The sequence below is a fragment of the Rhagoletis pomonella genome, unplaced genomic scaffold, assembly GCF_013731165.1.
Source record: "Rhagoletis pomonella isolate Grant_MI unplaced genomic scaffold, Rhpom_1.0 Rhpom_scaffold_00005, whole genome shotgun sequence".
In the NCBI taxonomy this organism is placed as follows: domain Eukaryota; kingdom Metazoa; phylum Arthropoda; class Insecta; order Diptera; family Tephritidae; genus Rhagoletis; species Rhagoletis pomonella.
The window spans coordinates 76,696,282-76,840,460 of NW_023458559.1; the positions used below are offsets into that span (position 1 = coordinate 76,696,282).

Below are 144,179 nucleotides of genomic sequence, written 5' to 3' on the forward strand. Positions count from 1 at the left end.
TTTATTTTTAATGTTATAGAATAATCTATATTTTCATAAATAATTAATGAAACAATTTTTTCTTGAAAATAAGTGTTAATATTATATTAGAACATGATGTACACTTACATTTGGCACTGACTGTTCGTACATATCTACATTTATAAATTTAAACCTTAACGCCACCAACACGCCGGCATGGTTTTCTCACAATATTTAAATAACCAAGAAAATATTTACACAAAATAAAGTTATCTGTCGATGTTCTAACAAGAAATAAAACGAGGTATTTTTTAAGATATAGAATCCATACATCATGTCAACAATTGCGTGCACAATCGGTTTTCATCTTCAGACAATTAAGGAGACATCTACATACGTACATATGTGTCTATTCTTCCACACATCTATTTATGCATTTGCCTGCCTGTCATGGCATTTCACTTATGTACGTGTTTGTATTGTGTGCCTGTCTGCTGTTGTTGACATTTAACATCGCCAACGCTGAAGACACAGAAATAGACATGCATGCAAAAGACACTGAAGGCCTACGTGTCGCATGAGTAACTGCTAAATTTATATTTTATTCATTCATTTACTCGTTTGTAACTTTTGTTTGTTTTTGAAACATGCCTGCTGGTTTATTGACAACATTTTAACATTGTTTTGCATGGATGTGACAACTGTCGTGTAGCTAGATATGTATGTATGTATGTATGACAAGTACTTTTGTGACGTCGTAATTTTTTCTTGCCTGCTTTTCTGAATTATGCTTGAAAAGAAGCGTTGGCACGTACTTTTATTTAAGTAGTTAAATAAATACACACCAAAAGCTTTTACTTAAAATGAAGTGAGGCATCCATTAGCTTTTTACAGTTATAGTTACAAGCGTTAAGAACTTCAATAACAATGCCTTCGAGCGTATGAAATTGTTTGAAGAAAAATTTTGGATATTAGCAGCCAATTTTACGAAAGCTATTTAAGTGAAAAATGATTTAAATTCAAAAAATTAAAATCATTTTTCACTTAAATTGCTTTTGTGAATTTTGCTGTAAATGATTTTTGACGCAGCGAAGAAATTTGTAAATGATAACATAAATATGTACGTATGTAGTCACTTATTGAGCTGAACCGCTGATGAGTGTTGTAGCGTCGTAGTATTTAAGTACATACACACGCATATAAATTTATTGTTCTTTGATGGTTAGATAGTCTTTTAGAAACTCAGCAAACAAATACCGTTTTTCATTAAAAGTAATTATCTAAGTTACGTTTGAGATTTGAATTTTCTCCAAGACAGACGACAGCATTCAACCATTTCCGCTCCCATTACCGCTAATGATTAGCATAAGCATTACCATTACTATTATCATTTTCATTACCATTACCATTGCGATTATCATTACTATTACCATGAGCAATATCATAACCAGTACCATTATAATTTCCACTCCCATTACCATTACCATTGCCACTACAGTTACTATTATCATAACATTTACTATTACCATTGAAATTTGCATTACCATTACCAGTATCATAATCATTCCCACTACCATTGCTATTGCCATTACCGTTATTATTTCCATTAAAATTAACCTTTACATTACCATTACCACTGTCATTATTATTGCCATTACCGTTACCGTTACTATTACCATTACCAGTTCCATGGCCATTTCTATTACCATTACCATCACCAGAAGCAGTACCATTTAAATTACCATTACCATTACCATTACCATTACCAGTACCAGTACCATTACAATTTCCATTACCATTTTGGCTTCTGCGAACGTGTAACTCTGTTTAAATAAAAAGAAATTAACGTATTATTGATCTCCTACGTATCTTATGTACGTAGTTATTATTCTATGTAGAATAACCCACCTACACACTCAAGATTTGTAAGCATACATACATACTAAACACTACATGCATGTATATACATCTATCAGTTTTGCGTGTAAATGCAACAGCAACCATGCAAACATACTTCCTTCATAAAAATGTCAGTCAGTGCATGCGTAAAAAAGCAATCACATTTTATTGCACCTGTGGTTTTATATTGCCAATTGCATCTGTTTCCAAGCCACTTTCACTTTATCGTTGTCTCATTTACATTTTTATGAAATAGAAATATTTTAAAACTTTTCCAATTTGTTTCTGGATGTGTATGCGCTTTTGTGCTTATGTAAAGAAAACATACTTAATTTGCAGTCGGCAAATAGAGCTGCGTAACAATTCAATCGATTGCATGCATATCTAGACATGGAAATGCAATATGAATTGGATTCATTGCAATGTTGATTTTCTAATCGTGCGCATATAACTATAGATATTTTTGTACTTTGTATGCATATGAGAGTAGGACAGAAAATAAGTTGTCTTTTGTTTGATTTGGATCTTTCTTAAAGGTGAGTCACAATTTCAGATGCACGAACTTTTCATATACTTTGCAACAAAGTTCCCAAACTACAGAATCAGAACAATAACATCAAATCAAATTTTTCAAATACCTCTTGCCTGAGTCCACATTAAGACTAAGTAGTTTTAAAATTTTAGCAAACGATAAGCCATTTATAAGTGAATTATTTAAAGTAAAGCTACAGTTTGAACTCCAAGATAAACGTGGATTTAACTAAGCTCAGTAGGTCGTTTTTTTTTTAGTTCAAGCTCACCAAAAAAATTCAAACAAAAAAGAAAGAAGAGAGAAAGAAAAAACTACTGTGCGTGAGGATCGGAGTTTGGAACTATGTTTGAAGAAAAGATGCGAGATAACTGAGAAGAAACTCGAAGATCCTCACTCGATAAAAATTAGCACTAGCACTGTAGGCTTAACTAATTGGGATTATTTGCCACCGACCTGCAGAAAGAAACTTCTTTTGGCCAGAGCCAGGGACAAACCCCACCAATCATGGACTGTGGATGACTGGAAAGAAGGTAATTATTTCAGATGATCCAAATTTAAATTTTAAGTTATGTTTTTTAAGATTGTTACATTTATACATCTGTTTATAGGCTTGCTTTTGCTAATATGAGAGGTAATGTGTTTATTTTTTTTTTGGCACGGTGTATATGTACATTAGTGTGGGCCATTCGATTTTTACTAAATCGTATGGTATTTTCGGATACTACCGATAATTCTAAGATAAAGTGTAGAAGAAACCATAGGTAGAGCCTGCGCTCCTTTAAGAGTTTTGCATTTAAAAAGTCTGTACTTTAATTTCTAAATATTTTTATGGATAATTTTATTTTTTGCAAATACCTATTTTGACACTTTCAATTTCTTTTTACTGTCAATGCAAGGTAGCTTTGCTCTGCAACTTATTAAAAAAATTAAGTATTGTGGGTGTTCACACCTGTCTGTTGATCAGGTTATCTGATAATGTGTTTAAATTTATTTATTTTATTTAAATTTGGAAGTTTTTACTCTCAATTTTTAGAACTTTTGCTTATGCAGTTTTATAGCCCATGGAATTTTTAGTATAACCAACAATGTGCAGCGTAAAATTTCTATTGATTTTTTTTTTTTTTTGATTTGCCGCCGGTCTTTTGTGTGTGTGTGTTTTTTTTCATTTAGCAATTACCATTTCTAAAAGCTGGCGTTGATTTGTTCAATTCTTGTTTTTGCGAATAATCATAGTGTGTAACTACATAACTGTAAATTTCTTTTAATTTACGTATGCATGTATATACAAATTTTATTTGTTTATTAAATGAAAAACAAGTAAGAGCAGCGCTGTCTTCGGCTATGCCGAAGGCTTCATACCTTTCATGAACATCTGCAAATTTCAGTTTGACAGATTACTGATTTTGAATACATCTGCATACATCGATAGAGGAGTTACATACTTATTTAAAAAATCGCATCTAAACAATCAGAGGTATGGAAGATATACTTTATATGGCACCAATCTAAGTGATTTTCACTGCTATGCGATCGGTATGTAAACCGGTAACACAATTTATTGGGTTTAGTTTCCTACATAAAGGAGATATATCGCAAAAACTGGTATCTGAACAATCAGTGCTATAGGAGATAAAGCTTATACAGCATAGATTTTGACGATTTTCTCAGTAGACTTTGTATTATTATTTATGAAATATCTTACGAAATTTATCGTAGCTGTTTCAATAGCTTTAGCCGTTCAAATAAAGGAGTTTAACAGTAAAATCCCATATCTGAACAATCAGATATATGGAAGATACATATATGTTATAGTCACTTGATCCTTGTTATTTCCACTGTAAGTATTCTGTTAATAATGAGTGAAAATGGTGCGAAATTTCATGTTCCTAGCTGCATAAATGGAGGAGATATGATAAAAGACCTCATATCTGAACAATCAGTTGTATGGGGGCTGCAGGTTATAGTGACCCGATCTTCGTTATTTTCATTCTAAGTCTTCTGTTGATAATTATTGAAAACAGTGCGGAATTTCCTGTTCCCAGCTTTATAAATGGAGGAGTTATAACGGAAAATTTTATATCTGAACAATCAGTTGTATGGGAGCTATAGGTTATAGTGACCCGATCTTTGTAATTTTCACTGTAAGCATTCTGTTGATAATGGGTGCAAGTGCTGCAAAATTTCATGTTCGTAGCTGCATAAATGGAGAAGTTATAACGAAAAATCTCATATCTGAACAATCAGTTGTATGGGAGCTATATGTTATAGTGGTCCGATTCTTCCGGTTCCGACAAATGATTAATACATTATAAAAATACACCCACCTACCAAATTTGATCCGGATATCTCGAAAACTGAGAGACTAGATTGCATACAAACAGACAGACAGACGGACAGACGGACAGACGGACATGGATAAATCAACTCAGTTCGACGTTCTGATCATATAAGTATACATTTTAATGGGTCTATCTCTTTTTGTTCTGGTACTTACAAACATCGGACCAAAGTTATAATACCATTTCATGCTCATGAAAGGTATAATAATAATACAATTATTATTACACAGAAAAAGGAGCACTAGCTGCCAGGGCTTACGGCTCAATGTATATAAAAAGTGTGCACAAAAGCGTTAAAAATTTAATGCAATAAAATGGACTACACTTTTGGAAAGCAATTTATAATATAAATATAACACTGCGGAAAATAAAGTGGGAATGGAAAGTTTTATTTGCTTTATAAACAAAATACTTTAACAAAAATGTACTAAGATGAAAAAAATTACGCTTTTACCAACCCAAATTTAGTCTATCGATTTTGGTAAAAAAAAGTGGCAGCCCTGGTTGACGACTTGCGAAAAGTCTCTCAAGGCCTTGTCAAAAGCGGTGACCGAAATCCACATTTGATGTAGACAACATGGCAGATATTGACGAAGCGAGCCAGTTTTTGAGGGATCGCAATATCGAAAACGGCGACTCTGACTCAGGGAAGGTGCGTATGGATTAATCTGCGGCACTCAATATGTGTCAATTCTAATCGATGAGAAAAGCATCGACGTCAGCATAATTCAGAGAGCTGATCAGATTCAATGACTTTACAATATCATACTTTGCTCCTTCTACAAACGACATTCATCAACCATTCAATTGCAAATATTTTAACCATCAAAAGGTGGCCGTAAGATTGTGTACTAGAGGGCTGCATGAATTCATTCAAACTTCTAGCCAAACAGAGTACAGTTGATTTGAATATTCCACTTCACATAAAAAACACTCAGCGTTTGGAATATCGTAAGTTATGAATATCCATTTTGTTTATATACCAGAGCAGGTATTCACTAAAATTCAAAAAATGTAAAGCAAAAATCATTCATTCGTTTTGTATATGAATAGTTCATAAGCCGTTTTGAATGAATTCATGCAGCCCTCTATTGTGTATTTCGTTTGCTTATCATAAGTTCAGAGTGAGAATACTTAAGATTAATTTAGTATAATGTATAGCTCCCAACCAATTGATTCCAAATATAATAAATAAAAGGTTCGAGTTACTTTTTATTTTATTCAAGAAAGGTATGAAGCGATTTCCTTCCTCGTTTTGACTAATTAAAATTACGTCATACATGTCAAGTAAAGCTAAAAAGCTAAAAAGCTGAACGTGAAAAGCGGTTGTAGCTAACCGCATGACAAAGTGTTAACTTTAAGGCAGCTTGTGGCAACTCTAAAATCGCAAGCATCCATAAACTTGCCACAATTCCTAGCCAGCGTACTCGTATTTAACAATAAAGCTAAACTAACTAAAGTAAATGCAAACTTTCAACCGTGATCCGTCATTTTGTAGTGGGTTGCGCGTCCAGCTGAAGCTGTCACTAAACTACATTTCGGCCCCCCCTCAGATATTTCAGTTTGAGAGCGGATTTAGTTTTGGTTTTGTTAAATTTTGCGGATTTCCGTTGTTGCCTGTTCTATTGTTGTTATTTCTGCTTGTTTACTTGTTGCTGTTGTGGGGTTTTTAGTATTGTGCTGCGTATACTTTTACGTTGCTGCCCTTACCTTTTTGCTATTGTTGCTTTTTGCTTACATTTAGCATACAATTTTAATTACATGGGATTTTATTTCACGGTTTGCCACTTTGTTGGGTTTTATGGCTATTTTGCAGACAAACATATTTCGTTGCTTGAAGTAATTGTTTGTGGTTGAATTTGTTAAAATTTTATTTCATCTTTGACCAGTGAAAATTTATTTACGCTTTCGAGTATCCTACAGTTGTTTGGCAAATTAGCGCCAGGTGAAAGTTTTGGCACTTAGCGTGGCGTGTTTAAGTATTTTAGCGAAATTTTAATGGCAGTTAAATGTTCGTTTTAATAAATAATTTACTAAAATTGAAGAATAATATTCTACCTATCAGCTGGAGGTCTGCTAAACGAAAATTAGAGCAAAGAGCATTCAACTTTTGATGGAATTCGTGAAGCAAGATGAATTAAAACCCAAACTCATGTGGAGATATTTTACTTTTTCAACTCCGTTATATTAAGAAAAATATTTCTAAGTACATTTTAGATTTAAATGTATAAACCGAAAAAATAAAAATCTTAAAATAATGACTAAATGCTGATTTAAATTATTTTTCTTATAATGATTACGGTCTCTAGTTTCTGTTTTGTTTGCAGGAAATTATATTACTCATACGCCATGTATCCACGCGGTTAAAGTGGTCCAAATGAACTATTTCGTAGAAGCGTAGCACTAGTTTACTTGCTGTCTGTGGCTTACAGTTATCTCACACCACACTTCATTGACTTTGATAACCAAATTTGTAATGGCCAGCAATCTAAGCTTATATTTACTCTGTATGTAATTCACACTTAATTGCCCTAATACATACATATATGTACTAGAGGGCTGCATGAAGTCATTTAAACTTCTAGCCAAACAGAGCAAAGTTGATTTGAATATTCTACTTCATATAAAAAATACTCAGCGTTTGGAGTTTTGTAAGTTACGAATATTCATTTTGTTTTAAATTTTCTATCTTCAAATGGAAGAATGTGAACGAATAAATGAAAAGCCAAAATCATTCAATCGTTTTGTATATGAATAATTCATAAGCCGTTTTGAATGAATTCATGCAGCCCTCTAATATGTACACACATATATGGTATGTATATAATTTTAAATATGTACATATATACGTAAATATATAGGGCTTTACTTTATAAATTAAATTTTTTACATAGCACGCAGTTTTCACAATGTCAGTTATTAACCAGTCATACAATTGCGATTGATTATACATATAATTACTTGTAAACACATACATACATACATACATGCATGTTTGTATTCGCTTATTTTGCGCAAATTGAGCTGTATTTGTGGTGTTACACAAGCAGTGTTGTCCTGATTGTTGTTGTTCCTAATCCTTCCTGTAATCGAAATTTATCACTTAATGAACTCTATAACAAATGCAACTACAACAAAAACTCGAATATTAAATAATGCGTACTATATATGTATATAGTACGTATCATGGTGAAATAATAATAAGGTGTTGTCACTTACGGGGTGGTTGTTTGTAATTTTGGCAATTTCGGCATACCAGCGTTACAGTAATGCCTACTCTATGCATTCCCATTTCATTTCTGGGCAAAATGGAACAAAAATGGAGCAGACAATTTTGTGAAAAAAGTATGCGTAGGTATCACTTACTACGTTTATTCGCACGTATTATTTGCAAATAACAATTTGCAAAATGGTAAACTGCGGAATAAACGCTGTGCTAATTTTTTATTTGCAAATAACTAAATCACGCAAATAGGAATAGATTAGTGGTACTATTTGCAAATAAGCGCAAGACGCCGCCATTCTTGGGTTTATTTTCTTTTTCGATCGTCGTCTTTTGCCTTTTAATAATCGAAACGTTGCCATTTTTAATTTTATTTTAATTTTCGATATTATTGCCTTTTTTTATATCAGGCAATATTAAAAAAGAATTTTTCACCATCGAATAAACATTTTTATTTGCAAATAGCTTACGTATAAACGTAGTAACTGTTTCTTTGTTTCGCTTTTGCTTTGACTTTTCGTTTCAAATTCATTGGGAAATCTAAGCAATAAGTTCCAATAATTGTGATTTTGTAAGTAAATTTTTGTTAAAATATATACTGTATATATCCAACTGATTATTGGAGCAGTGCTTCGGTTGGCTACGTTAGTGCACTTTGGTCTAACAAATTAAACGCATAACTATTTTATAATTTTAACTGATAGAATTCAGTAATGTAATTTTAAAATGTTAACGAAAATAAAGGTAATAAAATTTCCTTTAAAGTTAAAATATTTAAAAACTAAGTACGCATATACATGTACTTCAGAACTTAAGGAACAACTACAATAAAAAAATAATAAAAAACCATACGGGCTAATATGTTATTTTTAGTAGAATTTAAGAATAATTAAATCAAGATAATGGTATAATTTACTTTGTTTTAATATGAATAAATGAAAGACGGAAAATAGTCCGTATTTTTTTTAAGTTTTAACCATCATCATATGTGTGTGGTACGACCGTGTGGCCTTTCAGTTTTACCAATAATAATTTTAAGGTAGAAAAATATAACTGAATAATAATTATTGAAATCAATATAATTGATCAAAAAAATAAAAATTAAGTAATAATAATTTCTTTTCAGCGAAAAAATTTAACCGTAATTACACTGGATTACAGAAAAAATATTTTATTGATGCAAGAGTCATTTAACCGGTGTGGGGTCCACTGATGTATGTATGTATTGGAAATAGTATCCAAAAAGTAGTAAAGATAATCCTTATCTTTTTCCCCTTTTTCTACTACCCCAAAATACATGGTCGCAATTGGCATGCAGAAAAAGTGAGGTTATGTAAGTGGCATCACCTTATATTTATTTCACCATGGTATGTATGTTTTATTTAAGCTCGATATATAGGTGATAATGTTGCGCAACCACTAAATTGATAGACTTAATTATTTTAATCATCAATTGCAGCTGGTATTTTTACGTTCGAATATAAACACAATTTGCATTAATGAACTCACATATTTTAATTGACTTTGAATCGAAATCGGTCGCTATGGCTGAGTGGTTTGTTAAAAGTTCGCACCGCTATTCCGTAAGCCCAGGGTTCGATCCCGGGTCCGAGCAATATCTAAATTAGAAAAAATTTTCTCTTACAGCGATCCGGATGCATTTCTGTCTTGAAAAATCTTCTCGTAAATCCATTTGCCGCTATCATCATTAGATAAATATTCTGAATTTGTATTGTAAAAAATAAAGTGCCGACTCATAATTTAGATCACAAAAGAGCCCTAAAGGATTTATATACATGTATGTACATGTATAGCAATCCGTTCGGACTCATACATATATTCTGAAAGTACAAAATATGTTTGCGCGGCTACCTATTTAACACACTTTTCCTAAGGATTGCTTTCCGTTACAGTGAATTCAGATTTTGTTTTTATTTTTGCATGTCGCTTTGCCAGTGGTAATTGAAAATTTTGCTTTCTATTTCCATTTATTTATTCACTCATTTCTTCAGTGGTCACCCATGATTTTTAATTCATTCACCTGCCAGTTGCAGTTACATACAGATCATTCTGGTTACGTTTGCAAGTACATATTCTTTGTAATTTGGTTTAAGTTTTGCAACTAAAATTGCATTTGTTTGTGGTTTTTGATGCTGGTGGTTGGAAAAATATTAGAATGCATTTTATATTGTAACAAGATTTTAGTTTAAAGCGTAGTCGTTGTAAGTAAATTAAGAAATTAGCAAACCCATTGGTTAACTGTTACCGGCTTGACTAATTTAATTGATTGCGAACTACGTAACAATCCAGCACTCAATTACTGAGCAAGTTGAGATATCGGATTTATGTAGGTATTTAGAAATAGAGAAAATCATCATAAATACTACAACAAATAAGCAGATAAGCACTGACAATTGCTGAAAAAAAAGAAGCTCGTGTCGATTAGTGGCAATAAATTAAATTGCATCGACGGGCGATGAGTCATGGATCTATGCAAATGAACCCGAAACTTGACAACAATCGATTGCGTGGGTCTTTAAAGAAGGGCCTGTAATGAGGCAGGCCACATCGTTTACGTAGGTCTGGACGTAGACAGGCCCGTCGACAGAAACCTCAAACCCGGATTAGAATATCATGGGCGCCTATACATTACTTACTTTGCCTAAACTACCATTGATTCATAATTTAGTAAACAGCTACGAGTGTTGAATAATATCAAGCAATTTTGTCTTTCCATCTCTACATATGTATGTATGTATGTATGTACATTCAAATGAAAACAAGTGAAAAAAATTATTCGTTGTAGTTGTAGAGGAAAGAGGTGTAATACGATGCGCTTTAGACTTTAGAGTACTTTTTTCCTAATATTTAATAATTTACATTTAAAAGCTATGAAGTGTTTAAGCCTTTAAGCTTTTTAGCCTGTATCAGATTGTTCAAATATTAAATGAAAATTACTTCCAATTAATCTTTGCGTGCAAGCATGAGTGCACCAACAGGGCGTATGAGCAACTTCAGTTTTTTTCTCTTCTAAAATCTTCAACTTACTCGAGTCTTAATGAGAAGCTCAATAGGCACTCCTCCCTTAAATATTAATTAATTGTAAATCATTTCACCGTAACTTTTTCTTATGTATTTGACACACATTTTTTCAATTTTCAATTAAAGAGATTTAAAAGAAAATTTCCTTGAAATGTTTGCTTGAATTCTTGCCAGTGGGCATGTACGTCGCATTACATATTAAAATGCTAATTTCCACAAGTCTTTTAAACCAAGTCAACTTAAACAACTGACTAAACTCTGTAAAAGTGAATAGCTACTTTTCACGCCGGTTAAATTTCGCAGCATACATCGATGGTGCTGTGCAATAACGACACAATTCAAAATTCAAAAACCAAAAACTGTTACTACTCTTAAGTGGCTCTTGTCTCTAATCCTTGTCTCATCTATTTCCATCGCTTACTAAAGTTAGCAGTAGGGACTACTAAAGTAAGTACAAAAGATTAGATATGGATTCCACAAGGATTAGAGACATCAGCCACTTAACAGTAGTAACAGTTTTTGGTTTTTGAATTTTGAATTGTGTCGTTATTGCAGAGGACCATCGCCAAATCCACATTTATGTGCATCTAACATTCTCTAAGAACCCTCAGCTTTCAAATATACATATGTGCGTATATGCAAATGTATGTTTATATAGCCAGATATACATATGTAAATTTGAAAAGGCGTGCCTATAAACAAGCACATTCAATTGCCACAGCGATTTTGTTTTATATCTTGAATTTGTTTCCTCGCTTTGCGGTGGAACGTTTCGCCTTAGGTCAATGTTGACAGGCATAGGACATATATGCCTAATATGCACAAACATACGTGCATTTAAATGCACACTTGCGAGCATATGCACTTTGGTTTACCCTCATTAACATAGCATAGATTATACAAATATTTGTTCGTGTTCTTGCATCTGCTTGTTCCATCTACATAACATTCAGAACATACATTCTAAGGCATCTGCGAGTTTGAGGCTTGTCAATTTAGTTCCCCTGTTAAATGTGTGAATTTGTAAACGAATATCTAACGCATATTAGGATGGAGCGAACAAATCAATTTTTCGATTTCGAAATTCTAATATTGCGGAAAAGTGGCGTAACATGAACACATTGAAAATATTTATGGTCATCCCCAGAAGCTTTAGGTTTTGCAGCCCATTAAATTTTAATACTATAAAGTGCAAGCATAAGCTGCTGAAAAATTGGGTTGATTTTTAAAATTTTTTTTGCTGACAGGACCACACAGCTTTTCCATACAAAGTATGTTTAACAATTTCTTTTATATGGAGAAAATTATCAACACCATCAACAATAAAAATTGCCAAATCAAGCCTTATCACCCGAATCTCGGCTCTCGGCTACCGTCGTGTGGGCTTCGTCGTCAATGAGAAGCTCACGCTCTTCATACAGCCTCCTTAAAGCCTCGCGTGCTTTCGAGCTGGATGAGGTGTACCCACTCAGCTCTCTTTGTCGCTTGGTGGGTCGTCGGCCTCCACACAGGCCGTCAGGTTTAATAAGACTTCGGTGTCCGTTTTGTTAGCTTTGAGTGAAATCTTTCCGAGGCCGTAGTTCACTTTATATAGGGTTTTTACGAGTGCGTCCAAGCTTTCGTTGTTTATAAGTAGGAGAACTTGCATTGTTGCCCAATGTGTTGGCTCTGTGTTAATAACCCTACAGTTGTGCATAGGGATGCTAAGACGGCGCTACAGGTTTCAGTTACGGTTTTCTTCCATACAAAAATAAATTGTGTGTATTCGTTACATGGAAACGAATGGGACAAAAAAAGCGAAAAACAACCGTAATTTTTAGCCAAACTTGTACTTTTTTTCTACTAGAATTCAATGGGCTACAAAACTGCATACTCAGAATCTTTTTGGGAATCTAATTGAAAAAGCTAGAAATTTTTACGAAAGTTTGTTGAATTTTCTTTTTTTAATTTTGCATTAATTTTAATTTAAAACTCGGAACTTTGTTAAAGAATGAACTTTATTTTTATAAAAAAAATAACTAAAATTAAATAACAACAATAATAATATGTAAAAACTTGCCAAAATGTGGTGCGGCTATAACTATTTCGACTATATACAGTATATGTACTATAATTTTCAGTAGCTAACATCCAATTCGAATGCTTCTACAAAATATCCTTTAAAATTACATTTATAAAATCCCTGCCAATGCCGTTCAGCTCACTACACTATACGTAGGTACAACATACTTACTCATTGCTCTGTGCTCCACAGCTCACAATTCATAATTTACACTTTACTCAATTTTTCCTCCCACTCGATGGCGTATTTCGCTTCGCTAAATAACACTTGTAAACAAACGAGAGCATAACGCAAATAAGCTATGGTTGACAAAATTGTTGTATACAATTCAAATGCAACGAACTGTAATTAACTCTGACAATAGCAAAAACGAAAAAAAAATGCAAAACAAAAAGTATATCCTCGTATTAACAACACAACGTTAGATGCCGTGAAAAGCATACATCCAACACACATAATTTTAATCCATCGTAGGTACCTAATTTTACATACATATATAACTACATGCATATGTATGTAGGTATGCTTAGGCATAATGCACGCACAAACATGTTTTCCAGACCAAGTATGCATGTGTCAATAATCAGCAACACAAGTGATTTGAATGCACCGCCGCACAGGATAATTTCGCCTGCGTTGTTTCGAAAGTATTTACTTATGTACATAGTACGTACTCGTATGTACCGAATTCGAGCTAGGAGATTTGCATTAATACATACTAGTAACATGTCCCAGTGGAAACATGTAAACTATGGTAATTGAAAAAATAATCAGTTTTCACTTTCAAAAATGTATTTGTATCACTTAGTAAAGGAGGAATGTGTTCAGTTTAATATGAATTTTGTATGTATGTACACTAGGGTGGTCCAAAAATGCATGTGAAAATTATCGGAAAATCGGAATTTATTTTTATGCTCTCGCTTCCTAAGATTGTCCTGCACCGAAAAAAATATATCCCTATTTTTTTACTTTGAAATCAAAAAATATTTAGAGGTCACTCAAAGCGCTCAAAGTTTTCCATGTATTTTATTTGGGGAAAAAAAGCTTCGTATAAATGGTATAGAATTCTTAAAAATCAATATTTTTCTTTTCGGAAAAGTCTGCTTCTCTCTGCAAGAAGTAATTGTCGAGCATAACACCGTCAGTCAAATTAGTTATTAAAAATCAACGCGATTTCCTAGCTTCTGGAAATTCGCCCGTTAGCCTACTAAAATTTAATGGACTATGAAACTGTATACATACATACCTAAAATTATTCTAAAGGTTATGAATAAAAAGTTTGACATTTTTGGGTGCAACTTTTAAAGTTTGTTGAATTTTTATATTTTTTGTACGAAGTTTGAAATGCATGTTTTTATGGTGTTTTAACGTGCTAGACTTTTATAAAAATATTATAAACATTAAATGATCAAAACTGCTCAAAATTTCACTTTACTTAATCAGCTGACCGCAAGTGTATATAAATCAAAGCATATCCTCAGTATTATTTCATACGAAATTTGGTTTTTTTTTTTTGTTGACATCAAATTGCCAAAGGTTCTTTATAGGATTTAGATCCGGGCTGATCACTTTATTAAACGTATGTAATTAGGGACGAAGTAGTTCTTAGTGATGGAATTAGATTTTCCGTAGTAACTAATGCTGAATGTCCACTAGGTATGAAATGAAAATATTTTTAATAACAATGCTGGGCATTAAAAATCCAGTTCCACATGGCATTTTTTAAATGGCTTATAATATTTATTGTCATTTAAATGCCTGGTGGAAATTCGGCGTAAACGCTGCCCATCATCAATGCCGAGTTCAGCTCCTAAGCAATGTCCGATTTCATTCTTTGTAGGATTAGTCGATAACATTTAATAAGCACTAAATTATGGCATAAGATAAAAGTATATACGGTTTTTGGGTTCCACAGATATTGATAGTGGACTGCTGACTTTATCTGAAGAGATGACTACTAAATATTTACATACATGTTTTTAGCAAAATTTACAGAGCAGAAAATTTTTATTATTTAAATTGCCATTAAATAAGAACTTCAGGGAGCTAAAATTGTGCCGAATAAACCGATGTGCTCTCAAATTTCTAATCTACTTTCAATGTACAAAAAACATCTTAAGCGCGACTATCAATATCAGCTATCAGACTGGGTATCAGTATATTGTTTATGCAATATCGATAGCTCCTAAAAGAAAAAAAAACAACTCAGCACCAATAGCTTAAGTGACAGAAATCAAAACAACAATGACAAGCAATAACAACAAAAGATCAGTAGGGACAGCAAACTGTTCATCGCAAATCATTAAAAATGCGTGTAACATGGCGTAGCATTTAAGAAATACTCAAGTCCAAAAAGACATGTGTACGGACAAGTACATACATATGTGTAAACATACCCGCATAGTATAACTATAAGTAAATAACTACTAACACAATATACTTACCATCTTTGGGGAGAAACAGGAAGTCAACAATAACGAAACTTGCTTTAGCATATAAGTATGTAAGTACTAAACATATGTATGTATATTCAGTCACTTGTTCTACAATCTCCAAAGTCAGCCCAAGCTCAATCTTTTGGACACATCCTATACATTTGTTATTGTCAATTATCCATGGAACATTGATGATTTTCACAGAGTTATTGTTACTGCCAGTGGCAGGTGGCACTTAGTTATCTGTCGAAACCTGCATATTTGTGCAAAGTTTGGCCATAATGATGTGAAGACTATAAAATACGTACATACAACAGTGAGGAAATCAGTACATAGCTATCCTCTAAAAAGTCTTTTGCCAAACGTATTTAGAATGAGTGTAGAGTGAGTGTCCAGTGACTGAGTGCAACAAAATCACGTCGATTATTGGTTTTGCTGGCATTGACTAATGCATGTCGATAATAGCCAGTCGTACAATGCGTAGTAGGCTAGCCACTGCACTATGGGCGACGGCAAACCGAGAGACAGTTATTGCAAATATGTTTTCGGAATGACGTTGAATGAGGGTACATTAGTATGAGGATTAAGATGGAATTTTATGTAAAGATATCCCATTATGTGCACACATACATACATATGTAGATATATATTTATTGAATACGCACATGAATTAGAAATGGGAAAGCGTTGTTGAGGCCAACATTCATATTTTGAGAAAGCTATTGGTGATTTTTTGATCTGTTCACAGTAAAAGTTTAGAACGTGGCTGTTCCGAAGCTCATGGCCGGAAGGGCTACAATGCGTATGGAAACTGGGCAGTGCAAACATTACTTCCTACGTTTTTGCCACAAGTACGGAAGAGCTGCCAAGCAAATATTACCTTGGAGTTTTTGTCACTTTTTTTGCTTTCAGTTTTTCTGCTAAATTTGTTGGAAAAAATCTCCTAGTGGTACTTTTCGCCGTTCAGTATACGAAATATACGAATACAAAATAAAAATTACGGTATCCTTCTTGACAAAGTTTGCTTTCTGGAACTTTTGTACTCTTGTAAACCTTCAGTCTTGTTTTTTATATTAGTTCCAGGCCAAAATGCTGCTAAGAAGTTTACCTTACTTGCCGATTTCCTTCTTGAAATGTTTGGATAGGTCGGCTTTGAAACGTTTAACAACCCATAAGCCTTTTTTTGCGGTAAATTCCACCTTTCGAATAAATTTTTGAAAGACCAATCAGGATGCTTCTGAAAATTTTAAAAATCAATTTTCTCATTACTCCGATTTTCTTGCATATTTCACGTTAAATTAGTGACTATTTTCTGACATTAAAAAAAAAAAAAATGTTTTAGTATTTCAGTAGATCTATGCGAAAAAGGTATGACGGTCAATTTTTTCGGCGCAGTCCTTAGCAAGCCACTTTCTCCATGGTAGATGTGAACGGAATTTAAACACAACCTGTTACTCCTCTAGAATTAGGACGGAACTCTCTTCGAAGTTCGAGACCAAACGGGACTTAAGAAAGATTCATTATTTTTCCTGCGATTTCATCAATGCGACTCTAAGCAATATCTATAGGCGTGATCTCATTAATGATGGCTACCGGAATGACAGGCTGAACGATTTTTTACGCATAGAAATACAGCGGTTTCGAAAATACTATTGGCCTAGGCCAAGTGGAACATAATGAAAGGATCTTTTCGCACTTAGAACTCGTGAATAACTGTCGTAACTTTGCTAAGAGAGAGGGGCGACTTGGGAAATATTTGACGTTGCCTATCGAGGCGTCAGCTGTTGCAAAAAACTTGTTCTATCATCTGTATATTCTGTTGAGAATAAGGACTAAAACTAAATTTGTAAAAGTGTAGAAAAAGCCTACAGCACTTTTGGCACTTATTCTTCTTCTTGATTGGCCGAGTCTACCGAAGTACGCCAACTATTTCTCTTGTGTGCCAACTGACACCAATTTTAAATGCTTACTGAAGCTAAGTCCTTCTCCACCTGGCCTTTCCATCCTCTTCCTCTGTTGCCAGCATCGCATGGTGCTAAAAGCGCCAGTTACATACTTCGCTAATCACTGGCTAATGCTGCTACCAACAAATACGCAAGAATTTCATGTAGACTGAAAATTTTTTTAAACTAGCTAACGAAGAAGAGTACTCAGTTTTAATAATATATACTAGTCATATAAATGTATTAAATCACATTCACAAATTTTCTTGGCACCAATAGACATGGACATTGGCATCAATAGACATGGATATAGGGAAATGCAAACATCATCGTTACCTGCTGGGAAATCAGTGACAACAGCCAGCAAAGGTATACTGCAATAACTAGCAAAATACATAAGTACTACATCAACTGGGGACTTAAAGCAATTCAAAGTAATAAAAGGAAATATAAATCAAAAGAAAATGGGGGTTTCGGTAAAGAGACAAACTTTTGCATATGCAAATGAGACAAGTAAGTGAAAGCGAGTAAGCAAAAAAAGGAGGGAAAATAATGAAATATGCATGAATTTAGCAACAAATCAAGCTGCGGTAAAGTTGTGGCGACCAATGGCACTATTAAAGTGCCACCGCCAACTGAAATAATTGAAGGGGATAAGCCGTAGAAGGCAAGAAGACCCAAATTAATACAACTCTGTATAAGAACACTAAGGAAAATTTGACTTACGCGTGGGTTAATTCAGTATTACCCTGGAGTGCTTCTTCTTTTTGTTTAGAACCGAAATCTATTATAGGTTTGGGCCCTTCAATAATAATAATAGATTGGCGCCTACACATATGTTAGTGTTTGGCCGAGCTTCTCCTCCGATTTGTGGCGTGCGCCTTGATGTTGTCACACAAAGCGGAGGGACCTACAGTTTTACGCCGACTCCGAACGGCGATTGTATTTTTATGAGAAGCTGTTTTCCATGGCACAAATAAACTCGGAGGTTTGCCATTGCCTGCCGAGGGGCGACCGCTGTTAAGAAAAACCCCTTTTTCTAAATTTTTTTGCGATGTTGCTTTGACCAGTTCAGTTCAGTTACACTGTTCTTCTGCTACAGTCAGGCCAAGGCTCGCTTACCACCTATCTCCACCGCGGTTCTGTCAGAAAGAGCAGTTATAATTCTGTTTGTATTTCACAGAGTGGATATCCCAGAACCACCGCTAAAGATTCATAAAAACAAACTGATTTGTTCTTTACTTCGGCGCCATTTACTTTCCAATGGCAGGAAACAAGAGAAATTTATATTAACTGGGTTTCTGTAGGTGTTGTAGCTAAGGGCGTGACCCGGCTGTCATGAAAAATAATTGCTTGACTTCTACTGGTAACGGAATAGGGAATTTCTTACACCGCAGTCCATCTTGGACCTGATAGTGTAGATAGACATGGATCCCTTATCAGCAACTTAACCTGTTCTCTATTTCCTTCTGAATCGGAATCGCTGCTTTATATTTATGCTAAAATTTGGGTTTGCTAGGATCAGGGCCAGGCCATCTTCTTTTATACTCATTGGGCGCTGTAACCGCCACAACGATTTTGGCCAAGTTCAACAAAGCTCGCCAGTCGCATCTCTTCTATGCTAATTGGCAATGCTAATTGAAGCCAAGTCCTTCTGCTACTACCAGCGGGTTCTGAGTTGAATACTTTCAGAGCTACAGCATCGATGTCCATTCGAACTACATGGCTCATCCTTCCATCGTCTGCGTTAATCATATCCGAACGATATTTTTCTCGAATACTCCATGAGCCGTCTCATCGGGTGCTGTAATTGTCCATGCTTCTGCGACATATGTATACCAACACGGGCATGATGAGTGGTTTATATGTAGAGGTATTTTTACGCCGATAAAAGACTTTACTTCTGAACTGTATATGTTAATGTTGGTTACTAAATAAACGAAGTCGTCTACTTTTTAAAACTTGTAACCAACAGTGACATGGGGGCCAAGATGCTCTGCCTATTTTTCTGATGACAGAAGATACTTCCTTTTGTCCTCGTTTACCATAACACCCCTTCGCTTTTCTTCATTGTCCAATTTGGAAAAGGCAGAACAGACTTCGCGGTTTTTGATACCGATGATACCGATGTCGGCATACGCCAGCAATTGTACGCTCAAGTATTGTGCCTGAGCAGTTTAGTTCTGCAGCTTTGGTAGCAAATGGCTCGGAGATATCTCAGTTCCGCGGGGATACCAAATTCAGATTTGGTGGCGTAAAGGCAACTCGTTTTAGTGCTGTCGAAAATGGCTTTGAAGTCGACAAATAGAAGGGAGTGTCGATGCTTTTATTGCGGGTCTTTTCCAAGATTTGGCGTATTGTGAATACCTAGTCTTTACTGTATCGCCTTTCTTGTGGATTAGGCCGTGACACTTGAATTCCAGCGCCCTATCGCAGCGTGTACCTGTAAGCAGCGCTGCCGTTTCGTGACATTCCTCATCAGTTGTTTTTTCGAGCTTGCTGGAATTCTATTATTTCTTCGGCGGTGTTACTGAAGAAGCGGGAGCAGGTGTGAGAGTCGAGTGGCGGTTGCATAGGCCTTCTGTTGCTATTGCAACTTTTGAACTTTCCTTCCATTGTTGCGAGGCGGGTGCGTATCTTGACTGCAAAAATAAAGTCTTCCGAGTCGCTGCGATTCGCATGATCGAATCGGTTTCTCGTTTTTCGATATGGAGACACCGACGTAGCAAATTTATTGGATCTTTTTATGATTGTACCTAGTAGATAATATTTAGTTACCAACATATTTCGGGCCAAGGCGAAGTCGATAAGTCTCCGTCCATTGAAATCGCCAAGCACGATTTTGATATCGTGATGGGGGCAACGCTCGTATGTACCTTCCAACCGCTTATCCTTGGACGACTCGTCCTTCTCTTCCGTCGAGGCATTGGTGCAGATGAGCGAGATTTTGAAGAATCTCGCTTTGATGCGGATTGTGGCTAGATGTGGTGTGGACGGAGTCTGCCACCACCACAAAGCCAACACCAAATTTGCGCTCCTTTACATGGCAGACATTTTTCGCCTTGCCCCGTCCACCGAATTTTTTGGATGGCGATGATGTCAGCTTTTGTCCTTACGAGGACATCAACCAGCTGGGCAGACGCACCTCAAATCGGAGCACTCCATCCGGTGCTTTATTTTCCTTATTCACTAAAAGTGCTTTCTACGTGGCGGATTATGAACGCAAACATTGCTTAAGTTTCTCGTGTGCACACACACTTACACATTTACGTCTTCAAATGCATAATTTTTCAGTACGTTTATATGTATTATATTGCGTTTGCTCATTAACCGTTAAATACTCGAATATGACAAAGCATACTTGTATAAGATATTTATTCAGATTTTTGCATTAAGCCACTTAAACCGATGGAATGAAATGCAATCTCGTATTTCTACTGAGTGTAGTTGATGCTGCATACTTGAATCTGCAATGGGCATATACATACATACATAAATATGGATAAGTATAGGCACAACATTTAATATGCGTACATTAATGCTTATATTTATGCATACGCATGTAAGTCCTTAAGAGTATTTAATTATGCATATTGCTGAAGAAACTCGGCCTTACTATGTAATCATTACCATATTTTGCGCGTATAAGTATACGTTTTTTCGCCACCACTTGGGCTTCAGTATCCTTTGGAGAACATTCCACTAAAGTGGTGAATGTAACCTTTTAATTAATGATTTTTTTTATAAGAGGCTATTAAATTCTGTATAATTTTTACGATGTTCCAAAAATATCGCACACCGTTTTCAAAAGAGTCACAACTCAAAATCTGGCATTTTTGAGATTATGCGCTAAAAATGTGCGCAGAGCTTTTATTTACCTTTCAGCAGAAGCTGGAGCAAATTTTTGTTATAATTTGTTAAAAAGAAAAACCTATGGTAAGGTCGCCCTTGTCCATATGATTATCATGTGCTAAGAAATAGCTTTCCGCATTTTCTGACAAACGTATTATTTTGAGTTGTGACTCTTTTGAAGACGGTGTGCGATATGTGCTTTTTACTGCCATCGCCAGCAGTCGCTCCATTTTTCTCTCACTTATGTATTTATGTGTAATATTTACTACAACGTCGCCTTTATGCTAAAAGCATGAATGTGCAAGTTTACCAATTTTGAGTTAATGCCTTGACTTGATTAACTTTTCGACGTTCTTTGTTGTACCAAAACTATGAACACTATGCGGTCACGGAAACCATATCCTTTTGCAATGTCAATTACATGAATGTAGAGTTAAGTATCTTAAAAAACTTTCAAACTTTAGATATAGCCCCTTTTTGCCCCAAATTCCTTTGCTCAGAAATAAATGCATTCCGTTTCATTCACATGGCGGCGAAAAAATGAAGTCACTGCACCGCACGCCGACTTGGGTGGATCTTTATTCGTTCGTTCATGGGCGCCTCGCTTTTGAGTGACAAACATTGGAAGGCCGTCCGTACGCTTAGCAAATGCAAATCGACTCAGCTCGACGTTCTGATCATTTTGACATACTTACTTTTTCATGGGTATATCTCATGGTGCAATTATACCAGGCGAAGTAATAAAAGAAGAAAGACTTGGCACTATCTTATTTGAAAATATGCCTTAGAGAATTTCGAGCGAGAAAGCTGCTTTATTACTTCACCTGTTTATAATTTCACCATGGATCCAAGGTGTATTAAACAATGTATGATTGACAACTCAGGTAGGCTCTCTTTTAAGGTAAGTTATTATGCCAAAAACTATAAACAAGCAATTCAAAATTCATAAAAATATTTTTAATTTGAGTTTATAGGCTGGTTCTTCTGAGATCAATGTCAAATTCAATCACACTTTGTTGAGTACATTTTGCATGGGTCTATCGCTTCTTATGCGGGTACTTACAAACATCGGACCAAATTTATAAACAAAATCATGGTCATGAAATGTATAAAAAATTACATTTCTGTATGTAAAAATGTACCGAAGGTGTGACATGGCCTTAATAGTCTGGTACTCTTTTTAAACTTTGTGATCAAATAATTTCTTGGTGTCACACCTTTCTCTATTTACGCCCTTAATTTAGGCGTACTTTGTTAGTTATGAGATTGGACCTCTTCGTCTATAAGTAGCATGGGTTTTTCTTCAAAATATTAAAGCATAATCATTTTGCGTAGATTTTTGTGCTCGTTAGCAATGTTAACGTAGGACTTGCTAAGTTGAACACTCGTATATATCTGCTATTTCTGGATGTCTCTTCATTAGCTGGGTATATTCCGTATTCTATTCAAATTTTCCTTGCCCACTTCTGTATTCAAACTTACATTACATACACTATGAAGCGTTATAACTCAGTTATGCATACTTTGCACTGCTATGCCATTTTTACGTTGAAATCAAAACCCAACAGACTGCTACATTTGTAATGCTGTGCGTTGGGTAACCGCTTACACGCAAAGCTCATTCTCATGCAACGCCAACTGAGCTATTAGTCAGTATCTACTCTACTATCAGTACTAAGAGTATTTGAATAAAAAGGATTTAATTTACTCTTATTACTACAGTGAATGCCAAAATGAACTACTACGCCACTCTCACAGTTAAGCCCGTACTGCATTGTGTTTTCTAATTTTTCTTGGAACTTGTATGCGAAAACATTGAGCCCTATTGTAATTCTTTGCGTAATTCATTTTGTATTATTTGTAAACCCTACTCGTGTTATGCTTCTTCTCTTTAATTTTTGTTCAATGGGTTTGTGTGTGTGTTTGTGTGTCATACATTGTAGGTCTTTTGTATGCCATACTCAGTCACTTTGTTCTACTTGTTAACCGATAACTTGACCAGAAAAGTACACAATGCGACATTTGATCCTTTGAGTATTAAGGGCCAGAAACATATAGATGGAGTCCTATAGATGCATATACATATCCATGTGTACACACATACATATGTATGTACATATATATTCATAAAATCATATACCCTAGAGCCTTTACAATGGCTGTAAATATTCGCTCATACTTTGCAACAATGTCAACAGGCTTTTTCTGGGCGAAAATACTCCAAACATGAAAAATGCATTACTCTATAAAAGCACAAAAAAAGAGAAAAACCCCACAATTCAGTTCAGAAATTGGGCTAACTGCAGTCGAATTGAATGGCAGTGAAAATGGGAAAGTAAAATAAGAAATAAAAATTCAAATGATATTTGAACTATGTACCTACCAGCCGATAACGATTGAAATGCGTTGCTGGAGCTAAAGGTATACAAGTAAAGGATGTTACCCATAATTTACGAGAAATTTTAATTAAATAGAAAGCACAGTTGTTTAAAAAAACAATTAACATTAAATACATGGGGTTATGTTTGGAACATTTAGTACACCGGACAAATGAGTTCCACGGCTTTGCTGGAAAATAGGCGCTGTTTCTTCGAAATCTTCTTGATTTTCAAAAACTATAGTCCAATCATGGCCCCAGCGCAAAATGCGCAACAATATTGGCATACTGCGGATGCATTAGCTTTTTCGACCTTCACATTTGGAGTTATTTTGATTTTTGTGTGGGTAAAATTTACACGTACACTCTAAATTGGTGACTGCATTTGTAAACTACCGGCCAGGAGATGGGACATACTTAATTTGTTTGTATCTACTCTTAATAGCCGCAACTACCTAAAATAGATTTTCAGGAAGCTATTGAAAACCTCGGATTCGGTTGTGTTGAAAATATTTTGTTTTTTCTATTTTCCGGCAAAAATGCTACAAATATAGACTTTCGAGCACATGAAGGTTAAAAGAATAAATGAGTGAACTTTCTTCTAAGAGCAGTGACTCAAACAAATGACCACGTGTTGATTTTTTTTTTTTGTTTAAATATTCGAAATGCAGTATCAAAAAAAAAATATCTAAAAAATATCTAAAAAATTTGTTAGCCAGTTGAAACTTGAATTTCATTGGACTCAAATTGTATGGGCTATAAAAATGCATACCCAAAAGTGCTCTATAGATTAAGATTAAAAAGTTGAAAATTTTAAAAAAAATTTGTTAAATTTTTCCAAATTTTGTATACAGTTTGAAACTCTTATCTGTATGTTTTCGGTTAAAGCATGAACGACATTTTTATAGAAAAATAACCAAAAAAATTTTAGCTCGAAAAACATTACGAATATTTAACCGGAATCAACACGTGGTCATTTGTTTGAGTCACTGTATGTCTACTTAAATGCAGCACTTAAATTTTCGACCCACCTTGCGCGCACTAAACTTGCACGTCCCGCCTTACCTTTATTTTCCTGTTCAAGGTGTTCTCAGGTTGATTGAGATGGATGACTTCTGATAGATTCCAATGGAAAAAAGTACAAGATAACATAATTGTTTTTTTTTTTATTCAACATTCATTTATTTCTGTTATATGTATTCTTGATTTTTACAATATTTTGCTTTCTATCAATTTGTAATTTTTCACAAATATCTAACCTCAACTTTTACAAATTTTTATTTCTTTACACTTTTACGTATGATTGTGTATGCCACAATTATTCATATACAATTAGCGTATCTAAAACCACAATACAAACACTCAGACTTAATTGCAGTTTGAAATATGTTCTAGTTCATACTTATTTAGCCATTACACTACTTTTAGTTATTTATTAAATATTTCTTTTTGTTTCTCATTTACATAGAAAACATTTTAAAATACTAAATTTTATTACATATGTACATACCTAAGCGTATGCAATTATAATTTGGTAACTTAAAAAAGTTTAACAAGCTATATACATATATATATGTATGTATGTATGTATTTTAGTAAAATTTTGCCACAGCTTTTTGCACTTCTAAGTATAAATTTTGTTGATTTTTGTTTCTAAACAGTTTTTCAAACACATGCAAATAGTTATATCTACTATGGATTTACTTACTTATGTCCATAAACTTCTAATATTAGAAATTGTCTCAAGCTACAGCTACAACTCTTAGCTACTTACGAATATTTTGTTAGCTAGCACTAGCTTCAAACGCACGACAACTTGTGTTGTTTATTTACAGTTTTTAAATTCATTAGATTATGTTTACTACTACTACTACTACTAAAATTATACAGTACCTCAAGTACATGCACCTACCAAGTTTGATACCAACGGACGACAGTAAATTTTACACACAAAAAATCCATATAAGCGCGAAACCAGCGGCCAAATAAAGTAAAAATTCGTTTTTAGTTTTTCACTATGACATCAGGGTTTTTTTAAAGACTTTGAAATTTTTAATAATATTATTTAAAAAAATTATTTTAAAAAATTCAGTGCATTGTAGAAAGTATGGGTATCAGACAAATTAAAGAGAAAACTCAGTAGAATTAACGGCGATTGATTTTTGAATTACCTTGATGGTTTGCAATAATTTTTTTTTTTTTTAATAAATTATATTTATGTTAAGGATTAATATATGTACACTCGACCACATCCTCGAATCTCATCCTTCTAACTTTATAGGCTTAAAAAATAGTTAATAATTAATTAAAAAGGCATTTTCAATACCTATTTGTATTTAACTTTTTTTAATCCTACAGAATTTTTGCTTTCATTTGGAACCCATTAAATTTTTTAAATAATTTTTGGAATTAATCATATATTTGAAATCAGAAAGTCCTTCAAAAAAATGCTGGCGTCAAAGAGAAAAACTAAAAACGCAGTTTTACTATATTTGGCCCACAGTTTCGTGAGCACATTGATTACTTCGTGTGTTTCGAAATTTTTTTGTTTTTGTCGCACGGTGCACCAACTCGTACTAAATCTCACATAAATTGCAGTTTTTACTTCCAAGAGCTACTACATACATTTAGGCGCTCGCACTCTGCTGAAGATGTTTTATATTAAAAACTGCGCTTAAGTCTATACTAAACAGCATTTTTTTGTCATAAATATAAAACCACAGTCAGCGTAAATGTATGCAACTATTATATATAATGATATTTAAAAAAAAAACAAGCATAATTTATTGGCGCAAAATTAAAGTCAGTTTCGTTTTTTATTATATATTTTTTATTAAAGTAAAAACAGAATTATAACAGCAAAAGCAAAAATTATTTTAATATCTAAATATTTTGAAGCCTACTTTTCGGCTTACACTTTATATAAAAATCCCATAAACACATTTTCCAAGCATTATCTTTAAATGCCTACTCTGCAGCTCCCCTATATTTCTTGCTTGAACGAACAACTGAAAGTACCGCATAAAGGTATTGCCTACTTTTGGGCAACGTTTTCAATTTTATTTTGTAAACTAAGTTTTTTCTCACATCACAAACATGTCTATGATCATTATCATGTGCATTAAAGTTCGCCGCCAATATTTGTATAAAATACATGTGTGTACGCCTAAAATGCTGCCTCACATCACCACACAAGCAAGCTATACTTACTGCTTAATTGCACTATTATTAAATTAGCGGCTTAAATCTGATGTATTTCCATGCATTTTGTTTACATAACAGCCATTTTTAATTTCTAATTTATCGATATATGAAACCCTTATAAATAAGCTAAGTTCACAATTAAAACCATAATGCATTTTGTTGCGCCTAAAAGCTTTTCTAAGCATACATATTATTTTAATAATTTATGCTAATGCTTCATGAGTATTGACTTTTCCAAAATACACAAATTTCTACTCGCGAATATTTATATATAAACATTATAATGTATCACTAATTAACTAACTCCAGCTAAAATAAGTTTAGTTACATCCATGACTGTTGCATATTTACAAGTGCATACATATAGTACATATTCATATACGCCGAAGCCTAAAAGTATGCAAATATATGTACGTTAATAATTTGGCAGCTTAATATTGAATGCATTCAAGTGTGACCAGGACCAGTTGCGCACAATTTTTATTTTGTGGATTTTCAGTTTGATTTGCAGTATGAATTAGGTTGTTTTTTGTAAATTTTTGTATTATGCATTTATTTTAAACCACCAAAGTTGGGGCTCATTTTGTACGCTATTTTGCAACTTTTAGGCTGCACGCGCGCCAAAGTTTTCAATGTATTTGGTAGAAATCTAACTACAGTCATATTAAATGTACGCTTTCCAATACATTTCGGCTACAAGCGAACACATTTAAAATACACAATTTTACACATATTTCGCTGCTACTTAATATTACGCTTAAAAATAGATTTTGTTTACCATTAAAATATTGTGTACTTTTTTGCATTTCCATTGCATTTCATTTCATTTCAGCATATGCAACACAGTTCATTGAATTAGACAGCAAAATATTTGACAATTGCTGGTTAACAAATAAAAAAGAATAATATCGCACGTAACGTACACCCCGAAAAGTATGCAAGCGTGCATGCACTTAAAGCAACGAGTACAGTACTCAAATAATTGTATTTGTTTGTAGCTTTTGTAAAATACATATGTATTTTTTAATTGTTCTCATACGTTTTTTTCTCCCTTCCTCTTAGCGTAATTGCTCTGCAAATACTACTTCACTTGAATGCGCGTGTGTTTGTATTGTACTCATGTTTTAAATTTCGCAATTGCGCGCTTGTCACATTTGTAGCATATGCATAGGCGGCGGTGGCAAGAGTGCTGTGGCAAAGCAATTAAACCTGTCACAATTGAAAAGTACGTGCGCCCTCATGCGTCAAGAAGGGTTGATTGCTTGCCTTGTGAAGTGCGAAAAATAATTGAAAAATGACAGAAACAAAGAAAAATACAGAAACATAATTTTAGGCGCTAGAATGAGACTTAAACTGTATGCCACTAGAAACCATTTTTGCGCGACTTTCAGGAAAACGTAAAAATATAAGTTGCTGCGAGTACTTAAAACAACTTTAAAGGAGGTAGAAGTTTAAAATTTAGACAGCAACGGTTAGGTTATACGCACCAGCTTGAAGCAAAAAGTAAAAAAAAGCGGCAAGGAAGCGAAAAGCTTGGCTGATTTGGGTGTGTACTTAAAAAAAAAAATAATTTCTCAAATATTTCAAACTATGGCGAAAGAGTGTGATGTTTTGGAAATACCTTGCGCCTTTGCGTTTTTATATAATACAAAATTTTAGGCATACTTTTAGGATTAGTTACAAAATTAGCGATTCCAAGCTAACTGTGTTGCTTTTCAAACTCTTTTGCAATTATATCTTATCTACTAAAATTCACTGACACAAATCTATTAGTTTATACTTAAGTTTAACTACTAATTTTACAAGTTTAACTTTCATCTTAACTTGTTTGTTAATATATAATTATATATATATAATAGTATTTGATAGCCTATACATATGTGGCCGGCAAGCCGTTTTCCAGATTTTAGAAGTGCGTCTCAATTACCTGCAATAGAATTAAGAAAAAAAACAAAGAAATTTGTCAAGTAAGTAGAATTCAATAGTGTAAGAAAATATAATAAAGCTACTGCTATTTTTTTAACCCTTTCAGCTCCAAGAGAAACATATTTCCCACCTATTTGTAGGAAAATCGTGTAAAATTTTAGAAGTTTTATATTTGTTTACTTTTTGAATGTGCCTGATATTAATTTAGGTATAATGATCCAGAAATTTATGAAAATTTTTTCAATCAATGTTAGAAAAACGATTTAACTTAATTTTGTTAGAAAAGTTTAATGTTTTAGAAAATATTTGTTTTTAAGAATTTTTTTTGAATAAATAATTTTACGGAAAAAACGTAATTTTCCAAACATTCGAAATATTTTGGAAAATATTTTTTGAGTAAAAGTTATTTATTTCGGAAAAAAAATTGGGAATAAAATTTAAAATAGAAATATTTTTAGTATAAAAATGTGAGGGTATCTAATAAGTAATTTTTTCCAAAAAATTATTTTTTGGGAAAAACAAATTTAAGATGCCTTAAGAAAGAAATAGTGTAAGCAAAAATAATTTTGTAAAATATTTTTTTCGAAAACTCTACTTTAAAAAAACCCCCCAAAATTTTATTGTTTTCTAGGAAAAATTATGAGATTAAAGAAAAAAGTTGTAGAATAAAATAGTTGAAAAAAGATAGTTTTTAGTTTAAATTAAGGAAAATATTTAAGAGAAAATTATTTTTTACATTGATTTTTTTATATAAGAATTCGTTTACTTAGACATCAATAACTCACATTCTACAATTCAAATCTTGAGTTTATATTTGTATGTTTTTGGTTCTAATAGGGTTAAGGGGCGTATGTGTATGTCAATAATTTTAATTTCTGTATAAATATGCGAAGAAAAGAGACATCACTCACATCTCTCATGTCATAATTTTCAAAAGAATTTCTGCAGCATTAATTTTTATTAAATACTTTATTTAAGTCTTTTACTGCTTTTACAACTCGCACATCCTGTGGTGTAACAAAATGAATAACCACCATTGTGTCATTTCTGTTTAATTTTCTTTCCTTTTTAAACAAAACAAATGTGTATAATATTAATAGCAAAATTACGCTGACCTTTCTTTAGAGCATTGTTTTTTACCTATTTATTCAAATTTAAAGATCAAAAAACTTTGCGGTCATTGGAACGACAGCAGTTGGTCATTTTGTTCTTTTGAAGTCTGTCGACCTAAAGCCGCAGACCGTAATTAATTTAATGAAGAGTACTAAGTCAAGTGAAAAAGGAAATTCATGTACGCGTAAATCTACGAGTATTTGTGGCTGCTGTAGTCGATCGGTTAAATGTGCGTTCTGTCACTCGGTAGTACCCAAGTTTCGAAACCACTTACAACAAAAAACACCTACCTACCGTTCTTAAGCCGTATAAGGTTCCTTTATTTGTGTGGCATCATCAAGACGGAAACCGGAAATTGGAGGAGAAGTTCGGCCAAACACTAAACACGACTTGTTAGCTGTTGTTTAATATTTTTATATTTACATACGTACATAAAAACAAAGCTTCCTTTCTTAATTCGTTCAACCATTTATTTTTATTTTTGCGAATCAAATTTAAATCACAAAAACCAAACCAATTGAACCATAACTGGGTTGAGTGATTTTAACCCTCCCATGCAAAGTTGGTTTTCACACCGTGGACCGGAAACCCGTGAAATCACGTGATCGTCGAGAAGCCAATGCATCCTCAGATAGTGACAGTTTGGTGCAGATTTTGGAACGGTGCCATCATTGGCATTTCGGTTAACGGTAAGCGCTACAGGGACATTATAAACGATTGTTTGTGGCCCGAAATTGAAGGCATGGACTCGGACGATCTTTGGTTTGGGCAGGAATGCTACACAGCCCTTGCCACATGCGATTTTCTGCGCGCCCAGGTCGGTAATTGTGGTATCAGCCATCTCGGCGATGTCAACTGCGACGGGTGGATGTGGCGTATTCTGGAAATCCAATTTTCGACCATATTTTCATATTTAAGTTGGCGGTTTATTTGCATAAACCAATAGGACTGCGTAATCCCGTAGGGGCGTGAAATCGTACGTTCACCAAATATTTATTTCAAAAAGTCGCTCTATTGCAAGTTACAGTTATTCAGCCAACATTTAATTCAATTCGGGCATGAAATAATTGCCAATTGTGGCTCCGTGGCGTTCGCAGTTGACGGCTATGTTGGTTGGTTGTAGTGCCTCCCAAGTTGTCCTCCGGAATCAATTCGCGCATAGTAGCACCATTTCGTTGCACTTCTCCCGGACAATTTTATTCTACCGTAGCCTACCTATCAAGCATTTTTACAGTTCAAACAAACCACTTTGACCCGTTTATAAATTTGTGCATATCGCTTATTTTAGCCCTAGATAAATCCGCTAACTCCCGGATTGTATGTTTCCCGAAAGCTTTGTGCCTTAAGGAAGCCGGCCCTGGGCATTCACACAGGAAATGGAATACCGTTTCCTCGCTGCCCTCTAACCGGCAGCTGCGGCATGTAGGTATCGTTTTATGGGAGTCCTATTCGATAGGCATGCTCTCCTAGCGGTCAGTGGCCGGTTATATTCGCTACAATCCTAAATACATCTACCCTCGACCTACTTAGCAGCTCTGTTGTTCTTTTCCTGCTCTAGTCAGGCCAAAGCTCACGTGCTATCTTGCAAGTCTAAATCTCTGACCACCTCATCCTTGCCAGTTTCAGAAAGTGCAAGTGTACCTCTGCTTGTACTTGCCTGAAGGGGTATCCCAGTACCACCGCTATCGATTCATCCAAACAAGCTCCCAACTTGGCCAATTCGTCTGCTCTCTCGTTGCCTTCTATATTTTTATGGCCGGGAACCCAGACAAGAGAGGCAGACATTGACTGAGACGCTGGGCGTAGCTCCATCTTGTATTCTTTGACTAGCTTAGACTTGGTATCTGCATCGCCGCCTGGCTGTTTGAGTAAATCACTGATTTTACTTTTCTAGTAGCACTATTGTATAGTAACCTACAGGCCTCACATATACCCAGGACTTCTGCCCTGAAATATGCTAGCATGGTTCGCCAGCCGCAGGGACAGATTCGCACCAAGCTCCTCGGAATATACTCCTGCCCCACACCGCAGTCCATCTTGGATCCGTCTGTGTAGATGCAGACTGCTTCCTTATCATCTGCTTGGCCCCTTTTCCATTCCTTTCTGGATGGAAACCGTACCACCACATTTAAGTCAAGCTCCTGGCTTGATACCATGTAGTCCGTAGTTTTATTTTCTATCGGACCAATACTTAAGTTTTAGCTGTGCCCAAAGGTCCTCGTTTTCCACAGCCCAGACTCCCTGAGTCTTAAAGCTGAGTACGTCGCGATTTCCTTTAGGCATAGATCAAGCAGAATCATATTGAGGACGACATTCAGTACTTCTGAAGGGCAGGATCTCAATGCCTCAGTTACGGCTATGTACTCGACGCTCTCATTTTTAATTAAGTATTGAAAGACCAACGATTCTATCGGCTCTTCAAGCATACCACGTGAGTTTTTGTAAATGCAGCGGTACATCGTGTATTTTTCGGAAATTTTCTTCACTCCAAATGTGGTAAGTGGGATTATGTCCATTAAGCCAAAAATGTTTACGAGTTTTCACCCCACGTTCGCAGAACTGACATCAGCCTCACCCGAATTGTCAATTGATTGATATGGTTAACCATAAACTAACTGATTGCCAGACAATTTTTATCGCAGTCTGCTTAGTGAATATAATAGACATTACTGGCACGATGGCATCGCATTTTAGTTGGAGTTTCGAGTTTTAAAACCAATTTGCAATCATCAAAATTCAATGCCTATTGAAAGCATCAGACATTTTTGGTAATAATACGCAGATTTCAGTGATAATGACGACTGCTCTGAGTAATAAAAACACCACTGGAAATATGTCAATGTGTTAATAGTGCAGCAGCTGCTGCCAATTCCTGCGGACACTTATCCGGCCTGACGTTAATGCCTTCATGCAAATGCCTGCCGATATGTGCATGCGTGTGTACGTTTATGCTGGCCTGAAATATATTAGTGGTATTCACCAAATTGAGCAAGTGGCCTGGCACTCTGGCAGAAGAGCAGATGAGCTCAAGCAACGAGCGTTAGCAACAGTCGTTCCTTGAGCTGATTTGCTCTTTTGCCAGACTGCCAGGCCACTTGCTCACTTTGGTGAATACCACCATTGTTTTTAGTTCAGCCCACTTATTCACGTTTTATAAGCTCAGAAATGCTAGTTTTGCAGTAAGGATTGTCGTGGACAAAGTTTTAAATCGAAAACCTGAAAAATATGTTTTACAAATTTTTGCAAAGTTAATCTGTCAGTCAGCAAATTAAGCTACATCGACGTGTAAGGAGTGGTTTTCTTTGATATGCGATTGAAAATTTGTATGTATTATAATTGTCTTTCTCTTGACAATAGTCTACCACCAGTGTTTTACCTTTTTGGGTTGAGTGTATTTTAACTAAAACTTGATTTATGTATGCATAATTGAAATATTTTTAAATCGGTGTTTAAAATAAAAGTTACGTTCTACAGAAGCGTGCCCTATCTAAGGCCCATAACAAGCGACTGATTTTTCATATTACGAAGCACAAAATTCTTCCATTAAAATATATTCAAAATAGCGAAAGGGGAAGCACAATCCTACTTAATTTCGCATAAGCACACCCGAAGGAGCATCTTCGACCCGCCCATACAAAAGCCTAACAACCGACAAAAATTAATGGACATTGAGTGCAAAGCTAAAATTTGAATTAAAATATGGTGCCTTAACTTTTATGTGCCTAAATACATATGTACGTATGTATAATGGGGCTATGAATAGAATTAGTTTAACAAGAACACTGCGCCGTTAACAAACAACAGCACAATTGAATCCATAACAAGCTCCGGGTTCACTTAACATTTATTTGAACAGACATCATAGCTTGTCTCAGGTGCCGCATGACCAGTGCCTGCTGTATTCTCTCTCTCGCTGCTGCTGCCAAACAATAATGACAAATGTTGCTGCGAGCCACTTCATCATAATGAGAACAACGGTGCGTATACGCAACGCGAAACAGCACAGGCGCGTGATTAATGACAACACAACAAATATTAAACAATTAGGGTAAAATTCAAAACAGTGTAGGTTCAAAATAATGACTAACCTAGCGGCATACAGCTTGAGCACCCTTTTTTTATCTATTCCTATAGAAGTAGAGGGCTGAAATACTTTTTTGGGTACTTTGGATAATATTCATTAATTTAATTGATATAAAAAGCGAAATAGGGAATGGTAATGGAGATAAATTTCTTGTATGAAAACCCGACATCGTAGATTTTTAAAAGTATTCGGAGCAACATAAAATTAACTAAAATTAAAGGCTTTTCGAGATTTTATACAAAAACTGGTGCGGCCTTTTTGCATTTTTCGGCATGGGATTCTCAGTTTTTTATTAATCGGGATGTTTCGAGATTTTTAAGAACTTCGTTGAAACAAGTTTGTCTCCTTACTAAACTTGACAAGAGGATGACGAAAATTCTGGTTAAGCTGATCATTTTCCACGTGCTACGCGCCCTACTGGTAATCCATCCGCACACGGATTCGTGGCTGGCTCTCAATCCTGCTTATTGAAGCAATTCTTTATCACCCGGATATAAATGAACTCTGGAATTTTTTGTCTGAATCCCTTTGTAACGCTTTGCAAGAGGTGGTTTGGTACTACCTCCCATGCAGAAGCAGCGTCAGGACTTCCGGAGCGTCCAGTCATCACACGTTTACGAGAGGGAGCGCAACTCGAGTTTGAGGGGAGGGGTTGTGGCCGTTCCGCTCCTTCCGGATCGAAACCGGTTCAACCGCTTAAAATTATTACAAGTCCACTGCCGCGTGATATTGCAAACCTGGCTTCAGTTATCTAGAAGCAGTGGGAAAGGAAGTGGACACAAGCGGTGAAATACAGGCAGAAAAATACCTCCTTTGTGGTTTGCGATAGCCCTCCTACTGCTGCGTCGCATAAGGGACCAAAGTTCCAGCAGTTACATTCACGTTGGCCCCTTTCGAGATGCAAGACCATCTAAATCTCCTCGCGAGAAATAAAAAAGAAAAAGCAGTAGGTTAGGTTAGGCGTTAAACTACGTGCCAGTCAGTGGCGGATCCACGGGGGGTGTTTTAATACATAGACGCCATATTATACATACATACGCGCCATTATAAAATGATGATGATGACATGGAGAAGGTCAATTCCACTTTTGTGTCGATAAAGCGAAGGCAGGGCTAATACAAAAAGGTCTCGCAAAGCTAGCTGGGCCCTGGTGCAGCAACCAATTATAGCACTCCCATCTTCGCTGTTGTTCGTTGTCCTCAATTTGGGAAGGTCTAGCTAGGAATTATCTCTCATTGAGTAGATGGGATTGCAGACGACTTATGACATTGTTGACTGGACATTTTTCATGGCATTAGCACCAGACTTTGATCGGCAAACATGGCAACCCTATTTGCCTTCACTGTCTTGAAAAGCTTGAGTCGGAGGAACCCTTCTGCCTTAGCTTTCGTTATGTTTTCAGTACAAATTTCTGAATAGACGTAATGACTTCATAACGAATATATTCAAAATATATTACGATTTCTGATGTTCCTCATATTACTTGCATGAAAACTTAACTTCAATTTAATATACGACAAAAGTCAATGATTCGCTTATCTATCATAAAGTTAAGATTTGGTTAAAGTTGTATGCTTTTAAAAGCTTTCACACTTTAGTATACATAATAAGAATATTCGCTTTAACCTAGCTATTGGCTTTGGTTTGCTGGGCCACTGTATACGCAAAAGGCGTAGGAGTAAAAGTACTTATGTTTGTATTTTGAGCTGCCTCGTGATATATCTACATACCTCGTACTTATATAAATAATCTTTTGACCGCTCACCAGAGTATGAATGAAAAATTACTGTATTGGTTTAGCAAAAGAATTTAAATTTAGCGGCAACTGTAATAAAAAAGCGCCCCAATTTATATATTATTCATAACTTGTGAGTACGCATAAATTTTCTTTGGCAAAGCGAATATAAACAGTTTAAAGTTTGGAAGGTTAAATTTAAGGGCAAACGGCATGCTTTATGAATATGAATATATGAGTTTAATTAAATTAATTTCAGCTTTCGCAAATACCCTGGAGATGGGCATGATTATTATTAGATTTCGACTTATCTAGGCACTTTTAGCACTTTCGAAATTTCGCAGACTTGTGAGATTTCAGTTGTTAGCAATTTCAAAACACTGTTATGCGAGGCGGGTTTTTAGGATCTACGGCAGTTTTCTGAAGTAACTTTTAACTTTAAAGCTCACTTTATATTTAAGGGTTGAATTAAAAATAAAGCTATGCCCAAAGTTAAGCATTTATATTATCGGTTTTTGACATATGCATATTTCCTGGTTGTAACTTAATTTATAATTATAAATTTTAATGCTACCTTTAAATATAAAATGAGATTTAAAGTTACAGGTTACTTGAGAAAATGGCCCTTAACCGTTTTCAATATTTACCAATCTATCTTGTTAAGTTATCTCAGCAGAGTGGTAAATGGATGGACGGATAGACATGTATGGTTCAATCGATTATAGTTAGTGCTCAGTGGCTGTCCTGACTCTTTTTATCTACATTTTATACAAATGAAGGTACATACTTATATACATACATACATACATATTACCTAAAGTTAGTAAGTGAGTTAAAATACGATTCAAGCATACATACATATGTACATAAATCTTCACCCACATTCTTCAATACATATTTCTTCTCAGATAACTAAGTGATAAATAAGCAAAAAAAGAGCAAACATCAGGCCAGAAAACAAATCAAATTTGTGTAAAAGGAATGTAATACGCCGCCATTGTCGTCAAGAGTCGGCACCGCGAAGCACCAAATGTCGTTGACACAAACTTTATCAAAAAGGCAAGCAATCGAGCAGAAAGCAGATCCCACAAAGTACATATTTACATATGTATTTTGTGGTTACCAAAGCAGCTGTTGCGGGAAAGGAGAAATTTACGATTTATCGCTTGTGATTGCGGGCGTGTGTTATGGATTTGTGCCACTGAAGCATAAAGCCGCATCTGATTATATTTACGCCGCCACGCGATATACCACAATACACAATACACATATGTAAGTACATAATATACATATGCTCATATATCTGTATTATTTTTTGTCAGCGACAATACGAACTGACAGAAGTCACAGAAAGAGAGTACAACTGTACATCCTTGCGTATGACAGCCATTGAGAAAGCGAAAGAGATGTGAGCCAACTTAATCTGCACCGCGATGAATTCGATAGAGGAATGATGAAGGCGCTTACAAACACACGTACTACAAACAGACACAGAATAATAACGAAAGGCAGCCCACAGGCAGCAACGCCAAAAGAATCCAACCTTCAAATAAGTAACCGAGCGGCACATCGGTAGCAACAACAGTACATGTGTACATCTTCACGTAGACACGAGTACCATGTTAAAATAAGTATGCAAGTAGACGTGTATGTATGTATGTATAAACACTATAGTACAAAACACAGTGCACGGTGGTCCTTGCTGAATATTTGCAAGATTTTTATGTTAAAATTTTTGTTATTTTTTAAACGACTTCAAAAAATTAGAAGGTTATAATATTTTTTTTTAAATATGTTTCCGCATAACTTAGCACCACGTTAACCGGTTTCTATTTTTTTTTTTTAGGAAAGGTGGTACCTCCGAGGTGTTTCCATACTAATTTGGTTTAGAATCGATCATTGGATAAAGAAGAAGACGGTACTCTTAAAATTTTTATATGAGAATTAAAGTCGGTTTTGTTTTTTGCTTAAAAATTACTTGCTTATAAAAATATGGTGAATGCTTTAACCAAAACCATATAGTATGTATGTACGTAAATAAATTTTTATACAAAGCTTAAAAAAATTCAACAAATGTTCATAAAAATTTTCAACTATTTAAACTGATTTTTTAGGATTTTTCACGCATGCAGTTTTATAGCCCTTGCAATTTTGGTCGGATGAAGTGCAAGCTTCAACCGGCTAAAAGATCGCCTAGATTTTTAATATTTTTTTTTTGGTGACGGCTTTTGCGGTTTTTTTCATAAACCAAGTACAATTTCTAAAATATGGCGTTAATTTTTAAAACTTTCTGTGCAAATTTTTTGGCGAATTTTGTTCCATAAGAAGTGTATGCATATTTGGAAAAACAAATTCTGAAACTTCAGATTAAATATTTCAAAATTTTTATGAAAGTTTGTTGAATCTTTCTTAGCTCTGTATACAAATTGAAAGTTTGATTTTGATTTAGTTAAAGCATGAACCATAGTTTTAAAACAAAATAAGAAAAAAAAGTTTAGCTTTAAAAACCTTAAAAATATTTCACAAAATCCACCATGTACTCAGTTTTGCACTATAGTGTATATCTCAATTACTGTAGGCGCAAGACTGGAGCCTTGCAAAAAATTGTGAAACTGTTCCTAAAGAGACTACACCTAGATTAGACTGACGGAAAACTATTGGGCTCTGCATCCAAAATAATCTTTAGCGCCGGGTGAATATTAACGACAATGCATCCAACGACAAAATTCACGTTTCATTTGGCAACAGTTTTTATTTTATTTTATTTTAAAAGTGTCTCTTTTCGTACCTTGGGTTATAAACGGCTACAATTATCATCATAATGTGATATAAGTACTTATTCCATACAAAGCGACCTGAACTGGTACTATTCGTATGTCGTTTCGTGTACTACTGGACATCCGGTGGCATTTTTAGCAGAGGTGATTCACAAATACTTACCCATACACAAATATACTCTTCCGTAAATATGTGTGTTTGTATTTGCGCACATTTTCGCATATGCAATTATAATACTGTTGTGATGGCACAATAAACAAGCTGTCAGTCGACTTGCTTGCGTGTTTGATAAGAGGACCAAGACAACAGCAATAGCGTGGGCATATGTACATATGTATAAGCAAAACATGTAAACATGTGGTTTTGTTGATGAATGTGATGCGTGGTTAGTTCTGTGTTTCACCCACCCACGAATCATTGAAATTTGCATGGATTGAAGAGTTACCATTGGCGATATGCTAAGAATAGCTACAATTTAAATTTGAGGACTTCATGCTTGGATAACTACGGCTTTAAAGTTGCCTTTAAGATGAACTCTTTAAAAGAAAACAAAAATCTTTGGGAAAAATCCTGGTGCTGAAAAGTTGGAAGTTTTCTGACTGCAAGAAATATGTGTTGGCTACAAATTTAATCAAATTCGAAAAACATTCCAGAACGGGAAGTGAAGACAAATGGTCACAGAGGGATGACAGGACCGTAGTGTAAGCATAAGGGTGGTCCAAAAACAGTAAAGTCGGAATTGTAATGCTCTCACCCCCTAGGATTGTTTTATATCGAAAAAATTATCCCCCAATTTTTTATTTTAAAATCAAAAAATATTTAGTCATTTTAAATGGCTTTAATTCACATTTAAATGCGCTTCTCCTACATCCAGTATCTGCGAACTTGTATGTAGGCTTATTTACATTTTACCTCTGGCTGACATTTATCGCCATCATTCATTAAGCATTCGTTTTAATGCAATGAGATTATTATTGTGATGTGTTTATCCCCGTACATAAAAAAAAATATGTATGCACACTTGCAATTCAAGTGTTTGTGTTTTCACACACACATACTAACATATGCATACACGTGTTTACACTTATTTAATAATACATTTATTTTAATTACATACCAAATTAAAACCACATATCCGCTTTGTCGAATATTAAATAAAATGTTCTCAGAAAAATGCAATTATTTCAATTAACCTTGATCCATCATTCAGTTTAAAATTAAGTGTAATAAAGTATACACTTTCACGCTTGCCATCAGCCACAATTAATTTCAAATATTCACGAAAGAGGATCTATATAAAAAGCGAAAAAACCCTGTGCGCAGGTGACAAATGCCAGGCCCGGAGTGCTCAGTTTAAGAGGAAGCGTTGAGTTGTCATCAACTCATCGTCCCATAAAATACGTCAAGGATACAATCACTCTTCCTTTCTGGGCAATTCATCCGGAGGGCAGTTTCATGCAGACGAGAAAATAATCTTACGCAACTGAAAGAGATGCCAGACACTACTCTAGCCTATCCAGCTTTGAGCACACCGTAAGCGTGGCGACTGCTCCGATTGCGCCTTGGCTATCAGAATAGAAAGAAGTTAACCTCCGTTACTGATGTCGCACGATTGAGCAACCAATCGCCTACCTTCTTAATGGCAGCCACCTTTGCCCTGAAAGCATTACAGTGACCCAGCAGTCTCAATTTAACGCTGATGGAGTGTTTCCTGCAAAGTATCCCTTCAACGACCCTTACATAAATCCAAGAGCTATCTGTGTAAAGCTTAACCAGTGTATCTTTCCAACTTCTGCTTACCGTTCACTCACTCCAAGAGAGCATGGGAGTGGAGAAATAGTTCATTGGTATCAGTCTAGGCACGAACTGGTGAATACGAATTATCCACGATTAAGTCTCCAACAATATTAGAGTATCTCAATCTTAAGCCAGCACGCACTGATACTAAGTCCTTGCCTAGCGTTAAGTGCCAGAGTGGAAGTGATCCCAAATGCCCACTGATTTTAGTGAGGACGGCGTGCTGCAGCTGCTTTCAGGGTATCGCACCTAACCAGGACTCCGTAAAACTATATTGCCTAAAATTTGGTTCCTGTTGCTTCCTTCAGTAAAGAGCCATATGATGCCTACTTCATATTTTCCTCAAAGTTAAGCTGCCACAACAACTTTCCATCTAGAAGCAAGCCCAAGTATTTGAAACTTATAGAAAGCGCTGGGCAAATGCTTCCAAATTGGGGATATTTATAAATACTTGTAGCACCCAGCACAAGCTCATTTTTACTATTTAGGATTTACAACGAGTCATTCAGTCACCTGATATCTTTTACCCTTGGATCAAATATTAGAGGATATTCAGAAATGTACCCATCACAATAAGTGCAACAATCACCCGGCAGCCTGTGCTGTCCAGCTGCCCTAACAGATCCACCCCTCCACGACTGCCTCCTATCGCTTAACACAGAGCTTGCGGGATATGAGCTAAACTGAGTCGATTTCGGACCCAAGTTTACCCCTTAATAGAGAAAGGACCTACACTGAAGTCTTTATATATAAATGCTTCATCTGTCGCCTTCAAGAGGCCCGAATCAGTCTCCATTTTTGACGTACGATTATTGAACTCCTCACAGGTCATCACAAGAAATCTTTTTTCGAAAGAGACACTAAGAGAGAGTGATTGGTCTAAAGTTCTAGGGACATATGCGAGAGCTTATGTCGGTCTTTGGTAAAAAAGTCACCTTGAATACTCTCCAAACACTTTGAAACTGCACAAGAATTATGCAGTCGAGTTCCATCTACTTGATGGTCACGAAAGTGTTTACCGCCCAAGCAAGGTGTTCCAAAATCGGAGGGTTTAAAACTGGCATGCATGTATGTATGCTCATACTCTTTTTTTTTGTTTTAAGGAAACCATGAATTTTGTAGCAGTAATTGAAATTTTCTCTACAACTTGCTGCTTTTCTGCTATGCTTCATCAATCAGCCAGCGAAGACAGTGTTTCGCTTCATAAACTCCATTTGTTCTGCAAAATTGCTTTAAAGCCAAAGCAAGTACATACACAAGCAATACTAGTACGAGTTGACTATGGGGAGATACATGTACATACATATGCATAAAATATATTGTAAGCGTAATCACTGTAATCACCAGTCCCGACCTCTGATGGAAACGGCATAAAAAAGCGGGAGACACAGCGCAAAAAAAGAATTGTAAGTAAACATCAAACACTAATGATCACCCACAACCGTGGCAAGCACAAAAGAAATCACAACAACAAAGTCATGTGACAGCACATATGTATGTATGCAGTTGGATTAGACTGTGTCAAATAAAACGACATCTTTTTTCTTTCGGATGCATATAAAAATTTCGTTGTCGGTCACAAAAAATAATTGGGGGAAAAATTTTAGCCGAAAAGAAAATTTCCAAAAATCAGGGCCCTACTACTTCAAAGCTGCATTCATTAGGGGCTGTTTGCAGCTCTCAAGAAGAACGAAAATTCATACAAACTGACGCGCAAGAAATTGGAAAAAATGTTCTTCAATCAAAACTTTTTATTGTTTCTTTAAAAAATTTTATTGTTGCAAGCGCTGACTGCAAAAAAGAAAACAGAAGGCTGAAATTTTGGCACATTTATTTGTTAGTCACCGACAATGAAATTTTCATATGGGACCGAATAAAAATATTCGCTTTAATTTAACACAGTCTAATGTGCATATGTAAGTGAATACATAGAATGTGTAGTTTTGCTAGGGTTGCCAACTCTATCAAGACCAATTTTCCTAAATTTTGGAAAAAATTCCCAAATTTTTTATGGTACTCCCCCTAGTGACATTCTATCAATATTCAAGGCATTCTATTCTCTTTTTTAATAAACAAACCCCTAAAAATATAGTTATGCTACAATCTCTTTAAAACTAAATTTTTATCACAGAAGTAAAGCTTTGTCTCTTAGAATCAAAAGATGCAGATCAAAGACGATTCGAATAAAATTGGCGTAAAAAAATGCAATTGACTTAGAGGAAAATCGAAAGTTTTAAAGTGGCAATGAGCTTAGGCCGGCTGGAACTATGTTTAAAAAACGTTGATCAGTTCAGGTAAACTTCGGCCACACATTAACATAGTTATTCAAGATTCTTATTATTTGAAATTACCATTACTTGCGTACTTTGAGAAATTCTTAATATACATTTTTTCTTTACTCACCCTTCCCCGGCAAAAAGTGGCAATTTAGCCCACTGTGTCAGTTGATAGAAGAAAATGGTGCCACTACTAGACCCATTCCTGCTGATGTAGGCAAAAAACTTGAACTTTTTTTTCATACAAACGGTTTGCTAAAATCAGGTTTTGTTGTTTTTCCCTCTTGAAATAGTTTTTTTTTAGTTTAAATTTTTAGAGACTTTTATGTTGGTGACATGAAGATTATACATGAGAAGATCCCTAGTAAAATTTTCCGAAGAGTAGTTCACTAGATATTTTAATGCTATCACGATTTTCCAAATTTGCTTTTTGGTGGGTTTTGAAGTAAATGTCAAAACGATTATTTCAGGCGGGAGCTAATGGGTTAAAATGTTCTACGAAAATATTTCTCATGCAATTTTACTATACATGTCTTAACCTTTGATTTTGCTCAGATTTTGACAATTTTTTGCACCTGTTTGAGAACTACTTCAGCCGGGGCCTGTAAACCTTAGTAGGCTATAAAATGAAAATGTGAGCAAACTTTAGTAAATACATCGAGCGTTTTATTACTGGATGTGTATACTTTCGCAAAATGTTAGCAAAATTTCGGGCTGGATAACATATAACATATTTGGTATTTCATAAAAAACAAAATATGCTTATGCTAAGAATGTACATAATGCATATGCATAATATGACATGTGATAAGTATTTTTTTTTTATCTACCATGGTTATGATATGTTTTTACTAGAATTAAATATTTATTACAATTGACATTTGTCACACCAGAAAATGTTGGTCCAAATAAATAGCCTATTTATTGGTTTCCCCAAAAATTTTAAGCCATTCCCCTATTCCCCACAAAGTACCACAATTCCATAAAAATGTTTGAATTCTCGCCAAGTTGGCATCCCTGTTTCTAGCCTTATTTATCCTTTACCCCAGAAGTATTTACCAATTGCAACTACTGCCATTAGAGTAGATTAGATTAGTTGTGTCACACATTTTCTTTTCCTCTCTCGCTGTAATTTAGACAGTTGTACAATTTGTGTAGGTGTGTGTGATTGAGCACTCTCTCCTTTGTTTTTTTTTTAAAGCGCATACACGTATGCTATGTATGTATGTTTGGTAGATGAAGGCGTTTGATGGCACTGCGCTTGACAGCCATTTCAACTGTTGCTGTAGAATCACTTGGCTGCTGACTGTGGCACGTGATAGCGATTTATTTTTTCCTTTGTTCTACTTTTTCTCTAAATTGTGTCGCTGCCGCACAATGGAACTACAGCGGACAGTAATAAAAAAACGCACTGTACTAGGCAATTTCTTAAAAATCAATTATGTATGTAGATTCGTAGCAAAATATCCAACTAACCCAAGTGAAAAAGAATTTTTTATGAAAGTGTATATTTGAAGTCTCGAAACGAGCTTAAAGAACATATGAGTGCAATGTAAAAAATATTTTGTGAACAATGCAAGCAAGTCCATTCCATGCACATAATTTAGCATGCAGGTATTGCAATTGCTTTTTTCATTTTGGAAGATGAATAAATATGTAGTAACTGCTTTACAAATAAAATAAATGTTTTTGTTCATTTTCCCCAAAATTCATAAAATTATATTCATGGAGGTGGCCGTAATTCATAGTTCATTATCGTTAAAATTTTAAATTTTTTTAGGTAAACGAGCGGGTACATCAAATTTCACCAAAATATAGTTTTCTAACATTTTCGCCTATTTTTTTTTTACAGTTGGTGGGCGATAATATTAACTGATTTTGACGTTGCTATGGGGTTGCGCTTTTCAAGTTAAAACCAGCATTGATTCTGAATTTCATCAAAATCGAATAACATTTACGATTTCCACCACAAGAGCTGTGGGCGTGGCAATGCGTCGACTTTTATCATTTTGCACATTTCTTCATTCCTAAGTGCCTAATAGGACATACATATATGAAATTTCAGCGAATTTGTAGGACGGTTATATGAGACCGTCCCACTGTGTGTAGCTTCTTCAATTAATTTTGATAGTATCTTCTGTGCTCCGTGTTAGAAAGATAATGTTAACAGATGAACACATGTACTCTTATGTTCTTTATCTTTGAGCAATAAATACTGTTGACGTCTCTTTAAAAAAAAATGCAAAATTTTTTTCCGCAATCCCAAGGATTTTTATGGAATAAGCTTTCACATATTTACCTATTAAAAATTGTAGATACATTTTTGGTCATTTAAAAACTGGCTATAAAGTTAGAGCCATTTAAAAACTGAGCATTTTCTTGGGGCATAATTTAAAACGTGGACATACAATTTTGGCCATTTTAAACCAGGACATAAATTTTTGGTAATTTAAACCAGGACATATGTACATACGTACACATAGAGTTTTCAAAGCATAATTTCAGACAACCCACTCAATTGCATCTAGTGCACAAACAACGAACGTAGTTTTAGACAGTTAGTTATTATTTTGGCAGTTTCTTGCTCTTAGCATTGACCCACTTTTGGCAGTTTATTTCTCTGTAGTTTCGCGCGAAAACTCTGCGCTTTCCATTTTGCACCATCCCATATTCACTTGCTGATTCTACCTTTGATGTTCCTACGCAAATTTCCCTCCGCTACATTGCTGCGATTTTCCACGCTTTGCATGTAATTACTACTTTTTGAATTCTTAATTTAAACTTTTTTGCGTCAAATGCAAAATGCCTTTCACACTTTCGAATTCAAAAGCGCTAAATACCGCCGAGTTAGCCATTCGTGCAATAGTTGCTCTGGCACTTGTGATGCCTTTGCGATTAGCATTGTTCTTTGGTCGGCGCGCACTTTATTCCCGCTGGCTCTATTTTGTGCATCACTCGAACTATTCAAATGCCGCGATGTCGACAGCTTTCCGCATCAACCAACGTTGCCAAGGTAGATTGCGAAGTTCATGAATCATGAAAATGAACTTACATAAGGTATTTGACTGGACCGACGTGAAGAGTGCCTAACTAGCAAGGGGAATAATACGAAAATGTGAATATTATAATGAAGATGTATTTTTGTGCTTCGTATTATGCTGAGATTTTCTTACTTGCACCTGACATGCCGTACTATTTCGAGGTTCGTAAATTTAGCTTATTTTCATTATAATTATTCGCTAATAACTTACTTTTGATGCCATAGATTTAACGAAAAATATGTAGATTTATCAATTAGATCCAAATTCTCTGATGCTTATAAAAAGGGGCGCCTGGTTCGAAACGTCCTACCTGCCTATTTTAAGAATCGCTGTTTACCAGAGACTGTAAACAAAAGAACTATTTAGATTTTGAAATCAAGGTACCTGATGAAAAAGTTTTATAAGCTGTTTTTTTTTCATATGTTATAGATTTTGCCATTATTATTTTGAGCAAAAGAAGCACTTGTGGCAACGCAAACCTTACCACCACTATACAAAAAGAGGTATAATTTTGTAAATTAATAGAAAAAAATTAATTATCTTTAAATGCAGGGTGTTCTAGAACACAGTCCATCCCCTCTAAAATGGAGTGAAATTGAAAAATGCAAAAATATGACCTACCAAATCGAGGATGCTCTATCTTTTGGTGGAATTACCGACTTGCGGTTTCAACCGGAAGTGGGTTATACTGACCCGAAATCCACTTTTTGAAATAGGACATACATGTGTTTACCACAGATTCGGATTCATAATAAAACACACACCACTTTTGTTGGAAAGGTTTTTCTGGAATGGACTGCCGGTTAAAAAATGCACTTCCGGTCTGTTTAACCCATTTCCGGTCGAGACTGGCAGTTGGTAATACGGCCAAACGATAGAGCATCCCCGACTGGGTAATTTATGTTTTTTCCTACAATTTTTCGCAGTTTTGAACCGTTCGTGTATAAATGGAGTAATCTGTTTTCTTCAGAGGCGCTCTTACCAAAACTCTATGTGGAATAGAAGTTGTATGTCTCTTTGCTAAATTTAGACATGATGCACGGTTTACCGTGGTAGTCCGTGTACGGTAGGTCCACATTTTTAGAATCGCTTAACGACTCCCATCCTATTAATTTCCGCAGCCGCAAGGCAGCACACCTCGTGAATTAATGTTTAGTAAGATGCACATTGCCTCCGAAGGAGTTGTGCGGAGGGCTCCACGCTGTTCTTTTCACTTCTTGAAGTGCTTGTGTTGTTGATTTCATTCCGTAGAGAAGGATAGGCCTAACACCCACGCTGCAGCGTTAATGTAGGATTTTTTTGCGACCTGGGGCTCTCCCCAATCCAATCGATTCCTTACAGCTGTAGACGGCCACTTTTGCTTTCTCGGTATGCACTTGTATATTCTAAACTTAGCTTTTCGTCCTGCATCAAACCTCGATATTTTGCTCATTCCGTTTGGGTTTACTCCCGGACTTTTCTCCTTGGTCCATCTTTCCACTAACCTTAGTTTTACCTGCATGCTGCCACACATAGTTTGTGGAAATTTCCCACTTACAACCACCGCAAGGTCGTCAGCATCCGCAATCACCTTTAAGGCTACCCCCTCTTCCAGGCCATGCAGAAATTCCTAATTACCATAACCCAAAGAAGGGGAGACAAAACTCCAACATGCGGGGCTCCCTTGTAAACGTATCTATCCGGCAAATATTTATGAAACCTTATCTCTATTAAAATCATACTTTTCCATTCAATTAATTTTAACAAATTGGTATTAAATAAGGCAAATATTCGCAGGTAAATCTTCTACATACATATGTGCTTATACATTTGTAAAACATGTCTTCACTAAATTATCTAACATTAAATTAATTTTTCACAAGTGCACAAGCTTATCAAGATAACTGAAAAAGCGATTTCCTGAACAAAGAACCAACATAACAAAAGCACAAATCATTTTAATGTCGATTAAAAGACGCGATAAATTCTCAAAGGAAGCAAGTTCACATATAAGTAGATCAGCCTTACAGAAGTACAATCTTTTATATTAGCTCTTAGACCCACAATCACAACAAGTAAAGAATAAATTAAAGCACACTTTTCAAATAAGTGGTTGCGAACACCCAAAAAATTAACACCAACTGCCGCAAAGGTGTTACTCGTACAATAAAAATTTGTATACAATAAACACTTAACAGCAGGTGAGTGGAATAAGTATGTATATTTAAACACACAAATAAAGTAATCACATATTTCTGCACGCATGCTTGTAGGTTTTCATATATTTACACTAGGGCGGGTCAATTTTTTTGATACATTTTTTCGGCTATGTGCGTATAGCACAGAAAGAATCTATGCACGTGTAATTCTAAGCAAATTTTCCAAAGAAACCATAAGTCTAAAATCATTTTGGAGTTTGCCGAATTGCCAAAAAAAAGGTTAAATTTTGTATAAAAACATGCTATGGGGGTGATTTTGGTATACGGAATCCATTGCTGCACTTATGTTTTTCGTAAAACTTCCACTAGAGGGCGCAGCCGTGAAAATTTTCTCAATTTCTTCGAAACATATTTTCGCAATTTGGTAAACTCCAAATTGATTTTAGACCCATGGTTTCTTCGGCAAATTTGCTTAGAATTACACGTAGAATACTCCTATGCGATACGCGCATAGTAAAAAAAAAATATACCCGTCCTAATGTACACACATTCTTGTGAAAAATGCATATATATTTTGTTGTTATGCTTTCTCGTCCTTGTGCCTGTCACAGTGGTGTTAAATGCCAACCATGCCAGGTTGAATATCACTCATACGCCACCGCTTCTCACAAATCCCCAGGGAGAGTAGGGCGTTGGAAGCATGAAACGGATACGTGTATATACATACATATGTACATATGTATGTAGTAAATCATAAGCAATAAAAAACAGGTTAGCATCCGTTATGAGTGATTTGCGGCAAACTGTGATTTAAGGGGTGTGATGTCGGCAGTGGGTACGTGGTGCTGTATTTTAGTACTGCAATAAATTTATATTAATCTGTAGCTCCTTTGCATACAGGCATAAATACATACATATGTATGTGTGAAAAGGAGAAAGTACAGACAACTAAATGGTTTTGTAGGAAACAAAAGATTCGATCATCCAAAAAGAGATGTCAAAAATCGTGCTTTTGTAAAAATGTGCATACATTTTATTGTTGATTCCGGTAGAATATTCATTCAGTAAAAATATTTGCTCCGGCAGATTTTTCTTTAGGTGATAAACGCATAGCACTTGTTCTGCAACTTTTTTCTAATCGACGAATCTTCTAGAAATGGGCGTGGTAATTTTTAGGAGCAAAGTTAAAAATTTAGATTTTATTGTGAATTTCGGTAAATCCAAGTGGACTGCGTATCAACGCACAGTGGTATTAAGGAAACGAAGAAGCGAACAAACGCGCGATTTTGCTACAAGACTGAGGGCACTGAGTTCAAGCATACATTCTGCTACGGGACTGCTGCTCGCATAAGGCATAGAGATGGTTAGGACCAGTCACTAAGAGCCGGTGGACTAATCTGTAGGCATACACAGTATTTCGATGGGTCTCTGTGACCACCGAGTGCGGATGCAGACCACCTAAATAGCTTAGTCTACAGCGGTTCGGAATCTTACACATATTTCCTAGAAAAGAGTAGTAAATAATTTGACTTTTCTAAATTTCTGCTCAGCTTTATTTTTGGACGCCCATATTGTCATTTTATAAAGGTTTTTATTCGCCTTATGATTTGCACCAAATCATTACTCCCACACAGTGTACAATTTTATGTTTATGTCTTTGCTCATTTTGACTAAGCAAACAAACAGAGGTTGGCAAAATATTGTTCACCAAATTATGGCTTCAATGAAGCTATAGCAATTTTATGGTTTCAATAGCGTGCTGCACATTTTTGCGTAATTTTCTTATGTCGAAAATATGAGTTTATTGATGCTGCTTTACTGCTTCCTAGAAAAGTTATAACCCTGCATACATACTTATATGTTTGTGTTATATAAGTATCTATTTACAACCGTTCCACCCAGTTAAATGCAAGCAAATAAAAGCGAAAATATGGCGAAAGAAGTCTAACTGACTTATGGTGCTTGTTATTTCCTTACTTCTCTCATAGAACATACATATGTAAGTACATATGTGCGCACGTTTTAAGGGCAATTTATTTGGCGAACGTGCCACATTTTACGCATCTCTGACAATTTTCGGTACTTGCGACTTGCGTCTTTATGTCGAAGAAATTTTTTGCTTTGCATGCTATAAATATCGACCTAAAGTGAAAAACGCTTCTAAGGCCGAATAGGAAGAAAAAAAAGTTATCAGCTTATTGTATTTAGCCCAAAGCTGACCTTGACAAAAAAAAATATTCTAAGTGTTATTTTGGATTTTTACTGTCGCATTGTTGTATTTCACCAAACGAATAAAATGTTGTAAATATATTTACTCGTAACCCAAATTCGCCAACTCCTTTATTTATCCACTTTTCTATGTGCCTAATCATGTGCGCATGTTGCCTGAAGGGAGCATTAATGTGATTGAGATGTTTAGTAAATATGTAAAGTAAATTATGTGCATGCGAATACTTTAACTCAGCACAATGAAAATATTTCTAAAGATAATTGAGCCCTTTTTAAATTGGCTTGAATGATAATAAGATTACACTGTGCTGCAATATTTGGACAAACAAATATGTAGAATTCATGAGTTTTTAATAAAAGATTATCTTCAACTTATTAAACAACAGGTCTGGGATAATTCGCGTATTCGGCTGTCAGGATATACGTTCGGATATTCGGGCCAACGGATAAAATCCATATATCGGTTCTCTTTTGTCATCAGATTTTTCTATCCGGTTATCCGGTAAGTATTCCCATATCCGGATAATCGGATTTTTAATCAGATCTTCGAAAATTCGAATATACGGATTATCGGGATATTCAAAAAAGACGGATCGAACTAAAAACATTATAAGGAATCATCAACAATGTAACGCACCATTATAACTTTTTTATCGCGTAGCCTTCGCGAGAGCAAAAACAAAAATTACTAGTGAACCTGCGTGGCGTTAAAACGCCAAAAATTGAATTTCAAAAACTTAAAAAATATGCAAAGTGTTAGTCAGAGTTATAAGAGATCTGAGTGCCATATGTTATCTAAAACCATGCAGCCGTTTCTGAGTGAAGAGCAGTCTTGCATAGTAGTTCCTGAAATTATTTATAAAAGTTTTCGCAATTTTTTCGGGAATTTCAGGATTTTTCGATACTTTTTGACTTTGTTTTAATATTTTAAATAAACTGCACACTTTTTAAGTTTTTTTTCTTGTTTTCAATATTTTTGCGAACCTTCGGATTTTTTGAAATCTTTTTTTTTTGACATTTTCGCGATTTTTAGGATTTTTTTTACATTCGGGATACTTTTCAGACAACTAGGTTTTTAATTAGATTGTTTTTCGAGATCTCTACATAACGTCTCTAAAATTTTATTTCAATGTATTCGTGATTTTACTTATTCTTTCAAGACTTTTGGAATTTTTCGATTTACTGTGGATTTGTGAAAGTTTTTCTTAATTTTTAATGAATTCATGGACTTTTTCTTGATTTTCTTTTAAAGTTTTTGGGGCGTTTCGAAACCAATTCGTAACTTTCAGGACTTCTTCGATATTTTTCGCAATACTTCCTGATTTTTTCAAGTATTTCTCGTGTAAATTACCAGATTACGTTTAGACATTTTCCCAATTTTTCTGGATATTCGGAATTTTTCGGACATATCGGTTTTTTTTATAAAGGTATTTTTCGTGTTTTTTTTTGTTTTGAATTCTCTATAAACGTTTTTCTTCCAAATTTTCATTCGAATTTTTCGAGATAAATATTATAAATTTTTTCAGAACTTTCGGGATGTTTCGGAATTTATTGGTGATTCCGGGAAGTTTCTCAAAATACATGCAAATTTTTTGAAAGTTTTCAGAGGTTTTATTTTGAATTTTTAAGGATTTTCCTTATTTTTTAGAGACTTTTCGGTATTATAGACAATTTTTTGTGTTTTACCACGAACATTTCTGGATTCATAGATTCAAAGCTACATATCAACGGTACTTTGGCAAAACCTCATATCCCCAAATGCTCTCTAACAACACTCTGTGACAAAAGAAAAATATATTAATAACAAAAAAAAATAAAAATTTAAAACTTTTTGATTTGAAATTGAAATTTCAGAGAAATTATTATTTCAAAAAATTGTATTAAAAATTTTGTGCAACTTAGAAAAACAATAGGGGTATCAAATAAAAGTAAAATTTCGTAGAATTAAAAAAAGTCTTTTTTCGTTCAATGACGAACAGCTTAACTAATAAAGTTAGAAGAACGAGATTTGAGGATCTGGTCGTCAATATATTAGTTCTTAACGTATATTTTTTCAAAAATAAATATTACAAATTTTCAAGGATATTCGTTTTTGTACCCAAAAAAAGTTGTTCTTTTCCACAATGGCTGAACCCTTTGTTATAAGAAATTCGCATACTAGGTTAGAGACTCTCTTTAAAGTAACAAACGACCTTGTCTCTTCTGTTCTGCTATACCTAGGCATATTTTGAGTTTGAGTTTTGAAACGAACCATATTGTAATGTTATAATACAATGGAAAAGGAAATATTTCACTTTCACTGATAATAACCACTTTAAGCTTAATATATGTAGCATACTTACGAGTGCCTGGATAAATCAATTTACTTTGCTAAAGAATGCGTGGAATTTATTCTCCGCATTTTTTTTTTTGCCATACATTCAAAACAGCACTTCTTATCAGCTTTACATACATAAATAATCACCAAGGGTTTCGACTTACATACTCTGTTATCTTCTTTTTGCGCATAAGCACATTTACTTGTGCATAAGTACGTCCATCCTTCCGCGCTTATATAACTTTCCTACACCCCAATCTACAGAGTTATTTGTTTGAGAAATGTTGAATAAAAGAAATAATTTATCATTTTCGCGATTTCGACTTTGCGCCAGCGCTGATTGAAATGTATGCGATGCGATACACAAAAATATGGGGGAGGGCATGAGAGCAACTAGCATCAAATGCAAAAAATATGAAAAATGTTTTGTAGGTATGAATGCATACATATTGCTAAGTATGCAGATGTAATGAAAGCCTGAAATCCAATACTCTGTGAGTACAAAGCAAAGTAAACAGTAGAAAATTAAGGTCGAATCACGAGCGCAGGGAAGGAATACTCCATAGTATATGCCTGGCATGAAATGAAAAATAGTTTGAAAGTCTTTTTGTGCAGGCAACATGAGCGAACTAAGAGCATTGGAGGCAACATAGAGGTTGGGTGAAGAAAAAAATTTCTTTCACAGAGTGCGTCTATCGTACTTATTAATATTTGGTTCGAAATAATTTAATCTTTTTTCACTATGATGGCATCTATAATATTTTTGCTTTCTTAAAGATTTTGTGTTTTATTTGTATGTAAATATCTTGAAGCCAAATGATAAATTGTCTCATAAATTCATACTCACTTTGAACCTGCTAAGTTTTATTGTATTTATAAAGATGTACATAGATACGTCAAACTAAGAAGTAAACAAGTGCTATCAATATTCAAGAACATGTTTACAATATTTTACTTGTTGCGCATCTAAATCATTTCTTAACTGATTGCTAAAGAACAAAAAACCCATATGTATAAAATGCTTGGGCTTGGGACGTGGGGCGTTTGGATAGCTGACGTTGAAGCGATTTAATGTGAAAAACAAGATATAACTTCAAAAGAAAACAGAAGCAATATGAAGAGTTTGTGGTAAAAAGGATATGGAGAGGTAGAAGACACAAGCCAAATGAGAGGTGGAATGCAAACACAAAGTTTTCTGATTTCTGCGTGTCGAAACAGGTTTTTTTTTTGTAATTATTGAATTTGGTGTTTGGCAAAGAAGATGCGAGTTTGCGACGCACGTTTTCTCGCTAAGACTTTCCGTAAATGCTGATAGATGAATAAAAGTAAATTATTTTCACCTTAACTTTGTGTTTAACGATTTTTGTTTTTTTTTTAATAAATATGTGAAAATGTCCATAAAGGCATAACAGTAAGCGTAACCATGTTTTGTTTTAATTTACCTAATTTACCTAAATTATATCTTAAAAACATTCCTAATATGGGGCATTTCAGCATTTTTTAATCATAAAAGAACAAATTTCTCGTGACGGTGACGTACCACCATCAGCAAATTTCCGCAAAAGCTACAACGCGCTTCATGATCCATTTTTGCCATCTTGTATATACATACCATGAAGATAATTTAGGTAGGCTGTCTTAAGTGAAGCCATTCTAAAAGGCTTACCCAACAATGACTGAAAAAGGTGCTTCCCCGTATGCTTCCTAGAAAGGTGTTTCCTATTTACAATTTACGCGAATGTACTTAAGTAAATATTTATATTACTTAGCATTTCAAATAAGATTCAATAGGCATTTTAAGTCTAAATAAAACTATTTGATATGAACCTTAAATAAATTCCTTAACGAAGTATGATTTTTATGAATTAAGAAAAACTTAAAAAAATAAAAAATTCTTAAGAAGGCGTCCTACAAAAAGCCCATCTGAAAGCTCTTTTTTGAGTAGCGAAAGCAGAAGCCCTTCAATATGTGCCACTCCATACGAAAAATGAAGGATAATGGAAAGTAAGGCCCTCAGCCGTTGACCTTCACTTTCATTTTTCACTTTTTTGGCATTTGCCTAAAAAAAAAAGTTTAGATTTAGCCAAATAAACTAAACAGAAAGAAGGTAAACTCACCAGAAAAAAACATTTCGTTATCAATTTGACAGAAAGCTTAACTTTTTTTCACAGCAAAATCTGTTACAAATTAAAGGAGTGTCTGCATTGACCTTCATTAAAAATCTAGGACAATTTAAGTGTGGACCAGAACACCAGGACAATTTTTATAAATCCAGAGGATTTATAAAAAAAGTCCTTTTTTAATAACCATAACTTTGCCGAAAATGGGCCGATCGATACTTTTTGGTCTCTTTAAAAATGCTGACGGCCTTTCTTAAAGTAATTTCTTTTTTAACTGTCAACCGTTCCGCAATTTCGAAGCCTAGTGCAATAATGGTGTAACAATGAGCTCTAACTTTTTGGAATTTTTCAATTAATAAAATTCTAACAAATCTTGTCCAATTCACATCAATAAATTGTGAATGAAGAAATTGTCTAAATATCTGCAGAGGTATTTACTACGCTACGACGAATCCCCATCGCGTAATCAATTGTTATCGTGTTCCTTTACGTTTGATCAAACGCTTGGATACTCGTACACGGCGTATGAGTAACGTTATTTATTTCCTGCTTTTGTTTCATAAAAAAAAAACATTGAATTTACCAATCGATTACGCGAAAGTGATAAGCCGCATCGTAATACTTACCACTGCAATTATGTAAAGAATTTATTCCTCTACACTGTGGTATATTTATATTTTTGATCAATGTATTTGATTTGAAGCAGGCAAAGTTCTTGACGTTAAATTGGTCACGTGTTTAAAAATTCAAAAAGATAATAATAATTAAAAAATTGTATAATATTTTGACACTCCAAATGTCAATTCTTCGGAAAAACTATTGGAATAAATATTTATTCCTCTGCCGTAAAGTTATTCAACGCTATTGCATAGTGAATAATTGACAAAAAAGTTATTTCGCCTGCGCTCAGAATTGCTCGGAATAACTAAACGGTTGAATAAGAAGGAATAACGACAAGTCAATAATATGGCCGTAAGTGTTTAATATTTACCTATAAAATTTGCACTTGGCTACACCCACGTGCATATATTCCACGCCTCTGTAAAATATGTGACTTTTCAATGCTCACATCTCATATCCTTGGTCATCTCATCGCTCCTACTGTTGCTGTCAATATCAACGTCGACATATGCACTTAATTGGTTAATTGATGTGGAAACAAAAAAAAATAACAGTAGGTGTTCGCACTCTGCTTATCTTGAATTGACGTATGTAGCTGCTGCTTCGCTATGCTCATCCGGCTGACCGGCACGCTTCCAGCTTTACCATAAGCTATAATTAATTCGATTAACTGCTAGATAATGCCTCGTGCTGATGGAGTACAAACAAAAACAAAATGGCTAATTATGCTATTTTATGAAAACAAATACATACAATACAGGTGGTTGCAAAATATGCAGGCAGACGTACTTATCCTACATACATATATCCATGTACTATATGCAGATGTTTAATATTTGGTTTAATGGCTAGCAATTTAAATTGCCAGCTCCAACCTTCATTAGCTGTAATTATGCTTTTGAAAATACTCTCGTTTAAGAAAATATTATGCAATTTAAATTGCGAAACTTTTTTTGGTTCTTCTATATTATTTCTAAGACGGAATCAGTGGCTGAATCAAAATTAACTGCCATTCACCACTAACCGTCATCGTAAAATCTGTATGCGCCAATTCATTTGTGCAGCGAGTTATGGTGGCCTCAAACAAATGTGGTGCGATACGACATCGTATTTGATGCGATAAATGAAAGGCTATCAAACAGGTGCGATACGATACACTGCGGTGCATGAAGCTTTCTTAGATCAATCTAATATTCCAAATACTTCAAATCCTACAAAATTGGGTAAGAATTTACGAGTTGCATTATTCGTTCGATAATATTGCATTAAATCTAATTTGATATTTCATCAAGTGGCAGTGCACCTCAGAATATTTTGCAAATAAAGTCTTCTTAAACCTCTCTCCTTTAAAACCCACACTTAAATATTTCGACAAATACTAAAATTAAATTGATTTTATCTTTTAAAAGAGTGGCCACTCTCTTAAAAACTGTTTTCTAAATAAATCGTTTTTGAACGCCTTTCGTTTGACTCACACCTTTATATGTTCAGAAAACGAATTCCATATTTGTTCATTTTTCGTATCCGAAAAATGTCATCGTCTTATTTCAAAACAATAATTTTAAAATATTTGTTCAAACTGAGCATTTAAAAACATGTATACGTATTCGCTAGTAGCTGAGTGTGCAGAGAAGTTTGCTACTATTTGTTAGCTCTGAAGCGGGTCCCAGGTTCGAATTCCGTCAGAAGCAACACATTAAAATGATTTATTAAAATTGAAATAATTGCTGAATCTTAAATTTGTTTTTGGTTTGGTTTGCTGTAACTATCAAAAAGTTTCTGTGAAGTTCGTAATGAAAATTGACTCAGAAAATTTTCAGGAAAACAGCCGAAAGCGCATCCGTTTTACAACCATTTTCGATAGTTTTCTGCACATACGTTTCGGATGAACACTTCAGTGGGAGAATTGATCTGAAAAACGTCCGAAAACGGAATCGGAAAACGGATGAAACATCAGGTTTTTATACGAAATTGTTTCCATTTTCGGATACGTTTCCGGATATTTTGCTGGCTGGGTAAAAATGCATATCTACATTTGAAAAAAAAGAGGCCCATATTTTATTCTTCCCTTAGAAGCGAAAAATTTACATGAAATAATAATGGCACAGTTCAAAATTAACTTTTTCCCTAGCGCTATTAAGAGATCTTCCTGCCTGAGCAGGTTTATTTTGAATGGCTTCTAACTTTTGCAACTGAGCGCTTAATTTATATAGGTTTTTTTTTTTTAATTAATTGTGTAATACAGCAAGTGGTTAACTAAAGGCAATAATATCTGCAAAATTGTATAAATATTTTGTTATTTAGTACATGTATACAACCTGGTTATACCCTCTCACTGAATTGTACAGATAAAGAGGCATATACAAATAATACCTCTTTTTGGCGAGGGAGAATTTCAAGTCTTCTGATCTACTTGGCATGAAAAACCAAAAATACTCACGCGCTCATATGACCAACACCAAATGCGTGGTGGCGATTAGCGGAAAAAGAAAAACGAAATGTTAAACGAAAAATGCAAAAAGGATCTATGTCGTTGTTCTTATCGCCGCATTAAATGTTATGTCAGTAATCTAGGAAAACTTTTTGTTAGCAAAGATGGCAAAGGGAAAGAAATTTACTAAATCTTGTAAGGGTAATCAGTGTACACTGCTATATATATTTGCCTAAAATTTTCTCTATATAAATTAACATACAGATACGGGTACTAAATTACAACAACTGTGTTAACATGAGTATAACTAAAGCTATAGCCTTGTAGAGTTCACGCCTCTGGCTGAGATTTATATGAGTGTAAAATTGTGTTAAACACGTTCTTGTAGCATTGCTTACTGCAAATTTCTCCGCTTAAATCTCTTCATACATTCACCAAACTGCACAAAACCACAATCGTCGTTTTGTAGCTGATAAGAACGTAGCTGCATTCAAGTGAAGACACCCACCACGCTCAAAAAAAAACTTGACCTAGTTTTCTCAATTCTCGGCTTTAATTTTTCGGGGGCTCCACTTTTCATTTCCTCTCACTAAAACGCCTTTCATTTTCATTTTTCGTCACATAGCATTGTGGAAGCGTATTTTTTTACTCGTTTCGTTTTCTTTGGTTTCACTTAATGTGTCCATTTATTTTGCCACAAATGGCCATAAGAGACTGTGTAGTGGAAACTCATGAAAGAATAATATTTTCTTACAAATTTTCTTCTACGCTTGCTGTTGTTGCTACCATTTTGTACATGCTAGAAGCGGTTTGCAGTGCTCTCCACTCAGCTGTTTCTGGTGGCTATGAAAATTCGACACTTGGAATGCGTAACGGCAAAGTGGCCATGACATTTAACGTTTGGCAGCTGTTGCTGTGTGTGCAAGGCGTTAAGACCTTGGTTGTGTGCGCGAGCATGAAAAGAAAATTTGAATGCCTTTAAAATTTGGAAAATCATTGGCGTGAGTGAGAAAAACTCTCGAATATTAACAGGAACTCGAACATGCAAATGTAAGGAACTTATTGGCACCTAAGTAATATTTAAACCTCCTCCGCCCCTTTGCCAGAACAGCGATTTAGGTGGTTTTGCAACTGGTCGGTGGGCGGTTTTGCAATATATTTTATATTTTTTTATTTCATTTAATTTTTAGGATCTTATTACTTTTTAATTGTTTTTTTTTTTTTCTTATTTTAATGAGGCCATTTTCAATCTAATTTAATTTTTAAGTACCATTTCTTTATTTTTTGATAAAATGTATATATTTTTCTAAGTCGATTTTCTGTATTTATTAATTTTTATTATTTTTAAGCAAAAAATATACAGTGACTCAAACAAATGACCACGTGTGGTTTTTTTTAATGTTCGTAATGTTTTTCGAGTTAATTTTTTTCTATAAAAATATTGTCGAAGATTTAACCAAAACCAAATAAATGACCATTTCAAACTTTATAAAAAATTCAAAATTTCAATTTTGTTGCGAACACGCTGCCGCATTTTATTTCATAAGAAATGCATGCTTATATGGAAAAAAGTGCAAAAATGCGTCACCGAAAAAATTCTCAAAAATCAAAGGTATTTAGAGCGACTTCAAACTTTATTATGCTAAAATCGAATGGGCTGTAAAATTGCATACCCAAAAAAATTCTCGAAACCCTGAATAAAAGTGTAAAGTTTTGATGAAAATTTTACTATTTTTTTTTTGAATGTTACAAGGTTAGAAACTTTAAGTTTAATGTATTTTGATATAGAGTGAACTATATTTTTATTAAAAGTTAATAAAATTAAACAATAAATTAAAAAAGGGGAAAAAAATTACTGTACGATTTTTACCGACACTCACTCGCTGCCAAAAGAACGCCCTGCTAGCCATTTTCGTCCGTCTCATATATTTTTGTGCACACTTTTCACATAAAAGAAATTTTAAAATTTCAAAATGAAATTTAAATCATAATTTTATGTCTCAGAAGCTGGGCAAGCAGCTGCGTTGCCGCAGGTTTTCTTTTTGTCTCTATTGTGTTAGACTTAAACCAAATAAAACATTCTAATTTTTTATGTAGTTAGACCGAATAAGCGAACATCAAAAAGATGAACTTCACTGAAGGGATCCTTCGCTGAGGTTCATATTACTAGCTTATATACAACAAAAAAAAACAAAAAAAACCAAAAGCGACATGTAGCCAGTACTAATGTTTTATTCAACAACTAAATACCATGTAAAGGTAGATAAAAAGGACATTTACTCTGCTGAATTCAAAGGACGTTATGCGCAACGTTCTTGCTTGTTATCAAGGAGACACGCAGAAATAATAGTAAAACAAACATACAGAAACGCAAACCTTAAACTAGAAAAAAGTTAAAAAACAAATATTGCGCTAACGCTGGCCTATTAAAAATTTAAAGTGCTGGACAAACTTTGTTTTGCCTGCCTCTTTTGTGTTTGATGAGCAAATTGTTGGCATCTAACCTAACGACTCAGGCGCAGACAAGGCACACCCGCCTACTTGGCGAATGGGTGCGCAATGGCACACAAAGCTACTTAAGTATCAAAATGGTAAAACTCTAACTTTTACATATATGCAGTTTTTATACTTTTTCGCAATGTCCTTACGGCATTTGACGACAGGCAGCCTTAAGTGCTCGAGGAGTGGTGAGTAAGTGATGGAAGAAATGTCGAATTTTTCTGACAAGTCACAGGCAAAAGTTATGACTTTACAGAATACTACGTATTTATAAATACGCACGCACAATTCATACATATACAAGTGCGGCTTATACATATATCTGCACATGCAAGGTACTATTAGTAGCTCTGTAGTATGCATATCTTTTGTTAAGCGCACATTCGTTCCATTGTTCAGTACTTGCCTGTAGGCAATATCCTAATCCGCTTACTTCCGCAATTGTAGCTCATAAAATTCGGGATAAATGATTTTTACATTGCACACATAACTGCCTGAAAGGCAAAAGAATCTGGGGAAAGAATGGTGTGTTAATCAAATGAGTGAGAACAGTGAAACAGTGGCTTGACAACAAGAAATTTAACCCTCGTGATTGTCGGAAAAATAAGCACTTGTGTGCCAGAATTTCATTTGTCTTTTTATTTTTCACTAAAGACGGCCGTTTGTCGTTTAGGGTCCATACTAACGAAATGTCGTGTCCAGCGTAATCGTTGAATTTTTATGCCCTTAAGTATGGCCACGTCGTTAAAAAAAAAACTCGTTCAGTTCGTCATAGCATCTTCTTCGGTAAGCCTCGCGCACGCGAAGACATTCATTGATCTTGCGTTCAATATTTCTGTCGAACGTCCCCATAGCCTTGTCAACTTTGTTCAGCATTCTCTACATTTCTGTACGGCATAAACGGGGAGGAATGATAAGGGATTTGTAAAGAGTGAAGCAAGCGAAGCAAAACTCTCTCTTCGCTTGAATGTGGTTACGAGGGAACTTGCGCAATCGGGATGAGCTCCGCTACAGCATCCTCGAGGGGGATGCAACTGGAAAGATCTATCAGAATTCTTCAAGAACAAGTAATGGAAAGTTGTTGGATGTAAAATTCCAGTGTTGAGAAGACGCAAATATTTCGAGTCAAAATCTCCGACCGAGAGATCTGGTGAAAATGCACTATCTCATCTTGTTCCTAGATATGTTCATTATTACATAGACGGCTCAAAAATGGAGAAAAGAACAACTGCGATTGTTAATGACTCGCTGTTGCCTAAATTCGTTCGGGTCATGGTGCTAGCAATATCGATCTGTGCCAGATTAAACCTTGAAAAGGGTTTAGAGGGTGTGTTCATAGTTATCTCTTCAGACACCCAAGTGCCCATCAGGGCTTATTGTAAAAAAGAAAGAAATGTTTTGATACTAAATGAAAAATGATTTTAATTTTTTAAATTTTATACGGAAATTGACAGAAAACAAAAAATCATTTTCAATTTAAATTGGTGATTAAACCGGCTATTAATATAATTTCCTTTTAAATTTTATAATTTATTCTTTTAAAAAGTTACTTTTTTCATTCAACTCTTAAAAAAATTATTTTTTAAATTTATTTTTCCTTAGTTTAAGTTTCTTTATATTTTAAGATAACGTTTCTACATAACATTTAGTTTTCAAAAGAAAAATTATTCTTTTAATTTCATTGAATGTTTAAGGAACTTATCTAAATTATTTTTTTATTTAATTAAATTTTTTTTAGCAATTTATTTTTATTTTTAGATTTTGTATTAGGAAGAAAAATATTTTTTTTATTTTATTTATGTAATTATTTGAAGCTTATTTCCTTTGTTTATTTCATTTTTTTCTTTTTATACCCGAGCGCACTTGTGCACAACTTTGTTCATATAACGGTTGTTGGTAACAGGCAAAACGAATCGAGATAGATATAGCCAAATGTATACATAAATGATCAGAATGAAAAGAGAAATCGATTAAGGGGTGACTGTCTGTCCGTCCGTCCGTCCGTCCGTCTGTCCGTCCGTCTGTGCACACGATAACTCGAGTAAAGATCGAGATATCTTAACGAAACTTGGTACTTCTTTCGGGCGTAGGACGGGTGGTATTGAAAATGGGAAAAATCGGACAATAACCACGCCTACCTCCCATATAACGGTAATTTAGAGAAATACGAAATCTTCGATAAATCAGTAAATAATAAAGCTAATATATTCAAAATTTATGTTTGCAACAATTCTTTACCAAGAAATACGCTTATAAGAAAATTTTGGAAAATGGGCGTGGCACCGCCCACTTATGATCACATCTATGTATCTCGTTAACCGTTCTAGCAATTTGTACCAAACACGGTATGGTTATTGTGCTTGTCACATAAAAGCAAAATGTTGAAAATTGTTGAAATCGGACTGAAATTGAGGCCGCTTTTCATTTAACGTTAAATTTCAGAAATGCTTGAAACTTCAATATTTCGAAATTTAAGGACGCTAATTTACTCAAAATTGATACACCTCGGCTTACCATGTAGCGGTAGCTTTCGGAAAGGTGTAAGTCATATATTTAATACTTGCGCCGGGTATTTAGTGTTCGGCTCCGCCCGAACTTAGACTTTCTTACTTGTTTTAATATGTTTTTAGTTTATCTTATGCTTTGAAGGAATTTAGCTAATTTTGTTTTTCAGTTTGGTTTTTCTTTCTTTTTAATAAATTTCCCTTAATGTTTAGTTTTTGTTTAAAAAAGAATTTAAGTTTTTAGTTTTCAATTTAAAAAAAATGATTGTCTTTCGTAAGGCAGTGGTGTGTTGAAAAAAGGTTACCAGAATTGTCCTGTTAATCTGTATGCATATGAACTTACGTGTATCAAACAGTTAACGCATCTTTTAATTCTGTGTATTGAATCAAGTTAGCCTATTTTTAATCAACGTGTCTCGCAAGTTTGCAGTTTCACCTGGAAATTGAGGCGAGGTTGAAATTTGGCATTGAAGATTTTTTCAACTGATTGTTATTAAATAAAAAATGTTGTCCTCGTCAATATATTTAAATACAAAAACAGTTTTTAAATTTTAAGTTTGTAGAAATTCTTCGATAGGAAATTTTAATAATAAAATTAAAAACCCTTAAAATCCCTGCTTTTAATCTCTTTTTCCCCTACTTTCGTACCTTTATTCTAATCAGCTTCCTTTCTTCGCAATTTCAATCTCTATATTTTCCGCCCGATTTTACCCACCCATCTTACTCACTAAACTCACCCTTCCTCAGTTACACCCTCGCTCGCCCACCTCATTGCTGCTGCTCGCCTCCATCGTACTGGTGCCCGTCGCATTGTCCGAACTCACAAACGGTGTCTCCGAGAATCGCATCTCCACGGTCTGCTCATCTCCCGATATGCAGTCATCATCCGTCGTAGTACGACGCGGCCGATGTTGAGCCTTATCGTTCATTACTATATCCACCACATGAGAATTATGCACCAGCGCCGAGTTAAGACCTCTATTCGGAGACAAGGCACCACAACCGCTGCCATTGCCATAAGTCGGTTCACGTGGCACGATTGTCAGCCTGTCTTTTGGTCTGGCCAACGAGGTCTCCTGTGTTATGCCATTATCATCGGCATCGTCGATATCCATACTACCTGCGCCACAGCCATTGCCGTGATATAACCGGGGCCCGCAGGTATTGCGATCCGAACGATTTCGCACACCACGCCAGTTCATGCCATTATGATTGGAAGGATTAAAACAGGGCAGCACATGCTTGAACTCCTTGCGGAAGTTCTCATTCAACCAGGCGTAGAGGAAGGGATTGTAGCAGGTGGAGGACATGGCGATCGAGTGCGAAACGAAGAATAGGAATGTATAGTAGGGCCACTCATTCGATTTCTCATAGAAGTCATCCATCATATTGACCATGTTGATGGGCATCCACGAAATGGCAAACACGCCGACCATCGATATGAGCATATAATTCGTGCGCTTTTTGCGCTCGCGATCGGCCTCCTCGCGCTGCACCGACCGACAGCCGGGCTTTGAGCCGCGCATAGTTAACTTTATCGACACCCAAATGTAGCAGACGGTGATCACGCCAAAGGGGCATATAAACTGCAATGAGCTGGTCACAAAGCCGAACACCTGACGAATGGACTCCGAGGGCCAGTTCTCTTCGCAGTAGGTGGTAATAGTGTAAGTAGCGGCATCGTCTAGTGCCTCAGTCACGCTCGCAGCTGAGCTGGTCGTCGTTACATCTAGTACGTGCGCTGAAGCCGTTGTGACCGCAGACGAAACAACATAAGTGCTGTGCGCAATATTGGAGTCATTCACGACAACGAGCGGCTGTAAGGTACTGTTAATCAGCGATTCATCGATATTAGCTTGCTCTGACACGACCACTTTCATGAATATGCCATAGGGCATTGTGAACAGCAGCGAGAATAACCAAATACTCACGATGATCAGTATGCAGGTGGAGAGTTTCATGCGCGGCCGGAAGGGAAATACGATAACGAAAACACGATCGATGGCAATTGACATGAGCGTCCATGTTGAAATGTAAATGCTACAACCCTGCGCGAACGTAACTAGGTGGCAGAGTGTGTGCCCGAACACCCAGCGACCCATGAAGGTGTAGAGCGGCGTAAATGGCACTCCCAGCACGCACAGCAGTATGTCCGAGAGCGCAAGGTTCGTGATGAAGATGTTGGTCACCGTTTGCATGGCGCGATTGTGCAACACGACATAGCACACCAGCACATTGCCGAAAATGCCCAACACGAATATTGTCGCATAGATGAGGCAGAAGATGATTTGCACCCATTTGTTGTTGATTAAATCGGTCCGCTGCTCCTCGTCGCGCAACTCAACCGCACTGCCGACGCTGCCACTGATGCGCGCATTTGCGCTGGTACTCGTCGCACCGCTGTTGCTGCCACTTTCTGCATAAGGCATTGTAGTTGCAACAAGCGGCACATCTGCGGTCGCAGTGGACGCCGACAAGGCGCTGGTCGTTGTGTTAACGTGTGCATCACTTATGAATGCTGCGCTTCCATTGGAATTTGCGCCAATTGTGCTGTTCATCGACTGCTGTCCTGGCGCCGCTGCAGCCGCTTCTGTTGTTTTCAATGTTACCGCGGCAGCTAAAGTTAATGCGGCTGAGGTTATGTTGAAAATTAGTATTACTGCAGTGAGTGTTGCTGGGCTTCCAAGTGGCATTGTTGTTGTTGTTTTGCGTCGGCCAACTATCGGTGTGCCGTTTGAGATGCTCGTTTCGCCCGTCGTTGGCATATTTATGTCCGGTTGTTCTTCTATTTCCATTATCGTTGTGATTGTGTCACGTCGCGTTACGTTGCGTTGGTGTGGGTAGTTGGTGGCGCCACTCGGATGTGTGAAAGCTCTGACTCTGACGCGTGCGACACGGTAAATCAACTGAAATATGTAGTGTGGCGTTGATTTTACTCGCAGGACTGAAGGGATTTAATTAGTGGTTTCGAAATTGGTTTTTGGGGTTGCCGCATTGTGGGTGTGTGTGTGCGGTAATTGCTTTGTTGGTGGGAGACACAACTAACAAAAGTGGCGCATTCAACATCGATGGTTTAAAGTAGTCGCATCAGGTATTTGAATTTGTGCATTTCAGTTTCGTTGCTGCTGGCGCTCAATGGATTTGAGTATAGCGATCTGAAAATGAAATAAAACATTATTTGCAAAGGTTTTGAATACTAATTTATTAAATGGAAACAGAAAACTCGTTACTAACTTATATTTTAAACTACACCTTCGCAAAAAAAGTAGCAATGGCAAAGACCTGGACTGTGGATGCACTCAGTGTCTTAGTTTAGGTTAGGTTGAAGCGGCTGCCTTCGTCCAACGTAGGATAGAGGCACACTTAGACCCAGTGGGCTGTTGCGCTGCCAATTGAGAGATCGAATTCATACCCGGGCAACTTTCGCAGAAGTCATTAGCCGGCAAGCCCACTCTAGTAGTGGCCCGCAATAATACCGGTCACCAGCCTAAGTAGAGGGCGTTCTAACCGAATGAGGATCTTTTTCTGTCGAGGGTTTGCCAGATTTTCTAGTCAGACAGGGTGGTTCCGTTCCTCGCAAGCTTGTCCGCTGCACAATAACCTCGAATGTCTCTTTGACCTGGCACACAATGTAGGTAGTAGACTTTGAAGCTTAATCGTTAAAGACTTTCTTACGTTCTATCGCCATTATCGACGAGGTCTCACCAATCTAGCTGCTTAGATATCGGAGTATATAGTTACTAAGGGCAGGTTAAGAGAAGTTTCGATAAGCCAAAGTGCAGCCTCCTTAACGGCCGCGAGTTCTACTTGGAAGACAGTGCATTGGTCCGGCAGCCTAAAGCAGAGGTCTTAGGAGAGGTTCTTTAAGGGTATCCCACTCCCTACTCTTAGATTTATTTAAAGCCATCCACGTAGATCGCTGTAGAATTATCTTGGTGGCCCAGACCGAGTCGTCCTCCCAGTCCTTCCTCGAAGAGGTATGAGCGAAGATTTTGTTCTCGAGCTCCACTGGTGGTGTTTTGTAATCTGGGGACCTAAATGTATCGGGGTAGTTGGTTAGAATGGTGGTGTGACCGAATCTGGTGTCTTTCCATTTTCACAGTGCATTTATTCTTACTGTTTCCTAAAAAGGTCTACGGGCTGAAAGTTCAGGAGTATTTCTATGGCTTTCGTGTATACCAGTTACTGCCGACATATGCCACAACATAAATATTAAGTCCCCCAATTATGTGTACTTTACAAATAGACAAGCGGGATTATTCGTCAAAAAACTGCGTCGGAAAATATGCCGCTATAATTTGACTAACTATTTAGTATATTTACAATGATAATGTTTGTGTATTTTTAAAGCGCTTAAAGTAAAGTTTTTGCGGCATAGTTTTTGGCGCAGTTTTTTGACAAAAGATCAAGCAAAACTATTTGTCAAGTGCACAGATTTGCGACAAATTACTGTTTAGGTCACTAGCAACACCTGATGCCTAAAGATATGCTACATCTCCAAATAACTGGTCCCAAACCGAATGCAAAGCATATATATGGGGCGTTCCATACCAAAACAGAAATATTCATTTTCATAGAGAATTTTGGTGTGTGTATGTGTGATTTTTTTCAAATTTTTTCCTCGCCCTCTTCTCGAGATATTTGGAAAACTATTAAATCGATTTGTTTTTGTTTTTGGGCTGTCCGTTTTGATACAAAAATATGCAAAAAGGGACAGCAGATTGCGTGCACTTCTCAAATATCAAATGGCCGAAATTGTTGAAGTAATGAAATTCGGGCGCCTCAATCCATGCCCAGTTTTCTAAAGAAGGCGAAAAGCTCCCACCCACCAATTTTTTTCGCAAAAACATGTTTCTTCCGATCCAGTGGTAAGATTATCATGAAATTAATATCCAATCCTGTCTTGTTGAGCAAAGCCAAGAAGCTTCCAAATCATAAGCATTGCAATAAAAATATTAGAGAACGCATACATTTTACACACACAAAAAATCCAACGCAATTCTAATTTCAATGCATTTGCCACACTTTTTACACATTTCCTCTATAATCCTCCAGCATCTGTGCCGAGAAGAACTTTTCAGATTTGCATATTCATGCATACAAGGCATATCTACATAACACAAAGAGTCATACAAAATGAACTGTGTCTAACTGGCAGCGCGCGTATGGGAAAAGAAATGACTGTGTATGTATGTATGAAAGGTAAAACTCATCACTTGCGTGTCCGCTTGGAAATCTTTTTGCTCAAAACCAAAAAAAAAAACTGTACGCGCAAGTCATGCTCACCGCTTTGCATTCATAAAATTCTAAAGGTTTTGGTGCTTGCGATTTGTGTTTCACCTTACATAGGTACTATACATATACATATGTATCTCGCCCATCAGCCCATTAAATAAAGGCGCAAATGTGAAAAATTTAATGGGATTTCATTTAAAAGAAAATTTTTGTGCAAAAAAACTGCCATTGTGAGTGGGTCACCAGCAGAAGCAGCAGGTATATTAATAGCTAAAGTCGAAAAGATGTGTGTATGTGTGTTTGTTTCTCGCCACAGCCATCACCGCCAATGCAACCGCGTTTAATATAATGACTTCGTGGTTACAGAGTCAAAAGTAATTTTGCATAAGGTTGGAATATGGCTTGAAAATGAGGTGAAAGAGGTGTAAATTTGTGTTGTGACACACATAAAAAAATAATGGTGAGGGTGTTTTATGCAAACGGTGGGTGGTTGGTTGCTCTCAATGTACAAACATACGAGGCTATATGTACGTACGTTAGTGTGGCGCAAAATGGGGTGGGTATTTGTGTTCGTTCTACATACAATATATGTACATAAATGCGCTTGCGATTACGCAGAAAATTACTTTGAGCACTTGCGGTGGTCATTAAGTGCACACGGGTACGCCTTTATGCGTGTGCGGGCGAGGCACAGGTGTGTAAAAGTAGATGCTTAAAATAAAGTTCTTCTTCTCGTTTAAGCAGTTTAAATAAAAGAGTAGTTTTCACTTTGTCTTTGGAATAAATTGCAGCTTTTTATTATGAAAATAGTGAAACCCCGCACTTCGTTTCAAAAGAAAGCGCAGGGTTTTGTCCTTTATCGAAGTAACCGACCCTTGGCATTCACAAAATTTTATAAATATGTAGTTAAGATATATAGTTACATCTTAAAAGTAGTTCTACATCAACACACATCCCGAAACCCCGAATAATGTACCTGAAAAAATCTCGAAAAGTCTCAAAAAAAATTTTACAAAAAGTAACGAAAAGTCTTCGTAAAATCCTGGAAAACACCAAAAGATTGGGAAAAATAAAACACGAAAAACCACGAAAGACCTCGCAAAAATACAGAGAAGTATCGAAGAATACCAACAGTTTCGAAAAGTTCTTCGAAAGGCCTACAAAGAGACACAAAGAATTCGTGAAAGTCACAAGAAAATCCCAAACTCCAGAAAAATCTCGATGTATTTCATATAAGTATAATAAAAAGCATTAGAGATTTTAAAAATTCCGAGGTAATCCAGAAAATTTTGAAATTTTCCAAAAAACTCCGAGAATTTCCGGAAAATATTCCAAAAAATTTTTAATTATGCCGAAAATCATACCATAAGGATACCGAACAGTTCCGAATTAACCATAAACGATACCGAAAATCCCAAAAATTCTCGAAAACATCCCGAAGAATACCGAAGAGTTCCGTAAAACCTCGAAAAGGCGAAGAATATAATGCCAAATATATCGAAAAGCGCCAAAAATAAAAAAGTAACGTCACAGATCGAAAAAATTCCAAAACAACCCGGAAAGGCAAAAAAATAAATAAATCGTAAGGAACTCGAATATTTAAAAGACAAACTTTGCAAAGCCTCGTAAAATCACGAAGATTGTAATTTTTACATATGTATGTCTTATAAGCGTTGAAAATTTAAAAATTTGCTTTAATTATCTAATTCAAGTCAAGTGCTTGTAAGAAAGTATATATCTACTTAGGCATCTTCGAAAAATCTTCGGTAATTATTACTCCTTGTTGTTTTGGCATACAAAACTAAAAATAACATTTTTAATATATTTTTTTTTGTTATTGGTTGATTTTCCTACAGTGTGAAGAGATGTGTAACCACTGAAAATGGCACAATGCCTTAGTTGCGAAAATTCGTTTCATTTATTTACAATATTCGGAAAAAAATGATAGGAAATTTTAAATCAAACTTTAAATACTCTTATCTTGAACTGTAGCATTTTTCATGCGCCGCAGACAAGCTTGCAAGGGAGGGGGTTGCACTGACTTGCGCTGAGTTAACTGTAAGCACGATGCGGACGCCTTCTAGTCCTCGTGTGAACACCACTCAAATCGGCAAACGAAATACGGACGAAAGAACCAACATATTCCGTTACTAAGCAGATCCGGTTAGGTACAAATCAACGAGATAAGATCTTAAACTCTGATACGTATTGATCGCACCATTATCACTCTGTTTACAGTGGTTGGTATCATTACAGAATAATGCTTTATGCGAGCGCATGGTAAGCGAACGGATAACCAAGCTATTACCTATAACCTAACCTATCTTAAACTAAGACACAGCTAAGCCTTACCAACAAAGACCCCCGATTATAAGTCTGTAAATTAATTTATTTTTTTTTTTTTTTTTTTTTTTTAATTTTGTGATTTTTGAGAAGCAGATATTTATGTATTAAAATCCCTCTGGTCATTTATAAAATTCCATCACCATTTAGATCATACTCGCATACTTCACAAGCACTTCAACGATGCTACACAATCGTCGCATGACCATTTTTCATAAAAATAATATCCACAACGTAGTTTACCAAGCAACGTAACCTTGACATCAGCGAAGCGCTAAAGAAAAGCAACCCATATGCGCACCAAAGCAAAACAGAAGCGGTGACAAAGCTGACGATCGAAATATGCATTTAAAAAAAAGATGAAAAAATTCTAAGACAAATCAAGTCACTGCTGCAATAATAATGCAATATTGAAGCCAGAAAAATACCAAAAATAAAAATCGGTTATTCGCAAATAAATAGCAAGCCAAAATACATAGAAATTTTAAATATTTTCAAGTGTATTAACTTTATAAGAACCCGTCGTTCAAATGAGATATTGAAGCAGCATGAATCACGAACAAACCATGAAACTTATATTTCTGCTATTTTAAGCACATGCTAGCCATACAAACGCATGCTGCGTGTAGCACAATTTTTTTTTAATAAACTTACATACATACATACATATGTGTACGAATCATCAAATAGCATGAATAAGTTCGTGTGTTATTTTTAACTTTAATGCAAAATGTTGTCAATAAATGAAATACAACATTGCCTTTCTGCTCTAATTGCGATGTGCGAAAGATGCTTTAATTAAAAAACGTCAGCATAAAGCGATATTTAGGGGATTTATTTTTATTATGAAAAAAAAATATATATATTGCACGTTTTAATTAATTAAGAATTGTGCATCTTTATGCAGGTCTAATTGAAAAGCAAAACCATTTCTCGACGAAAAAAAATAATTAGCTCGACCAAGCTCTAATCATGGCCGTTTTTTTAAATGGCGCAGCAAAATGGACAGTGTCGAAGAAATATGAGAAGGCTTTGGGGCTATTAAGAGAACGACGAGTTCCGATGAGGACAGAATAATGAACTCTACGAGCTTTTTCAACGACATGGACATAGTAGTTAAGCGCATAAAAATACAACGATTCTTCTACTCAGCACCTGCGGATGGAAAACGAAAGACAGGGAGCCCACGAGCCCAATAGAGGACCCGTTAGCACTTGGGATATACAATCGGTGCATCCTCGCAAAGGGGAGAGCCAACTGACCAAGTTTTTTGGCTTCGGCTCAAGCCGACGAACGTTTGTAGAACCAAACAAGAAGAAGAAATGCTGGAATACCCGTGCCTGCATCTTGCCAATTTTAAAGGCCATAATATCTAGCAATGTGACATTAACGCTTCTTACAAAGTTGGGTGCGGATACATGCGATGAAAAAGTTAATGTCGGATAACTCTGATGTCGGATATGATAAATAGGACGTTCCACTATTCGCTGATGAGGAAAATACCAACTCCACGGCTATTGGCCGTCCAGCCAAACTTGCAGAAAATAATAGTGGAATTCTACAGATTGAGCTCCACCACAGCAAAGCCGCTTCTTCTGCACAACTCCACCGTCCCGATCAAAGAGAAGAGGAAATTGTTTTCATGCAAAACCCTTGGGTCATCAAAGCTCGGGTTTGTGCAAAATGCTAATGCCTTTTGGCACGCTTTAGCAGTGCTGGTAATTTTGGCTGGCCTTAAGTTTCATAGCCCAAGACATGCCAACTCCGTCAGCATAAACTCACTTAACAACGAGGATGATAATAGAGTCGAACACTTCTAACGTTGCTTTGATTAAGTGTATTGCTTCTTTGATCATTGAATCCGATGGAAATGGCCATCGTGATATTTGGGCCGGCTCAAATACAAATAATCGACTTGTCGAGAAGGTACTTAGACGCTATTACAAAAAGACTCTCGTCCATCTTACTGACGTCGCTGGAGCTTATATTAGACACCCATATCAGGAAAATAGTTGTTCGAAGCTTTCACTACCTATTATGCATATAACAAAGGAAAGGCTGTTCATATGGCTCTACATGGCCTTATCTTTGACGTCGACAAATTTTTGCATCACAAAGGATATTTTTTGTCTGTCTTCTTGGACAACTCATCGCTCCAAGAACACTGGTCGCATTTCTTAAAAACCTCCTCCTCCAAGATCAGATGAAATAGAACGAATTCAATACTTTGATTGGTAAAGAAAGCCCAGTTTTTATCTTTAACGAATACTCGTTTATTTAGAAAATTGCAAGTAAGGAATGGCAATAAAACGACCATAGCAGAAAAGGTTTGTGCATTGCTCCGAGGAAGGAGTTTTGTTTCGTCAACTAACTATGTTGTGGTATTTATGTGCATACATAAGTAAATAAAGCCATGTATGTATGTATGTATGTATATCTACATTGAAAAATAGCTTAAGCTATCTAACGGGTAAAAATATCAAATACAAGGCCAGTTTTAATAATTATAATTAACAAAAATCCACTGGAATGAAGAGCCTTACACGCCGACAAAATCTCCCACATAAATATTCGCATTGATCTGTGTACAAATCCTTACACAAGCCACTTTGAGCGCATTAAATATACTACATCCAATACTCAGGCCCACTTGAACATAAACACTTCACACAATACGAATGGTGGGAGGCGAAATGTAAATAAAAAATATTAAAAGAACATAAAAATTGCATAAAAATTGAAAGCTGCTAAGTAATTTATTGTGTACGCTTACCACAATTTGATTGGGTTTAGATATGTATGTACATAAGTATGTAAATATGTGCATCTTGGCGGAAGCCGACAATTCGATTGTTATTGCAATTGTGAAAAAAATGCGAGCATTTGAGCTAAATGGCACAAACACGGACTCATTTTTTGATATGCGAAATGATAAGAAAAACGAATAAGATAATGGCAATCAGAATAATTAAGTGTTATCTACTCATATTTTGTTACGTGGATTTTTATTTACACTGCCGAGCAGCAAGGGCGCGTAAATGGTGGTTTTTCTCAAATATTTACAATATTTTTCGAGTAAAAAATTATCTGTTTTTTCCATAAAAATGACATACATTTTTTATTTAAAAGAACACAAATCAAAGTTTCAAGCCTTATACAGTGCTGGACAAAAGCATTGGCACAGAGAAATTTTTTCACAATGTATGCAAAGTTTTTTATTCTGATTTCTTTACGTAAATTTTTTTATAAAAATGCAGTTCATACTACAACCAAAAACATATAAAAATAAACTCAGAAAAATTCAATAAATTTGCATACTTATCTGCAACTTTCTAATCCGATTTTTTAGAAAAATTCCAAGTATGCAGTTTTATAGCGAAGTTTAACGAAGTGCCAGTTTAAAATTGCTTAAGAACTGCGTTGATTTTTGGAAATTTTTTTTCGCGCGGTTTTTCCATATAAAGTATGTTCGACATTTTTTTTTGTGTGGAAGAAAATAATAGCACCGTCCGCAGAAAAATTTGCCAAAAATCAATGCGGTTTTTAACTACTTCAAGCTTGCACTTTTTTATACTAAAATTGAATGGGCTATAAAACTGCTTAGAGTTTTCAAGATTTTGGTTTTATGTTTTTAGTTGTAGTATAAACTACATTTCTATATAAAATAAGTAAAAAAAAAACGATGTGCCAATAATAATAATAACTTTACCTACTTTTGAAAAATTCCATAAATTTTAATCAAAATTTCGAAATTCTTGAACTGAAATTTTAGAAAATGTTTGGGTGTGCAGTTAGATCACTCATGAATATTTAACACTGAGAAGAGAGCGATGAGAGGGCAACATTTTTTGTAGAATCGAAATCGCTATTAGAAAAAGAAGAGCGGCTATATAATCGAGTTGACCTTTCATATTTTTTTTTCCTGACGGTTTTTCGAACTCCTTTTTCAACAATCTGCTTAGGTTTATTCGTAAATCGTGCAAATTTAAAACAGATTAAAAGGGACATGAAACCAATATAATAAACGGCATGTATTCTGAACTGCCGTAAAAAGTTCCAAAGTTTGATGAATATTTGCGAAATTTTTTTAAATCATGTACAAGGTTTGCTACTTTGAATTGTATCGTACGAACCAAAAAATCAAAAAAAAAAAAATATGACAAACATTTTTTTACTTAAAAAACATTCAAAATATTTAAGAAAAATCACAATATGTATTTCGCTTTTCTAAAGCTGGGTAACTTACGGAGCTAGAATGACCGTGCCACTGTCGGTGTCGACCTATTTCCTTTCACTCCTAAAAACTACTTAGTTTGCACCGCATCACTATCGGCTATAAGACTCAGAAAACTGGGTTTATGGCGGAGTTGGACCAGGCGTTTACTCTAAATTCCCAAAAGTATTCGCTATAGGTCCAGTCTGCCGTCTCTTAGAACGTAGTGATTTACGTCACGGCGAGAGCGTAGCAATTTTCTCAGATGGCCAACGGTCATTAAGACCTTGGCGTCGTTAACAACAAGGTCGAAACTAATCAAGGAGTGTGGGACTCCTTTAAACTCAGTAAGTAGTCACCTCGTTCTAAATTTAGTTTGGGTCCCGGGTCATCGAAACATTCGCGAAGACGAAGCTGCAGGCGAGTTTGCTCGAGAGGGTTCCGCATTGGTCTCAATCGAGCATCGGATCTCACCCCCATTTAGAACCTCATATAGACGCATCTATTTATGTATGTACATTCGAAATGGAAATGGACTCAGGTGAAAAATAGATATAAGTAGGGATGTGCGATTAATCGGTAAATCACTCTTTTAAATAATCATAATCATGATTAATCAAATAATCAGATCCTGAGTAATTACTGTTTACTCAAAAAAATAAAAAAAATTAATTAAAATCTAAATAACTTTATTTATTTCTTTCGAGTTTGCTTTCAAACCAAATGAAATTTTTTTTATATTCCATTCAATATTTTTCTTATTAATAAAATAAAATGCCAAACAAGAATGTACGAGCTATGTAGTACATACTACGTAAATATGTACATATGTATGTATGTCAAACAAAATACAACAGCAATTCCTCAGATTTCTGGTTAATGAGGTTATGATTAATCAGTTTGCAGATTTATCAAATTAATTCGATTCTGATTAACGAATATGTAATTAATCGGGAAATTAATCATTTTGATTAATAAAAAATAATTATTCTTTGATTAATTAATTAATCGGCTCTCGATTAATCAGCTTCTTGGATTAATTGACTAATCGCACATCCGTACATATAACCGAATAAAATGTTTAAAAAATTCTTTGGTACCCATTATCCACACACTACTGCAATTATAAAAGCAGAAATAAACTGAATAAGCTGACTATGCAGAACCACGCCAAAAACCAAAAAAAAAAGTGCACATTTGTTTCTCTTGGCTTTGGGTGCTTTGGCAAAGCTTTGTATGAATGAAGTTGTAAGTGGATTTATTTATTTATAAACTTATTGATGTGAGCCTTATCGAGAGTTACTTATTGTATAAATATACACAAATAAATGTAGTTCGCTTGCACCGCAGCAATTTTGTGTATTCCAAATAGATATATAGTGATGGATGGTCTTCTGCAATAACGGCACAACTCAAAACTCAAAAACAAAAACTCTTACTACTAAACAGTGGTACATATCGCTTAACCTTCTCTAATACATTTCTAATCCTTATCAAGTATTTATAAAGCAGTCATAAAAATTTAGTTAAAATTAGACAAGGTTTTGAGCCATATGACATTGTTCAGTAGTAAGGGTTTTTTTTTTTAGTTAAGAGTTATGTCGTTATTGCAGAGCACCATCGATATATGCTATACAATATGTTTATAACTTTGCTCAAATTAAGCCTCTGCCTTATCGATATATGTATGTATGTACGTACATTCGCCCTCGCATATTTTAGCAGTTTTCTTTTTTCACAACTTTTCGGAACTTTTCCATTTTTAGCGCTTTTACTCATTTCATTCATTCATTCGTGTTTGACAGCCTTATCAAATATTTATGCATATATCTACATATATGTGTGTGTGAACTCTAGCTGCTGTCGTTTTTCCGTCGATAGATGTATGTATTTGTGTTTAGTTAGCGCAACGATGCATAAGATTGCAAAGTCATGTTAAAGCTTATCGACAGCAAAAAATGAAAAATTTACACAAACTCGTTTATGATTAATGTGAAGTGAAGGCTCTAAAAATACATATTGATGAAATAAATTTAAACGTGAACAGTTTCATAGAGTGCAAAAGTTTTTGTTAATACTATCAGAATATATATCTACCAGTATATTGTTGCTTTATATTTCTTAGCGACTTTATTACCTAAAATGTTACAGGCTTCAAAGATAGTTGCCTAGAACTTTCGCTGGGAAGATGCTTGTATCCCTTACCAGACAAGGAGACAGGCATACTTGTTCGGAGAAGACTTCCGTTTGTGCACTGCAGTCCGTCATGAATCCATTGGGGCAATCTCGCTCTTGACGCTATAGTCGAACTCGAACTGGCTACTGTCCTTCCTAACTGCCTTATGATGGTGTGGTTGAAGCCAATAGAATGCGAAAATGGTTGCATTATGAAAATGCTTAGTCTATCAAAGGAGAAAGCTGAAATCATGTGATGAAAGAAAATCCGTCGAGGCCGATCTAGGGTCAGGTCGGCCGAGTTGTGAAGCGAAAAGGTGGCAACATCTCAACTATCAATATTGGTACAAACACAAACTTCGGAAAATAAACAGAAAACCATTCATGCATTTCCTGGTAGGAAAAAGAAGAAAACATATTTGGTCGAAAGGCGATCCAATAGAGAACAAAAACTTATTGTAATCGAAAACTAATGAAATTGACATTATTTGCGACCAGAAGGAATTGATTGGAATTACCAAAATTAATATCTATCTCCGGTATTGATATGGCTTAAAATTTATGCCCAATTTTCAAGTAAAAAAAAAGTTTGCCAATGCTTGAAAAGACTAAACACTTTTTTAAGTTTTCAAATCATCAAAAAATTATGGTTAGTCCTAAAATAACCAAACATTACCTCACGTTCTAAAAATGACCATATAGTTGTCCAACTTTTAATGGTTATAACTTATGTCCAGCTTTTAATGACCATCAATTACGTATAGTTTTTCAATGGCCATAAATTATGTCCAGTTTTTAAATGGCCAAGTGACCATAAATGATGCCCAGTCAAGAAATAGTGCCCAGTTTTTAAATTACCAGAAGTATATTCACAGTTTTTAAATAGCTAAAAATTTTAACCCAGTTGTTAAACTGGCAAGCGTTTCTGTTAAGTTTTTAAATTTTTCAAATGATCAAAAATTTCTTCACACTTTTTAAATAAGCAAAATATTATGCACGGTTTCAATTTTTAAATGCCCACAAAAATTATGTCCAGTTTTTAAATGACCGAAAATTTCGGCCCACTTTTCAAATGAACAAAAAATGTTGTTCAGTTTTTAAACAACCGAAAATTCTCTCTCTCTCATTTTGTTCATATGCATGCAAACAGCTAGTTGAAGTCTCATGTATTGAGTATGGTTAACAGAGTGCAACTCTTGAATAAATAGTTTCAAAAATTCTTAAACAAAGAAAGTTAGCAAATCGCTCATTAAACACTTCTACAAACAAGTGGCTCTTCAATTAAATTTTCCAGTCTCAGAACACCTTTTATGATTCTAATAAATTTTCGATAAAGTAACTGGAAAAATTTTTTAAATCTTTACTAACAATTTTATAAAAACTAAATACCAGTTTTATTCAGAATAAATACATAGTTCCTTTAGCGATAAAATGTGATTAATGGCAGTTTTTATTGATCAATCAATAATAATTCCAGAATATCCTTGCTATATAATAGCCCCTCTGTTTTTAAGTGGGAACAAAATTCATTAATCAAAACTTCATTATTAGCATGTTTGCGCAACCAGTATTTGCGTATAAATCCAAGCAATTTTCGTCCATTTATCTAAAACCCATCATGAAAAAAAAATGTGGTATACCTTCCAACACGTCGCAATTTTTAATTAAATTATTAATGCATTGTGGGCGTGTGTCAAAATATTTTACCACTCCCCGCAAAAGCCACAAAAAATGCCAACCACCCACTCACGCACGCATGCAAACACACGCACACATGCACGAGCAATGCAGATTTAATCAAAATTGTTTACAAATTTGTGTGCGGCCATTTTGCTGGCTTCTGTCGTCACAGAATGCCAAGTGTAGTGCAGAAATCAAAAAACCAAAAAATACATATTGACGTACATACATACATACATATGTACGCCGATGCATTGATTTACATAATCAGACATACATATGTATGTATGTAGATAAATATGTAAATGGGCTTTTGCGAAAAAGCAAAATCGTAAAACAATATGCAAAATTGAAAATGTCAACAAGCGATTTGTAAAAATATTGCTACTTCAAAATGTATATTGTGTAAGCGAGCAGAAATTGAGTTTGCATAAAAAAGCAATTGAGCGTCGACGAAATTGAATAGAAATGACAACAACGGCTTTGTATGAGGTCAATGGGGCGTAGACGAAAGTGAATTTGTGAAAAGGAAATATACTAGAAAGATGTGTCAACATGTCTATGCGAATGATCTCCATGTAACAATATTGTTTGTGTGTGCCAACCCTGTAGGAAAAATTTCGCTGAATGTGTTTGGATATGGTTCGCTTCTAGTGCATTTAGAACTGCGTCTAGTTGGGGATAGATCTATTTGCTGGTAAACAATGCGTTTATAAGTAAGTGACCTTTCTCTTTTGATTGCTTCGATCTAAGTCAATATTTCACAATTTCGCCCTAAAGAAGCGATTTTTTTCGTTTTAAATTTCACTGATGATTTTCCTGCAGGGTAGCTTATCATGTTTACTGAAGTATCTTACTTTCATCTGTAGTGTTTTTATGCCAATTTGCGCTTAACAAGATGAACTAAACGAAGGCGTGAACTCAATGCGTACAAAACGTTATGCGAAAGAGATAGAAACTGTTTGAGCCTAAATATGACTCGATTTCAAAATGGAGGGTTTCGCTGGCGTTCTCCATGTCTTACCGGTGAGCCAGCTAGCATTTTCTGGGGGCAGAAGTCAGGTATGCAAATAGGGACATTTTCAGAAATGTATCTACTTGATATTAACAGCACTTACACAGCTTCTATAAAGATAGATCACTAAGTTAAAAGGCTAAATGACATCATGACAGAAGTATTTAAGACAAGATGTCCCGAGACTAAGCCGAAGATCAAAGCCAAAGCTGAGGCTACTAGGCGGAAGGGGTGCTTGGAGGAATAATCAGCTAATCAAATTGACTATAAAAAGGATATGAGCAAAGCTTAAATGGAGAGAATTACGAAATCTGCTGTGAAGGAATTTCTGCAACCCCTCCAGTCGAAAGGCTTCATAATGCCCTTTTATTAGGAGAGGTAAAAACCGAATAACTTAGCACTTAGCAGTTCTGCGGCTCTTATTATCTTCTCCAACATAAGATTCCACGAAAGGGAGTCCCCTTGTCTGAAACCTCGTTTGGTATCAAACGGCTCGGAGAGGTGCTTCCCAATTCTGACAGAACTGATGGTATTTCTCAACGTCATTTTGCACAGCCATATTAGATTCGCGGGGATACCAGAATCAGACATCGCGGCATAAAGACAACTTCTCAGGCTGTCAGCTCCAGCAGCTTTGTTGTTTTTTCAGCCGCGTAATCGCTATTCGTACTTCGTCATAGTCAGACGGTGGAACATCGACTCCGCCATCATCAATTGAGGGTTCGGGTTCGTCTTCTACACAACTTTCCGTGCTGCTACCATTCGCGGCAAAGTGGCGCGAAGTATACCTCTTACACTTAAGTATAATAAAATCAATAAAAATTCTTAATGACAACCCTTTCAATTTTAGAAATTATAGTTTGCGCTGTGTATGTTCATAATTCAGTCAAGTTAAACATATGTAAATAGACCCATAAAAAATACCGCCACTATTTATTTATATTATATATTTAACCAAGTGCACCACAAAAAACGCCACCGCGGCGTATACGTAACATTGATATGAAATGAAGGGACAGTAAATAAATTTGTATGCCAACATAAAATTGAATTAATTTCACACATTCGTTCGTGACGCCTTTGGTTTTTCGTTCTTTTTTTCTGTCATAAAATTAAATTTATTTCACACCTTTTTGAGTAATTGAATTTTGAGTTAAAACTACGATGCGTAAGTATGTACTCATATGTATGTATATGCAGGCGTGCGTGAACAAGCGCATGAACGATTTTCATATTTTTGTCCCTCACGACAATAATGTTTATTACTTTTTAATACAACTACCATTTTCCCAATGGAGAAACTTTTTTAGAAGCATACATTATTGAAACCCAAATTTCCATTTGAATTGCTTACCTATGCAACAGAAGATTCTACTTGGCTTTGGGGGGAAAAAGTTATTTGGTTGAAACTGAATTAAAGGCCCCCCGCCCCCCCTCGGCAGGCAATGGCAAACCACCGAGTGTATTTGTGCTATGAAAATTAGCTTCTCACAGAAATACAATCGTCGTTCGCAGTCGGCGTAAAACTGTAGGTCTCTCCATTTTGTGTGACAACATCAAGGTGCACGCCACAAATAGGAGGAGAAGCTCGGCCAAACAATAACGTATGTGTAAGCGCCATTCTATTATTATTATTAGTAGTTTGCCTACACTTTATTTAAATTACCAAATTTGCATTAAAACAATTCAAATTTACACTTACTTTTGATCATGGAATAAATATGCGCATTTCATTAATCTATATCCAATTCTAACATAGTAAACAAATAGTCAGTTATGTTGTCCGTATTTAAATTGTTATTTTGACACTGAAGGTACAAAAAATATAAGAAGCAATCAATAATCTATATATATAAAATTAAGTGGCAAAACTTCCTGTTCGCATACTCCTCCTAGACGGCTTGCCCGATATCAAAGAAATTTTCAGGGGTCATTGGGGTCTGTGTGGAGGGTGCACATAAGAAATTTCATGTGTGTATCTTTGCACGTTTTGCAAAAACAAAAAAAAAAACAAAAATTAATTCTGTTTGGCTTTACGTGTTTTTTTCGGATTTCTGTCATTCCTAGACGGCTTGCCCGATTTCAATGAAATTTTCAGGGGTGATTGGGGTCTGTGTGGAGGGTGCACATAAGAAATTTAATGTGTGTATCATTGCACGTTTTGCAATTAATTCTGTTTGGCTTTACGTGTTTTTTTGGATTTTTATTATTGTTTTGCCGCAAGATTGGCAGTCCTGCCTTTTACTAATAAATAAACAGAAACAGCTGGCGAATGTTTACAATTATTAAAAAACATTGACAACAACATTGTGTGTTTTTTTCAGATTTAATTCAATCGATTTGCTACATTTATTCGAAAAGAATACTTTAGAAAATGCCTCCACTACGCAGACGTAATACGGTTGGCAGGTATACGCGTGATTCACATCGAATGTCAATAAGGAGAAGAAATCAAAGCGAAGAGCAACGCGCTCAAGTGAATGCCCGAGGTAGAGCGGTGTACAGAGAGCGGCGTGCACAGTTTAGAGCTGAATCCGCAGACAATCAACGGCCAAATTATCGCCAAGGCAGAGTTCCGCTTCGTCTTCGCGATCAAATGGAACATGTTGGCTTTCACTACGATCCTGACTGCGACTACAGCCTGCATGGTTCCATTGGAGCAATGAATATTATTTGTACGCATTGCAATGCAGCGAAGTTTCGAGGAGAAACAGCTGGCATGTGCTGCTCCGGTGGCAAAGTGAAACTGCCTGCATTGGAACCGTTACAAACGTACTCCATATAATCAATTTTATATAATAGTATAGATATAGATAGATATAGATATAGATATAGATACCGATATAGATATAGATACGTTATTTGAATATTGAATCAATACACGTTTGAGGAAAGGGTCCGATAGTAGACTCCAGTTATAAGATTATAAATTAAATTTCCAAGAGAAAGTCGGTTATTTACATATTTTCTAATTACCTTCGAAAATATATTAACTCAAAAAAAAATAAACAATGCTTCATAGATCGATTTTTTTTAAATCTAACTTCATAAAGTTCTTTAAAAATATTTTGTAAATGAGGCCATAAGAGCTTAGGGGGAGAGTTACAACACAAAAATACATTTAAGGCGCAGCGAAGCACGCCGGGTAATTGCTAGTAATTTATATATCTATGTACATGTTTATGTCAATGTAAATTCATGAAGCAATTTGAATGAATTTTCCATGCCCACTAATTTATAATTTCATAATATTTTTGACATTATTTCTTCCACTTATTTATTCTGCAGTACCGTCGGTTCAAGCTTGGCAAGCCGTTTAAATTTTCCAACAGAAGCAGCCATATGAAACTTAACTGCTCGTTAAGTCTAATTCTAATTGAAGCCAAGGGGAAAAACTAAAGCGCTGGCAATGATTAAGTGAGTACATAACTCACACGAAAGGAGTGGCCCACTTGAGGAGTGGTTCATTGGTACCACTCCAGCTACGAGTACGCAGCAGTTTGTGTTAACAGCGATAAAGTCGAAGTTTCCAAAAATACAAGAGTATTAATATAATGAGTCAGTTAAGCAGCCCGTGCTTCAAAGTCTGTCCGAAGCGCTTGCTGCAGCAGCTTTAACTATTTACAAGGAGTGCCAGTTACTGTCGAAATTCGATCGTTATTCTAGTATTTTAAGAACTTTGGATAGGCTTTCTTACTTAGCAGATCGTCTAACTTACAAAGTAAATAATTACTTTTCTCAAAATCTCCTGCTTTGCAACTAAAACGTGACCAAAATTTTGACGTAGAATACGTCTTACATTTCGATATGGAGGCTATGCTCAAATGTTGTAGTTGTAATTTTTAGAGCTTTACGAAAACGCTTATTGCACGAGAACTCCAAACCTATTCCAAACCTAGCGACAGATTCATTTTTGTAAGTAACCAATTCGGTCGTAGAAACAACGGTAAATATTGGTTTATTTTTGGGGTCAATTTTGAGCCTTTAAAGTGCTCTACAACTTACAATTTGCAAGTTAAACTTTCATTTTCAGGATGTAGGTTCTCTGGAGCGATAGAAATACTATCGTGTACAAATTTTATATAAGTTCAACAAATATTGAGCATTTTAATGCAAAAAATTGGTGAAAAAATTTGAAATTTTTTTTATTTCCAAAATGCTCGAAAACCGCTCGAATGATTTTGTTTTTTTTTTCTTTGTTCAAAAACTCAAGATCTTTCGTTTCATTTGGTATATGGGAAGCATTGGTTGATATCTTCTAAGTATGTTTATTTGATCCAAATATATGGGTATAAATAATTTTCCATACAAAATCACTTCGTCATCATTTTGCAAACACGTGCGTATATGGGTGTAGGTATTTCGGCATTTGATGGCGCAATATTTATAAAAGTCAAAGGTGAAGAGGAATATGTAGATAAAGAATATGATAAACATAAAAGTAAAAACAAAGATAAATATAAAGAAAAATATGAGGATGAGGATACCGATAAAAGTAAAGATAGAGGAAGACAGATTAAAATAGAGGTAATTATAGAGAAAAGGATATAGACAGAGAGATTCAATCTGGGACTATTTCGGGATTTCAGAGATTTTCAGAATTCTTGGGACTTTTCGATATAATAATCGATATTCTATCGGTTTTGTTATCGATATTTTCGGAACTTATCGATATAATAATATAATAATAGATTGGCGCTTACACATATGTTAGTGTTTGGCCGAGCTTCTCCTCCGATTTGTGGCGTGCGCCTTGATGTTGTCACACAAAGCGGAGGGACCTACAGTTTTACGCCGACTCCGAACGGCGATTGTATTTTTATGAGAAGCTGTTTTTCATGGCAGAAATACACTCGGAGGTTTGCCATTGCCTGCCGAGGGACGCCCGCTGTTAAGAAAAAAACCGTTTTCTATATTTTTTTGATGTTGCTTTGACTAGGGATTGAACCCAGGCATTGCGGAGTGGAAGCGCGCACTGCTTACCACTACACCACAGCGGCCGACATCGATATAATAAGCGATATTTTTTATCCATTTTGTAGATTTTATAATCGATTTTGATATCGATATTTTTATCGGTTTTGTTATCGATTTTGTTATCGATATTTTTATCGATTTTGTTATCGATGTTTTTATCGATTTTGTTATCTTTCTTATCGATATTTTTTTCTTAGTATGTGCTTTCGTTTATGACTTGGATGTGCTCTCAACTATACCACGTGTTCTACGTTTAAATTTAGCGGCTGCGTCTCCGGTACAGCCTGCAGACCGAGACGAAGGCGCTGGACTGAATTTATTACTCGACTAGTTTCGATACATTTTGATAACTGTGCATTTCGAGGACTCGATAAATTTCGATAACTGAAAAAGTTATAAATGCATCTCGATATAAATCCATAACTTCACAAAATTTGGGTACTTCTCTAAATTTCAGTAACTCAGTTAATTTAGATAGGTGCATATTTTTCGAAAGCTATCTACAGAATTTGATAACTCGTTACACTCTTGTAACACGATAAAATTCGATAAGCAGTGATAACTCGATAAACTTATATAACCTTGAAATTTCAATAACTCGATAAATTTTCGATTCGATTCTATAAATCGAAAATTTTCAGTAAATCAATAAATATCGATAGCTCGATATCGATAGTCTGAATAACTCGATATCGATAGTCCAAATAAAAGCTCAAGTTTTGAAAAAAAAAACATTTGTGTATTCACTTAAAGTGCGGTCCCTGTTTATCGACAATATTTAGTAGAGTCAGCCTTGCACCTTAAACTTTTTATTCCGTAGACTACTACCAAATTAAAGGCTGCGCCTCCGAAATGGCCACCAGAAGCTGCTTCTCTACCAACTGGGTAGGGCGGGCTTACTGGAAGAAAGGGGCAGTGAACTTCTTCACGGATGGATCAAAACTTGGAGGCAGGGTCGGAGGAGGAGTCTTTTGCCGAGAGCTCTCCATCAATACTAAATTTAGGCTTCCGGACTTCTTTAGTGTCTTTCGGGTGGAAGAAGCTGCCATCGAGGAAGCGTTAGACTCACTGCTGAAGAGTGGGACGTCATTAGGGAGGTCAGCATATACTTACTCAGATAACCAAGCGGCTATCAGGGCTCTGAACGCTATGGTGGTGCGCTAGAAATCGCTAAGCGAATTTCTGAGCCCTCTATCCACCCCGTCGGAGTACTTCCTAATCAGCATCATTTGGGTGCCGGGCTACAGTGACATTACGGGGAACTGCCTGGTTGATGCTTAGCAAGCAAAGGCACCCTTGAAACTTTACCACCACGACGCTTCTGTGCTCATCATGTAAGCTCAGCGAGCGCTGAGATAAAACTAGGGCATACGGAGCTGCAATATCCTTCTGGCCTGAGGTGGACCGGAGGCGGTCAAAGGAGTTCATTTTGTTTAGCTTTCACTCTTGGTGAGGTTCTGATAGGCTAGAAATCTCAACTAAGCCCATTTGCATCAGCGGAAGTATTCGTAATTTCGTAATTAGCTGGCGGCGTTCCGCCGAATAAATGAATGATCTCCGCTCCGTCGTTGTATCACACAGGACAATCCATATTCGATGAGACTCACAAACTCCATTCCCTAATCAATTCAATATTTCAACATCAATTACTTGAAAGAAATTAAAAAAAAAAATCCAGTAACTATAAAAATTCTATCAAATGAAGGCAGTTACCGGCAATGATTTTAAAGCTTCTACGGGCAAGTTGCTAATTTGGCACAGAACGAAGATGCTAAATATTCCCGTTTCAGTATAAGCCAATTTTTATGCTGCATTGGAAGGTTACAATACCTGCAGAGAATATAAAATGGAGGAAAAAGGAACTAATTTCGCACATAGCCAAAACAAATAACCAAATGCCAATGGGACACGTAAAACTCGTAAATTCTGAGCTGACAATGCTAAGTAAATTACTAAATTCGCAGGCATCTGTGAACCTATGTACATGTACGAGTGAGAGCGTTAGCCAACATGCTGGCGTATGTATGTATGTGTGCTAGAGTGCATGATTGTATGGCTATATGTACATACAGGTCCAAGCTAAAATGGCAGGTGCGTGCTGGGGATACACGAATTTTTGTGACTGCTTTGCTATTTTATTTCAACGATTTTCGATTTTTATGCGCGCTGTTGCAAATACTCGTAAATTGCAAAACACAAATTATTGCGTATACATTTGTACATATGTATATACATTTGTACACATACGTATGTGTAAGTAAATGTTAATAAGCACGAATATATATTTACGCATTAGCAAGCAATGCAGGTAAAACGATTTCCGCTCCACCAACTTTGAGTGACGATTTTATTTTCCCCTGATTTACCTTAAACAACACTAAGCAAATACATACATATGTATGTAAAGCATACAGGGTGTCCTAGACCACCCGTCCACCTCCACTAAAATGGAGGGAAATGATTTTTATTGAAAAACTTAAAAGTATGACCTACCAAATCAGAGAGGTTCTATCTTTTGGTGAATTTTTTTTTTTTTTTTAATTAGACGTACATGTTTTTACTACAGATTCGTATTCTGAGGATAAAACTACGTAGCTTTTTGGTTCCTTTTCCTAGACTTCTAAAATGGATGGCAATAATTTTGCTGGAAAACGAAAAAATGTGAATCGCCAAGTCGGGACACTATTATCCGGTTTCACTCGGGTGTGGGTTGAACTGACCGGAAGTCAATTTTTTAATAGGACCTACATATTTAACTACAGACTACAAAAATACATAGCTTTTGGCCGAAAATTTTTTTCTGGAATAGACTTCCGGTTAAAATAATGCACTTCTGGTCTTTTTAACCCACTTCCGGTCGAAAGTGAAAGTCGGTAATACGGCCAAGAGATAGAGCACCCCCCACCCCCGCTCACTACCACTTAGTAATTCATATTTTTTAATTTTCCAAAAAAAAAAACATTTTCGGACATTTAAGTAGCCCAGGACCATTTAATGTTCGAAGGTCATTTCTAGATTGAAAATGGCACTTTCGGGAAAAAGGTTTTAAGCAAAAGTTACGTATTTTTATCCCCAGAATCTGAATCATTAGCAAAGAAATAAATGAATAGTTTAAAAAATTAACTTCCGGCCATTTTAACTTACTTCCGGTCGAAACCGGAAGTCGGCCATACCACCATACAAAAAGATAATAGCATCCTTTATTTGGTAGGTCATATTTTTGGGTTTTTTCAATAAAAAAAACTTTCCTCCGTTTTAGAACACCCTGTATACAGACATGTGTAGATATTATAGCTAGCAACATTAAACCGTCACCTGTCAAAGCTGTTAGTCGCCATACGAAAACATCTCGATTACAAGCCAAACACAGCAGCACAAACACATTTGCATACCTACGGAGAGTGCGAAATCGGGTTCCAACCACGCACGCAATTTACTCGTACTTACTTGTATACACACATACGTACCCGCCATATTGGTCTACAGTGTCCTTATAGCTTTGCATAATTTATGCAAAATACTAAAAAAGGCAATAGCTGGCGACCTGTCAAATCCACACTGCGTTAGCTATAAATATTGAATGCGTTCCAAAGCTGTTGGCAATAAAATAGAAATAAAATAGTGCTCGTGGATAGTCGTGAAGCGGAGAAGACATGGTGGCATCGTTGACAATTTTAAAGCCGGAAATATAAAGAAGTACAAACAAATATGTTCAACACTTGGAAACAACTTAGTATGGAATAATTTGTAAAATAGCCATTCAAAGAATGCAGAAATTAAACTTAACTGTACAAACTTAAGGACATAACTTTAGTAAGTGCTAAGAATTTAACTACACAGTGACTAAAGGGCTTACGTGACTACAGAAATTAGATTTGAGTAAAGTATTTGACTTCAAAAGGATTGCTTTAGTCCTTTTATGCACTTTGAATTGGCCTGGGTTGAGGAAAGGTTAGGTTAGGTAAATTTGACCGGCGCGCCCGAAATCTGAGGCGCACAATCACGAATCTCTACTGAAGTAATCTGTGCTCAGCTCGCACACTGGCAGCTGAAAGAAACTCGGCCCTATCCGAGAACTCGGCAGGCAAACTTGCGAACTTGTCACTACTGCTTTTGCAAAGGTTCTCTTGAAAGATCAATCAAGATTTGAAAGCTAGTCTGTTGCGCAGCGCGTCCCACTAACCTCAGTAGCCTCTACAATTGGGGGGCTAAGTTACCCTCGAATTGGGAAATCTACAAATCAGTCCGAGACGCGGGGTTGCGAGGTTTCCTGCTCCCTTGAAACATTAGTGAAACTGGGCAATGATTAGCGAGAAATTATTTAATGTTTTCTGCGATGCTCATTTCTCATGCAGCCCAACCCCAGGACACACCTGACATTTAGTCACGTAATATGGCGATACTGTTTTGCTGCCCTTCTAGTACCAAGCCCACTATGAAATTTTCGGACTGGCTTCTATATAAGCTAGTTACATAGTGCGTTTTCGCTCAATCGTGTCAGAGTATTTATTTGTCAAACTTATTTGGGTGTCTGGCCACAGTGATATTCGAATAGGTTTCGCTGCTAAAAGAGAGAGTGAGGGTCCTTCGACTTGAACTACTCGAAGACACGGGGCATCAGAACAGGCTGGTCAAAAACCATGACATTTGCCACTGCAAGGTCTTTCTCTGGCCGGAGACGGTCAAAGCTGAAACGATCAACTGTTGGTCGGGTATTGAGAGAAAAAATGGCAATAGCATTCGCTTGAAACCACTATAAACCAATCAGCCACACAACACAGAACACTGAGAACGTCTATGTCTGTTGGCGAAGCAGATGCTCCAATATTCGCCGCTAATGCCGACATGAATTTGTGCCACGCATAGTACATGTACTGGTGGTAATCTAAATGCCGCATGCATATATTTACATACAAATGTACATATATGAAAAAATTAACATGTACATACATATGTATATAGTTATGTACTTACAAACATATATATGTAGTTATTTGCAGTATGAATAATTAATTATATGCAAACACATGTTTCCACAAACAGCTGGCGAATAAAACCGAATAACAAAGCTCACGTATAGTTACATAAGTGTCTGAGAGTTTAGAAATACATACATATTTATATGCATTCATATTCTAAATTAAGTATGCAGTGTGTGCAATGTGTGTTTGCATGCATAACTTAACTACAGATTAGTTAGATACATACTTCGCTAAAATAACTCTGCCTACATTGGTGTTTTTGGGAGGAAGCGAAATATTGTGCTTCGTGTGCCATCAATCGATTGCTGAAATTACGCCGTTTGGTAGTAGAAAAAAATGGCAAATCGATCGATATTAATAAAGGTTCATACGTATACATTAGATTAGCATTTGCTTATACATATGTATACATACATATATATGTATGTACATATATGGTAGCACAATTCGCAGAAGTTCTTCAACTGGCTATTATTCCAATAGTATGCTAGCCACTTATAAGCGAATATGTATAATTTTGTATGAAAATACTTCAAAGTAATGGCCATAACATTTGAGTAGAGAAACATGTGGGCTCACTCGTATCTTATCAGCCATTCAAATGCTTTTCTTTTCCCAACATATGGCAAAGAAATATCATTAACATAGAAAATCTACTTACATAATTATTTTCATTTCGGTGAATTTCTTTACTCTGATCGATTGAGGATTTTTTTTTTGTTATTATTTTTTTTCTAAGTACAACGACCCATCTTAAATGGGCTTTGGAATCATTGTACGGCTGGGTGGTGGTGTCATACTTTCGATTGCCTTCGAATATCTTTATGGGTTCTATACGTGAAATAAGCGAACACGTATTCAATGATTGGTTTTTCCTTTGGATTTTTTCGTGATTCTGACTATCATGTTCTAGTTCTTCAAATCATTATATCTCGGGGTTTGCTCATCGTAGAACGGCGTTTTAAAGCTATAAGAATGGCTTTATCGCCTTAAAGAAAAATCTTTCTGAAAAAATATTTTTACTTGATAGGTATTCGGTATCGGAATATGCAATAAAATTTACATTTTTGCTAAAACACGATTTTTGGCGCCTTGCGAAACAAATTACAAAAAATTTTTGGCTCTCACAAAATAATACACCTCATCAAAAAAAAAAAAAAAAATTTAAACAGTCCTTGAAAAACCCCAATTTTTTAAAGCACAGTTTTTTTTAGAGAATTAAACAAAGATTACGATAGTATGGTTCTAAATCCCAAATTTACTGGTCTTCACTATATAAATCAACTTCAAAAAGTTCAACTGTTTATAGCTAAGATAGCTGAAGGACAACATATATACAGAAATATTACGCCCGTTCCTTTAGCTTTAAGATGGATGAAGTCCCTTTGAAAAAGTACATGGTTAGTCAGAATGGTGTGAAGTCGGCCACCATTTTTTTAAAGGTCCAGTTGTTAATGGAATTAATTACACAGGTTTACAAAAAAAATGTCTGCATATTAAACCGAATCTCTAGACCCTACGTTATTCGACGCCCTGAATGCAAATCCTAGGTCTGTTAGCCTCCTTCACGTCAGGTTCGTGAGTTCACTATGAAATAAGGAAGGTACTATGAAATAAGGATAGAAGCTATGTTTTGTACAAGCAAAACGCTGTTCCTGTTGTCTGAATGGATGTGCAAATGGTGAATGTAATTAAATTGCTGCTTGCTTGGATGAATTCAAACTTAAGTAAAAAAAACAAAGAAATTACGAGTTTAGCTATTTAAAAAAAAAAGCTCAGCTCTTGGAAGCTGTACTTTTTCCTTATCGAAAGAAATTGTTTTAGCTTATTTAATGTTCATTATTACTTTTCTTCACCATCAATGGTTGCGTCCATTATCTACCGAAAAAGATATCTGCCAATGAACTCATTGTTTTAAAACATTTCCCCCCGAAGTTAAGAATTGCTCAAGAATCCAAAAGATTTAATGACTTCTCCAAAACTAGTTGCTAATGTTTATCTTATTGAGTACTAATTTTATAATCTAAAAACAATTCACATAAAAGTTTACTTGTTACAGCTGTCAAATACAGTTAAACCAGACTTTGCAGCTAATTGAAATTACGTAAGTAGTAAAGTAAATTTTGCTGCTCACGCCGATTTGCTTGCGCCACACTTTAATTTAAAACTTTCATTACGCTAACGAGAAACGAACAACAAACTTATGCACCACATATACGCTAAACCTAAATCCAAGCTATTTTCGCGTAAATTTTCAAAATAAACTTTTAATGCATTTTACGGTTAAGCCAACGCAAAACAAGCGCAAAGACCCATTACTACGAAAAATGTGTTTAGGAAATTTTATTAAATTTTTAACAAAAAAGTTGGAAGGAAGATAAAGTTTTGCCAATACAGTGCATACTTTTTGTGTTGTATGTAAGTAGTTGTGGGGAGGAATATCATTGTACTGGTATTAGACTGAATAAAGTTCAGCATAGCATCATCAATTCAAATGATTACATATCCTAAAAGATAGTTCTGATATCTGAGCACAAATAAAAGACGGTGTAAAGAAAATAACGCCTGCTGAGTTCCCCAGAGGCGAACCTAACAGACAATCTGTGCCTGAAACATGTTTTTTTCCATTTCCAGTGCCAACCCCTAACTACGTCTTGCGTAGCCTCTCCAACATCTGGACACTATTTTGCTTTTGGGGAAAAACACAAGATATTTTGCACTTAATTTTATTGCTCTCTATTGCAAGACCACTGAAATAAGTTTCAAAGAATATATCGCCTTTATGTGCTAGTAGAAATCAGTTATCTTTCTTTTGATACATTACAACTAGTGTTGGGCAATATCGATACCAAAAAGTACTCAGAACTCGATTCTCGAAAGGATCGAAAGCACCCGATTTTTGAAAGTATCGATACTGAATACTCCAAAGAACTCAGTACTCACAAAAGTACTCAGTACTCAAAAAAGGGATTCGAAAGTACTCAGAACTTAAAAGAACTAGAAAGTACTCAGTACTCAAAAATACTCTGTTCCAATAATCGCTTTGATACATGTACTCAAGATCGATTCAAAGTACTCAGTATTAAGTGTCGAATAGACTTAAAAAGTACTGAGTTTTATTTACATTTAACGGTATTCAGAAATGATTGTACTCAATTTGTAGTTTCAATAATTGTCAAGTACAATACTTGTACCCAGTAAAGTTAGACATTTATTTGACGTAATTTAGGATACATAATATGAATATATTATATTAATTTGAATAAAGTACTGCCAGCTTGTGAGATTTCTACACTAAGTATTGAAATGTTACCAACATATGTATATTTAAAGAAAGTAGTCAGTACTCTGAAAAATACCCGATCCTTAAAAGTATCGATACTAAAGAACACGATCCTCAAAAGTACTCGATACTTCCCAACACTAATTACAACTGAAGTCAACTTAGCTTAGTGGATAGTGGGATAGTGCGAATTTTTTAATCTCACGTTGACGAATATAATAATTGCTGCAGGAAAAAATAGCTTAGAAACTATTTTCAATTGAGTGTGTACAATTACTAGCGGGTACCGACATCATCGGCCTCAACCACTGCGCCAAAGCGAAGCAAATATTTAAATAGGTCTGTGGCTGATCGAAGACAAAACGAAGTATTTTCTGTCGCTGATGAGTGCTTTAATTTCAAAAAGCTGGAAGACTTCGTTAACTTGGGCCACGCCCCCTTTTACATACTCATTTAATAAGCACCTACCATAGATATGTATTCATATCAAATTTAGAATTCATGTTCATTATGGTTCCGAAGTTATAGCTGATAAAAAATTCCACGCCTATGGAATGTGCCACGCCCCCTTGCAAAATTGGTTTTTAAGAATTGCTCGGAGTGAGTACACAGTTCAGGCCACCCGCCAACCGCTAAAAATAGGTAGAGCTTCAATTGAGTAACCAGATAAGTTCGAAGTATTTTAGATTACAAGTAAAACGGAACAAACAAACATAATTAAAAAAGCAGTTTCTCCGTTTTTCGAAGTTAGTCTCCTAAATCGAGATATTGGCCTTCGAAGTTCGAAATTGGACCTTTGGTAAAAAGTTACTTTTAAGTATTGTATGTAAACAACTAATAGTGTAAAAATACAGACGTGGTCCGCATTATGCTCTTATTTAAACAGTATATAACTTTTTTTTTTGTGCAAACTTATATTAGAGGTGCTATAAGGGGTCAAAGGTCAGATCTTCGAAAAATTAAAGGCCTTATATTAAAAAATAAATTAACTATTTTTAAAAAAATTGGTATTGTTGTGAAAGTGATTAAATGTAAAGTGATTATATGTAACAGAAGTCTATGGCAGATAATTGATTTTTTACATAACAAATTGTATACAAAATTAAAGGCAATTTTCTATTCTATTTAAATAATTGTGTTATTAATTAGTAGTTTGTTTTTTTAAAATATTTTTTTATGAAATGAAAAAACTTCGAATTTTTTCCTTTTAAGTGTTTTCTCTCAAATTTTTTTATACGAGTTTTAAAAATATACAATCATATCAATCAGTTAAAAATTTTTCTACAAATCAGTTCATAATTTTTTGAAATATAAGATTTTTAATTTTTCGAAGATGTGGCATTTGACCCCTTATGGCACTTGTAATATAAGTTTGCACAAAAAAAGTTATATACCGTTTAAAAAAGCGCAAATGACGGACTATATCTATATTTTTACTTTTTTCTCATTATTTACATACAATACTTAAAAAAGAATTTTTACCAAAGGTCCTATTTCGAACCTAGAAAGCCCACATCTCGGTTTCAGGTGCTAACTTCGAAAAACGGAGAAACCAATTTTTTTCCTTATGACTCAATCTCTTAAAAAAATTGGTTTGTTCCAATACCCAGAAAAAATTTGATTTTGCCATATGGTGTTAATGAAACATTCTTTGCCGGGAAAAACTCGACCATTAAGAATCGACTGTCTTGGAAATGAGAATGCACCATGCCCCCGAACCAGACTGACTAGACAGGCCATCGACAATCCATCAACACCTTCGTCCACTCCCACCTCTTGAACTCTATCATCGGAGACCAACGACACCAATCGCAGACGAAGAGCTCAAGTTGCTGTGTGATGCGCACGGGCCAAACCAGTCGGATGTGGTCTTTGCCTGATCCTGCCGTCAAATAAGAATAAAGACAACATTGATTCACTGACGATTAAGACACAGAAAGTAAGCGTCTACAACCAAAACAAGTTCCTAATTAAAAAATAAAATTATTTAAGACCAGCTTTTATTAGACTTCAATAATAAAAAAAAAAAAAAAAAATCCGACCCCGAACCACCTAACGACAAAATTTTTTGTAGTGTTATTTCTTTTCATTCAAGTAATATAATTTCTAAATATGAACCATATCTGACCATAAACAATTCTTCACTTTGTATTGTCACCGGATTCTGAGCTAGTTTCAAGTATCTAGCTCATTCGGAAGTTGGTTGAAAATTGATTGCAAGATCTGATTACACACAGATGAAACATAAAAAAAAAACGTAAAATATTTTCGTTAGGTTTTCTTTTATTTTCAAAGTAATTTACCGCAGTGAAGATTTTTCCAGTATTCGGGTATAAAGTTGTCCTACTTTAATTTTCAAAAAGAAATATTTAGAATTTTTAGTAAAAATTTGGCTAACGGCTAAATCTAAAGTGACTTCCGAAAGCGGAAAATTAAACTTTCCGATACTTTTTTTGTCTGTTTACACACTGAATGCAGACAAGTCCACTTTCAACTATGTTACCAGACATTTTTATGCTTATAACAAAATTAATGACCTGAAAAATTTACTAAGCCTGTGTCACAAAATGTCTAATACATTAATACTTAAATACTTCATATCAATAGAATAAATTAAATCATTTTTTTTTTCATATTTTATTCAACATTTTTATAACTTTATACAACTTCACCAAAAAACGCGTCACACAGCAACACTCGATTGGCTTGGCAGCAATGAAAATTGCTAGTGCAGCACGAGCAAGTTGAAATTATTTCTCGAAAGAGATTAGCGTATTTTCAGTGGCAGTTACACCTTGCAATTTATATTTCCGAAAGTGATTTCTGCAAATCTAGAAAAAGGACTTTCTGGTTATTTACACGGGAAAGTAGAATTTCGATTTCGCATTCGACAGTAAATGCGCTTGCATTGCCACATTTAACCTCACCTTAAGTGTCACCAAAAATTATAAAAAGGCGATACTAAAGTTCGGCCAAATAAAAATAAAGTTTTCGAAATTTTCTTGCAAAAATACTTTCGAATAACGGGTATGGAAATTTTTTGTTTTTTTTTTTTTGCTTTTAAGGTGGTACGGTCTCATGTATATACATACGGTCTACGTACATAAGTAAGCTGCTTTTAATTTGCGTCAAACTAAAATCTTCTTAGCATCGAATACTTTGGAGAAGGCAAGTTTCTATGAACTTCACCTGTATGTATGTATATTTGTATGCGATCAATATTTCACTCGCAAGTTAATTGAATAACTACGATGCAAGAGCTCAACTTTTATAAGCAGACAATTGTGTTGCCCTTAGTTGTTACACAGGAAGTGTGGCAGGAACTGGCGCAAGCTTTATAACTAAATATCTCATTGACAATGAGGATGGATTGTCATCCAGCGCAGGGATTGACACTTTTTGACTTTGTTGTGGAACTTTACTACAACAATTAACGGGAAGCACACAGACATACATACATAGATTTGCACAGAAAGCAGCTTTTATACTATATGCATGCAGGGATGTTGGTATGTATGTATGTATAACTAAGGAAAAGTTGGCCTCCGACAGCCAACATTGTTGCTGTTTGGCTAAAAGTTTGTTGTTGAGTTTGCGGTAATAAATGGAAGATGAAAACAAACTAGCGATAAATTTGTTAAAGTTTCTGGTATATGTATGTGTATATGTATGTGTGATGTCCTTTCTACACACACATTAGGAGCAAATAAAATTTGTTTTAAATTAAAAATTGTAGCAGAAACTTTTCTTTGCCAGAAAAGTAAAGTAGGCAAACAAATAAAAATATTACGTACCTTTTTTGAGAAACAGCAAGTAATAAAGTTTTTGTTAGATTTTTATCTATTTTCACCGGCTGTTGTTAGATACTGTTTCGAGCGAAATTGTAGAACTTTAAGAAAATTTCACTAACTTTCAATACCATCGAAAACATGCAATTGTCGAATTTAATTCGTAAACTTATGGCACTTCGACACCATCACTTGCGCAATTTTATTATCCTGTTAGGTTTTAACTTCACTTAAATTCGGTGAATTTACATTTTATGGCCAAAAGCAAGTAATAAAATTTAACGCGCATGGATATTTGACCTCACAAAATTAATGCTAACATGGGCGCGCGCGCGCTTGTTCTAGCCCCTGCTGCCGACGGAGTCGTAGTCGCATAAATTTCGTAAGACGGTGGTGTGAGTTTGGCCAAGCGTTGTCAACCAACCCACATTTAGTACTCGAGCACGTTCTAGCACTTAAATATGTCACATTTAGCGGGTGGGCGATGGGCTGTGCACATAAAAATCATAACAAAGCAGCTGCATAAAATCCAAAGGCGACACTCTTAACAATGGCCTTAAAATTTAATAAAGCCAACGTAAAACTCCACACAGCCGAAGTTGCACAGACCTTGCAATATTAAAGTTGTTACAGCGGGCGGTGCTACGCGCGCACTTCTTGCTATGCCGGCGAAAAAAAACTGCCACAAAAAAAAACTATGCAAACAATTATGCGTCCATAAAGTGTTGCACAAAAGTATGTACACATCTACATAGGCATAGGTGGGCACGTTCACACATTTAGTATGCAAATGTCATACTCAACAAAAATTCAAGCAATCGCTTGTACAAAATTTTCAGCGTTTCAGTATTTATGTATATCGCCGCCACTCTTTCTTATTCTTCTATCTGACAACAAATTTATCTGCTTTCCTTTGTGTCTAAATGCACTGCAACACTTTCATACAAAAAAAATAGACTTTTATCAAACACCACTTTGTTTATTTCGTACTCCGTCAACAACGACCGTCACCATCAATGTGTCGAAGGCAACTAAATTGATGTCCACGCACAAACAAAGTTCTAACACGCTTGCCAAACGTAGACACGTGCGTATTGTACAGTAAGTTGTTGTGGGTGGTGATGTGGCACTTGCCTGTACAGTACTGTGTGAAAGTAGCAGTATGTTAGCTGTTAACAGCGCAAAGTATGTATTGTGAAATGTAGCAATAACACTGCAGAATGGCAGGGAGCTAACGGCAGCAGCTGCTATTAACAGCTAGTTTGTTAACAGTAGATAACAGCGCTGTTGGTCGCTGAATATGGTGTTTGTATAGAATTGTCTGCCACATTTATTAACATCGCAGATCCCCACCTGACTACTTTAGCTGCTTCATTTCCTTTTGATATTGTTACGTGGCAAGGCAAAAGGAGTGTCGTTAAGGTGGCCCAATGATATCAGGATGCCGTCGCAGTTTTCTATTGTTTTCAAACCTCTTCTGTTGTACTGTTTTCATGTTACTTTCAAGTTGTTTTAAATCTACCTGATTTACGAATAAATCGAAACAGATTGCTAGGTATCAAAGAACTCAGTTGTTCGTCTCTCAGCAGATCACTTCCAAAAATCTCATACCTAAGCCTTTCAAAAGCGAGACAGAGACACAATAAGTGTGCGGCCAACTCAACCTCTTCCAGGCAGGAAGGGCAAATTGGGTTGTCATGTACATATGTATGCCGATCACAGTCAGGCGTTTGTGCCACGTAAAGTGTCCAGTTAAATATCCCATAAGTTGTCTGCAGTCTAATATGTTCAATGAAAAAAAATATCTAGCACAACCACCCGGCACTGAAGACAATATGAGTTGGGCCCACCGGCATTCTCTCGAAGCCAACCAGTCATTGCTGAGCGAGATATTCACCCAGTTTCTGACGATGGCTTCTATGGACGAAGGAGGGAGTGCTACGACTGGTGGTGGACCGAGGAATACTTGGCACCCAAAATAAGACATGTTCGTTACATTTTCCAACATAATTTAGCCGAGACTTACATTGCCGGACCAGTCTAGAAGTAGTTAAAGGGCTCGCAAATTCCTTGAGTGTCACTGCAGATACGTAAACTCACGTATTTCCACTTAAGCATTTTCCTCTACGTAGTACATGTCCTTAAGAATTGTTAATACTTCGACGTTGAATACGGAGGCATATGTCCAAGAGAAAAGTGAGGTTCATCCCCATTACCTTCGACATAGACACCAATTCCTGAACCAACGTCTGTTTTGGGGCCGACAGCGCGTGTAACCGGAATCAGTGCTGGAATTAAGCTACCAGTCAGCCTCAGGGAATTCAACCTTGTAGAAACTTCTCAGCATTGACAATGGTGGCGTACTATCGTGGAGCATGGAAAATGTACCAGCGGTCTCCGCCTGGCCCACACCCATTTCCTTTAATCCTGCAGGTGGCCTTTAAGACTTCCCTACGAATAGTGGTGCAAAGTTATGGTAAGTTTATCATCAAGAGCAGCGTGGGGTATTCATATTTTAGCACATTATGAACATGGGTCAGAATCCACCAGATTTTTTTGCCTGCAGAAATCCTTTCAAAAGTGACTTAACTTTCTGTTAAAATTTTTTAAATTTTTCTTGTCCAATTTTTTTTTTTTGTTTTAGGCGAACTCTATAATTGTTTTCAGTATGAAACATTTTGTAACAGAAACAGGAAAAACGTTTCTCTTCGAAATTCCTACTTCATCTGCACTTTGCACTAAAAAATTGAATTCAAACAAATTTCATCGAGCCACCTAGAAATTTCATTATCTTTCAACTGCAAAAAGAAATTAGAAAATTCGTCAAGAATTGTAGGTAGAGGCATTTTTGAATGGTAAATTTTTCGCTTGAACCACTGTGCGACGCAGCAAAGAAAAAACAGAAAAATTAATTAAAATTATTTGCAGGCTCTATCGTATTTTAAATTTGAATTATATATTTTCTATAGCTCCAAATCCCACCGACCAAAAGTACATACATACGTACGTATAGTTAGCTTTTTGGCGGGATTTCGATAAATACCTTACTTTAAATTAGCTAGGACAAAACCACCTTAAAGTGAGTTGTAAAGTCGTGCAGGAGTCATGCAGTCGCAAGTTTCTATTTAAAAATCCTCATACTTTGAATAAATTTTTCGAATTCAGGACAAATAAAATGAAGTTCGAAATTTTATATTATCATTTTGATGTTATGTCTGACGGAATTCCAATATAGGGCGTCCTACTGTAGAATATGTAAACAAATATGCAATGTTGAGAATAAATTATGTAAATAAATAAAAATGTAAAAAAATAAAAATAAATAAAAAATTAAAAAAATGTGTTTTTTATTGATAAATAATTTATGTCCAAAAGTACTTAGTACAGGTCTAACTTTTTTGCGGCCATCGCCCCACAAAAATAGTTAGTTTTTTTCGAACAAAATATACAGTTAATAGTGAGCACTAGTGTTCGCGTAAGCAAACTAAAGTTAGTTATAAGCTAACGTCGCTGCCTGCAGGGATATTTGATATAAATAAATGTTAAACTTAAGGGTACTGTCCACTAACATTTGTCTGCATTCTTTTCGTGCTCAAAAATATTTTAAATTCACTTTACTCTTTAGAGGGCCTGTCGTACATACTTGTACACATCACAAACGTGTAAGTAAATACGTAACTGCGCATAAAAACTGCGCACTTGCAACAATAGCAACAAATAAAAACCCAACAGGTTATTTTGCATTAGTTGACAACACAGCAACGCGCGCCGGTTGATTGTAAACAAAAATGCAAAACTGGAGGGGGGGCGGGGTGCAGTTATGTTTGGGTAGGGCGTAGCCAAAAAAAGCTGTTATAAATTTTCAGCAACCGCACAAGTGTGAGAAACTGTTAAGCGCGTACGCCTGGACTGCTCTGATAAGGACGTGTGGTAAGAAATTTAGTGGAAAATGTTAATTCTTTGACAAAAGAGAGTAGATGGACACGTGTGGAAAAACATCGCATAGAATGTGAGTGGAAGTGAAATGAGAGTGAGAATAAGAAATTGGACAGAAATGTTAATTTGAGCAAAAATGGAGGCCGATTTAGTGCATTATTAGCACTGAGTAAAATTTTTGGAGTGAATGAATGTTAGTTAAAATAAGAAAGTTTCATAAATGCGTTATCTCCAAGGTAGCATATGTATTCAAAAATTAACTAATTACTCGATGTGTTCGATGTTGCTCCTGCGCCTAAATTATAAAGTGAGTAGCCCGTCTTTGCCCACGACGCGTAGCTCGTTAAGCATACGATTTGTGAACTTAACTCTGACGCTTACCAGCAGCCCTCAGAGCAGAAACGGCTGCAGCAATACAATGGTGGGAAGATTCTCATAGCCACCGGAGCCTATGCTAACGCACATTATTTGCTATTGAAAGCCGCGGAAGTGAAGGGATTGTTAGTGTCGATACAGAGATGGTTTGTTTCTTTGCAATCTAGACTTGATTTTAGTGAGTATTAGTAAAATTGATGAAATTGTAGATTGATTATCGACTATAAACATGTAGACAATAATACCTACAAATATTTTATTAACAGTATCGACAGATTTTTAACAATAGTCAGGATGACATTTTCGATGAAAATATCGATAGCAACAACAATATTGGTAAATTTATCGACAAGTATCTCGATATTCAAACCTAAAATACTTTCAAAATCTTTATAGTAAAATTACTAAAGGTATCGAAGCTATATCAAAACAAGTAAGAGCAGCGCTGTCTTCGGCTATGCCGAAGGCTTCATACCTTTCATGAACATCTGCAAATTTTACTTTGACAGATTACTGCTTTTGAATACATCTGCATACATCGATAGAGGAGTTACATACCTATACAAAAAATCGCATCTAAACAATCAGAGGTATGGAAAATATACTTTATATGACACCAATCTAAGTGATTTTCACCGCTATGTGATCGGTATGTAAACCGGTAACACAATTTATTGGGTTTAGTTTCCTACATAAAGGAGATATATCGCAAAAACTGGTATCTGAACAATCAGTGCTATAGGAGATAAAAGCTTATACAGCATAGATTTTGACGATTTTCTCAGTAGACTTTGTATTATTATTTATGAAATATCTTACGAAATTTATCGTAGCTGTTTCAATAGCTTTAGCCGTTCAAATAAAGGAGTTTAACAGTAAAATCCCATATCTGAACAATCAGATATATGGAAGATACATATATGTTATAGTCACTTGATCCTTGTTATTTCCACTGTAAGTCTTCTGTTGATAATGAGTGAAAACAGCGCGAAATTTCATGGTCCTAGCTACATAAATGGATGAATTATAACGAAAAATCTCATATCTGAACAATCAGTTGTATGGGAGCTATAGGTTATAGTTACCCGATCTTTTTAATTTTCACTGTAAGTTTTCTGTTGATAATTATTGAAAACAGTGCGGAATTTCATGTTCCTAGCTATATAAATGGAGGAGTTATAACGCAAAATTTTATATCTGAACAATCAGTTGTATGGGAGCTATAGGTTATAGTGACCCGATCTTTGTAATTTTCACTGTAAGTATTCTGTTGATAATGGGTGCAAGTACTGCAAAATTTCATGTTCGTAGCTGCATAAATGGAGAAGTTGTAATGAAAAATCTCATATCTGAACAATCAGTTGTATGGGATCTATATGTTATAGTGGTCCGATTCTTCCGGTTCCGACAAATGATTAATACATTATAAAAATACACCCACCTACCAAATTTGATCCGGATATCTCGAAAACTGAGAGACTAGATTGCATACAAACAGACAGACAGACGGACAGACGGACAGACGGACAGACGGACAGACGGACATGGCTAAATCAACTCAGCTCGACGTTCTGATCATATAAGTATACATTTTCATGGGTCTATCTCTTTTTGTTCTGGTACTTACAAACATCGGACCAAAGTTATAATACCATTTCATGCTCATGAAAGGTATAAAAAGATACCAATAAACAATATGCATAAATGTATCGATGATAACATCTAAACGTATTTTGAAAACACTATCGATAAATTCATTTTTTAATATGTCTATTATTATGACGATAAATATATCATTTAAGGTGTTATACATACGGGAAACTGTATATCTATAAAATTATCAAAGTGCTATTACCTTTACAATTAGGGCATTTATTTCGATTTACGCTTAAAAATTTTGTTTCAATAACCTTTATTAGATGCAATGTCCGCGATCGTGAAAAACCGCCATATTAACACCGTCGATGATAATAAAAGGTACCTTCAGATGTTTGTAAATAATGTCGTTTAAATTGCGGGAAATTAGCGCGACATAATCCGATAAATATGTGTATGGAAAAATGTATTAATTTCAAATATTAAAGCTATGTTGATAAAATATTTTGTAAAAAAAACTGTACGGTTTATTTTCATAGATTAAACCTTTAATGTTTTGAAGAAATAGCCTTTGGAAGATGCGATGCCTAAAATTGTGAGCAATGGTTTTTATGACAATGACAATAAAAGTTTTTTCATTAAAGCTTAGTTAATGCAAAGCAAACCCAAAACAAGTTGAAATTTGCCGTAAATGTTTGTTAGTTCATTCATATCCGTTGTGACCTTCCAACCATGTGCCAGTGCGTATACGTAACTAACAAAAGTTTTTTTTGCACGCTTAACGACAGCTACCGTTACCTGAAGCTTACTCTGTTCGTTGATTCCAAGTTTGTTGTGAATTTTTAGCTTTTAAAAGTCCTTAACTATTTTAATGCTGTTAATTAAGTGAAGCCAAAAGTACAGCCACAATTTAAAAAAAAAATCTAGCTCACCATATTTAGAAAATAAAAATTCACTCAGTGCAGTATTTCACTAGATTTCATTAATTTCAGTTTATTCATACTTTGGCAAAGTAGTGTAGTAACAATGTAGTATGTTAAATAATACCTATTAACATTATAAACTCAAGTAAAAAAGCGAAAAAATTTTAACTTAGTTTGGAAATTTCTACCAAGGAAAGTTTTGATTGATAAAAATTGCTAACATCTCTACTTTAAAATACCTTGCGAAAAGTATGAAAATTTGTAGCTGAAGAATTTTTAATATTTTTTGCAAGCTTTGAGTCTCACTACATTTACACATACCCACCCGCATACATGCGCCCCTTTCATTGGGCAATTCATATTCTATGCAGCACCAAAATCAATATTTATATTTCCGTTGTCGAAAGTAAGTACTTACAGCCACGCGCGTCTGCGATTGCTTCTTTACTTGGCAACTTGTGCAATCGCCGCTGCTGGCGAGCAAACTTTGCAAACTTTCGAAACGAAAACTACAAACAATAATAATCAAAAATCGAAATTTTGCTACATTACAAACGATAATCATGACCGTTTTCTTGGCTATCGATGCTCCGTCGGCCAACGCAGCGCACTAGCCACCGTGAAAGGGTTAAAGGGGCTAGAGTGTTAGTAAATACTTGAATAGAAAAAGTTTGTCGCTTATGCAAGTTGATGGAAATTTCAAATAGTGCAAGTCAGCTTAGGGGCAACAGCTATTGTGTGATATTTGCACTTAAGCGCCGTAAAGTATGCAATGAATTTAAGTGAGTAGAGGGTAGAGGGCAGCTTTTTTATTGGATTTTGGTAACATTTTTATATCGCTGATGAGGTGGTTGATGCGTGATATTGTGGGAGCTACAAATAAACATATGTTCGGTTATTGATTGTATTTTTTAAATTTAGGTTTATGAGCCCTTTGAATTTTTCCTTCTTGTACTTTTACTTTCTTATTCGTTGGCTTCCGCGTCTGCGTCGAGCTCCCACTATTCTGTTTTGCTGAAATATCTTTGTTTTTCAAATTTATAAGTACATCGGAACAACTTATCGCCAGTCTCGGCATTTAGAGGAGGCCAAATGTGCACACAAAGCACCCTAGGGAGGTAACTGGCTTGACTTTGAGCTTCAAATTTTAAAATGCGTCACCAATCTTTGCAATATATCAAGAGAAAAAAAGATTTCCATGGCTGGTATGAATTTTTGAGCCTAAAAACATAGAATGTGTCACTGATCTTTTGACAATCCGGAACTCCCTTAGAGATTCCTACGAGTCAAAATTTGGATGGGAATCTTCGGGGTTGTCGAATAAATAGATAGTCCATTACGAGACTCGATAGCCCCGCATCGATCTACTTCGTTTGTGCAACACTGAACTGAAAGTATTTGTCAACGTTGACGTCCCCCCATAGTCCCCTCGCTTCAGGTATTTGCGTTCAGCCCCGTTGACACTTTTGTTTAGGCAACAATTTCCTTTCTAGGTTTGTCGTCAATGCCTGTTGGGGTCTCTGGAAAGAAGCGGCTGTCGGGTGGTTGCCTATTTTGATTACGTAGCATTTACATCAAAAGGAAAGTTTCTGGAAACATTGTTTGAACTTTTTGACGAGGGGCCATTGGAAAGCGTTGGGATATCTCTCCGAAGGTAGTTCTTTGGCTTTATGAAACTATAATCAAACCAATTTTATTATATGGAGTACTCGTCTGGTGGAACGCACTTGACAAGGTATTCATCATCAAGCAGCTGGAGAGCAAAGAGCTGCCTTAATTGGGATCAGTGGGGCACTTCGAATTACACCTACTCTGGCGGTCAATGCCATGTTAAATCTTGTGCCTATAGATATAGCTGGCAGTGCTGCCGCTGCGTCCACCGCAGTAAAGCTAAGTGTAAGCCACATTCCAGCGAGAAAGGACTGGGAGGGCTGCAGTATCTAGAATCGTGGTCCTGTAAACTTATTTACAGATGGATCGAAGCTGAATGGGAAGGCTGGTGGATCACTAAAGAGTCTTCCAGTCAGAGGTGTCCGCGATAAAAGAGGCTTCGGATTAGTTGCTCTTTAGCGTAACAGCTTTTAAGGAGGTGAATATTTATTCTGACTGCCAAGCAGCTATCGAGGCTCTTTCCTCCTTGACGGTGCATTCGAATATGTTGAAGGATTGTTTGACTTCCTTATCTACCGCATCGGATTACTTCGCTATGAAGCTTATTTGGGTTCCAGGTCACAGCGAAATCGCTGGTAACTGCATGGCCGATAAGTTGGCAAGCAGCCCTCGAGGGCGAAGACCCTAAGTATGCCATAAGGCTGAACATCATTGATGGCCCTTACTACACCAGCTGCATGGAGGATGATGAGATGGAATCATCTCAACACTTACCGCTCTGGTGTCCTACCTTTGCGAGCCTAAGGTTTAAGCACCTTGTTTGCACTTTTTTTGCACTACCGGTTAGCTTTCGGAAATGCTCATTAGTAAATTGAAGAGCTTCGTTGCGAGTACGGAGCGTGTCTTATATATATTTTTCAATTGTTTTTTTTTTTAAGTTGTTGCTGGTAGACAAACAGAATAACGCTAATAGCCAATTTACAGAAAGCAATTTAAGTGAAAAATTATTTAAAATTTTTGAATTTTGTAAGGAAATAGACAGAAAACTAAAGATCATTTTCCATTTAAATTGCTGGTGAAACTGGCTGTAAAACTTTCCCGTTCTCCGATCGTGTGGTTAGTTGAAACACAGTTGCCAGAATCGCCCTATAAATGTTAGTGTTGTTAGATAACTTGTACGCCATAGCAGGCGAGTAATTTAGGCTGGTTTGCCTAGTAATCACGCAGACCTGGGATCGATGTGGTATTTTTTTTTTTTTTTTTTTGTTGAGTTATCAACATCAACATTTAGCTCGGTAGAAATAGAAGTTATAGTATTTAAATAGATTGGCGTTTACACATATGTTAGTGATTGGCCAAGCTTCTCCTCCGATTTATGGCGTGCGCCTTGATGTTATTGCTATGTGATGTGTTGCTATTGGGATAATTGCAAACATTTTTTTAAAGCCTTCCAGTCGAGTGTACATATACACATATGCATGTATGTCCATAATATACTCTAATTTTCCCGGTTTACTAATTTTTTTGTTAAATCAAAAACAAATATTCCAATTTTGCTTAAACGCATAAATGTTCCGAGTGAGTATTTAAAATGCTTGCGCTTTTATTCGCATATTTGCTGCGGACGCAATTTAATTAAAATTGGGTACACAAATAGCCCGAAATGATACTTTTCACGTACTGCGTGTACACTATAATACTTAAGTATGTACATATATGCTTTACGAAATTATATTTGCTTACAGCTGCGCACGCGTGATTACAAATATATGTGCTGTAAAACAAATATGCATTTATTAGCTGGGAATGTGTTTATGCGTCTCTGCCTGGGCTTTGTGTGTGAAGCGCGAGCACTTTTAACGTTCTGGCTCATTAAAATGTATACCAATTATTTTTCTCCTGCTCTCGTGTTTTTTGTACGCCGTTAATTATGGCGATAATTAAATTGTTTCCATTTAGTCGTTGCTGAAAATTTTGTTACACTAAATTATTGTCTTACATACTTATATATTTAATTTACGGAAAGTGATGTGCTGAAAACCCGCGAAAATAAGATTATTATGAAGGATGTGTTTTTTTTTTTTGATAAATGACAAACTCGTTAGCAGTAAAATAATTACATCTAATTACAAAGAGAATTATGCAAAATGTTTTCACATTAAAGATAAAAATGCAAAGTCACATTGAATCGTGTTAATTAAAAACGAGCCAGAGCTGTTACGAGGCTTTGTGTTTTCACTTCTAGGCCGTTGAAAAACAAAGAGTCAAAATAAATTATTAAGTAAAGTTTCTTATTAGGAGCCATGGAGATCTTTAGATTAAATACTTAACAAAATAATTTCTGACATAATTTTGTGGTTTCTTCAGAGTTTCAAGGCATTCAGTACAGAGTTGAGAATGCAAAATAAATATATGAAATAAGAGCAGCAAAGAATGTTACTCATACGCCATGTGCGAGTGTAGCCTAGGCGTAATTTACGGCCAAATTTAATAAAAAGCATTTAAATTTATACTAACTCTAAATTAACAAAAAAAAAATCATAAACTAAAGGTAAAAATTTGTCTCACTATATAATTAAAAAAACTAGATATTTAGCGGATAAATTTTAAAATACTGACCTTAAACATACTAGCTTAAATTCATACCAAAACTGGAAGGAACGAACTAAAATATTTAAAATTTTTTTCCTTAAAATTGTAAACTTAGGCGGCTATTAAGTAGGCGATAATGAAGTAGACAATAGTTAAATGGCGAAGAACAGCCGGCAGCTGGCCGGCAGGCATACAGCAAACAGCAAACAGCTATTCATTGAAACGCCTGCAGGTGTGTCGCGTGCGTGCCTTGAGTGTTATGGTGTTTAAACACGCTCTAGACATATGGTGCAGATTAGCGTGGAAGCATGAAAGTAAATGCTCGTAGAAAAAATATGCAGAAAATCCATCAAAAGAAGAGCTGAAAATCTGAAGATGTTCAAGAGCGAGCATTAAACGTTATTTAGCCATATTGCAACAATATATGTATGTATGTATGTATGTATGTATGTACGTGTATTTTTAATAATGGCCGAAAATGATAAAAACAAAGTGATTACAAAAACTCATAAACTAACACTAACACATGTGCGCACGTCTCGGCACTTATCTGTTGCCGTAGTCCTTCGCACGCTTAGCCTAGCCGCCAGCCAGCCACCTGCTGAGTGACCTCAATGCCTTGTGGCTGCTGCTGTTCGTTATTACATTCCTCTATGTTTCCATTGCGCTTCCCACACAGCTGTTGCTGCCTATGTAACTACATACTCCTGCAGGAGACGCGCTCTGGTTATATTTTTGTAGTTATTTCTGCTTTTTTTTATTTATGTTGTGTTGCGTATAGCGCAAGAAATATGAGCCGCCAAATGGCTAACACCTAAGGGGCCAGTTTTCCAACGAAGACACTACACTCAAGTTTATGGTCGTTTCACTGACGTCTTCTAAGATCACAAGCAATAATGCTAAACACCTAAAATGTGTAGGTATTTGAAGGTATACATTCTGTTAAAAAAGTTCCTCGGAGCATCAACTACCAATTACATAGTCCTACTTGACAATTATATATTTGGCAGGATAAGACTAGCAATTTCTAGTAGGTTTTGGGAAGCGGAGCAAAAGCGTAAAACGTTTTTATGTATATAGTAGTCAAATTATCGTAAACTGTTGATCTTTTGCATGGTGGCAAATTCTTTTTTGAATTCTTTAGATAAATTTCGACTTGGTATATTTTTGACAGAGTATACAGTTTCTTACCTGTTTTCCGCCACAAACAATGAGTACAATGACTGTTATTAACTACTTATATGCACTATGTGCCTATGTATGTATGTACATAATAAATATGCACGCCCGGTAAGGCCAGCCTCATACACAGATCACCTAATACACTGCCGTTCCCTTAAAGGTTGCCGAAGATTGGTTGGCATATACTCCATACATATGCAGCACCCCAATTTCAAAGTGATTTGTTTGCCAATTATGCTCATTTATTTTTGTTTAAGAATTTTCTATTAAAATACAGTTCATTCGCTAACAAAACTCATATAAACCTAAGTTTAAAATTTTGTAGAAAAATAAAAAAATTAACAAATTTTCATCCAAATTACAAAGTTCTTTCTCTTTTTTGAATAATTTTATAGCCTATTAAATTTTAGTGTAATGTACAAGTCCCAAGTGGCTAAATATTACCGTATATTTTTAGAATTTTTTTCTTTTGGCGAACGTATTGCGCTTTTCTTCCATATAAAAATAAATTTTGTTTATTTGTTATATGGAAGCAATGGAGCGATGAAGTAAATTCTAAAAAACTACATAAATAAAACCTTCAAACTTTGTACAAAATTAAGAAAGATTTTATTTTTGTTTTTTCAAAGTAACGCATGATTTTAATATGGAAAAAGTGCTCAGCAAGGTATGGTAAAAAATTGTCTTAAATTAACCTGAATTTTTAGCTACTTTAAGATAAATGGGCTATTAAACTGTATACCCGAAAATTTCCTAAAAACTTTGATTAAAAATTTTGAAATTTTTATGAAAATTCAATGAATTTTTCTAAAATTTGTACACTGTTTTAAACTTTTATTTATATAGTTTTTGTTACAGTGTGAACTATTTAATTCTTTTTTATAATATTATACCCCCTTTTTGAAATGGTGGTAAAGTTTGCGTGGCCACAAGTGATTGAAAATTTAAAAATTTTATGAAAATTTTTTGACTTTTTCTAAATTTTCTAAAAAGTTTTAAACTTTTATTTTCATAGTTTTTGTTACAGTGTGAATTATGTTTAAAAAAAATCCTGCCTAAATTTTTTGAGTGGCCAAAAGTGTATATTCTCATTACGTTTTTTCTTGGCACAGCAAGCAAGCACGTAATAAAGACTCAATATCTTACACATTCTCTATTAATGTATAGCATATATGTACATAGAAATGTCTATATAAACATATACATACATATTCACATATATCTAAGTGTCCAGTTTACTCAACACTTAAACGCCCACACATTACCGTGCCTACTCAAGTGATATTCCTCATATGTATGCCACTTCACTCCTTCTCAACCACTTCATACTGTGTTCACACATTGCGGCTTCTAATTGCTAGTGCAAACATTTTGTAATTTCCTGTCGTCCTAGAGCTTTTATCGTATTATTCAATGACAATGCATACATATAAGTAGGCGAGAAATATAATACATACAAACACGCAGGTACGCATTCACTCACCACAATGTGTGTATATGTAAGAATACAATAAGTTTGTGTATTTGTACTGCCTTTGTTGCTTTTGTTGTTTCCTATATCCATAAATGTCCTGCCATGTTAACACACAATTACAAGATGTTCAAATATGTACACATTCCTGTCATTCCGATTCCATTCCTCTTTTCAACAGCTGAAAGTGTTTTGTTTCTTAAGCAACAACCAGTTATGTGTACTTTGTATATAGTGTGGGCACTAGTATATTGTATGCGTCCATATACATACGTACATATTTATGATTTCACTGTATTTATAATATATTTATACACCCAGCAAAAAATCTCAAATCGCGTTTAGTTGAAACGTGTCCTAGAGGGTATTGTTTTAGAATGTCAAAAAATTGTCTTTCGCTTCTTCAACCCATTACGGGGAATGCAGAGTCGTCTGTAGGTTATTACCGCCCATGACATGGCCATGTTAAAGTAATGCCTTCTAGAAGCGAAAGAGCACTTACCATTAATTTTTTTTTCTTTTTGATTCCACGCTCGGTTCAGAGGTAATCGTATTTTTTACTGGGCAAATATCTACACTCCTCTTAATTAGCTGCGACACAGCCGCTCAATTTCCTTTGGGCTTGTTCGTTCAGTCTTCGAATTATGTAAACACACATTCCGCAAATTGATTAAATAGCAAAAATTTCTTCACAACTTCTCGGTATTTTATGGTATTTTAAGTGCAGCCATCTATAAATATGTACGTATATACAATCTAATTAATTGATTCGTTGTGGTGAGGAAGTAATTAATTATGCAAACAAAAGGATGTAGGTGGTTCTAACAACTTAATCTAGTGGTGTATGTGCGTGTGAGTATATACAGTATTGGCCAATGCAATAGCACCCCCATTTCAAATTGATATTATTTGCCACTTATGGTTATTTATTTATTTTTAGGAATTTTCACTTAAAGTACAGATTATTCGCTAACAAAACTCATATAAACCCAAGGTTAAAAGTTTTTAAAACGCTACCAAAAACGCGAAAAATTTTTACTTAAAATTTCAAACTTTTTCCTCAGAAGTGTTATAATTTTTTCGAGTAAACAGTTTTATAGCCCATTCAATTTTAATCCAATACGGTGCAGGTTTCAGGTGGCTAAAAATTACTGTTGATTTTTTAGAATTTTTTTCGCCGATGGTGTTGCGAGTTTCTTCCATATAAAAATTAATTGTGTTTATTCGTTATTTGGAAGCAAATGGGACAAAAATAAATAAAAATTCTAACGCTGCTGAGAAAAAAGTTTGAAATTTGGGTTAAAATTTGTTGCGTTTTGTGTAGTCTTTTAAAAAGTTTTAAAGTTGGTTTTATATTAGTTTTGTTAGAGAATGAACGGATTTTAATTAAAAATTCTTAAAAATAAATAATTAAACATAAGTGGCAAACAATAGCACTTTGAAATGGGGGTTCTATAGATATGTCCCATACTGTACATACATACGTGCGTAGATATATTAGTTAGGCAGTCTTATGATTCAATTCGACCAAACCCTAACTGCAGTTTATGCCTCGAAAGCAAAAAGTAAAAAAAAAAAATTAGCTGATCGCCCCATACTAACTTTGTTTGAACTTACCCGAACTCTTAACTGCAGTTAAACTCTTGGTGGAAATGGGCTATTATATTCATAATAATCACATGCCTACATAGCTCTGCAGGTGTAACTTAATTAGTTGCTAAAAGTATTATGTAAACTGCGTTATAGGGAAGTTTCAGAAATCCATGATTTTAGACTTTACAATTTTTCTGTTAACATTTTTTCAAGCGAACTTCGTAAGCATTACTCACATCTGGGAAAAATACAAAGCTATGACACTTTCCTTTTCAACAACTATTTTTTTACTGTTTGTTGCGTATTTTCTTCGATACAAAAAAATTGTTACCATTACTTTTAAATTACTAGTGAAGCAGCGTGAGGTAGAACGTCAAATTTTTAAAAATTTCAAACAGACGGCAACCCTCTTAAAAACATAAAAAAATTAAAAATGTTAGTAAGAGTTAAATTTCATCTAAATCAATCCAGCTCTTTCTGAGTGAAGAAGAAAAGTCTCGCATGGTTCGGTTTTTCTAATTTCAAATCACCCTGTACCGGTAAAAAAAAAATTATCCTAACTTCAAAGAATTAAACATTATTTGACAACTCATTTTTTAAATTCGAAAAAACCATGCGGATCTGATGACCTTCATATAAAATGCCTTCGCGTATTATATACATACATAGTTGGATCGATATGACTTTTCAAATAGATGGCAACCCTATAAAAAAGTATTTTCGAACTAAGGCTTTCATAAAACTCCTTCGATTGACACACTTACATTTAAATATATCATATACAAATCTTGTGTATAAGTCAAATAAATTTTTGTGTATAAGTCAAATAAATTCACCTTTTCAAATAGGTGGCAACACATTATGAAAGTATTTTCTAACTAACATCTTCTTTAATCTCTTTCGTCTGGCGTTGGTATACATATTTCAATTAACTAACTTTTTTAACCGGTAGCAACCCTCCTCAAATGCTTCGAAAATACTCTAGATGTTCAAATTATATTTTAATATTTCATATAATTTTAACTAAATTCGACTTTTGGAGAAAGTGGAAACCTTTCAAACCAACACCATTTTAAACTGCTTTCGCCTGAGGCCCATATTCTGATACGTCTTTTAATTATATAATTGCCGCAATTCAAGTTGAATTGGATTTTTGTGACATGTGGCAACCCTTCTAAATAATATTCGGAAATAAAGCTTTTCAATTTCATTATGTAGACACCCATCTTTAAGTAATTCATTTAACATATTAAATTATTTGAATTTAATTTAGAATTTCAAAAATTCTTAAAAAACATATATTTAGGAAAATATACAATACTGTCAGCAAAAAACAATTTCAAAAATCAACGGATTTGCTACCTGCTTAAAACTTACACCTTATTATACAAAAATTTAATGGGTTACGAATTGAACATCACATATGTAAGTTTCTACAGACTCGGATTAAAAAGTTTGAAATTTAGAAGAAAAGTTTTTGAAATTAGTTGAGTTTCACGAAATTTGCACAAATTTTGAAACGTTAATTTATAGGTTGTAGAATAAACTATATTTTTATAAAAAAAATAAAAATAAAAAAGGAAATTAATTCCATAAATATTTTCTGCCATGTCTTATTGCCGACAACTCCATATGTATGTATGTATGTAAATATAAGTATATATATATATTTCCAAGCATTAACGTATTTTCTCTTCACAAAAGTTCTTCTCGTTCTAAATAGTCATTCCAAATCGACCACAATTTTATGATCTCTTCCACTTGCACACACTTGTCGCACATTCATTGACCGCTAAATCACTTCGGCCATCAAATAATTTCTAGCCGCCATATTTACATGTGCTCTCATATTTTATTTTTGCTGCGTTCTGGGTCATAAATAGTGCCATGCGCCATACGTAGGCCACTCTTTGGTAGACAAAATGGCAGGAGTTTGAACTTGTAACCACAAAACATGCGTACATGTGCACATTTATATGTACATACATACTAAATCTACATACATATCTGTGGCATTTCGATAAAACAACTTAAGTGATTTTGTAAGGCTAAGGTGACTTTGGATTAAAAAATAATAACTTTCGCTTCAAAAGTTTTATATTTTTATTAAGCTTCTATTAAAATGACATCTTAAACTACACCTATGGCTAGATAATCGTTAAAATATAGTTTGGGAAACTAATAAAATATTGCTTTAGAGAGAAAATGGATAACTCAGGATAATTTATTTTATTAAAATGCCACAGATATAATATAAGTATTTCTATCACAATAGGGATTTTTGGCGTAGCATTTTTGTTGCAGTTACAAATTAGCTAACGTGCATAAGTGGAGCAAGATTTTATTTTATTTTTTCAGTGGTTTCTTTTTGTGCTAAACAAGACACGTCTTACAATTATGGTTGAGAGTTGAACGATTGAAATAAAATAATCATTTTTTAATGTACATATGTATATTAGGGTGCACCACTTTCTGTTCAAAGAAAAATTCGTACTGTTTTTCCAACGGAAATATAAAATTTATTATATTTTAAGAACTCTGTTCTTAAAGAACCAGTAACCAAATCGGATATCAACCGCTTTCATTAGAGCTGCGACTTCAGTCTGGATTTCGCTGAAGTTATCCGGAAATCGAATGACCTTTTGCACTTTTCGGGAAGCTTCATACTTAGTTCTATCGGCGTAGAAGTTTCGCCAAGTGATTTTCAGCAGTTCTTCGGTGGGAAATTTTTTGCAGTCGAGAGAATTTTGCATTTTTCGGGAAGCTTCATAATTCCATCGGGAATTGGCATTGTCATGATGGAACAAAACTCCTTTTCTGTTAACCAATTCTGGTCGCGCCTTCTTGATTGCTTAGTTATTTAAACGGTCGGGATGTTCAATCTAATTTTTTTGCGGTAATTCATGTGGAATATTGAGCTTCTTTGAGTAGCCAGCTCTTTTTGGATGGATCTAAGTCGTTTGGTTGATGTTTAGTGCCTTCGCTGTCTCAGTTGACAGTTTGACATAATTAAATTTGAGTTTCCAGATCTATGGGCACCACACCACATAGCGACAAAAATCAGCAGAGACTTTTAATATGACTCAATATCCCTTGTCAAATTTCGCTTGGAGGTAAACTGATTTCGACGCTATGCCATCTCAAGTGCCATTTTTCTTGCAATTCGTCGTCCAATTTATATATGTATACGGCCTGCGAGGGGCCAACACAGTGAAATCGAAGCTTTTCGCAAATAAGATTTTCAGAATTTTCCTGCCAACAATCAACCATACAACAATAAAATAAACCTGAGCGATACTCACTACAGCTATAGCCATGTAAATGTTTCTATTGCCTACATACTCATCAACAAAAAAAACACTTTCATCTGACATAAGCCTTTATGTATGACGAAATTTGTGCAACATTCTAAAGGCTGCTTAGTTAAAACTAAATTGAAATCGACCGCAAAACATGCTTAAAGGGTATTTTCCATTTATTTATATATCACCTGGGATGGGACTGCACATACATATGTATGTACATAGAAACATGTGTATGCAGAAAAGAGGCTTATAGCGTTATAGTTAGAATAGCTTTTAGAATGGCGATTCAACGTAGATACATATTTATACAAATTCTACAAATATATATGCCCTGACGTGTAAATCATTCAGCGAGAATGAATGTATTCAAAAATATTGCCCTCACCCGCTTTGTTGAGTGTGTGAAATTTCTGCGTGTAATAAAACTCTACATACCTGATCTCAACCGAAAACATAGGAGATTTTAACATTTATCTTCATTAAACCCTCTTCAAAATATTTTCAAACTAAAACTTTCTTAATCGTTTTTTATCTGACCTACCTAATTTCCTTAATTAAGTTGAATTTGAATTTTTAAACAGGTGGCATCCCTCTTCAAACACCTCAAAAATATTATAATTGCTCAAGCTAAAAATTTCTTAAATCTCTTTCCTATGAAACCCATATTTTAATATAATATTTCATATAACTTCTTTCGTCTGACACCCGGCGTCTTTTAGGGTAGTCACGGCCTTCCGCGGTCAGTGATTCCACAGGGTAGTTCACAGGAAAATCCACCATTCTGATACCAGCAAGGGCCTAAGAAAAGCTGCCGTTTTTATCTGTCCATTCTGTGTCCTCACTGATATTGATGATCTCGTCGATATGCTCAAGGGCCTAAGTGAGTGTCATTTCCGGCGTTTTGCCGTCTTGGAGGTAACGATGGTACCACATGACGGCTGCACCACTCAGTCTATGCCTTCGATGGTCGTTCATGGCCCCTGGGTTACCCGACGGTGGTAGTGTCGGTGGTCTGCAACGACGGTACTTCTTGCTTGGGTTGCTACACCCTCGTTCATCTGACCTAGACCTGGAACCGTGTCTTGGCAACTCACGGAATCTGTTCCCCAATACGAATTTGTTGACCTTTCGGCGAATAACATTCCTCGTGAATAGCGCGTCACCGGACATTGGGGATTCAACTTCTCGGAATTGTCAGTATTCGCTCTTAAAGAGAAAACTTTCCAAAAAAGTACTAAAACGTAAAACTAGGATAGAATGTACAACAAGAAGGTTCGAAGAGTGACTCTCTTTCCCATGTCCGAGGTATTCTCGTGAAAGCTTAAGTTGTTTACCCTTGGAACATATATGATTCCTTGGTATACCCCATAAAACTGCTGTCTGACCTCAGTCTACATTCCGTCAGGGCCTGCCTCGTGGCTGCCCCATCCGACGTTGGAAAAAAGCACATGGGCCTATTGTGATACCGCAATAGAAGTTATTTTCTCTAGAAATTTATCCAATTCGTCGCTCTCATCTTATCTCTTGACTCTTATTTTAGGCTATTGACCGAGCAAGGAATAAATCTTGTATATCAATTATTATGTCTCTTCGTCGCAGTTTTGGAAGTCTTTCGTCCATATCAAGTGTAGGCAGAGTTGTCACCAGTCGCAGATTGTCCTTCGTGCTTCATGCATTTTGCTGAATCTGATTGAGCCAATGGACGAGTGCACTCCGAAGTTCTTGGACAAACAGAACCACTCGAGGGCGGCAGATGTTCCTAGTGTATCACCATGGTGACATAACGTGGTTAATCCTGCGCCTGGCTGGCCTTCAATACTCTCCAGTGAAGGGTTGAAAATATTTCATTAGAGACCTGGATGAGTTTCAGAATCGCTTGCGAGCTTAATCCCTAAACCACGCTTTTCCCCTAAGACTAGCCGATAACTCAACTGCGCAGAAGACCAGTTTAATTCCGTTCGGGTACAAGACAGCTCTCTGGCGACATCGCTTAAAACCCTCATAACCAGTGGATGGTTAACAGGGCTACTGGAATCGCAGATGTTTAGCTTCCTAGCATCCTACAATTTTTTCAGGCACACGACCGTTACCGGTTTTCTTGTGCAGCCTTGAAGCGGCTCTGCGAACTGGCTTCGACTTGACTACGGGGCAGACTTGCTTCTTCCCTACAAAAGTCTGGAGACAAGATCCTCATGCATGATAAGTTAACTCAAGCTCCGACTCAATTTATGTATATGCAGACGAAGTAGGCTTAAGCTCAACAGATGCGAGTGAGAGGTATCGGAGTCTTTTCTCAGCCTTAAATCGCATGGCAGCTGTATTAAGTTCGATATTCAGCATATTTTTTCGCAGTTATATATAGTTGCTTAGGTTTAGTGTATCGTCCTAGGCGAAGCCGTGAACCATGGTGCCATAAATAAACAAATATACACAAATGATTGCGAACAACTGTAGCCAAAAGGTGAAAATTAAAATTCAGAACACTACGCAAGTGAACCCAGTCGATGCTGTACACATATTTATGTGTATGTATTTTGAAATCTGGCCTAATATTTGGGTCGCTAAATGCCAGAGCTCATACAAATTATTTGTTATGTTCTACAAATAGGCACAAATTACTTCTGTATTCAACAGTCAGACCAACCAAACAGCAAAATCGAAATCCCAAACCGCGGAACATATATATATTTACACACGCTCTCATGCATACAAACATACATACATAGTTCATATGTACATGTGTACTACAGCCCAACATCAAAGATGAGCTCTTGCTGGCCTCACCAAGCCGACGTGACCCGTCAATTTGCATTTGTAAGCCGCAAATTTATTTTACCACACCACAGATGTTGGTAATACGTTTCACGCACACGCACATACATACATACACACACGCGCACCAACATATCCAATATTCCGCGCTAAGGGATCGCGTGCCGCTGAGTACATTTAAGCCTACATACATACATATTTTTGAAGTGAGCAATTAATTAGCTTTATTACCTAAAAAAGGCAATTTAACTAATTGCTCGCTCAGAGCAAACTGGCGTCGAAAGTGAATCTTAAACAATTCAATATAATTTAATTTGAGTGTAGACGCTTTTGTACAATTGAGTTCAATTTATTTAGGTGTCTGGCTAAAAAGTATGCTAACCGCAGAACAAACTTTTTTCTATAAAGGTAAAACAATTACATTTCTTTCAATATCAGAAAAAAAAGTGGTAATGAATTTGAGATGGAAAAATTTTTGCTTGAACCCAAAGTTTGGGCAAACTTTGTGAATTTGAAATGTGCTTAAAAATCGTGAAAATTATGAATCAACAACGTTTTTGGGCTTAAGATGTCTGCGTTGACACGCGCGTTACCTTGCAATATAACAAATTAATTTCTTTGACCTTCTCAGAATTCAGAAAAATTGTAAATGTACTCGTACTTTCTCATCGAAACACTCAAGTAAACTTTCAAGCAGTCTGCTTAGAAAAGTTTTCACAAGCTTAGCCGCAAACGAAAATTAAAATTGAAAAGTCACAGGACACAACTTTACAATTGTTCCTTTTTACCCTCAGTTGACTATGTAAATATATATTTTGCTTGCAAACGTATTTTTCTGCGCATTCTTATGCACAAAAAAAAAAAAAACAACACAACCCTGTGTAGACCGTGAACAATAGAAGTTTGTAGGTGGGGTGTGCTCAGGAAAGTGAGTGTTTTAGATTTAGTCTGGTCAACGCCGAACATTCACACAGCATATAGTCCCACGTCTTTGCATCTTCAAGGCAGATACGATATTTCTTATCTGTGGCCAGCCCAATCCGATGCTTGTGAGAACAGAGAAGGGTGTGGTCGGTTAGGTACCCGGTGTTTTGTGGGTGCCAAGCCATAGAGACATACCGGCCACCTGTGTTGCAGACTAGCAAAGAAAAGAAGCTTATTCTCTGCAATCAATACCGTTCGAAATGTGGGCATTCCGCTATCTTGCAGCAAACTCCGACTAGAAACAAACTTAATCGAACGGGCAAATACAAGATGGACAGTGGAACCCAGGCGCAGGATATAAAGGCATGTTTGGCCTCAGTTGTATAAACGCAGATCTCGCCGTGCTTTCCGATTGCAGCGCCCTCGGACATGTAATTAGAAATCTCACCGGGTACTGCTTGATGGAAACCCATGCCATTAAAATGGGTATGCAGTCAAACGATTACTGTCATATCTGCTGTGACGCTCGTTCCTCCATTATTATTTTGAAAATTTGGCTGAACTGGATTCAACTAGCATCTACGATTGTGTGCCCTTCACAAGAGCGACAAATTGGTTTCACTTCATAGGCAAGAGGAGAGACGTAATGAGTCTCTAATATGGCTTCAAAATGGGCCCATGGTGGAATAAGTGTATCCTTTTCCTATGCTGGATGAGGTCAGCCAAGATAAGCTAACGAAACCTTGTGAGCAGCCTGACGGTAGGTATATTCAAATGTCCTTTCAAGCGAAAATATAACCAAAGAGGCTGGCCTACTTATGGCCTCGTACCGCTTCTCAGCAAATGTAACAATGACAAGAAATAATGTAGAAATTAATACTAAGCAACCGCTTACTGCGGCTGAGAGCTAAGGGATAGACGATATGTAGACCATGTCAAACTATCGAATGCTAAAATGGGTACTTTTCAGGAGAGCAAAAAAACTGTTGTAAAAAATGTTGTTGTCATAAAGAAAAAGTGTGAGACTCGACACTTACGTATTATTCTAAACGCAACCGCCAGGTATGGAAAATTAAAAAAATCATTTTTGCACATTCGATAGTTTGACAGGGTAACGACGATATACGTATACACACATACACACGTGTAGGACGCAGAGTGTAGATCAATATTATGCATCTTAATTTAGGCTTACGTAAACACTTGTCATCATCCTACTGAATCAATTGCTAGTCCTACTGAAATTGAGTAGATCTAACAGTTCCACCTCCGCTATCTCCTCAATTTATTCAAGAAGCGTGAAGCCAAGAGCTTGAGTCGCTTCGACTGTAGGCTAGGACATCGATACAGAAAGTGGTTAATTGGTTAATTGGTTCTTTCTCATGCTCATCGCGGCAGCTTCTGCAGAGATTACTTCTTGGCATTCGTCATCGTTGAAGCATTGGTGCTATAGCACGGGGCCCGTTATGACACCGGTAAAGATTCCAGCTGTAGGTCTTTCGTATTTTTTCTACTAAGCCGCGGCCATAATATTCTTGAGATGTCACAGTTTTCCCGCTTGTACCACAAGTCATTAGTAAGCCATAGTGTATTCATAAATTTTTACAACGTGATCGCTAAGTGGCATCTCATAGCCATATCTGGCCACCTCATCAGCCTTCTAATTTCCCTTTATATTGATATTGCTATATACTGGAAGCCTTCATAGAATGACGTCGATATGGCTTAGAAATGTTAACGTTGCACGATATTTCCATAAAATTCGCGATTTCACTATTTTAGTACCTATTGATTTCAAGCCCGCTTGCCTATGGACAAAGAAATAAACTTTATTGCCCGGAACCGTGCTGCCATCTCTACGCTTGGAAGACACTACAATCGTTCGGCAGACGAAATGAAAGTTCAATCTGCAGATCTTCGGTTCCTTGCTTCATCTTTGTAGAAGGATAGGCCCTCCTCTGCTACTGGTAGGCCCATAACCCATTTGCTGTGGTCAGTAACCTAACCCGACCAGTGTGCTGGCTTCTATATCAGCTTTGAATCCATTAAAACGGCCACTTTTTATTAATTTCATTCATCATTGCTGCATGCCAGACATTGGATGGCTTTCACGTATTGGCTTTGCTGAGTCTGAGGGCGCTGTTTGCGAATCCGTACCGGAGAGACTATTTCTTTGAAAGTGTTTGAATAAATATCACAGTGTTATAGTAAGGCCAGGTAACCCTAGTGGTTTTATAGCACGAAAGATTGATCAAGCATTCCGTGTCTACTAAGGTGGCGTAACCCTTAAAAAACTGTTTAAATGTGGACCTTTGTATATTTACTATATATATATGTATTTAGGTGTACATACTTCTACTTGTCAATTCCTCGGTGTTGCAATTATAAAAAGACCGCATAAGGTCTGGAAATTTATGTTCAACCATTACTGCAACACCATCCGCCTAGGCATAAATGTTATTGAAAAGCTGCCCCATTACTGCGAAAAACTGCAATTAAATGTCTGGGGGCGCTTATTAAAATAAATGTAGCCGATAGCATATCCAAAATGCAATTTTCTCCCATTTATTTTGTAAAGAAATGATCGTTGCCACGGAGACAACAGCCTTTTCCATCGTAAGATTATTTCCATCATCTCCAAAAAATGCTTTTCGTACTTACATACATACATACCTGCATGCATACATGCATACATCTGTCAACTCAATCGAACACCATTATAGTCCGAATCGTCACAATCATCCACCACTCACTAACGAGTACGAGTACGAGTAGTTCTGTTGTCATTGGCAGCAGCAAATGAACGTCGTATAATTGCGGTTGCTCATACGCACTGCTGCCCCACGCACAATACACAGCTGCGAAATTGCAATTGAATTAGTGCGGTTGCCAAGCAAGCAACGAGAACTTCGCATGCTGAGTGCGTGATTACTTTTCTGTACTTTTCTGTATTTCTCCTTCTTAAAAGGTATCATTACATCCATATGCCAATTTTGTGTGCTTCTCTCACACTTAAAGTAAGGCCTTTATGTACCTTTGATAAAAAAGTACAATGTTTCCTATGAATGACTCGTTCGAGTATGCTATCAAAATTTATTGTAAATCTATATAAAGACGATAAATTTGAACACATTAATAATGAAAACTAACCACTCCATACTCTAATATAAAACAAATTTTGCTCTTACACTTATTTCCATGTGTTTCGCCGAGCTTCTCCTTCAATTTGAATTGTGTAACAACATTAAGACGCGCACACACACCACAAATTCGGTGATTAGCTCGGCCAAACACTTATTTTTGTTACCTCCAATTACTTTGGCGTTTTTTCATCTCTATGCAAGCTGTTATACTATACATATGTACATATTTGTATAATTTTACTTGAAGTTTTAAAAATATGCACGCAATCCTATTGTCTGCAATGAAAACCCAATTGGCCGCATATTTTCGCACATTTTTTCACAACATAGTTTATATTAAAATAACACTGACTGGCATCATGAAAGGCTTGCGAAACTTTTCCAAATCTGTTACTTGGCAAACACACAAAAATGAATAAATGGAAGCTACGAGTGCCGGATATTCGCAAATGAAAAACGCGTTTGGCCTCGAACACCTCCGAAGCGACACGGTATGTATAACAGTGGATATGAGGTTTTATTTGTACATACATACATATTTACATACATATATGTACATGTATGCCTGTAAACATATGTTTTCGTATAAGCTTTATACGACTATATCCACATACATATGTATGTATTTCTATAATGCAAAACGTCTTAAAATTGGCGCAGAGAGAAATTAACTTCGTGGGTGTATACATATACATACATAGTACAGTAGAATCCATTTATAACAACTTCTAAGGGACCGATGAAAATGCGTCGTGCTAACCGGACGTCGTATAAACAACTGCTTATTTAATCTTTGTTTTTTATATTTAACTCTGCTATAGGAAAACTTAAAAACTAATTACTTAAAGAAAATATTTATTTTATTTCACTGCAAGAAACCTATGAGTTAAAATTCTACCTTAAATATATGAGGCGATTCACGTCAAATGTTTATGTATTTATTTTCAAATAGATCGACAGCGAAACAATTTGCATATATACAAGCTTAACAGAAATCAGGCATTTTATAATTGGACTAAATTAAACCAACTTTTTGAAATGCATAATCACTAACACAGATGCAGTACAACTGCGACAGAAATGGCACACAAAACTTTAGATTGGCTATTTCGATTGTCTATTAAAACTGTCTATTTCAGTCTTCCATTTCGTTTGTTTATTTGGAGATAAAAGCGCTTTCCAAAATTCGTGAGCCGTTGAGATTTCGTAACTATGCAAATGGAAAATTCATGAATTGCAGCTTTTTGCACATACACAAGTATATATTTACATATATGTACATACGTGCATTCATATATAAAATAGCACAGAAGCTGTTTAAAACGAGTTTACTTCTGCATAAATCTATGGATAAAGTAATGAACAGGCTTTTCATGTGGAATTTAATTAGCTTTTGTTAATTAACTTTAAATGGGTAAAAGGATATTTGTGGCATTACCGTAATATACCAGTTAACTTGCTGGCTTTGATATAAGCAACAAAAAGTGTTTAATAGAACAGTTGCGAATTTGGCTCATTTCAATTTTTTAAAGCAATAAAAAATAATAATTCGAAATAAAAGAAAAATAAATAACTTAAAAAATAAAATAAATTTAAATTAAATTAAATACAAAATAAATTAAATAAAAGAATAAAATTAATTAAAAGTAAATTAAATTAAATTAAAGAAAATTACATTAAATTAAGCTTAAATAGGGTATATAATTTTAAATTAAATAAAATTAAACAAACAAAAATATAATAAAATACATAAATTAAATGAAACGAAATAAAAAAACCAAATAACATAAGATAAAACAAAAAATAAAATAAATAAATAAAATAATATGCTTTTCAAAAACAGCAAAGAACAGAAAATGTTGTGCTTCCGGACTTTGTTGAATGCTCGGTTTGAAAAGAAATCTACTCTATAAGCCTTTTAACATTTCGATACTAGTCTACACGGCAGAAGGATGGACGATGAGCCGATGCTTGCAGTGTTCTGGAGAAAGTTTCTTTTTAGATGGCATCACCTTAAAACGTCGGAATTCGAATTCAAGGCAAAATCTCCAGCTCTGTTCTGGTAACTATTTTCAATCATCTAATTTAATTCTTCTCTGTTAAATACCATTTCGTTTACAAAACATTTCTCTCCCCATTTTTACTTTTATTAGCAACAAAAGAATATGGCTCATACTACCAGTTTTATGTTCACTAAAACTGAAATGACAACCTGCCCAATTAACGAGCGATACGGTTGTAAATTTTCGCTTTACAAGCACTTGATTTTACAACTGCTCTGATAGACCTGCACTTCTGCTCTTTCAACAAACAAAATAACAGAGATCTTAAACATGTTCATGAGCAGCAGCACCACCTCTTCCCCTCTATGCCATGAAAAAGTATCTAACCTTTTGGGTGCCATTTCAACTATGTTCCCCTCTACCTCAAAATGTGCTCGCGTTGTCGTTTGGTCATTTTATGGCGACTACAATTTTGGCAACACTTAAGTGCTGTCAGCATTTTTGTACGTACACACAAACTACGATAAATTTACTTGCGAACATATACTTACACATATTTTTAGCTATTTGTATGGCTACATTTTTGGCACAAAGAAAAGCTCCAGCTGAAAGTCGGGGTTAAGTTAAAATTAGAAAGTAGTTGCGCGAATGTACAACAAATAAGTATTTTAATTTCATAAGCTCAAGGTATTTAACAAAGCTTTTATATGCTTTAATTTTAAAATAGAAGACTGAAGCATGCAAGTTTCTGCTTACTTTGATTTTATAGTCAATGTATAAGAGTGGCTTTGTTTCTGTACGGCTGGTATACATACACATTTCTCTTTAGACAAAGGATCTATATAAATACGTTCGGGTGTGTGTTTCCCTGGCCATTTTTTTGGGTTCCAGTCAGAGCATTCGAATGTATTTGAATAGATTCTGCGGATGGATATATATGCACCCGCTGAAGTAACGGGGACTCACCTCGGCAAGGTGCTCTGTTTTAGTCGACTACTGCCTTATATTTTCATAGTAGCTAGTTTGCGGCTTAGTTAAGAGATAACCAAATAGCCAGACTTGATGATAAACTTTCGGCACAAATACCCAGGCACCTGTGCTGCAAAAAATGCTGCCAATGGACACGGCTTTAAAACTGGCCTACATACAACATTTACGTTGAATCTGTCGCGAAAAAAGCCTATATTCGACCCATATACACATATAAACTTGTCACCCTTGCAGCCCTTTAGCATAGCAAGGAATTGGCATCTGACGCACCAACAGAGACTGCACGGCCGATAGATCGTGTCAGCCGTCTACAGCGATTCCAGAATGTCAGTTCTGGTCCAAAGAATCGCTTCACATCCTATACATATATATGTACATATATACATCAGGAAATTTGACCCGTGGTTAGGGTGGAAGGAGTTCGCAGAGCAGCTTGAAGACTGTTGAAGAAAGTCGGCAATGACTTCGTATCCGAAGACATGAAGAACGTGGCTGAGAAATCGAGAGAGATTTTCTCTGACAACCATGAAGGCTGTATCCAAAAACTCTAAGCCCAATCCTTACATTTCCAGGCATGACACCTGCAAAGACTTTGGGCGGTACATATATAATTCCGGCATTGAAGTTAAAAGGTCAAAAATCTTCGAGTCTGCTAGCTTTCCTTGCCCACCACGAGCTCTGAAAGATTTTAGGAATCATGGCGGAGGTCATTTGGTTCTGGCGATCATGGATAGGTGGCACCCGTAAGGGAATTCAACGGCATGCCGTGTATATAAAGTGATCTTCCCGTTTAGGAAACTGTGTGCCGACCACGGCTTAGTAGTAGTGCATAGGTATGAGATTCCCTGTAATCGACGAACCAGAACCCTCAAGTCGGTGGGAAATCATCCAGGTTCACAATGAAGCATTAGCGACCCTAGATTGGGCAGCAGTGGCGGAAACCGAGCGTAAATTGTGACTGACTGACGTCAGCTCAGTGTTTGGCCAGAACTTTGAGAACCTAATTACACATCGGAAACGAAGAACTCGGAACGTGGTCGAAGCATTCGAAATGCCCCCCCGCGGAAAGGGCATTAATAGGGTACTCCGTTTATAAGAATACCCTCTAGATGATCTCTACAACTATTCCAAGGGATACCGCTTTATAGGAGCAGATCAAACAGTCACTCAAGAGAGAGAGAAACGAGAAGAGACTTGTTAGGAAGTGTGATATCCCTCGGGGGCACATATTAGTCTTTGCTTACCTCGGGTATGGAAGTTATATAGCACCTGCCTACGCATCTGCGGCAGCCATCAACAATTTTCAAGTGACTGGCTATGTTTTTTACTGTTTCCAAATGGACACCACCTTGTTCCGCATTACTCGGAAAGTGAGCACCAAATTCATGCATAAATATTTAATTACTCCTTACTGTACATCTCATGGTTTCCCAGTTCGTCCTTCAGGTAGACTAGTGAAGCGGTATTCTTGAAGAAAATTGACTTAAAGTTTTTCCAAAGAGTATGTTAAGCCTTCCTAATTTCGCTCATATAGATCCCAAGTCCAATCTTATACAATTCCCAGTCGGAAGTTAATTTAATCTTTGTGCCTTTATTAAAAAGGCATCTGGTGAAAATCGTAAGATCAGAGAGCTTCCCTGGACATCAGCTTGCCTTGCCGTTGTTCTTGTCAAAAAGGGCAACGGTTGGTGTTGCTCTCATCGCACCAGTGATGCCCAGACAAGTTAGTAGTTATAATTTGCTGAGCAGCTAGCAATTTGTTCCTTCTCCATTGAGCGAAAAAAATTACCGTGTTGCTCTTCTAAATGGTCGCTACATTTGGCGAATATATTCAGGATGATTACTCTGAACATCGAAATCCTTTTCACTGAGAAGAGAGAGTAATTCATCTACTGCAAATCAAACCTTATTGAAGTACTTATTTATATGTAGTATCGTGGTTTTGTAATTTTAAACAATTTTCTAGTTAAAGCTGTTTCATTGCGCGCAACTTTGCACTCTCTTTGGGAAGGAGATATTCAATTTTTAAAATTTTAAAATTTTGCCATAACTTTACAATGCACATTTACGTATATATGTACATAAAAGTATGTAGTATATCCACGCGTTTGCTACATGATTTTGCTTTAACGGCTGTGGAAACTTTCGTTAGATAATGCTGATAACTGTCACTGACTTTGTTGTACGTCAAGTTGACTTTCTATCAAGATGAATGCAAAGACGTTTTGCTAAGGTTTTTCGCGCGAGCGCCATTCTGCAATGTCACCAGCCAATGTTGCTGTTGCTGACATACAACAAAGATGCAGCTATCCTTGCGTAGCTCATCAGTTCCTCTTTGATGAATTCTGTAAAAGAATATATTTAAAAAAAAAAAATTAAAAATCATTGAATTTTATATCTCAAAGGATGAAACTGAAAAAATTTGGTCATATCATGGCGACTACATTAACATATTTTTTGATAATGCACTGTAACACCTTTATAAGATATGCATAATGTCATTAAAAAACAAGTACTTGGAAAGACAAGACATTGAAAGGGTGGAACAAGTGCTCAGCGCACAAAGTTCATCAGACGCACTGGTGCTTTGTGCGCCATCATGTGAATTTGCATAATTTGAGATTTCGCTTTGTAAGTTAGCGAATTGCGCAGATGCTTGTGTAAAGGTGGTAAGAATTGGCGTTAAAAGTAAAACAAAACTGGTTTGTGGTGGAAAATGTGATAAAGTTTTTTTTTTTTGTATTTGGGAGGGAAGGTGAAATAACCAGTAAGTCTAAAAGCAAACAAAAATTTGCATTCATAGGGTGATGCAGAGCTTCGATAGCAATCATTTGTGCTACGCTAATGTTTTTTTTTTTAGACAATTGTCACTTCAGGCTTTAGCAAACTTATTCATTTAGCCATAGCCAGTTCAGCAATGCGTGAAATATTAATACAAATAATCGATGAATTCGAAGAAACTAGGTCGGCTCGAAGCGTGACCGAAAATATTGCTGCAGTGGAACAGAGCGTTTCAGCTTAAGCTCAGATTCACTGATCGAGTGAGTTCAAGCTCAAGTATTTGTACTGAAAATCGAGTCGGAGCTTAAGCTTACTTTTTGTGCATGAGGCCCAATATCCCTATTGCAAAAGAAGTTCCCAGAACGCATTATATTACGAAACAATGACGTCAGCTGGCTGCCGAGATCTTCCAATTTGACACCATAGAAATTTTTTTCGCTTGGACTACGCAAAAAGTACGGCCGATGTCATTAAGTCTGAGACGATTCCAGAGATGAAGAACGAAATCATAAGCATTATAAATAATATATGTAAAGTGTTGCCAGAAAAGTCATGTTGGGCATTTAATGGACATTGTTTTTCATACATAAATTCCATCGACCAAAAACATGATGAAATAAAAAACTTAATTTCGAACTTTTTTTTTGTTTTACGTTTATAAGAAAATCGACGGTCTTATTGAATCACCCTGTGCAAATACAGTACTTATAAATATTACTTTTCGAATACTATTACTCGTTGGTGTTTGAAAAAAAAAAACTGTGTTATGAAAATTATAAGCTGGTATAATAACAAATTGTATACCGAAGCTGGTTTCTAAGCGTTCAAATTAAGGTGGCTCTTAATATGTGGTGTTAATTACACTCTTACTGCGCCCGATGAGCGATCGAACTCCCTGCAAAGTTAAATATTGTAAATTTCTGCTTATTTCCTGCCTTCACTTTTCTTGATACCTTTTGCGGAAATTGCTGCCTAACCTTCAGCCGTACTAGCGTCAATCCATCGCTATGCGCGCGCAACAAATAATAAACGGAAAATGAACATTGCAATGCATTGGAGCATTAAGCATAGACAGCTTTAGCAACTAAGAGAAATACATAAGTATTAGTACATACTACAAAAATTTAGTACATAACTATAAAAAATGCACGCGACTACTTGCACTACTTTAAATTTTAGAGACTCCGGTTAAGTTGATAACTATGTAGATATGTTTGCATATGAATCAATTTAAAATTGGGAGACATATTTTGCAAAGGCGACCCGCACCCTTTTCCTTGCAAGGCTCTTAAAGAGGCAAGTGAGAACTGCATTAAATGGCCTTAAAAAATATCTGTCGCCCATTACATTTTGAATATTATTTATTCGAAGCTATTTGACGAATATAATGTGTTTTGTATGGCAACGAAGTAACCGGACAAAAGTTGGCCGGTGTATCGCAGGGTTCTGTTATGGAACAGCATATATAATGGAGCCTTCGACGTTTAACTTTGAATGGGACTAAGGCTGGTAAGCTTTGCAGATGTCCTTCAAGGCTCTCTTTATAACTGCTACCAAGATCAAGCAGATTAAATGCAGAGCCAAGGCTTCGTTCAAAAAAAATTTAAAAGGGTTTGTCATCAAAACCTTGTTGAAAACTTAGCCTTCAGTTGATGTAACAAGTACGAAATATTTTAGATGCCAGCCTATGATTCAGATATCACGTGGAATATGTCAGACTAAAAGCGTCCAAAAGAAGCGGCAAATGACAACCGAGCTTAGTTGAGATGCCTTAATATTTATTTGCGTTATTATGTGCATAAAGAAATGGACTGACGGCGGAGTGATATGGCTAAATCGATTTCGCTCTTCATACTGAGCAATTTGGTATAAAAAGTACAGCTCATATAAATTTACCACTGTGTAAATCTCAAAAATTCATTTTGTCAACACCTCAAACTTTAATTTCAAAAAAAATTTTGTTGCTAAATGAAAAATTCGGATATGTGGTGACATTTTCATATTGTAGGAGAATAGTTACACATTCGGACGGGGCGTATGAGTAACATAAAATTGTCAAATTGAAATTTTGAATCCAAATGCTTTTATCCTTTCCAAACGAGGCCTGCATATTATTGCCAGAGATAATAAATGCATGAAAATGCATAATGCCCTGCAAACAGTGCCAAGAAGAATATTAAGAAGCGTATACGGTGGATTCCCTGGAATTTTCGCGAAAACCGTTGGTCTTTCCAAAAAATGTGCCTTAATCCACTTGGTACCAAAAATTATTTCGTAAAAGTGGCCGTTAACAAGATTTTCGTGGAAAGCTGATTCCTGTGACCTTTGAACCCATATAAAATCTCAAGCGGCTCTTACACTAATGGCGCCTTTGATATGTTGATTAAAACCACAAAAGGAAAGTCGATGGCAAAATCCAGCCTTCCCCTAATTATTCCGAATTGAAATGTTTAATAGTTATTAGAAAAAAATTTTAGCTCTACCTTATACGAATTTCTTATAACTTTTATTGAAGAAATTATACTAAAAGTTATTTGGTGTATCATTTTCGCTTTGTGGTGAAAGTTAAATTTACATATTTAACTTTGCTGTAGTTCTTCACCACAATTAATGCTCGCCTGTCTATATGTACAAATGAAAGTGCTCACCGATTTCAGTAGAAATCACTATAGAAATTTTAATATTTCTTCTGCTCTGAGCTGCGCTTTGTTTAATATTCCGCGCATTAATTTTGCGCACCGCATCAAAATTATTACAAAACAAACTCTTTTGCACTTCTCTGCCTCTTCATTTCTCGCCTTTGCTGCTTTGTGTTTCGAACTCACTCGCTGTCTGTTCGGTGCCTTCATTGATTAATAATTCACAGTTGACAAATTTTGATTGTTCGCCACCACCATAATTCTTTCTCTTATTCTGTCGTACTTTTAGTGGCGCATATTTCAAAGCAGTCAGCTTTTACTAGGCGCCCACCGAATGTGGTGGTTAATTAATTACAATGTCAGCATACGTTTTGTTGACATCGTCTGTGGTAAGTTATGGTTGTGGCTGTTGTTTGTTTTTCCACTAATATTTTAATTGTTTTACTACTTTTAGTTATTAATTTGAAAGTCGAATTTATTTCGACCTTAAGTCGTAGACAGCTATAAATATTTATTACAATAATATTTTACTGTTAGAATTTTTATTGTATGTGTTTATGCGCTGGGATTGATGATTATGTGTCAGCAGTTGAAGGCTGATGACTAACACTGCTCTTTGGCTAGCTCATCAGTCAAAAGACAACACATGATACAGTCAGTTTGCATTTTGAAATTAATAAATTGTTGAAGAGGCCGCAAAGTAGCCAAATTTGCTACCTCTGACTCGAAAGAATCCATATATATGAGCAAATCTCACGAGTTGTGTTTTTTTCTAGTGTCAAGTGCAATAAAAAATAAATCATTAATTGACTTTAACTTTAGGAAGTTTTCAAATAGAATGTTCATATTAGAGGCCATGGATGTTGGCATCAAATACAACATATCTGCGAAGTTTCAAGAGTGTGCCAGCAAATTAAAAAATGGCAGCATGCAGAATGTCTGTCGCAGCTATTTTGTAGTTTTGGAAATTTTACGATTTTTTAATTTTGATAATTTAAGATACTTAAAAATGTTAAAATGAGACAGTAGGAGTATTCATCTAAGCGCATAAATGCCGGATAACTACGTAAACTTACTAAATTTTGTTTGGAAAACTGGTTTATTTAGGAGGTTTATGCAGTTACGAGGCCTTAAGCATTTAGATGAACACCCATAGTAAAAAATGTTCTCTTTGCAAAGCCGAACCAATCTAGTATAATAAAACTTGTGTGCCACCAAATAAATAAAATTACACTGAGTAAGACTATGATTTGAGAAACTAAAATCCCACTTTTACAATTTTTATTGGCACATTCGAAATTCATTCTAAGATTCATACATACAGTGTTGAGCAAAAATGAGTACATACACGGTGAGTTTAAAATTCTAAGTGAATGCGTGAGTGATTCGTGAATGAAGACAACACCTCACAGTTTTCACAGCCACTACACATAAAAGTAATCGAAATTTATATCACACATACCGAAAAAATTATCGTACACATTGATAACTATGAAATACGGCCCTATTTTCATTCCCACTCAAATGATTGATTGCTCGTTTTTTTGCTGTTTGTATGTAGTTTTTGCCTTTTTCAATTTTCTAGCGGCGTTGTCTCTTTGAAAATCCATTGCAATTTGATTGAGTTGTTACGAATTGTGCATTTTGGTCTAACATAAAGGCAGTCACAAACAATGCGAGCAACACTCTCCATTTACTCAGCATAGGCAAAAAAAAATAAGCGTGAAAAATATTTCAAATTCGTTTGTGCTAATGGTGTTGGAGCGATGAAAAACAATTTTTTCCTTCCATCTTTTTCGGATGTTTGGATATTTTTTCTTTGAACTGCACATTAGTTGAAGAGTTTAAGAATTTTTACTTACTTACTTATATTGCAATTTTTCTCTTTCGCTGTACTTTTAATTTTTTTTTCATACTTAAAGATTTTGTTACTTCAGCAGCTGTATTCTAAGGCATTAGGTATGCCATCGATTTTAACAACCGGAACTTGTGACTCCATGGTTTTAGAACATACATATGGTACGGTACGTAAATATTCCTAGGTTGGGAAGAGTGCACCAAATAGTGCCGAAGAAATTGTTCTGCAATCGGAAATCCGTTGCCTGTTTTAAGTCGCTTTAAAATGAGCAAATCATTCATCTATGCAAAATTCTTCTCGTGTAAGAGTAGCCTATAAGTGCTATATTTTAACCATAAATATTTGGGATTTCGGCGTGGGGAAACAAAGGTTTCGCTAGTTCGTCCAAATACTGTGCTGCCAATCTGTGCCGCCGGTCTGTTCCAAGCGCTAATTGGCTTCTTCTTCATGCTTGAAGCTACATATTATGATTGGTGGGGTGATACTTAATTATTCCACCAACCAACCGGTTTGTGATACTCTCTCTTCGAAATAGTAAACATCGAAACATCGGAACTTTTCGTTCATCTGCGACGGATTGTGTCAGTTCAATCTTTAAGGCCTAACTGAGAAAAATCGATACTAATATGCAGCTACCACAACATTTTCCATGAAATAGAAATGTGTGGTAGAAAATGCCTAGACACATCATCGATTTATGCACATCTTCAGAATATCAGACTAGCTTTGAAGTCCCACAAAGTGAGCACCCTAAATACAGCACTAAATATTGGACTCGATACCGGGGTACGAAGGGACATGATGACAATGAACTGACAGACCGCCACACTTTTGTGGACTAAGGATCTTACATAGAAACGAAGTCAGCAACAACTGAGAACATATAAAATTCAGTAGGTACTAGATTGAGTACCCAAAGCAGAGGTGAACTACGCGCTTTATCTGTCCGTCATAGAGGGAATAGAGGACTTTTGAATCTACACCGCTGCTATTTCACGGAACAATGTTATCTTTGCTATCACCTCAGTACTGTGAGCTGAACAAAGAAACGCCTGGTGGTAGCTTGGTAACTGTGAAGGAGTACTGAACTAAAGTTCACCGGTCAGCTGCAGTTCTAGTATGTAAAGCCAGCTATGTGGAAACTTGTGGCCGAAATGCAGCTTATTGAAATTTGACTTCGTAAGCAGTAACTGTCATACCTAAACAAAAGCGTTGTGCGGAGCATTTTCTGATGCCAAGCGTTAACGCCGAAATGCCATACCTAATCAAATGCGTCAACGCTACGTCAAATGCAGAAATAACACCAACAATAAGCATAGGTTTGTTTGTGTGAAACAGTTAACAATTTCTCCGTTTTCTGCAGCCAACTTCACTTCTTACCGCCCAGTCAAAAAAGGACTTTCCAACCGCTCAGTGTTGACACCGCGTTATTTCGTTATGCTACGTACAAAATGTATGGGGAATAACAATTTGTTGACAGCCAGTCAACGCTTACGCTTTTGTTTAGGTATAGCAGTTAGTGTACAGGGCAATTCTGGCTAAGATAGTTGCAAGTCATTTGTAAGCCAATTGAAAGGCAGAAGGTGATTGTGGCACACAAAAGTCTAAGCCGAGTGTACAAAGCACTAGCGTGCCGTTCGAGATATCCGAGGTTCGATTTGGTTAGCGAAATTTTTCTTTATAATTTTTTTTCTAATTTCATTTAACTTTTAGAAACTCTAATTTATGTATTTTTTTATTTGGATTTTTTTTAGTTTTCATTTCTTTTAGTCATTTTACTTTAAAAAGTAAGATATTTTGTAGTTTGTTTAATTTTTATAAATTTATTTTATTCTTTTTTTCTTTTTTTTTTTAATTTTATTTTGTTTTCTTTCTTTAATTCAGTTTCCTTTTAATTTTTAGGTTTTACTGTTTTATTTAAAAAAATATATATGTTTTTTTGTATGTCATTTATTTTTAAGAAACTTATTTTATGTATTTCTGTTTTTTTTTTTGTTTTTAAATTTTTTTATTTAATTCTCCTTTAAGTTTTCTATGGTTTTACAAAGAAAATGTATATTTTTTAACTACATTTAATATTTAGAAAATTATTTAATGTTTTTTTTGTTTTCTTTTTAATTCTATGTTCTTCTAAAAAGAACACCGTAAATGAATCCTCCACTGTCAAGCGGATAAAAACTTTTTCCTACCAAAAAAGCACATAAAATATTAGCATTCAATCAAATGTACTAAATTTCCGCTGGCAACTCATAAGTGACAAGAATTTTTTGCTACTTAGTCAACAGTAAATGCAATTAAAATGTCAGCCGCTGGCAATTTGTTCAGCTTTTCCAGCCATCGCTGTTTGTCTCCAGTTACCTTGCTTGTTTATGCATTTATTTGTATTTATTTATTTTATTTTATTTTTTTTTTAATTATTACTTGCAGCAAGTAAATATTTTAACGTACTAAAAATCCTAACTTTAGGAGCTGAAGTTTGACGATATATATACATATTTATATATTGTAGAAACGACGCCAATTTAAATTTTGGCTTCTTCTCTAACTTTGCGTTTAGCACTTCATTTATCAAGCGTAATTTCTCGTGCAAAACTTTGTGTGGCAAATCCTAACCGTTGAAAAGTATGTTTAGCATTTTAGAATTCACGCGAAATTCATTATCACTCAGTGACACTTAGCGCACCAAAAAAATGTTTCCCGCAATTCGTGTGATTATTTTTGCTTTGCTTCTTTTCCCCTATTTTCTACTCTTTTTTTTGTTGCTTGCTGCAAGCTGACGCAAATTATGACAAATATCTCTCAGGGCATTTGTCATTTTCTAGTAATTTTTTCCTCTTGACATGTCCCAGGCGCATCAATCAGTCTGTTTTGCTATGTACGTTTGCATACTTTTAGGCGCCTATGCAATTGTTGATGTCATAAATTTCCCGAATGGCTTTTTTTAGCCCAGCAGAAAATGAATTGTAATGGTTTGTGCACGTCGCATATTCATGGGCGTAAAGCAGCATTTTTTTGCTCGGTTTTGAAACTTAAATGGACTGTGCAAAATCGCTTTTTAGGCTAACCCTTCAATGGCATTAGCAAGGGAAATGAAAGAAAATAACTGAAACGCTTTTGATTGCATAGACTATAAAACTTTTAATGTTTTGTAAAACAGAGCAAGGTTTTTGAAGTACAAGATGAGCGCAAATAAATAAATTTTAATCAAAACTAACAACCCTTATGCACTGCGGTTATTAATTTCTTGGATAGTCTCCTTTGCCGATGATTTTTGCTAGTGATGGGCAATTGACTTTGGTTCCAGTTTCTCAGCAGGTCTATAACAATTCGCACACCGGTAGACATTTTTGAAGGGCCGATGTCAATGGCATATATTGAATATTTCAGCTCTAACTTTTAAGTGGTTATTCAGTCAAACTTACTACTTACTCATACATTAATATGGCCGAATGGTGGGACATTGATTTCGTCATCGTCGACCGAGGGATCGGTCTCATTTTCACCAGTGATTTCAGTTACTATTCCCATTCAGTAGCGTAGGAAATCCTTTCGCCAACGATTTCCAGCTGCAAATAAAATCCAGTTACTATTTTATAAATGGTTACTGATATTGAAATATGGATCACATGCGACAATATTATGCGGAAATCTAACGATTCCCTTAATATATGAAATGCCTCAGTATAAAAAATATGCACTGACCATCACTTTTATGTGATGTGTGTCTCACAAATTTATTACCAAAAGTACTACTTATTTATCATCGTAAAAATATTCAACAAACAGGTTTTGTCCGAGATCTAATTAATTTTCGCGCAATTAGCAAGCAATTTACACTTGTTTTCGGAAATAAAAAATCACTTGTGGGTACACAAATTATTTGTTGACATTACAATGCCCTAGGTTTTTTTTTTTTTACATTTCAATTTTACTAACGAAATTTAAATGACTGAAGAGTACTTCGCGCAGAAAAAAGTGAAGGAAATGAGAAATTTAATTACAGCAAAACGCTTTGACATCGCGCGCATGCAAAAGTGCAAGCGGAAAAATGATTTAAAGGACCATAAATACATACCTACATGAACGCACGCTCACACGCATAGACAGCGATCGATGTTCATCATCAATACAAAATGTATGCCAGTCTCACATACACAAACGCGTTTCGCAGTGTAGCAACAAAATTTATTTTTAACCCGAAATTAATGAATTCATCGCGCGTGCCGACTTTGCACCCATACAAAGCGACCGCGAGTAGACTTGCAGTGGGATTACGTATACGCCACGCTGACACCTATGTAGTTGTATACGGGCGGCAACTGCAACGACACTTGGGAAATTTTGCATATATTTAGTAGTATGTATGTTAGGAGCAATGTGTGCATGTGTGCGTGTTTGTATGTTTGTTGTAATGAAGAGTGACTTTGTGCGTGTTTGTATGTTTGTTGTAATGAAGAGTGACTTTGACATGTGTTGACAGCAGCTGGTCGGCCGTGACGCCCACATTAAACACAAGCGCTAATGCATTTCGCATGCACGTGTATTGCAAATGCTTTTATAAGTATGGTACTTTGTGTGTGTTTATTTTATTTGTATATATATGTATGTGTGTGCCAGTAGTATAAGTATGCACTTGCATAAAACATATATGGAAAAAACAATTATTTTAATGAAAAAGGAACTCCACAAGCGGCGAATGCACGCCAACGGGCAAAGCGCGTCAAGCACCGCAACGCCATGCCTGAGTAACCTGCAGTCAATTGCTGCAGAACAAAATCGCAAAAACCAAAAACCGAATCACCATTAATTTATGCAACATGTAGGCCAATGTCGATGACCACAGCTAATTACAAGCTGCGGTGGTGGTGTGCACCACACACATTGCTGTCTAAAGTGCATCAGCAACAAAAATAGATCGCTGAAGTGCTGTTGAAAATTTTTTGAAGAAACAACTTTTTGATGAATTCATGTAGCTACATAGGCACTTAGCAAAATTAGCTTCGATGTACATATGTAGTTACGTACGTTTCTACGAAATTGTCGAAGCTTGAAGGACGGGGGTAGATGGAGCCTCCTTCACAAAGAACTCTCCATCAGCCTTCAATTCAGGCTACCAGGTCATTGCAGAGTGTTATTGGTAATGCCAGCTTTGGAAAATGTCGACTCTAATATTTAAGTGGCAATTAGGGCCTAGGTCTCGCTTGAACGAGTACGTCGGATTGGCCCCACTAAAGCTCCCTCTCCTTCTGGTGTCATCCAAAGCTCTACACGAGCTGGTTACCGCATCTCACACGTGCGCTATTCAGACGGTCCAAGGTGCGAAAACGAAAACACAAATATCGGAATTCAGTATGCGAATAGTTCTCAACCCTACCCCAATACACCCGATTCGATGCAAAAATTTTTTAATACAAAAAGTGAGTACATATGAAAAATTAAAAGTTTTCAATTAAAAGATATTTCATCAACCTTGACTTCATGTCCCATTTCTCGTTTACCCACTTGTATTAAGATCATAAATTTAAACATTGCCACAGTGCCCAACGATATATGTAAGTACTACGTTTCCTACTAAAAAACGTGTGCTTTGTTGACATTTTTCTCACCACCCCAAAAGTCATAATTCATACATTGTCATATACATATGTATGTATGTATATTCATACAAAATTTCCATTTGTGTATATACACGGCGTCCGACCATGAACAAAAAAGTGACCACTGCCCTAAAGAGAAATTTTTATATCATTTGTTCAGTTCTTCTTTTTTTTTATTTTTTAAGCAAACATTTTATTTTATGCATCCGACTTGAATTGCCGCGATGAGCGTTGATTGTGGCACATTTGATTGTGAAATATTTTTTAATGTTTTCTTTTTTTTCACATTTATGTTTTTATTCGCATTTATTCGCTGCAGGGCACAACTTTTCAGAAGCGTATTTGCATGAACTGCAAACTGAAAGCGGTACAATTCGCTGAAAAATACATCTATATTTTGTTTGTTCCACTTTTTGTATGGAAGTTGCTACCCCCAGGGAAACTCATTAGCAACCAGAGTACTGGTCGTTCACAATTGAATATGAAAGCAATACTTTTCGTTAAATCAATTCAGAAAGTCTCCTTTTTTTCGCAACCAGTTTTCTTGACAGGGTAGCTTTCTCTCGGCAACCGGGCTTTGTCGGACCCGGACATCTCAAAAACGGCGACCGTGGTTCACTGCTTAAGCCGGAGAAACCGGCCAACGCAATAGAGTCTTGTCCGCCGACAACACTCCCTTCCCCAGTAGCGAAGACACTTGGGGCTTTGCTACCCCCGTACTATACGTACGACCTGACTCCAGCGGGGCACCACCTGGACGGGGAAGGTCAGCTGGGAATTCACGTTTTTGACGAACCAATTCCAACGATGAATAACCCAAAAATTCTCGGATTTACCTTCGATAGCCTGCTCTCTTTCTCGGCGCACACAACCGCAATTGTCAATAGAGTACAGAGCCGCAACAAGGTCTTCAAATCTCTATCCGGCAGCACCAATAAAACAAAAATCTCCAAGTATTGTTTCCTCCAACTGCGTCGCTTAAACAGTTCCTAGAATACAAATTTCTTATGGTACAGAGTACGAGCCAAAATTCGTGCTTCATACACGCAAGTAGGTAGTGAAAATACGGCGCCATGTTTATTGACCTTCTATGATATATAGAAGGTCCTCCTGCAATGTGCCGCATAGTAGTTTTGAACTTGGCGTTTTAAGACACACCCTAATGTAAAATGTATGCGGCAAAATGCATATGTACCTACATACATATATAAATCATACCATTTTTGTACGTCTTTTACTAGAATCGAGTATTTAATTTTTTACTCCTGAGTTTCCTCGTAAATCACTCTGCTTTCGATAGGCAATAAAAATTGTTAACATTTTTATATTTCACGATTGCTGAGCATTCAATTCTTACTGCATGCTCATTTTAAATTGCCTTTCAATAAAGCAGTTATATGGGCCATCGAAATTGTCCAATTGTAGGTAAATCAGGAATTTTAGAGCGAAAAAATATCACATTTATTAAGGCTTGTTTTGCAATCAATGGATAAATGGCTGTATTTAAATTAATCTTGGAAATAAAAAGATTTTTGCTTAATAACATTTTAGAAGGGGCATTCACTACATTGCATAAATATAATAAAACAGGTACATTTTTTATTTATTTCGTGTTTTATTGGATCATTTGTACTGGTAAGTCCCCAATTGCTACTCAAGCAAAAATTGAGCCTAAAATATGCTTTACGAAGATAAAATTCTTTATCAATCAATTGAAGGTCAGAATTAGTGCATTATTTCTTTAACTTTTACCGCATGCATGCAATTCTCAACCAGCATTCATGTTTTTGTTAGTTTGTTGAGCTCCCAAGCTATACAGTCTACCCATAAGTGACCTTAAGTGATGCTTCTGTTTTAAGTACTGAGTCATAGCTGTGTTCAGAAAATTTTCATGATAGTTGCTTTAGACACCTTTTTTTTTGTGAGTGGAAATCACGTTTCGCTGAAATTTCTCAAGCGTTGTTCGCTTTTTTAATGTGTTTTTTGAACTCTCGGTAGATAAGTAGAAATAAATAGAAGGTGTGCAAAACAATTTGTAAGGCCTAAGGCCCATAAGAAGTTCAGAGAGTATTTGGGTATAGAAAGTGAATGTGCGAATACTGAGACCACATTAGGCCAATGTTCCTCTCTCATCTTCTGGAAATGGCAACACACTGCACTAGTAACAGGTATATCTAAGGGCCAGTCACAGTAACAGCAGAGACCGTTTGCCCAAACGCCTAATTTGTGTGTCGAAGTGACGAACGAGGCAGCCGATGAGATGGCTGGACAGAAATGCATAACAGCGAGTTGGATAACTCCCTACTACCACCGATTCGTGATCTACGGAGGAAAATTTAATATGACTTAACCACCAGTCTAGGTAACTGTGGCACAATTACGGTATGTATACTGTAACAGGTTAAGCTCTTACTTAATTAGACTAGACTCTGACGTATCTAGCGTATGACCGGCATGAGGAGGTTTCCGCTCGACACCAATCACCGCTTCAAATGCCAGCTCAACCCAAGTCAACTAACATCTGTCTCCCTTCAGTTCGACTACATCGAAAACGCACGTTTTCCGGGCCTACTATGAGTAGAGCTTAACGACTACGATTGAAGGATTATTGGACTCTGGGAAGGTTTAGTAAGGACCGAAATTAAGAGCTTTTGACGTTAAACGAATCCGCAGTAAGAATTATTAAGGCGTCATCTTGGCACACTGCGCTTTTGAGCCAATGTTCCTACAAGTTCTCATTGCAGAAGTTGTCAAGATGAGGAAGATTCAACATTTTCTATGTCAAAGTCCAACTCTACAGACAAGGTGACATAAGCGCTTAGGATTTGGTTTTTTTTCACCAGCTTGGTAGAGATAACGGAAGTGATACTATCGAACCTCCATAGATTCATTCTGGACTGTAAATAGTATAACAGAAACTATAGTGATATTCTGGAAGATCGCCAGTAAGAGGGACTTTTAAAGAAGAGATTCAAAATGGGCAAACTTGCCTCCGAGTGGAAGTTTAATAGCTATATAAACACCACCTCGACCTAACCTAACTTAACCATGCATTCGCGAAACATTTTTATTCTCAACTTGCTTTAAGGAGGATTATTAAGCTATCGCTGGCACTCCAGATCTTTCTGATAACTTTTCAAATAATTTTTCTATTGAAGCTTTATTTGTCTTTTAATTGTAACTTTAAACAGCTTTTATTGCGGTTCATAAAAAACCAAGAGCAATTTACTCATTTCTACGTATCTCCGTGGAAATACGAAAAAATAATTTACTTTGTCCTCAACGACATTTGCAGCTACAACTCGTTACGTTTTCTAATAAAAACTACTACATACTGTAACCAACTGGACATTTTGGCCAACAAAGGTTTGGCCGAGCTGTCACTCTGCTGTCCTGCGCATGCCATGCAGCACTGAAACTCATTATGTATGCGTATCGGAACGAGTATGTAGTAAGTATCAAATTTTAAACATAAATTTTACCGTTGAGAAAAAAAAACGAAAGAAAAGGGTCCTTTTTTTCCGAAAACTAATATCTAATATTTCATGAATTCAATCCCAAAGCTTAAGAAGGACATTTCCAAAGCATTTAATTGAAATATGTTTAATTTATTTAAAGCACAACTTTTTCGTATAACTATATTTATGTCCCTCAAAAATTTTTAATATATTTTCTTTAATATATTCAACTAATTTACCACCACAATTTTGTCCTTGCTCTAAATTAATGCACTTTAATACTTTGCAATAGCTTGTGCTTTTCGGTGTCATTAAGTAAACATTAAGCAAATGTTGCATGACCAAAAATAACTAACAGTGTTGAATTAACAAAGTTAATTAAATGAAAAAGAACACATAAATCAAAGCTGGCGCACAACTCAAACATTAATGCATTCGCAATTATTTATTGCATTTACTTAAGTGTAAATATTTGCTATTCAACAATCATAATGAATGCTATAAATTAAATTTGCGACCAACAAAAAAAATACTTTAATATTCGGATTTAAAATTGTTATAAAATCACTTTAATTTGGTTGATAAAAAAAGAAAGATTTTTAAAAATTAGCATTTAATTTTGAAATGCTTATTATGCTCATTTTTAGGTAACGATTACAACAAAAATAGTTACATATGTATATTGCTTTATTTCGTTTTCTTCTTCTTCTTTTAGATTGGCGCTGTAACCGCCTTAAAGTATGTTCACATATAAATATTATCTCAATCAAAGCTCGTTTTTCAATCACCCCGTTTAGACAGCCAAATTTTAGATTATTAGCCGCCAAATTTGATGTGCTTGTTATTCTTTCATCTCAAGGAAAAGTTATTTTTCTTCTCCGTGCCGCCGTGCTTACTTTTGTTCTGCTATATTAAGCGCTTTAAATATATTTTAACTTAGAATTTTATTAAAAATACCTTTACAAACCTCTTTTCCTTGCTAGCGTCCATTTTTGTTTACTTTTACATTTGGCATTACTGCTCTTCTTCGCAAAAATAATCGATAAAACTAGGTTGGACACCGAAAAGTTATCGGTTAAATCTGCGACTATTTTATAATTACAGATTAACAAGGGACGAATTTTGTATGGCGTATCTCTTTTTCTAATTACAGATTAGGGAGTTAAGCTCGAAATGAGGATAATCTACTTATATGTAAACCTAGTATAAGCAATTCTGGCCGAGTCCAACAGAGCAGCCACTATCGCAGACGAGGCCTTCCTACTATTCTGCTACCAGCATCGCAACCCTCATTGTGTACTTTCTGAGCAGAGTACCTGTCCATTCGTACGACATAACCAAGCCAGCACAGGAGCTGTATTTTAATCCGCCGCACTGTGTCGATGTCGTTGAAAAGCTCATACGGTTCACAGTTCCATCGTCTCGTTCGTTAACTTTTTCTCCTTCTCAGCGAACATCACCGCAACTTACAATAAACTGCTACCTAGGAACAATGGCCTCTAGTTGTTGACTGACAGCACTCTAGGACCCAATAACGAAACAGCGCTAGCAAGCTACAAAGAAATCGGGTGGTAAATTATGAAGCACCAGCACTAGGTACTACGCGCATCGAGGTCGCCAACTTCCTAGGTCTCTGGCTCACCGAGTCAATGGCTAAGGAGGACTACTGCTGCAACAACAGTATTACGAGAACGTTGCCCGCCATAGATAAGCGTAGGATAAAAGTTCTTTACTGATATTTCGGTGGTTTTAGGGTAACGAAGATACCGCAAATCAAGAGCTGGACCAGTAATGAGCCAGAGTCTAAGTAATCCCAATCTAGGACTGCCGCCTGACCTAGCCTTACGGTATCACACGAATTATCACGTCGGACACCCAGGTGACATCACGTAAAATGGTGCCAATTCTAATATGCAGTTGCCAAAGTCTAATAAGTAAACTACGACTAGTAACAAAGTTAATTGTGGTAGTTCCAAGTTTATGATAGATTTGTTGAGAACGAAAGGGCTCATACAATCGCGAAATTCGGAGCCCATCGGAACCTGTTTGATCCTGAGCCTTTCTGCGGTCTATCAACAGGATGCATGGCATAGCTTCTAAGAAGTGGGAAGGACTCTCACGTTGCTGACCACTGGCTCTTGCGCTGGTAGTCTCTGAGCGGCTTCTTAATCTTAGACGACAGAGCCTAAGAACTATCACCGCATTCCCCACACGGCACTGCAAGATAAGATACCACCTTTGTAAAATGGGTAGAATTGCAGGTTCTTTGGGTCGGCGAAAGAATCTCCAGAGAATAAACTATGCGATTAACCACTTTAAATAATTTTAGCTGAAGATTGGATTGGCTTTTTAAGGGTTGACATAGTAGATCTAGCTAAGTCGGAGCGCTAGTAGGCTCTAATAATAATAACCTTACCTAATAGGAGTATACAGCACCCCTTAAGTCTTTAAGAGATCAAAAATTACAATCTCTATTTTTCAATCAATAATATTCTCCTAAATAATTTCTACAAAAAATCTTCCAACTAAAGAAATACACCTCGGATTACGTTTGCGCCAGCATGAACGAGAAATATTTACCGCAGACTCAAAATACATTCCTTTCAGACGCGGAAGCACTAGCACTTAAGTTATGGAAGAGACAAATTATATTTTTTCGCTGTGAATTCTTTGCTTCGTCTTTTGTTGCAGCTCAGCTTCCGCTTCGCTCGCAGAATCCTCACCTCACATTTTTGTTGACCAAAAATTCTAGCTAGATGCGGTGTTATTTTCGCCCACACTCATATCTCTGCCATGAAAGCAAATCCTTTAGCGCCTACACAAATCAAAACAATTTCTTATCCTGTGTCCTGTTGCCAACATTTTTTGCCAGATTTCCACAACCCACATAAATGCAAACGTGAATGTGATACAGTTGTGCTGCGTGCATGCATGCTACCGACAATGGAGTGAATGACACCAAAACGCTAGCGGCAAGCGACAACAAATCTAGAAAAAAAAAGACAAGTATTAGTTGGATGAAGAATGGCAAAGCAGCAGCAGCGCATGCATATCCGGCACAGCTTGGCCGGCTATGCAAATATTTGTGTTTGCATTTCCATATGCATTTGCTTTAGATATCCAGCGCGTATTTGTCTTTGCCTCAGGCGCATTGGACACAACGCGCGTCCACGTTCCTAAAGGATAATAGACATAACATACGAATACTACATACATACATACATACATACATACATATTTCACAATTAAATGCATAGAGCT

At 35.7% G+C, this 144,179-nt stretch overlaps 2 protein-coding genes across 3 annotated transcripts; both read right to left on the reverse strand.

Annotated features, from left to right (window-relative positions):
- Nucleotides 1-1,314: 1,314 nt before the first annotated feature.
- On the reverse strand, nucleotides 1,315-30,749 carry LOC118740224 (N66 matrix protein-like). The gene is made up of 2 exons (XM_036471721.1): nucleotides 30,484-30,749; nucleotides 1,315-1,768 (listed from the first exon to the last, which is right to left on the reverse strand). The coding sequence occupies exons 1-2, from the start codon at nucleotides 30,747-30,749 to the stop codon at nucleotides 1,315-1,317; spliced, it is 720 nt and encodes a 239-aa protein (XP_036327614.1).
- LOC118739619 (neuropeptide F receptor-like) lies at nucleotides 26,040-65,629 on the reverse strand. 2 transcript variants are annotated; one of them, XM_036471050.1, is made up of 2 exons: nucleotides 63,216-65,629; nucleotides 26,040-28,796 (listed from the first exon to the last, which is right to left on the reverse strand). In XM_036471050.1, the coding sequence occupies exon 1, from the start codon at nucleotides 65,271-65,273 to the stop codon at nucleotides 63,222-63,224; it is 2,052 nt and encodes a 683-aa protein (XP_036326943.1). In that variant the 5' UTR covers nucleotides 65,274-65,629; the 3' UTR covers nucleotides 26,040-28,796; nucleotides 63,216-63,221. The 2 variants fall into 2 exon arrangements, with proteins under 2 accessions (XP_036326943.1, XP_036326944.1); XM_036471051.1 differs by lacking the exon at nucleotides 26,040-28,796 and adding an exon at nucleotides 57,839-58,411.
- Between the last annotated feature and the right edge of the window lie 78,550 nt (nucleotides 65,630-144,179).

What these genes read in the sequence shown, in the direction of transcription:
- LOC118740224 (XM_036471721.1), bottom strand. Translation starts at nt 30,749, where the DNA reads ATGGCTGATACCACAATTACCGACCTGGGCGCGCAGAAAATCGCATGT. An exon ending in TCACGGGTTTCCGGTCCACG is followed by an intron (nt 1,769 to 30,483) that starts GTGTGAAAACCA and finishes ACACGTTCGCAG; the next exon opens with AAGCCAAAATGGTAATGGAA.
- LOC118739619 (XM_036471050.1), bottom strand. Translation starts at nt 65,273, where the DNA reads ATGGAAATAGAAGAACAACCGGACATAAATATGCCAACGACGGGCGAA.